Source organism: Neodiprion pinetum, chromosome 6 (assembly GCF_021155775.2).
Source record: "Neodiprion pinetum isolate iyNeoPine1 chromosome 6, iyNeoPine1.2, whole genome shotgun sequence".
NCBI classification, from domain to species: domain Eukaryota; kingdom Metazoa; phylum Arthropoda; class Insecta; order Hymenoptera; family Diprionidae; genus Neodiprion; species Neodiprion pinetum.
The window spans coordinates 4171275-4291306 of record NC_060237.1 but is presented as its reverse complement, the minus strand read 5'-3'; the positions used below and the strand labels follow the sequence as shown (position 1 = coordinate 4291306).

Sequence of the window (120032 nt, the reverse complement as noted above, 5' to 3'; positions counted from 1 at the left end):
AGATCCGAAATCTGTTCGCCAAACATCGCATTATACGCTGTTCGCTCTTAGTGATCCAACAAATTGTTATGTCTCCACTTCCGGCTCGACCTCGTACCAAGATATCGTTTCAGCGGAATTCTGTTCCACGACGATGTTCTTTCACTGACATGAACCTATCGTATGCAGATTGTGCACATCGTGCGCAGGTATCTGTTCACATATTAATTGTTAAGGATAAATTCGAAACAATTGCGCAGTCGTTCACACACGAACGGAGAAGTCCACGAAAATTCATTTATCATCTGAACACTTGTAAGAAGAAATTTTTTGGGATTTCGTTTTTGTTTTTTTTTTTAAGACGTTATGTTCTTAATCCCATGCCTATCTCTTCAGATCAATCCTTCACAGTGTTTCAAGTATTTTACTGTTTGCGGCATGAGAGCCCATTTCCTCAGGCGAATCTTGTAACACGCATTATATTCGGGAGGAAATGTGGGACAAAAAAGGGGTCTTCCAGGTTTCTTCGTAGGGCGAACACCGATTTGTTTATCGGGGCACAAAGTTAGGCCACATTCAGAATATCATGATTTTCCTTATAATTATCATTTCTTTAATAAAATTCTGATATTTCTTGTATTTTTATTCATTTATTCGTTAAGTCATTACACATTTGAGTACTTCTGGTAATTTCTGTTAGATTGTTGATAAATATTATGTTAAAAATTTTCCTACGCACATTTTAATAATACGAAACTCATTGAGTATGCTCGATGAATAACAAAAATAATCGACAAACCAAGTTGGAAAAGGGCAATTTCTTGTGATTCTCTTTATTGTTCGTAAACAACGATAGATGAGTAAAGAATAACGAAATTCGATTGAAATATTTTAACAGCAGCAAATATCTGAATAATATTCCATAGTAGTATAACAACGGTGGAAACTGAAGAATGTAGTATATCACTTGTCTTTTGTAGCCTCATTTGAAATCCTTGTCTTCTTGTCAAACCCTTCCGTTGGTATGGCTTGGTTTGATCCTAATACGCGATTGGTGAAAATATTTTCCAGCACCGCAGCTGGGGCTTCGAAACATAGGTATACGAAAAACCCCACCCCTATTGACATCACCATATTAGTTAAATAAGCTTCAATCTGCAACAAGTTCGGTTGTTATGTTTGGGTGCAAGTTGAATAAATGAATGAATAAATGGGTTTCTTTTCAACTCACGATTGTTGAGTTGGCAACAAAGTCAAGGGTTATTTCATGCGTCAGCCTCATCACTTGAATCCCAACGTGTATCAAATAAATTGAATATGAGATCCGACTTAGTGGCTGGAAAAATGGCGAAGACAAGAAACCGGTAACGGGTCCTGAAATTTCAGCAAATTTACGTGCTCGCTATTAGATTCCCATTCGCCTGCGTGATAAAGAAGCATTGTAAGGGATTCACGGTGTCATGCGATTTCCAATCAAGTAATTGAATCTACTTACCTCCGTAACCCTGAGTACACGCGTAAACGATCCAGGCAACGGCAATCGACCAGAACGGACGTGACGTAAGAGCATACACAGTTTCCAATGCAAGGTTGTACCCAATATCAGTGTTGTAGATATAGTGAGTAGACCCTACGCAAAGTAGCATAAGAACACAAGCTATGATCCAACTGATCGCTGCGTTCACCTGAAACGCAAACATTTTTAACGAGTAAGACTCGAACGCTAATCGAGTACGGATGTAATTGATAATCTCCAGAAAAATCATCTGAATAACCTTTGTCAGCTGCCTTTTTGTATTCGCGACGTCGTAACCCAAAAGGACTCCCAGAAAGTAAGGAAAACCTCTATTGTAAGTAGGCATGTAGAAGTCAAATAAATTTTCCGATATAATTTTCCTGTAATAGAAAATATTGACGATAACGATTTTGCTGTTTGTTCAACAAACTATTCTGATATTGTATATATTACAGTATTGACTGACCCTTGTTCAACGCGCAAAGCAGAAAGTCTATTAGAGTAGCTGCTGGTAGCTAAAACGACAGGTGGTATAGCAACAGAGATTACGAGGAAGCAGCCAAGTAGACGGAGTCCGTATTTTGGCCAGCGATGAAGCGAATACATGATAATCGAAGATATCCAAAACAGTTGCATTTCTGCAGCCAAGTACCAGCTATGTATGAGGCACTGAAATTTCACACAATTCCACGATCTTCAAAGGTTCAAATATATTCGAATACGTGAAAATGATACTGTCACTAACTAATGAAAATCAACTTTATTAAAAACAAAAAAAAAATGTAAAAATTTATGTTCAGGTCCATGTTAATACACAGGAAAAAACGCTTAGATAAAATCAGAAAATGAAAATATGTTTGTTACGGTACCTAAGGATAGAGATTTGAGTTAAATTATGTGGGAGGGGTGTAAGAGTAACGGACCCTGTGTTGTCAGACAAAAATTTCTTGAATTAGCCACTGGAATCGGGCGCCACAATCGGGCAGCAACGACGCGCGCTGGGTTTCAGATTTTTCAGTCGAGTTCTAGACACGGTGATGACCAGAAGTGAGTAGTTGAGTAGATTTCGGTATTCAAACAACAGCGATACGAGGGAAGAGTCCGTCAATTTGAAGAAAAATTAATTGACCGTGAAGAGAAAATCTTGCCGTGGCTGGAAATGTGTGTGAGAAAATCTGGCCACAGGGGAGCAAATTTCGGTATCGTTGTGAAAACAAACACTTTGCCGATGTGCGTGCGACTTTTCTCAGCCAGTGGTCGTTTCCGTTAATAAAAGAATCGTGACGGGTACATTCTTCGAAGGATCTTCTAGACGTTTGTTGGTCGCGTGTATTATTATGTGTCAAGTGAAAGCGATCAATTGTTACAAAATTGAAATGCAGTGAGTGTTTGATTCGGGGAACACGCAAATTTACTCACCATCCTCTCTTTATTCACAAAATTCTGAAGGTACAGCAAATTGACCCACCAATTTTCATGGCAATTCTCTACGCTTCTAGCCACAAACGAGCCCCCGATGATACCGTTTCCATTCCAACGTGCAAGAAACGAGGAAATCAACATGACGAAAGCCAAAGATGGGGTTAATCTGTAAGAGAAAATAAATCATATATACCGAATGAGCGATTTATGGAGGTTCATGGTCTGTACAGCCCAGCTAGATTCAAAGCGGTAGGCTGAATCGAGTTTGGATCGGGAATCTGATAAAGTGTTATGGAGTTTTGAAAACTGACCTGAGATAGCGATGAAGGTAAAACCTCCTCCAATTAATAGGTTTTCCCGATTTTCTTGCTAGGAAAAACGAGTAAGCCATCAAAAATCCGCTCAGTAGAAAGAAAGTGTCGACAGCGAATGGCGCCGCCTCGATGTAAAGAGATGTCCATGAATTGTACCACTGAAGATTATTATACATGATTAAGCTGTAAACGATTCGTTACCGATTGGTCTAACTACAAATTATTTACTCGACTGTCTCCATCCTACACGTCAGTGTTACCCGGTAAGTAAAGGGGTGAAGTTTGTCGGATATAACGTAGGCCGTAGACTTCTAAGAGTATTCTAAACTAAGATCGCATCATAATGCAGACAAGATATCATCCGGTTCTCACAATGAGATGAATTGTACAACTTACTTTATCCACGTCCGCCCGATTGACCGTCGGTATCAGAAGAAACATGAAGGACTGATGATGCACGACAATCCAGCACATGCTCAAAACTCTCATACCTTCGATCGCCGGTAGCTCTTTTGTGACGAACATTTCAAGTATATTTGTATAGAAGGAGAATTTCGAGAATTTAATCATCACAGAAGATGCTTCTGCTGGTCTACGTCTCCTCACGAAATCGCAGACAGTGCAGAATATCAAAAATACGCCAACTGCCACTACGAACATTCTGAAATTCATTTACTGGTTATTTTCTAGTGTACACGGGGTTACCTTGGAACCGTATTCGCCGTGTAAACTCACATCGTCGATAATGTTCCAACGGAGAAACCTTCGACTTCCTCTCGTGCGCACAATGCTTCGGTAGCGCTGAATCCAAGATCGCTTAGTACCGGTATGTTCCCGAGGGCGGCATTCATGATCTGCTCAACTTGCGTCTCATTGCAAGAGGATGGAAAACAAACTGATGAGAAAATGCGATCATTAACTCGACTGATTGCAGGTGTAAGTGTGCGAAAGATCGACATAAACGACACCATGCACAGCTTCCCTCGAATACTGACGTTGTCGGATTGTCCATTGACTTCGATGCATTCATCGTACGTTCCGAGATCCAGAATGTTACCTCTTACAAATCCTGACGAGGCATCTAGCACTGCAATCCGATCACAACATCCCAACAGAGTACGTAAATTTGCATTGATGAAATTAACAAGTTAACGTGTGTTTTTAAAATCCACGTCAGCGTCGAAAATTTGTCGAGACTATACATCAGTAATAATTAAAAAATAGCGCCGAACAGTAAATATTTGCGTATCATGCTAGTAAAATTACTGAAATACTGGAATATGTAGATAACATGTCAAAAAATGTTTCATTTCTGCTGGATTCAGCAATTCACGTTTGATCAATGTTCACTCGAAAGACGTCAAACGATATATCGATTCCTTCATTTGAAATTCATTTTTATGATTCTATGTCTTAACTTTTCTCCAATCATCTATTCGAATCCTACATAAGCTCATAGAAACTCTCTTGCAATGATAATTTAGTACACTCTTACTTTGCACGGCCCATGTCTGGCCGGATTCGACCGCCTGAATTACAGCAAGAATTTTCGCCGCGCAGGTAGATTCGGACGATTGTACAGCCAATTTGATCTCTTCTTTCCACCGCATTGGTAAATAAGGAACGATATTTGTAGACGATGTTCCGATTTTTATTGTATCATTTTTCAAAGACGCGAAAACCAAACTTTCCGTCAAAGCACAAATTAATACTGCTAAGTGTTCATTGCGAAAGAAGAACATTGTGCAATTGTGTAGTTGACTGGAGTCACTAAGACGGAATGACACTTCGCGAGTGAATGTTATAGTCCTGTTCGGATCCCCACGACTTGGTTATCGGAGAACATTCCCACCGAGAACATGCTTGGTGAGAAACAGCCAATGAAAGCTCTTCTGTTCAATTACCTTTTTTGTGACAACAAGAGGACCTAACAGTGTATACGAGCGAATATTTTTACTTCAATTAAGTAGTTATACAGATACCATGTAACGGCGATCGTTATACTTTACTATTTTTTTTTTCTTTTGTTAATACCTGATACAATACAGCTGAGAATAGATTTCATCTTGAATTTTGGACCTTAAACGATCTGCCCATTACATTAAAATTTACATAAATGCATACGCGTATAAACGCTTCTATAATTCAGAACAGTCCCCATGCCTTTCCAACGACACGATATCGGGAAAACGTGAAAAAATCAGTGCATGCTTAAGCGATAGCCACAGTCAGATTATATGATTATAATTATAGTACATAATATTTTGCACGCCGCTGGTATAAACGAGCTTCAGGTAATTGTAGATGATGATACATGCCTATTGTATCACATTCTCCAGTCACTGCTTCGTTACCCATACATGTTAGTCATAATATTCCCGAATCTTTATTCTGTAAATGTGCACGTTACGATACTAGTTTAATACGATGCTAAATCGACGTCGGATTGACACCAGTGACGTTAGATCATTCTGATTTCCTATATCGCTACTACTTCTACTTCCTACATCGCAATGCAAACAAACTATCCATTCATCGTTAAAATACCAGATTTTATCGTCATTACAACGTATGGTTCGAAAAAAATAACGTACGTTCCGTGTTACCTATCAGCGGGTTCATACTCTGCAACCTCGGACGTAGTTCACGACATGTGGTTATTTTCTTTATTTATAACTGTTAGCATACGACGGACATTCGATCCGTACGTGTAATAAAGTTTTAACAGATCACAAATAATTCTGGGCAAAGTGCGTCATATCACAACTATTAAACACTGACGATAATCCCGTGCCGGTATCTATTACTGCTGTTTATTCCACCCAGTGTGTAAGATCGTTAAAATATTCTTGTACTATTGTAATCTCTCTGCATTCTCACAGTGTATTAGCAATTAATGAAAAGTATTCTTTATGTGGTATACGAATATTGTGACTAACCGATTGTCGTGCACTTACAGATTAGTATGCGAATGTTAGGCGCCAATGACTTTCAACATCGAACACTGAAGAACAAAGCGGTCAAAAATTTTGACGCGGTCCGTAAAGGCTCACTATAACCATGATCGGCTCGATGCGTAAATTTCAAGTTAATGGATAATTCTTATTAGTACAAATAATCCCTACTCGCGTATTCATGTACAGATACAGATACTTATATGTCATAACATTTTTTGAACACGGAAAAATTGAAATTGGATAGAACTACAACTAGGGTGTGTAGAACTATTGTTTAATACTAACAATTGTCAAAATAATGTTTCCAAAAATATAACACTAGACAGACAACGGCACATCAGTCCTCCTTTGTCGATTCTTTTAGAATTCCTGCTTCGTTGACCTGCAGTTCCTTGTTCGTACCTTGTACCAGGGTAACTCGGTTAGACTCTGATTTGGTTTTAACGAACATTTTCTCCAGCACAACCATCGGAGATTCGAAGAATAAGGTGAAGATAAAACCCACGATGAGTGAAAGCGCCAAATCAGCAAAATAATCATAAAACTGCAAACAGATGGGTTGAATTACAAATGTCCAGATTGAAAAAACAGAAATTCAAAAGAAAAACTTACAATTAAAGAATTTGAAAACGCCACTGGAGTCCGTGCGACAGCATTCCTTCCAGATTGAATCAAAAAATGCAGCAAATATGTGGAATATGATAACCGACTAAGAGGCAAGAAGAGCGGCAAGGACAAAAATCTGTTTACGAAACCTGAAACATTGTCAACAAAGTCTTACGTCTGATCAATGAATTGTACTTCCTTAATAGAGTCAGACAAAGACTTTACGGTGTTCTGTACTTTAGCGCAGACATTTCGATCGAGCAATGAAATGGATGCTTGCCTCCATATCCGTGAGTACATGCATAAATGACCCAAGCCATGGCAATCGACCAGCATGGACGTAACGTCAGGGCGAATACAGCTTCCAATACGCGGTTATATGCGAAATTATCACTGTAGTTAAGATGAGTAGCGCACGCGCAAAATAGGAGAAGAACAAAGGTTATAAGCCAGTTGATCGATACGTTCACCTGAAAATCCGAAAATATTTCGACCGTAATCGATCGCTTGATCGTCAAAATATGATCAAAGTTTATCATCGTGTGAAAACTTTTTCTAAAATACCTTCGTTAACTGCCTCTTCTTATTCACTACGTCGTAACCCAAAAGCATTCCTACGAAGTAGGCGCCGGCTCGGTTGTAAGTCGGCATGTAGAACTTGTAAAAGTCATTCACGACCGCTTTTCTGATGTGCAAATAATTATGATGATCATCTGCTTTTCAGTGAACAACGTATTTCATTGGCATTCACTTACCCCAGATCCACGCGCATGGTGCATATTCTATTAGAGTAACCGTTGAGAGCTAGAACAACGGGTGGTGTGACAATCGAGGCAAGAAGGAAGAAACCAAGTATTCGGATTCCATATTTTGGCCAGCGATGAAGTGGATATACAATAATTGGAGATATCCAAAAGAGTTGCATGTCGGCAGCCAAATACCAGGTGTGCAGTAAACACTGTAATTTTTCATAACCCCATAGACACGAGGTAATCAGATTTATTACAATGGACCAGGACTACTTTTGCTTTGTACGCGATCAAAAGACACATTGACATTGATGAGTGACATCCACGCTTTTCACGGTGTCTCATATACGTTTTTGGATACGCGTGTTGAAAGGTTTATCAACACTTTCTCACTTCATAAGACCTCTCAACGCAACAAATCTAACAATATATTCGATTTAGTAAAAGCGGGGAGCTGTACTTACCGATCGTTCCACATTCACCAAGTTTTGAAGGTACAATAAATTGACCCACCAATTTTCTTGGCAAGTTTGTATGCCTGTATTAAGCAAAGTGTTCCATAGAGGGCCGTTGGCAACGCGATGTGCAAGTAACGAAACGAACAACATAACGACCGCTAAGGATGTCGTGAGTCTATGAAAAACATAAAAATTTCCCATCTATAGCTCCTGACTACATGCAATGTTGAACGTTACGCCTGAATGAATTGTGGAACAAAAGAGTACATTGCAATATATACGGTGTAAGCTGAACTCCATAATTTTAAATCAACGTTTTCAAAACTCACCTGATGTAACGACGAAGGTAGAGCATTGGCCAATTAATTCGCCTTCCCGATTTCATCGCTTTAAGTAGCAAGTAAGCTGTGAAAAATCCGCTCACTAGAAAGAAGGTGTCGACAGCAAATGGCGCCGCCTCAATGTACAAAGATGTCCATGAATTCAACCACTGCGGATCGATTGTGACAATATTATTGACTTGCTTGGACTGACGGTAGATGATTTGTATTCTTTGAGTAAACTTATTTACGCATTAATAATCATCTCTACTATAATGCAAATCGCACATTTTGAAGAGTATTCCACGTTGTGATCACTTCCGGACAGCGAACTCTATTGGGATGATAATGAAGGTACTTTTTTCGCATCACTTTGCCGACAAAGTAGCCTTCGATGATTAGAGCAATTGTGGTCACTATTACATTGAGTGTACAGTTCAACTTACTTCGTCGATTTCGAATACATTGACAACCAGCCTGATGAATAAAGTAAGGAATCCATGACCCAGTATAACCCAGCACATACTTAGAACTCTGAGACCTTGGACCGATCTCAGCGTATCAGGTTTAACTTTCGTGCTTAACACAGCGAGTGCATTGGTATAGAGGGAGAATTTCGCCAAAGAATCCAATGAACTAGATGCTTTTGTCGGCCTAAGTCTTCTCGCAATGTCACAGATGGTACAAGCAATCATGAACACGACAACAGCCGAGAAAAAAATTCTGAAACCAATGCACCGTTTTCTTTCATAGTCAAATCGGACTGGTTTCAAAAATCTATGTCAAAAGTCAACTCACATCGTGTAAATTTCTCCAGCATTCAAATCATCAGATCCCACTTGCGCACAGGACGCTTTACTAACTTCAAATTCTAGATCGCTGATAGCCGGTGTGTTCATGATGGTGGCATTAATTATTTGCTCAACATGAGTCTCATTGCACGCCGATGGAACACAAAGCGATGAGAAAATACGAAGATAATCCATACCATCAAGCGCAGGTGACGTGGGAGACATCGAACCGAGCGAAACCGTGCAGTGCTTACCCCGGATACTGAAGTTGTTGTATCGCTCATTGACTTCGACACACTCGTCGTACATTCCGACATCTCTGAAGTTTCCTCTCATAAGTCCCGACTGAAAACTCGACGAGGCATCCAGCACTATTATAGGGAACAGAATCACTATTAAATGCATAATTATACATAGGTGCATACATTTTTTATGAGGCGAACCTCAACTTGTAAAGAAACAAGATCGTTTGCTATTACGATAACGGAGCATTCTTCATACCTGACATTCACAATTGGTTTGTTTCTTACTTTGCAAAGCCCATTCTTGGCCGGATTCGATGGCTTTTATCAACACCGCGACTTCATCCGCACAGGAAGACTCAGAGGTTTGGACAACTGATTTGAAACCTTCTATCCATGGCCGTCGTGAAGAGGTAACAATCCTTTTAACCCATACCCTACTTTTGTCCGTACCATGATCCATAGATGCAAAGCTCGAACTTTGTATCGAAGTGACGAACAGCACCGCCAAGAGTAAGTTAAGATGAGAAAACATTTCACCTTCACAGTTAGTTGTTTTCAGGAAGACTGATCGGTACGTTCTGAGGAAGAGTTGATTCCAGACTACAGCAAATGGTAGTTAAAATTTGAAATTTGGTGGGATGACACAACTTTCGACACAGCTCCTTATAAATGTTGTGTACAACCGCAAGTTGTAGTGGAACTATAGTCAAAATACATAATTTCGTTAAAGTGTTTCCACAAGCATCATCAATACGCTAACAAACGTCATGTTTAGGTTAACCACTTAAGTGCCAAGGCGTCATAGCGGCGTCAAGCGCGACCGTGCCGCAATTACCAAAAATCCCGGAAAGCGTCATAAAGTAATTTAATATTTTTAGTGTCTCAGATGGATACTTACTTTTAAAAGCATGTGTTTTAGATATTCTTAAGGTTAAAGAATCCGATTACGACCGTAATAAGTTGTATTTTTCCGTGTATTCATTCATACAGTTTTGAGCCTCTGAAGTTGACGAATTTTTTTTATCATTTTCTCAAATCGCGTCATAGAACGAACTATCATCATCTTTCTTTGGGGTGAATTTTTCTTTTAAAAAACATTGAATAATAATATTTACACCGCTCTTCGTAATTCACACAACGTGATTCATCGATCCATTATAAAGCCTCAAGAGGGAGGTGATAATTCGTGAGTTTTTTCTGAAAAAATTTTCACTCCAACGTTCTTTGCACTGATTCTATTTCATCACGTACGCTTTTATATCACGAGTTTATGGGTTTATGGAATGTGGTTCATTCTTATGTTTTCTACAGTGATAATTACGAAAGCTGCCGGTCATATAATGTGTAACGTCATTTTTGAATAATGTTGACCCCTCCCCTTTCCAAAGATAACTTGATACTGGTTTAAAAACATAACATTATCTATGTTCTCTTCATCCTCAGCACAATTCGGGTAATTTTGAAATGAACGTTAGACTCAACTATTGATAAACGAATATGGCTATATACGAGCCGAGTATTGAATAAATTCAACTTTTATGAGAAAAGCCGAAAATGCAAGAAACGGCGTTATGTGATGAAGACCCGCTTTACTGAGACCCCTCGCTCCACCTTCTAAAATACGTCACGTAATTTAAGTGCAGCCCACGGCTAATTGATACCCACACATCGGGTTCAAAGTATGAAATTGACCGCGAAACAATGCAAACAAAAATACGTTCATTGAAAATAGATGGAAAATTACAAGTAATACGATAGTTCTAGACGCAACATGTCTTACGTATACATATAATATATGCATATTCAAAATTACAGTACTCGTCAAAAGATGGTACTATCGGTCCGCTGTCGTCAACTCATTTCGATTCCTTGCATTCCCAGCAATTCTGTAACTAGAAACGTTTCCTTTACCTTTGGTCGACGCAGATAACCTCGGGCTTATACCTATATGAACGCGCGTACGTGTTCGGCGGTATATGTATATGCAGATTTGGAATGAATTGTAACAATTGTTTCTGCCTATCAAATTACGATTGTTGATAAAAGCGTTGAAATATTCGACTTTCCACTTATTACCTAATAGAATTAAAAACTGTACGGTTATTAAAAACATTTTATTATTATTATCATTGTTCTTACATCAAGGTTTTTCCATTTCATCAACCATATAGCTGTGGAATTTTAACAGTCTACCTCTTCTTAAATCATCTCGGTCATGTAATTAAAACCGATAATGTCTGATGGTGGTTTTACTCACTACTGCGTCCTGTCCCTGAATTGGTTATTCATTTGTCGAATGACAATTAAACTTAAAAAATTTTGATAGCGAAACTGCAATGGACTATTCAATAATGCTATGAATACAACAAACGAAAATGAAGAGCGATTAGACATTTGAAAACCATGGATTGCTGGTAAATTTTCATTTATAAAAAATATTTTTCAGTACCCGTAAAGTAGCCGGAAAGCACCCAGGATGATCGATTAGAGAAAAATTTTATAATAAGGATTAGGCCGCCGTCATGTTTAGCATCGTATCCTCCTCCTTCGCTTTCCCATTATTATCAGACATTTGCGGGAGAGTGCTGGATTGTTCTGATTTCTGATTATTCTTCATGAGAATTTTTTCCAATACAATAACTGGAGATTCAATGAATACACTAAGGATGAAAGCAAATGCTATCGATACCACCATGTCACCGCAAAATTCGTTGAACTGTAAAGAAATCGGGTGATTGTCGTTGCACGGGAAAAAATCGAGTCTCCGCAACAGTTACGAAAAATATATAACAAGTAAATCTCACCACCCTTAAGTCTGAAAAGACACCAGGTACCCGTGTGGAAAAACTCTTCACCCACTGAATCAACATATGCACCAAGTAAATGTTATACGTTAACCGACCCAATGGCAGGAAAATCGGCAGTGATAAGAAACTGCTAAGAAAACCTGAAAAATATTCAATCATATCGATATGCCATTGAGTTACACCAGTTTAGGTGAGAATCCTTATACGTTAAACTTAAAAACAGAAAGAGAAAAAATTGAAAGATTTGTAGATACTCAGCTTAGTTTAAAAAAAGAATTTCGCGTGTATAACTTACCACCGTAGCCCTGTGTGCATGCATAAATTAACCAAGCTGTAGCAATCGACCAGAAAGGACGCATGAAAATAGCGAACACAACTTCCCGTGCTACACTGTACGGGTAATTGGAATTGTAGCTGACATGAGTAGCGCACCCGCAAAATAGTACAAAAATACAGCTGATGGCCCAGCAGATCGATACGTTAACCTGCAGAGAATTGGTAACTTTTCAGTTGCCGACAAATAACTTGACAAAACACAGTGAAGGAACTTTTTCAATCGTAGCTATGACGATACCACCTTAGTCAGCTTCCGCTTTTTAGTCACCATATCGTAGCCCAACATAATTCCTACGAAGTAGGCGAAGGCTCGATTATAAGTGAGTATGTAGTAGTTGTAGAAGTAGTCCATCGATATTACGCTGTGAAACAACATTATTACGTACCCGTTGACTAAGCCGGTTCACCAGAATATATCATTTGATTAGCTCGCCGTTTACCTTTCGGTGAACTCCAGAATTCCGTTGGAATAACGATTGACACCTAAAATCACAGCTGGCGTAACTATTGAGATGACGAGAAAGCTGCCCAGTATACCCAGTCCAACTTTCGGCCAGCGATACAATGGATACACAATAACTGGGGATATCCAAAAGAGTTGCATGTCAACCGCCAGGTACCAAGTGTGTAGCAAGCACTGCAATTTTGTACAATTTGATTCACATATACAAAATGTCATGCGGTAAAGGCTGTAGGCCATGCGGCAGTCGAATCATACGTTACTATCACTTCTTCCGTACAATAATAATTAATACTCGCATACGTGACTCGATGAGGTTACTCACGATATTTTCCTTGTCTACGAAGTTCTGGACGTAGAGTAAAGTAAGCCACCAATTCCGTTGGCAAGGCGTTATCACCAGGAAGTTCATCATGTTCCATATCGGACCGTTCGCAATACGATGTAGCAGAAATGCGCAAAACAATACGAGCACCATTACACTTGGCGTTAATCTGTCAAGTGAGAAACACAAAATTTCGAACAGATGAAGAATCTAGCAAGGGTCCGGGAATCCAGAAAATTAACGGGCGACGGGCTAAGATTTTTCTTCGTCGAGGTGTAATATATGCCATTCAAATTTTTTCTAGCTCACCTTACAAAACGGTGAAAATACATCATAGCCAGATTGAATTTCTTTCCCGATTTCATGGACTTCAAAAATGTGTAAGCCAACAAAAATCCGCTAATCACGAAGAATGTGTCGACGACAAAAACCGCAATTTGAACGTGCAGAGAGGACCACAAATCCATCCACTGTGAATAAGTTGTTAATGAATTTTCATGCCTCTATTTCTTGCTCGAAAACATAGCATTAAGCAGGTTTTACTATCGATACGGAATCGATGCGTTACTTACTACAAATATGTCCTTGATGTTTATTGTTGGATTGAGTAATGTACTAACGTAACGATGACCTAGGACGATCCAACACATGCCCAAAAATCGTATACCCGGGATGCTGGGCATCATCTGGGGCTTTACTTCGGTACTCAATAAAGCCCGCCCGTTGATGTACAGTGAGAATTTCGATAAGGTGTCGATCAGAGTAGACGAGCCTGCATACCCTCGTCGTTTCAAGAAATCACAGATAGTGCAGAAGATCATGAACTGGGCTATTGCAGTGAGCAAAATTCTGAAAAATAATTCATACCGTCTGTCGTGTGGAAGGTTCAAGACTCGTTTCAATAATTCTTAAACATGGTAGCTCACATCGTCAAAATCTCTCCGGTTGTGAAATCTGCGGATGTTGGTTGTACGCAATTGACCCCCTCAATTTCAATTCCGACGTAACTGTTTTCAGACGTGTTTCCGAGGAAGGACTTTACGAGCTCTTCAATTTGAAACTCACTGCATGAAGACGGGGCGCAAATTGATGAGATAATGCCCACATTTATGTCAGTTTTCGCCGCTCTAATTGCATTGGAACGTTGCCGAATTCTCACCGTGCAATACTTCCCACGAACACTGATATTATCGTAATGGCCGCTGGCTTGAAGGCACTCGTCGTACATCCCGAGATTCCTGATATTTCCCGTCATGATTCCTGACTGAATTTTCGACGAAGCATCCAATACTGTTGGGAAACAAATTTACTGGTGAGTTGCTTTTGCGATTTATGTGACACGAGTTTTAATCTGTAAAGAGTAGAAAGTGACGAGAGGGCGGATTCTCTCATCCCTGGAATCACCACTACTCTGATTTTTTCGTATTTAGAATCGTTGCCAAATGTAACTACAATCAGGAATCTATTGGCTTTCGATATATTACAGAACAGTTGAATATTTTCTTACTTTCGAACGCCCATTCCTCTGTGGATTGGAATGCCTGTATCAGTGCCGTGAACTCGTCCTTGCAAGAAGTATCAGACGAATTTACAATCGAAGGTATCATTGCCATCCACCGAGTTTTTAAGGGCGTGCCAAACTGTTCGATAAATTCCATAATATCCATAGTATTATTGCCATCGTCTTTCAATGACGCGGAAGCCAGGCTTTGCGTACAAGCGAACAGTAGAACTGCCGCACATCCGGCACGAAACGACAACATTTTGATACTGAATGGAATCCGTCCTAACAAGACTGAACAACGCGTCCGCAATGAGAACACCTCAAAATATGATTATCATTATCTGTAACACAAGTTTACCCCATGGACTTCCGGATACCGGAGTGATACAACAGTAAACGAAATTGTGTATACTGCCATGCTTGTTATTCTGCGCTTATCTTTAGCCACTCATGCACATAAATGCATTTTCACCAGGTCATTGGGTGGGGACCCTCCCGATGACCAGCCGTCTTAAGTAGACAATACTTTAGATAAACATTCAGTATGTTTAGAGCGACTATTCTGCCGAGTCACAACTCTTCGACCCTCTTGTATGGATCAATGACTGATCGAAGAGTAGGTCGTTACTTCGACCAGCGCTTAAATCTCGTAAAAAATCGTTGCAATTGTTTTTAGATTCAATCGTTCATTATTATATTCTCAACTCTCAAAGAGACTGCGAATTCCAAATTCAATTTAAGACACACAAATTTTATTCCCTAGATTATTTCAGCAACAATTTTTCATCCAGATCCCAAAATGTATCGACGCCTGCTACCCTCACGGAAAAAACCCTTCAACTTGGGTGTAAATTCGCACCCCAAACTCATAGATCACGCTAAATTCCCATGAGAAAAAAGTTGAGGGTGCAAATTTACACCCAAGTTGAAGGGTTTTTTCCGTGAGGAATATATACCTACCAGTAGGATTCCTTGAAGATTAACGCTGCGAACGACACTTACCGGAAAATAGGCAAACATAATGACATCTTTTAGGCAATAAGCACGCCAAATGTCACATCAATTGCCTATCTGCCGGCGAATGTCGTTCGCAACATTAACCTTCTATAGAAACCCTACTGGCATAATTCTGTAGAATCGAAAGTTAAAAATTGATTCACCAACAACTTACAGTGTAGGTAAAATTTGGGGATAAACTGAAAAATTGACTGTAACAGCAGGTGTCATCTGGTAGTTGTAACTACCAATCGCCCTCCCGAAACAGGAAGCAAAAAAATTTGGAATCAAATTGAGGCTAATCGTTTACTTGAGCAGTAAAAATACTTGTTCCAAAAACGATATTCGACAACTTCCTGCCTTGATTTTCAAAACGCTGCTCGATGCAGCTACTAGTGTGTTATCATACCAGATAAAAATAGACGAACGAGAGTAGCTGTCTGTCGGAAAGTGATAGGTGTCGTTCCATTATGTTCAAGTCATATTTCCAAGAAAATTACGATTCTTCATGCAGTCGAAACTTTCGGTGATCAACACCAACAAAATTAGTGTATTGAAGATAAATATTACTGTCACGGTTTTCGTAATTCTGTGGCAACTGATTGTCAAACTGTTTGTGAAACCTGAGTGATGTCCCATTAAAAGATAGACAGTTGACTCAAAGGTCGGGTCCAAACGGATCACGGGATAATTCTACGGCGTTTATCGACTCCCGTCGTAATTTAATGGTTACTGTAATAATCTGAGATACCAATAGTTCTCTGAATCGTAACGATACAAGAAATTCAGGCATATTAAAGAGAAAAGGTAATAAAATATACGGCAAATGAGCTCTGCGACTGACAACTTATCGGCTGGATAAGATAAACAGAAAACAATGCAATATGAATGCATCGGTAATTTCGAAAAGCTGAAAACTGAGGTCCGGTACGTAGTAAAAAATTTTGAAGACAGAATGATTGTGGAAAAAATGTTAATATCGGATTAATAGACCTCTACAAATAACATAAAAAGTAGAGCAAAAGAAAAACTCATTGTGGCGTTGAAGGAAAATATTTAAAAGCATGACCTAATTGTGTACTCTGTAAACACAATAATTGGAAAATTTGTATTCTGAAATTTCAGCGTTGTTGTATCAATATATACTTCGGTCGACATGATAACGTAAATAACTCTCTCGAATCAATAGAATCAACATTATTAAAAATAACCGCTCGGTTCCTTCGACAAACTGTGACACCGATCAACACGAATTGTGAGTCTGGTTTCTCAATGACAAATTCTTATTTCTTTCACGTAATTTATAGAAGAAAAAATAGTTTGATTCAGTACGCGACCTCCACGTGAGCAGAACTCTACCCGACAATGATCCAGGAAAACAGAGACCCGGACGATCCATCTGGCTATACGTGAAATATACTGCCAATTAGAAGTGCCAAGTTACTTCATTTGCTTTCATTTGCATTCATTTGCTTTATTGATTACTCGGTTATTGGCTGATTATTCTATGTAATTAACATATATAATATACACTATTTCACGCTAGACGGAATTTGACGTGAATCCAACGTGACACTGCAGTACAGATGAAATAACTTTTATTTATTAAATTATAAATAAGATACAGGCAAGGTGAAAAAAGGGACGAAGACGTAAGGATGTGAGTTAAGCATTATAAACTTTGAGATCAGCATTCATCCATCCCATCGTTACGAATCCCAGTCTTCTTTTCGTTGTCAGTTTTCAACTTTCCCAGAGGTTCTGGTTTCCCACCACGACTTGTGAGAATTTTCTCTAATGCTATAACTGGAGATTCGATAAATAAACTGAAGACAAATGCTATCGGGATGGCCAGCAGCAGATCACTTATGTACTCGTTAAACTGCAAGGAAATTGAATATCATCGGTAAAAGAAGGACCGATCCATAAGAAAAGATCAACAAACTTACCAAGTCAAAATTTGAAAATAAGGTAGGAACTTGCGAAGCTGAATTTTTCGCCAATTGAATCACAAAATGCACCAGATATATGCAATATGACAATCGACTCAGAGGCAGGAAGAATGGTAGCGATAAAAAGCGAGTGATGGGACCTGAAATATTTTTAATCAAATTCGGTAAATAATTTCTAATTAAAAACCGATATATTGGCATAATAATAAGGTTGAAAATTCTGATGGATACTCACCTCCGTAGCCGTGAGTACACGCGTAAATCATCCAAGCTATGGCGATGGACCAGCATGGACGCAATATTAAGGCGTAAAAAATTTCCACCGCCAGATTATACGCATAATTACTGTTGTAGGAATGATGAGTAGCACCGGCGCAAAATATCAGAAGCACAGCGGCGACAGCCCAGGCGATTGATGCGCTTACCTGAAAGTAAGTAAGACACAAATCAATCACAAATGAATTGAGTCGAGAAAACGTACCTCAAGAATTCAGTGATTTGTCTAATTTTATATGACTTTCAGTTACCGGAGTGAACAGCCTTTTCCGATTTATCGTGGAGTAACCCAATATGATTCCGACGAAGTAGGCACAAGCTCGATTGTAAGTGGGTATGTAAAACTTGTAGAAGGCGTCCAGCGATCCTAGTCTGCGAGATAAACGATTGTCAACAACCGACACAAACTACTCAACGACATGATCCACCAGCCGCACTCGCTTACCCCAGGTCGAAATTGATGAGTGCGTTGGAGTAGCCGTTTACACCAAGAACGACACCTGGCGTAACCACAGAGGCCACAAGAAAGCTTCCGAGAATACCAAGTCCAATTTTTGGCCAGCGTTGCAAAGGATAGAAGATTAGTGGAGTTATCCAGAAGAGTTGCATGTCAACAGCCAAGTACCAGGTGTGAGGCAAGCACTGGAATTTTGCACGATTTCGTTTAAATGATATCAAAAGATGCCGTCGCCATTGGTTCCTAAGCCTCGTGGCAGTGGTGAACTAACTATGTATGGCTTGATGCAAGGCGAAAATTTACTCACCATTTCTTCCTTGCGTACGAAGTTCTGTACGTACAATAAATTGACCCACCAATTGTCACGACAAGGTTGTACGATGAAGGTCATCGTGTTCCATACGGGACCGTTTGCAGTCCGATGGAGCAGAACAGCAGTGAATAACACGATCGCGGCGACGCATGGCGTTAATCTGCAAAGTCGAGAAGATTTTGTCAGTCAGACTCTGTACATCGGGGCAGACTAACTAGGAACATTAGTTTGGTATCCCCCTGCGATTTCATTGCAGCTCATGTATGTTGTAGAAATGTTGAACATTGAAGACTAAAAGTTAATCATATTTTTAAGTGGCGGGCAAACGGTTTAAAGGGATGAAAACTACTCCCAAAGGTAGGCATTCGATGGGGTGGTTTCTCAGTTTCGGATACAAGCACTAGATTTATTTGAATGAATTATTCATCAATAAAAACATTTCAGCGATGGTTTCATTCAAATACATCGAGTGCATCAAGAAAACACCATCTTTGCGTCTTTAAATTTTCAGTGTTCTACAAAATAAGTAAGTGACACCATGTTTTGAGGTGAAATTTCTGGCCTACCTAAGGTGACGGTGAAGGTACATCATCGGCAAATTGATATTCTTTCCAGCTTGTATCGCCTTGAAGTGCAGATGACTCATTAAAAATCCACTGACCACGAAGAAAGTGTCGACGGCAAACGGTCCCAATAAGATGTAAAGAGAAGTCCACGAATTCAACCACTGTAAGTGAGTATTGAATCTCTTATGTCGCTATTTGTCACTCGAAAGTAAAAAAGAGGTAGCCTTACACAATTCCGTTATGTATGGGAGAGGAATTTTTAATCAGTCGCGGAGGCTGCTTAATTAACTGTTACCCTTACTCCTCGTTTCTCTGAAAATTACCACTTACTTCCGGAATATCCAAGAGGTTAACCATCGGCCTCAACAATGACGTGACGTAACGATGACCGAACACGACCCAACATGTGCTCAAGAATCGAATGCCATGTATAGCTGGCAGAGTTTGAGGAGTGACTTTCATTTTAAAAATATTGAGCGCGTTGGTGTACAGAGAAAATTTCGCCAGAGTGTTCATTAAAGTAGACTCTTCAGCATATTCGCATCTTCGCACGAAATCGCAAATGGTGCACCCCACGACGAACGCTCCAATCGTCGAAAAGAATGTTCTGAAAAGGATTTGCCATTTATCGAATGAAGCATTCTGTGATTCTATTATCGTGAAATTTTCGGCGCTGTATCTTACATTGTCAAAATTTCTTCGACGGTGAAATCTCCATATTCTAAGGGCGTACAGCTCGCTGTATTGACTGTAAGTCCTAAGTCGCTGATGATCGTGGTGTTATTAAGAACGCTATTTATAAGCTCCACAACATCGGTCTCATTGCAAGACGATGGCACGCAAATTGACGAAGTCGTGATCCCCGTGGACGTATCGCTGGTGTCGCTGGTATCGCTGGATGTATTGGACACCAAACCAAGTGCAATCATGCAATGCTTTCCCTGAACAGTGACGTTATTGTACTGACCATTGGCCCCGATGCACTCGCCGTACATCCCGAGGTCACGTATGTTACCGTTCAGGATTCCCGACTGAATTTTCGAAGCCGCATCCAACACTGTTGGCCAAAAAACACAATCGTAAGCCGAAAATTTCTCAATTTTTTTATTATGCCGTTGTAAACCATCGACGAGAATTTATCCATACTCACTTTGCAGCGCCCACAGCTGACCGGATTGAATTGCCTGATTCCATGCTGCGAGCTCCTCCTCGCAAGTAGAATCGGACGATCTTACTGCAGAAATGATTTCATCCCTCAACGGAGATCGCAAGTCGTCGAAGGCCTGTTGGAGCACTGCTTTAGTGTTCTCCGCATCATTCACCGATACCGCGGAAGCTAAACTTTGCAACAAAGCGAACAGTAAAACTGTCGCATGCCCGCAATGGATTAAAAACATTTTGCTACTGAGATTGAATTGGTCTGATTCGAGTGAACAATACGTCCAGAATGCACACAGCGATAACAGAGCAAATATATTAAATACCGAACAGCGACTATTATCTATCACATTCGAATGTGATTTCATTCAACGGATTCCCGCAATATATTGTATTCGAGTAGTCGTGGTTAATCTTGCAAACACCATCACACCTGCACGATCGTTCATTCTGCTGGCCAATGGATGACAACGTGACCGCATATCAAAACGATGTACAGTAGAACCTCGATCACTTACGCAAACTGGATGGGACTCAAGGGGGAACATTTTGTAATGCGTAATAGATTATCCCAATAAGCTTTCGTTACAATTTTCTTGCAATTTTACTGTGCCAGGATGTACAATAGAAACCTATCTACACATCAACACCTATCTACCAATCGATGGATGTATTCTCGATCTTTCCTTGTAGAGAAAAATATCTTATCGAGTCTTGTTTATGCAACGCTGGTATTTCTTCGGAGTTGATCAGATGATGTCGTTTACTTCGCTCTTTTTATACAATATCGATGACCAGCACCGATCATCTACTGTCCCATTAACCGATGCCTAGATGATCGAGATTCTACTATACATGGATCCCTTCTTAATCGAAGGTGTAAATAACTTATTTTTATCAACGCGTGAACAATAATATGTCTCTGGCCAACTCATCGCACTTCCTCTTATCGATAAAAGCGTTTCGTCTGTGAATGCGTCTGGCGAGTATTGAAATTCATTATTCGGAATTAGTAACGATACTTGACTTGTCGACCTTTGATGCATTAGTCAAGTCCAAAGTGTATTATTTTAATCGCAGATTACTCAAGCCTCCTCAGATTTTATCATGAATCTGAAAAAATTTCGGGCTTTCGCATCACGGGAATACAACCCCGTCGTTTATTTTCTGGCATAGATGAATCTCCAAATCAAATTACAGAGTAATCCAATGCTCGACAATATTTCATCTTAAATTAATCAACTTGGGACAATTTTTAACATTTACTACAAAATACGGGATTCCAACACGTTAATTTTGTAGAATGTATGTCACCGCGCAATAAATCCATGAGATACTTTATATGACAAAAATGCTACGTAAAAACCAAAGGATACTATCACGTGTCGACTGGATAAGATTACAGCAGGCCCGACGGATTAAAGCCTTTATCGTGATCAAGATCGATGTAAAACGTGTCAAGAAATTCCCGTAACTGATTCAGCCTTTCGCCAGCGAAATTCCACCTGGCACGTGGAACTTAATGAGTACACGGCCATGCCGAAAAAATGAACTTTGATGCACAGGATATTGCATCGGAAAGATGATTATCGGCTACAAATTTTTGGAAATGATGATCGACGGTCAATGTTAGTGACTTTGTAGAGTCCTCGGACACTGTGCCGTGTATCGGTGCGCTGACAAATGAAAGAAAAAGACGACGCACATTAGTCTGAAAGTGAAAGAGGCTGGCCAAAAATAGTTAAAATCTTTTCATTTAGGTGAAATTTTAAAAACTACAGACATTACATTAATGTGTAAAGTACACAAATGGAAGTTATCTCGTCTACCAACTGAGTTAAAAAATAATACGAAAATTTTGAAAGTCGAGACAGCCATTCCAAAATTATGGATCGAAGTGTCAAAATCATATTTCATTTTCACGAAAAAATGGTAAAATGCTGAATTCAAAAATAATGTTGGAAATTGACTTTTTTGATAAATTTATTTAAAGGTGCGAGTACGGAAATTTTTCACGTTGCTGAATCCATGGCATAAATGGGATCAAATGAGAACTATCGAACTATTTCATAATGAATACTTTGTATTCAAACATTTTATACCATATCCATACATCCTAACGCATAACGTAGATTAAAGAATTGCGGAGCAGAGTGACTCGTCGCTCCTTGTAACGATTGTATTTAAAACGAACTAGCGGTCAAAAGAAATTGACCATTAGAGTCCACTTTAGGAACGATCATCGTGCTAAGCTTGTTCACTCATCGGAGACAAATTACTGAACAGATAAGCCAGAGCCTGAGCAACTTTGAGGAAGAGCGACTCACAGTGGCAACGAACCCGACTAATGATTTACTGAGAAAAATGACTGCAGACGATAAAGTAACCTTCATTTATCTTCACTATCAGCTGTGGCTTCGAATTGACTTACCTCCTATTGATGATCCAGAGGCCAGCCTTAGCGGCTGACTGTGCAAACTGCACAATCTTCGTTGTGCTTTAATTAAAATCAGTAACAAGTTGCAGAAAATTAAGTAGTTGGAAGATCAAATAATTGGTCAGCATCTTTGAGGAGATGTAAATTCGTGAACGTCGATTGATCTGCGTGGTTGAACACAGGGAATATAAATTTAGTTCAAAGTTTTCATTACGTTTATTTATTGTAAGCAAATCTTCATACAATGTCTGTATCAATTTTACTGAATTTCACACCGAAACGTTTGAGCGACTATGTATTTATTTGTAAACAATTGATAGGTACAGCAAAATGTCTTAAAATTGTTGACACGGTCCACTGACTAATCGTTCCGTTGAATTTGCAGCTGATGTCATCGGAACTTCTTATGATCGACCTGTTTGGTACAATGACTACGCACTGTCCGACAACTATATGAAGATAATGAAACGTTAGAAGTTAATAAATTTCATTCAAATTTCACAGATTTCCCTCTTGCATATGTCTTGCCAATCATTTTCACAAAGTTCAGCCGTGACGTGTCCCAACTCCAGTGAAAACCTTTGAAACTTTTTACGAGAACCATCACCGGGGCTTCAATGAAAATATTGAACAGAAAGGCCATTCCAATTGAGATCGCCAGATCACCCCAAAACAAATGAAACTGCAAAGCAATGTTCATTGTCAGTAGTTATACAAAAGCGTTGTGAACGCTACTTAATTCCAAAGGTGTACTCACGATTTGAAACTTCAAAAACACTACCGAAGTCCGGGTCACAGCTGCAGTCGAAACCTGTATCACAAGATGGACCAAATAAACGCAATACGAGAGTCGACTCAGAGGTAGAAAACCTGGCCATGAAAGCGTCTCCGCGATGGGACCTAAATCATTACCAAATAAAGTGAATCAGCCGACTTGATTGATCTCAAATTTTGCGTAAATGCTCACCCCCGTAGCCCTGAGTGCATGCGTAAATTATCCACGCCACTGCGATTGCCCATGCAGGTCGAGCAAAGGCTGCATACGCTGATTCGAAGACCACGTCGTAGACATAGGAATCGCTGTAAAGGTGCCAAGTGGCAATGGCACAGAGTGACATGAGAGAGCATGCCACGGTCCAGAGGATTGCTACCTGGAGCTAAAACACAAGGCGGAAAAACATCGTTGGTGGAAGACTCGTGGGAATGAAGCGCAAATACCGAGGGGCTGCTCACTCGCTTATTCCGTGGTTCATCGATTTCCGAAATGAATCGATTTCTTGTGATTTCGCGATTTTCGTAACGCCTGAATCAATGAGATTTCCAGCGATTCCCAGCGATTGCCTATCTGATTTTTTGTAAAATGGTTCAATGATTTCCAAAGTGAGCAGCCCCTCGGCAAATACTCGGTCGCATCACCTTGGATAGACGAAGCTTCGTCGTTGCAATTACGTATCCGAGAACAACGCCCACCAGATAAGCGGATGATCGATGAACGGTGGACATGTAAACGTTGACGAAGTTTTCCCGGAACTCCGGGACGCTAAAAATGCGGTGAACATTAATCGAGGATTAGTATCAGTAGTTTAATTTTTGATTCCGCTTGGGGTTCGGATACATGTTTGTAGCGACCATAAAAAAAACCACGTTACAATGTAGGTGCACATTATTGATTGCTGTCGATGACACTCACCTCGTGTTATTTCTGACTTTCAAGAATGCGCTTGTGTGACCGTTGATGGCAAAGAGAACCGGTGGCACAATTACCGATACAAAAAGAGAGAAGCTGAGAATTCTGCGGGTGTGTTTTGACCAGTAATACGAAGCGGTCAGGATGACTCGAGATATCCAAAATAGTTGCATGTCAGCGGCCAAATGCCAAGTGTGTGGTAAACACTGCAATTCAACATTTTTATTTTATTTTATTTTTTGAACTCTGTGAAGGTATAACCTTCTACAATTAATTGCTCACCATGTTCTGTGGATTTATAACATTCTGCAAGTAAAAAAGATTGGTCCACCAATTCTCTCGGCAACTGTCTACCATGATGCCAATCAAGTGTTTCCACACTGGGCCAGATCCGACGTGACGAAGACAGAATGCGGTTAACAGAATCAAAACCGCGATGCATGGTGTTAATCTGCAACGAATATCAGACGATTCGACGAAAGGCGTATGTGTGCGGAATATTGGCAAGATGTAAAAGCTTCTCAGCAATGATAATGAAAGACTTGGTGCAACAATGTAATGAATGTAATTTTTCTACACACCTAATGTATCGATGGAAACAGGTCTTGGGTAAGTTGAACTTCTTCCCTGATGAACCGTTGGATTTCAGAAGCTGGTGACTCGTCAGAAAGCCACTGACAACGAAAGAGACATCAACCGTAAAAGATATCATGAAAACGAACAATGCGTACCATCTACTCTGCCACTGGAAATAAGCATCTTCTTTCTGTTGTTCATATCAATTGAACAAGGCTTGTCAAAATTATGGAGAACTTCGCACGGTAAGTTTTTAAGCTAACCATGCAATACTCACTGCCAAGAAGTCAGCCAGGTTTGCAACAGGACTAATCGCAGTGGTAAAGCACCGGTGAACAAGGACAACCCAACACGTGCTTAATACTCGCAGTCCGTGAATAGCCGACATTGTGCCCGGTGTAGTTTTTGAATTCAACAAATCCAGCGTACTTTTTTGGAGCGAAAATTTTGACAGTATCTTTACCGCTTGAGACGAACCATGGTTCCCGATTCCCCCCAGATGATCGCAGATGGTGCAAAATATCAGGAAAATCACAAGCACGGTGACGAAGAATCTAGGAAATGAAAATACGGTGTCAAACGTAATACACTGACCTTTGTCCCAGCTGACCAGTATCCATTTTTAAACTCACATAGTCAGAATTTCCGGCAGAGTCAAGTCATTCTCGGCTGATCGCGAACATATTACCTTGGCAATCCTTGTTCCTGACCTTGAAAATTCTGGTGTTCGATCGCTGATTCGTCGGACGATCCTCAAGACATCTTCCTCGTCACAGGACGAAGGCAAACAAATAGACGAGCTCAAACTCACGGCATTTTCGGCACTCTGACCCAGTGGAGATAACCTTTCCATTAACAACATTACTGAAGGATCGCTAAAGAACTCGGGGGAGACCAACAACGAGATCATACAGTGTTGGCCTGTGATGTTCGAAGGATTGTACCGGACACCAACCTCCTCGCATTCGTCGTACATTCCCAAATCGTGGACATTTCCTTTCAGGATACCAGGTTGAATTTTGGACGATGCGTCCAGCACTGCATGATCGCAAGAAGTTAATTTTATACTTGCATCTAACAGCTCGCCACTTGAGGCCATCATTTCAATGATATGTTTTATTCATTTTATCACTACTCACTTTGCAGAGCCCATTTTTCTCCAGCGGCAAAACTTTCCCAAAGTAATTTGATGTCTCTCACGCAACGAGACGCATTTTCTGCTTTATCCGTACTTCCTACGACAATTTTTGCCGCTCTACGGACGCTCGCTAATGTCTTGCCAATATCCGAAAGCTCCGTCGTTGCCCCCGCACTGAGAAAGGAGAGAACGAAGTTCAGGATCACAGTTAATAGCAGAACTCTCGCGTGACTAAATTCCGGGATCTGCATTTTAACAATGACCGAGTTATGAGAATGCAGGAGCCGGTGCAACGATATCTCAGTCATATATTTGGAAAACAAAAGCCTGTTCCTTGAAATCTCGTTTCTAGAAAGACCGGTTTTTTGGCGCATGTATTTGCCACTACGCCTGGCTTGGCTGAAAATACATTTTGACCAAAGATCAGCGATATTAGGAAGCGGCCCTGTGCTTATGTCAGTGTTCTGAGCTATTGTTGATATAAATTAGGCAAGGAAAGAATGGGTTATACAAATAAAATACGGTTCAGATGTATTACAAAAAATATGACCGACTCGCCTTCGCTTTTCTTTATTTCAATTTTCATACCCGTACGGCTTACAATTAGCTAGAATTTCATGTTTGACACAAACAAGTCTCTGTGCTCGCTCAATAACACGGATACTACAGTATGTGTTGATCGGAAATATATGAAACAATTTTTCAATTTGATAAAACAATAATACTGGTAAAATAAAGTAATTACATCCAATTACTCGATTCGTTTACTATAAAGACCGTTACCTTGAAGAGTGAAGTAAATATGAAAGATGTACAGTAGAAAAAGTAAGTGAGAACCGAATAATTGTAAACACGAGACGATCTGCGAACTATCGATAAATATCGCGGTTGGTTAGCCAGAATATGAGCTGACAGTATCGAGCCAGTATTGCTCCGAACGTCGCGCTAGCAAGTTGTAAGAGCTATAGGATAACGATGTATCCATGTGTAAATACGCGTGTAATGTCGTATTGTGAGAGTGTGTGGCTACCAGTGTGTCGATTGAGATAGCCTGCACAATGAAATAAAGTGAGTGCTAGCTGTGCGGAATGCGGAATCCACGGGCTGGTCTCCTGGGGACCTGATGCGAGGTGTTACACCACGTTGGTGTGCGAAGTTGGTATCGAATTCTTAGTTTACTTCTTTTCATGTTATATCTCATCTATAGATATTTCAAATATTTGGACGCTTTTTCTGATATTTGGTCACGGGATTCTTCCACTTGGAGTTGCTGTGGTTAGTATTGTAAGGTTTTATGGATGTCTTACATTCATGCATATCCAGTTGCCAGTTCGGAAATGGCCAGGCGAAACAACTCAGAAGTTTGCGCAGTATTTTCGATGTTTTTCACTTGTAACTTTCTATTTTAAACTTATTTGGGGCGAACAATTTTTATACGCTGAGTAGCAAGATTTTTGAGATTCTTTCTAAATGAAAACAGTGATAGTGGCACTACGATAAAAATCTGCGACAACTCCGGGGGTGGACATTTTCCAAGATCAAAACATATTTCACGTCACGCGCATTGGTCTAAAGCAAATCAAATATGAATAACGAAGCCTCGCCACTTCCTACATCCAAGAACTAGTTGCTGAAACTATCGTCACTAGTGGCAGCGACTATATATAAGCGCTAGAGAACCACTGCGTGATGGATTGTTTTACTGCACAGCTCCTTGTGAGATATTCCAATGAATATTTATGTTAGAAGCATACATTATCAAGTATGAATTTATTAAAGAAGATAATTCTATCAAAAATCATCGAGTGCAACTTCTCTCTTTATCCGTTTACAGTTGAATGCAGTGGAAACTGATCCGCGTAATCTCTTCCGGTATGGTTCTAAGAGCCAGATAAACCGGTCGAGTAGGAAGTCGGGAGTTGCATAACGTCATTCACTCGCACTTCCTATTCTGTCTTCATTTTTATTTCCTACACCGTCGCAGCAGCGTGAAAACTTTCGCAACACCAGTTGAACTGCAAACTGCGACTTGAACGCAGTACTAATAATCTAATGCCCACAACTAATCCAAATTCGTGGCAGTGTTTCTCTTGGCACTATCAAGTCATGCTTTTTGTTACCACTGCGGTGTTTGTGGCTATCGCTTCGATCTACTGGTACCTCACGTGTAATTACAACTATTGGAAAGCACGCGGTATCCCCTTTCCAATACCGCGACTCATTTTTGGCAACACGAAAGAAATTACTCTGCTCAAAACTACGATCGGTGAGGGTTTGCAGAATATATATAAAAAATACGAGGGATGTTCGTTTGTGGGAATTTACGAACTCAGAACACCGGTACTCCTGTTACGGGATCCAAAACTCATCAAACTAGTTCTGATCAAGGATTTCACCCACTTTCAAGGTACTTGCTCATAACCCCAGAGAGTCTATCACCCTTCAAAATAATTATCATTTCTCAAGGTCGAGGTATCGTGTCTAACGAAAGCGTTGACCCGCTGTCAGCCAACCTTATCAATCTTTGGGGACCCAGGTGGCGAGTACTGAGGACGAAACTGACTCCCGCTTTCACGGCGGCCAAGATTCGAAACATGTTTGACCTGATCGCCGAGTCCTCGAGGCAATACAAGGTCGGGGATCGAGGATCAAGATTATACTGGCGTCGGGATAACCGAAGCGAATAAAGAGATTAAAATTACTTCCAAACGTTTCAGGACTTTCTGAAGCAGTACGCTGATTCCGAGGAGGATCTGGAATTCAGAAATCTCGCTGCAAAATTTACAACCCAAGTTATCGGTACCTGCTGCTTCGGGCTTCAGACAAACGCCATCCAGAACGAGGACTCCGAGTTTCGAAAGATGTGCCGGAAGGTGCTTGATCCGTCGGCGATAATCGCGGTAAAACGAGTAATCCGCATGTACATGCCAGGAATGTTTCAGTGGTTAGAAATGGGCCTTAATCCTCCGGACGTCACGGCGTTCTTTTTGGACGCCGTGCGTGACCTCGTCGAGTATCGGGAAAAGTACGGAGTGATCAGGCCCGACTTTATGCACTTGCTAATGCAGATTAAGAACGAGGTGAAAGTAAACGGCGGCGGTGATTGCGACATAAATTGCCACGGGTCCAACTCCGGGAAGGTGGTCGATGCTACGAGAATTCTCAAGGATCCGGATATCGGTGAGAAAGAAGTCCTGGCACGCAAGTACAGTATTCCTTACCGTTTACCATAATAAATCTTACTTCAGTCATAGACGAAAAAGTGATGGCAGCACAGGCCTACATATTTTTCCTCGCCGGCTTCGAGACGTCCTCAACAACTATGAGCTTCGCTCTTCACGAGCTGGCGTCGAACCCGAAAATTCTAAACAAGCTCACCGCCGAGATTGATACAGCCCTGAACAAACATCGCGGCTTCTGCTACGAAGCAATTTCAGAAATGGACTACCTGGACCGAGTGATTCAAGGTAGATATACGCACGGCCACAGGTTACTTCGATTGGAATTTCTGTGCGAGCTGCTGGAGTGATCAATCATCACCGATCTCTTCACCATAGTCATACAAATTCAACTACGCGGCTTAATATATTAACCACACGGTGGTAACTGATTGCTATTCGATTGTATAGACGATTACCTCATTTTGATATTCTAAAATCTCTAAATATCTTTTTGCAGAAACCTTGCGAAAGCACCCACCGGTAGGAATGGTCCCCCGCCTCTGCAATAAGGCCTACAAAATTCCTGGGACAGAAGCGGTCATCGAGGAGGGTACCAAGGTTCTAATACCCATTCACGCGATCCACCGCGACCCTGCCTACTATCCCGACCCATCACTCTTTGATCCGGACCGTTTTCTAGACGAGAACAAAAAGTCCAGGGAGCATTGCACGTTTCTGCCCTTCGGAGAAGGGCCCAGAATATGCATCGGTGAGCAGGTAGTTTAGCAATCAGGCCCCAGCAACTGTAAGCAGGGTTTACCGCCCGCCGTCCGGCAAAATGTCGTCGTCACGCTCATTGCATACAATACGCTGACGCCTACCTGAGACATTACTACTTATGCCTTCAAGTTGAACTCCAGGTGCAAAGCCACGACCAGTTGCTCCAAGGACCAACCACCGTTACCCGAGGGTTTCTCTATCCGCATTCAACAAGACGCTTATTCCTTCTACGACATTACAAGGCCCAGAGACGAATAGCATTTCAATGATTTTTTAAACGATTATTACGGTGATTAGCGAATCTTGATAAAAATTGTTTATTCTTTGCTTCCAGGAACTCGCTTTGCGTACATGCAGACGAAGGCTGGCCTGGTGGCACTTCTCTCAGGATACGAAGTAAATCTCTGCTCAAAGTCAAGCATCCCGCTCGAGTACGACCCGACTGCCAACATTCTTACCAGCAAGTCCGGAATCTGGTTGAAAATTCGTCACCGTTGCAAACGAAATGCTCGATCCCAGTTTGCATCAGTTTTTTGACCGACTCGAAGTTGGATATAGAATTAATAACAGGTTTTCCGACGAGTTTCGGTGAAAAATAAACGCAAATCACGCAATAATCGTTCTAAGAAAGCGTTGAATTTATAACTGTGGGTGAATGAAATATCGCCAGGTCAATGCATGCGGTAACCATTTTTAAGTGATGAGTTGCGAAATTGCTGTTAATCGCCTCTCTTATTCAACAGCTTTATTTATCACTACCGCAAATTTGCAGTTATATACGAAATACGAATCGGATGTGGTGGTGAAAATGCATTTACGTAAATACGTACAAGAATACACAATTCACACCTAAGACTATAGAGTGCCACTGGCTCCAAAACGTTCGGAACTACCAACGTCTAACGTCATCACACCTGAATTCTCAAACAGAATAAAACACCTCCCACAAAGCTCCACATATTATACCCACAACTTATTCCAGTCGGAAAGTAGATGAGTTAAAAATTACTGCGTAGGAAGTGTGATGAGTGGATATAAATCAAACAAGACGCGTACTTAGTGAATGATTATCTCGATCGCGATAGTTATCGCAATGTCATTATCGTTAAAGTCACGCCAAATAATAATTGATATTACGATTGGATTCGTGTTACACGAAAGATTTAATCAAACAAAATACGAAATTAACTGCAAATAGCAAGGAATGCAACTCGTTTGTACCTGCGTAGATACCCAAGTGAAGTTTCATTAATCATATTCGAAATTGATCTGAATTAATTTTCCTTATGAAATTCAACAGCCTCGAATTTGTTGACCGGCACAGCATTACAGATATAAAAAGTGCTCGATTACTTTCGAAGTAACCACACTACTGTCAAGATGTCACAATTTTCCTCCACACACGTGGAATGAAAAACAGTTGTATTAATAACGGTGGGAAATAATTTGCACTTCCTTAATTGCGTTCGAGGAACGTTTGCTTCACAATAAGGAAAAAATGTATCATAAATTCAGTTTGATCTCTGATCTCGTTGTTCGGGCCAATCAAGGGGGAGTTTCCCGGCGGACGCGGGCGTTGGAATTTCGAAACATATACCCGCTATCCACGTGCTAGAAGAAACGAGTGGCCGAGAGGGGATAGATAAACACTAGAGGGAACGCTTCGAGATATGTGCGTTTCAACTGCGTGTTCAAACTACGAAGCCGCATGGGACTCAGTCGGCGGGAGGCGAGACTCGCTTCAAGACTTCGGCGCCAACGTCCGCGTGGCCCAGAAAATTTATCGCCTCCTTCGCCTTGCCTGTGCTTTGCCCACGCGTGGTGTCAAAACCGACTGAAAAAAGTGCAATAATCTATACCCTTTGGGGGCGTCAGGTGTCTTTATAGGCGAAAAAGTGTTCGAGGTTCCATTTCCGAATCGGGAACACAAGCGAAGCTTGTTCTTTCTTAAAAACACTCGAGCCTCGCGGACGACGTTGGAGAATCGCTGTGCAAAGCAGTCCGCATATAATATAATTATTTTTATTTGAATAATACTATAGCCCATTGTGATACGTTTTTACCGGATGCAAGTGTATACCCTACACGGTAGGATTATACGCGGTGGTTCTAAACACAACTAGTGCAGTATAACTGTCCGATGCGCAAACGAGTCACGTGACACTGGCTAACTAAGTTTGCGTCACTTTCATTAGCGTTTATTGATCCACGCGGCATGATTGAATCGTTGCCGTACCGTGCATACGGTATACCTGCAAACCGTTTTACATGTAAAGACTGGGAGAAAAACGCGCTGTTCCGTTTTGTATTTTGATATTATTACAGTTACGGTAAATTTAAGACTGATATTAGAGTCTCTGCCAGATAGGTGCTGCTTCTGTTCAGATTTAATAGGTTGAAACTGTTGTGAAGAAGTATCGAGTGAACGCGCGTCGAAATGATTGGCATACTGACAGAGCTTTTGGACCCGATCCTTCTGACTGGTCTCTTCATCGGCATAATTTACTTCTATTTTACGTCGACTTTCAATTATTGGGAATCGAAGGGAGTACCGTATAAAAAACCTACGATATTCCTTGGTAACTTTGGAGACCTTTTGCTGTTCAAAAAATCGCAATGCAAGGGAATTCAGGATATGTACAACTGGTTCAGGGGCGAACGATTCTTCGGCGTCTTTCGCGTCAGGACGCCGGCCATCTTCCTCAGGGACCCGGACCTGATCAAATGCGTATTCGTAAAGGACTTTGCGATATTTACGAACCGGGGTATCCCGGTGAACAATTCGCAGGATCCGCTCAACGGGCACCTCTTCAACCTCGAGGGCAAAAAATGGAAGAGTCTACGGTCGAAGCTGACGCCGACATTTTCCTCCGGTAAAATTAAGAGGATGTTTTACTTACTGGCCGAATGCTCGATGGAATTTGAAAGGCTGATCCGTCGCTCCGTCGACCGTAACAAGACTCTTGAAGTGCGTGCGTTGGCTGCCAAGTTTACCATTGACGTGATCGGGTCCTGCGCTTTTGGCATACAAATAAACGCCCTGGCGGACGAGAGCTCGCCGTTCAGAAGTATGGCCGAAAAGCTATCCAAGCCCAGCTACAAGACTGCGCTTTGGAGGATGCTTCGTACCTCGGTCCCCGGCTTGTTTAAAATTCTTCGGGTCCAGGTGATCGACCCCACAGTCACAAAATTCTTCAAGAATGTTGTATCCGACATGATCAAGGAGCGCGAGGCGCAGGGCATAAACAGGCACGACTTCATGGATCTGCTCGTCGAACTCAAGCACAAGGGGATCCTGGACGTTGAGCATTCGAACGGCAGGACGCAGCCTCTCACCGAGGAGGAAATTCAAGCTGCAAAGGAAATAGGTATACATGTAACTGGCTCTACGACGGCGGCTCATGATCCTTGACGAAATTTATACAGCAAGTGTCATGTAGGTATCATATCAGCGTTCGGAGAAAAGGCATCTGTCGAGGGCTCATCTTGTTCCTGAAATGTCAGAGATCCTCGTAATTCAAAACGTACCAATACGTGACTTGGAAACTCGTCGGAACAGCAGAGTTATTTTAATTAAAAATTACCTTAATTTTTTTCATTTTTATCATCAAAATCCAACGTCACAATATCTGGAATAAATCCCACTCATTTGTCAAATTTTAAATGATAAATGCATTACGCGTGACGTCGCAATCGCATTTATGATTAGGAATCGTAGGACGGACACGGTTGTCGTAACATTATTCTGCTCTTGGTTATGCCTGGAAAAATCGTCATTGCAATTTATTAGAGATAACGGAATGAAAACTCGATATGGGCCTTTAAAACTCCGTACGGTTGGTGAGCTTTTCCTGCATCAACGTCATAAACCGCTTCTTCAATTAATAAGAGAAATTGAAGCGTACTGAATTCACGGGATAAAAATCTGAGGCAGGTAACAATAAGTCAGACGAAAACTTTGACGCAACGCTTAGCAATTCACAATCTGAAGATGCATCGGCGATGTTGTTAATTAAATGGTAATACGGCAAGCATAAACTGGGATTAGGATAATATCACCTGTATCGATATGAAAATAATTTTATAATCCGTCAAACGATCGGTCTCTCGCCTGTGGTTAACTCTGAATAATAATAACTAATTAATCTGCGATAAATTGTTGCGAATTAATTTGCCAAGTCACGCCAATGCGGAATGTAATCGAGTCACTTTTAGGTGTGAAGTTGAAACTGATCGCGTGATAAGTAATCAAGAGTTCGTAACCGATTTCGACATAATGAATACGTACCGTGGAATACAATATATCATATTACAGACGTGTCAGTGTAATTAGCTATATTTCAATTCGAAATGTATGAATAATCTTTACATTTTGTACGTGACCACACGCTACATGCAGGGCTTAAGTGTTACAAGCTGGTGTAACTACGTGCATTATCGGCAACCGGCATCCAGTCTCGTAAAAAATGATTACCAAAATATCCTCAATCTTGACGTCGACTGGAGAGAAATCGATCTTCTGGATAACGCCACGGATGTTTCTTTTCCGATTACCGTCGTTGTTTTTTTTTTATTTCTTGACCCTGTTGGCCACGCTGAGAGTGTTATCGACATGCTGACGCAAGCATGCTTGCTGCCATGCAGTCAGTAGCTTAAATGGCCTAATTATATTTGTTTATATTTGTAGCACGTAGACGGAATCGTGAGTCGCCCAATAGACTGCGCTTATACAGTTGTGCCGTAAATGTTGGTTGAAAAATAAGATCCTCGTGAAAATTTCACGAGTTTGACAATGTCGTTGAATAAAAAAATTTTTTTAATTTTAGAACTGGACGAAAATGTTATCGCGGCCCAAGCCTTTGTCTTCTTTGCGGCAGGATACGAAACCGCTTCCGCGACGATATCCTTCTGCCTTCACGAGCTGGCGCTAAATCCTGATATTCAGTGGAAAACCAGGCAGGAGATAATAAATAGTCTCGAAGAATACGACGGGAATTTATCATTCGAGTGTGTTTCTAAAATGAAATATCTCGATAAAGTCGTACTCGGTAAGTTATCCTCGAGAATTTCCTGGAATAAAATACTCTACGAATATCGAGATGTATTATATGATCAACCCATCAACGTTACGCATATTTCGGCGAATCCCGACGACTATCTGCCTGTAAAAAATTCCGTATTACTTTAGAATGAAAAATCTTACGTGACACCATAATCTGTAGACATAAACGAAGTGAAAAAGTTTGGACAAAAAATTCTTCTCAATACACGGTTCGCTCAGAGTGATCAAAATCCACGATACCTCCAGGAATTATCGTTTAATAGCCAAAAAAAGTTGCGATAAACTATCGCGATAACGATTATTATACTAATTGTAAAATACAACCACACAATTATAACGGGTTCTCAGAAACTTTGAGGAAACATCCTCCCGCTCCGTTGTTGTCGCGGAGATGCGAAGGACCTTATCGAGTTCCAGGAACGGACGTCGTGCTTCCTAGTGGTACCCGGGTGATCATCCCTATCTACGCTCTCCACCATGACCCGGAACATTACCCAAACCCGGAAGAGTTCGACCCGGAACGTTTCTCCGACGAAACGAAGCAGAGCCGTCATCCCTACACGTTCCTGCCCTTCGGGGAAGGTCCTCGAAACTGCATAGGTACGTTGGGAGGATCAGATTTATAATCCGTATCGGCAAGTCGACTCTCGAGGAAGTAACTTTTCATTTTTATTCACCTTGGCACGCAGGCACGTACCTACGTGTTAAACACGTATACATCGCAATATGCTATGATTGTGTTTTTCAGGAATGCGGTTTGCGCTGCTTCAGACCAAAGTGGGGATAATTTCTTTGCTGAAGAGCCACTCGGTCAAGCTTTGCGAGAAATCCGCTGTCCCCATGACATATAGCCGGCGAAGCCTCGTCACAGCCAGTGAAAAAGGAATTTGGCTTGAGTTTGTTCCAGAGGAATCATCATCGAGTAACTTAGCTTGCTGATCCACCGCGAAGCCTGTCAAACAAGCTGACTAATTTACCTTCGCCTGCAACCTTCGCGAATTATGTTTACTTTCAACGTCTCGCTCGGACATATGCACGTACCGTGATATATGTATATGTATATTCGCGTATGTTGTGTGTCGGAAAATTTACACGCACGTAAAATTACAATACGAAACTTAAGTAACCATTAAATATCCTGCAGTTTTAGTGCAAACTGTAAAGGATACTAAGAAATTACATAATTTCGGTGAAAGATACTTAAGCGATACGTGTTACTTACGTGTCTTAACCGTGCATTCGTATTAATATTCATATTATACCGTTTTATGTATTTGTATAATTTATTCCCGAGGCGATGACTCAACTTCGTCTCCCTTTTTTATAAAAGTTCTTACAGATTTATAAATACTATGATATATATTTTTGCATAAAATTACGATTATTTTCTAAACACTGAATTTACGAATCGATGGAACTTTCAATGGCTGTATTTCGTGCATGTCATCAATTAATTTTATTCTGTTTACCTTCTTAATTGCGCGTAGTGTGTAAATAACTCTGTTACTATTTATCATTACTATTATACTGTAATCGAGTAATAAAGTTTCACTCGAATGAATTAGTACAAAACACCATAAATTTGTATAAAGTATAGTATTCGCTGTACTTAAATTAATTTAATGGCATTTCAATTTCGTAATCTCATAGCAGAGGATATTATGAAACACGGAAATGCATCAGCATTTGTAATCTACAGACACGCGAGTAAAACGCCCCTCACATGATTATAAAAAAAACCAGCAGCAACCGTCGCGATTATTATGTCTTCGGCTACTGCGAATTCAAACTTATAAACGTGTCTGAATTCATGGGTTTGGTATTCAACAATGGGCCATTGGCGTAGCGATAAATTTTCACATCCGCTCCTACGCAATACCCTAAATGGCACATTCCACCATAATAATCAGCAATGCCAAATAAATTTCCTCCATAAATTTCTGTCTGCAACAACTTCCGTCGTTGGTCAAGTCTTCTGCAGAATCAAAGGCGATACTGAAAAACGAACATATTTCGGTGGTAATACTGATGAAATGCCGGAATTATGGAGATCCCAGTCTCGAGTGAATACCTAGAAGGATGTCTTCACCCGCCATTTTTTGACAACTAAAAAATACCTCCATGTTCAAAACTTATCTTTACGCTTAAGAAATATCCTTGCGGCGTTATAGTCCTCAGAAAATGGCGCATAAGACATGCTTTATTGTTAGACGGCTATTTAACGACTGTAAATTTTTTGCTACCTGGGTAATAATCATTGCGATTTTAACGTATCGGCGCAAGGAGAATACAAAAAAAAACGTGCGATCGTAAATTTTTACGACATTATAAATAGGGTTTGAGAGGTGTCGTAAACTGGGATATTTCAAATTCAAATTTTCGATTACGATTGCAGTGCGATCGAGAGAGCGATAGGAAAAAGGAAAGAGCGAGCTACCGACGTGAAGTTGGCAAACAATCCGCAGCAGACTTCGTGGCTCTGAACGGCAGTAGTAGATTTATCGCGTACGGTAATAGAAGTTTGTACGTTGCTCCGCAGTTGGTTCGGCTCTGCTGAACTGTAAATTAGAAATGTCACGTCGTCTGTGAACTATAACGGTGCCGATAGCCGTAGCATCTTGATGAAACATTTGTCAATTATTTTATGAGTACCGCATAACTAGGACGCTTATTATAATGCCAGTGTGAGTTTAATCGTGACAGTACTATTCGGGTGACAACGCGTGTGCATGTCTGTGTGTGTTTTTTTTTCTAATTGTTATTCTCCTAATAACCAACTGACAGGACTTTTCAAACGGTTAACTTTCAACCCATCCGATCTCGCGATTCTTATCGCGGTTTCCGTGCACATTTTATACTCCTTATTCTTATTCTTGTTCTTTTCACGCTTCCGCACAGATCTCGTAGTAACAATATTTCACGCTACCTGTCAATTGCTGATGCATCACTGTCGTACCTTTTTTTTTTTATGATTTCGGCTTATAGGTTAGATTTAGACTTCATTTCTTTATGAACATTCTTCGCGTCTGTATCTGGTGACGTTCTATTTTTACATTATTGTGACATCACTTGTCAATTTTGTGTAAAGAAATTTTCGTCTTATTTTTTTGCGAAAGATACTCGAACATCTTTTACAAACGTGTTGCTATATTTTATCTGTGCATTTATTTTTCTCACCTAAGCCTTTCGATGATGAAAGTTTTTGATCGTACGAATTTAATCATAGAATAATTATCGTCTACTATGATTTAAAAAATTTATCATTCTTCAGATTCAACTAGTAATGAAAGAATTGATTCAGTTCAACATCGCACGCTTCGAAGTCAGGGTGACTTTGACACTGTATAATATTTACAGTTGTTTTCATTCATCCACCCAAGAACTTGTGACTAATTATCGGAACAACGTATGAATCCTAAAACTGACTCAAAATTCTCCCGACAATAGCAAACCGTATTAACATGACAAAGCCGAGTCAGTTTAATCGATATTGTCGAAGTAAAGTAACTGTAAACATTACGTATAATTTAAAACCATATTTTTTTTTCAAAACAAAAAAAGACAGATCCTGTTTTCTGAAAGTTTCTCTATTGTTGTTACGATGTGTGTTATACATATTATTAAGTCCGCTTGTTCAGCAAAGTGCAGATATTTGTCGAGTCTGAAGAAATTGAAAAATACATTTCCGGCAACATGCTAAGCAAAGCCAAGTGATACCACAACAAATGTATACTTTTAAATATCGGTTCTGTGCTCTTGAACTGACAATATTGTGTGTCAGTGAGCCTCATAGCACATTCAATTTGACAATAGTCATTGATGGATGTAACAATCGTAAACATAGTTTGAGATTACTTTGTATAGAAAAATACTAGAGGACCGATTATATTCGTTTCTTATAAGTAACTAATTGGCATTTCAAAGAATTCCTTGTATGGGTCAAAAAGAAATGTGAGAGCTATCTGTCTAACAGGAATTTTAAACAACTCGAAGCAATGATGAGTTGCCTATCAAATGTCAGTTATCAAAAATATCGTTATCTCTAGCGTGGTCCGTTAACTTAGCTGTGAATAGATGTATTTCCAAGCACGAAAAAAACTATAAGAAAAAAAGTTTTATTTAAACACGATCTTATTGATCCACAGATGTCGAACTACAGTGGGAACACGCATACTCGAAGGCAACCGGTGATAGACTATGATCAACAATTTCAAGAAGATCTTGAAAGGGCGCAAGCCCTAAGCCTGGAAAGTCTGGCCTTGGAAAAATTCAAACTACAAAAAGAACAGCTCGAGTATACTGGCCATGTTCGACGACCGTATACTTCGCCACACAGCAACGACAACAGTAGCAACGACGATAGCAACACAGTCGAGGTTGACGGAGCGCCGATCAGCGATCGGTAAACAATCCAAACATTTTCATACCTTGAGAGCGATGGAAACAAGTGCAGCTCCATATAGAAGCTTGAGAAATTATCTTTAGTCAAAAAGTTTATTTCCATATTTATCCACAGGCTTCATTTACGGAGTCGACCTAGACCAGGATCGTTCAATACTGGCCAACCAAGAACTACGGCGATAATCGCACCTCCACCCCCTGTTCCGTATAGAAGAAATTCATCAACACCGGGCACTTCAAATAGGGGAGCTGCTCCCGATTTGATTAATTTCACAAGCCCTGTTAAACAAGATGGCCTAACTTCGTATTGTACACCACCACCCCCGCCGCCGTAAGCTTTTCATCAATTATTTATACAGCATTGCAAAAAAACTTTCGACTATTAATCATCAGCTGTTTCGATACCCGGCATACCCCAGAATATGAATGACAAGCTCTACAGGCAATACAATAGATACTAATGTGATCCTGTGAATTACACTCTTATCTGCATTTCTCAATCTATTATTTAGAACTTCTCTGACCAAGGCGGCCATTTGTTTTACAGAAAAGCGCCTGTCGAGCCAAAATGGGAAAACCATCCCTCTTTATTGAGAAGAGCTCCAAAGGTCTCACGCAGCAGTAGCTCTGCGAGTACTTTTAATCCTAGGGATTTGAGATATCACTCACCGTCACCAGGACCAAGCACATCGACTGTTCCGTGCACACCTGGTACACCTAGCACTCCGGGCATCAGCCCTGTAATGTCCAGGGCAAGCAGTGTTAGTAGTAATACACATGATAGCATTCCACAGGTGAATAATGAAAATCGTTTTCATAACACTTTCCTTTGTAGCATACTTTCATACGCTCTGTCTTATTTTAATTACTGTCATTTGTAAAACATACGGCTAAACTTTTTCCTTGTCTACATTTATCCAGTGTTCTTTTTCAAAAGACACGGCATCAGTTTGACTTTATTGCTACTCTTGCTTTGCAATTTCAGTTGATGACAGTCGTGTTGACATTGCTTTTAAAAACATTGTAGATTCCACCTCTACCAGCAAACTATCGGACTTGCACAAGTCCGTCAGTGTTTGGAGTATCTTCTCCCAATTACAGTGTAGATAACAGGCAGCTAGATGTTCTGAAAGTAATAGAGAAAAAACTCAACAGTAATCTGATAGATCTGACCGTATTTGAACAAAACGAAGACAAAACTAATGTAAGAGTCAGCGTTCTTGAAGCATTTGACCCCTTGCTTATAAAGACTGAAGTGAACGATGAGGCCACATTGGCAGCTAGGGATGGTGAGTAAACCTTTCGTGAAAAGACACTTCTATACATGTTGCAATAAATAAATAATGCTTTTCTGTGATTTTCAAAACAGATACAGATTCGCAGCTCAGCGGATCTGTGTACGACCCATTTGACCCTTTTGACTATATGTACAGCACGAATGAAAGTGTTAATTCCGACCCAGTTTACGCTGCTGTTGAAAAATCGGCAAAGTCACCTGCCGTATCACCAGCAGCTCCTCCACCTCTGCCACCTAGAAATTCATCGGCTTGGAACACTATTGAAAGGAGACGAACGTCGCTGGATCGTCGTGTTCGTATATTTTAATAAACTATTCCTGTTGTTTCTAAAACGCATTTTTTCCAATTAGATGGATTGGAATTTCTATAATCTGCCTTCTCTTTCTCTTTGTTCACAGCAAAAAAGGAACACTCGTCTTTACGAGAATATTACCGTAGTTAAAGCAAGAGCATCCTTGCATGACTGTGACCTGAAAGCTTTTCACAAGATGATTAAATCTGTGAGAGGTAGGCCAAACTCGATAAGCATAAAACCGTTCATCCTGCCCAAATTTACATAAAAATTTTTGGATCGTTACTATCGATTGTATTCTTATTTTAGGCGAATTTCCGTTCAATAATCCAAGTACAAATGTTGGGCATGTAGTAAGTCCGATGATGGAGAACTTATATCCAGATGGAACAAGCATAAAAATAGTTGTATACCCACAACTCACTACTAGCACTGAAGATCCCGTTCAGCCTATCACTTTCACATGCGATGGTAAACTTTCAGAGGATTATACTTGTCTTTGTAGAACTTTTGTGGTAGATTTATATCATAGGAATAAGGTTTCATCTGAATTTTGTATTCTTTTCAGTCAATTGTTGTGTGGAACATGTCATACTCAATGTAGCATGCACGTTGGATGACGAAGATACAGTTAATGTAGATAAGTACTGTCTGAGAGTTCTTGGATTGGCTGAATATCTTGTTCCAAATACAACCTTAGCACAATATGAATATGTACATCAATGTATCAAATTGGAAAAAGATATTGAATTGGCGATCTTGACAAGAAAACAAATGAAACGATCACTTGCCAGAACAGTAAGTAAATATTATCATATTTCATTCGCTTCACAATGTCTTGACGTAACATTTTTCTTAAAGCTTCAAGACGATAACCGAGATCAGTGCTTGCGATTAGAGGAAATTTTACCCAATGAACCTGTGCAGACGATATGCTATGACACCTTAATTATATTGTTAGGTGAGTACAAAAATTTCGACACTTTCGAATGGACACGGCATCTGCTATCTCGTCCAATTTAGATACCTAATTTAGATCTGTGATAATAAAACGTGAAATAAATTGAAAAAATTTTTGTAACATGTCAACATAAATCATATATTTTTAAAACGTTACGCTGTAGAAACTGTTGAGAAAGAAATGGAGCGTGTGGAGACAACAGCATTGCAAATGGCAACAACAAATCATACTTCTAGTCTCTTTCCACAATTTAAACCACGCGGTGTTGTACAGGCCATAAAGGCAGTCTGTGCGCTAATGGGAAATGTCGAAACTGTTGAAATAACAGAAGCTGTCGACAATTTTGTGCATGCCTTCTGTCAGTTCTTGCCCTCAGCCCAAACGGCTAATAATGAGTGCAAAAAACCGGATGCATTGCACGAAGAAGGCGATTACTCTCCTGTAGCTATAAAAACAAAATTTCCAGAAGTGATAGCGACAAATTGTCATAAAATACGAGATGCTATCCAAGACCTAGTTGAAACTTATTGCCATGCATTCAGAGTTGATTTTCAATTGAATACTAGAGGAGAATATCCAACCAGTGAGTAGTATTTTTTCGTTTTCGCCATCAGGTATACTTGTCCTAACTGTAACAATCTTTAACGACATTTATTATTTCTTCAGATACTTTAGTTTCATCAGAAGTTATAGATACAGTTCTCGTCAGAGTAGGAGCTCTTCATAGATTACCAGCCACTTGGAAACACGACGACTACATCATAGCTGCCCAAATATTTCATGGGACTCGACCCGTAGGTCATCCAGTTGTTTCCGAACCCATGACACTCGGTTCAAGTTTTTATCAGCGAGTTTTATTCAATGCGTGGTAAAATATATTTCACATATCAAGTATAAGACTTATAAGAAGATTTTATCATACAATCCTAACGAATATTTTAGGCTGGAATTCCAAGGGATAAGCGTATGTCAAGTACCAAGAGAAGCTCGGCTGGTTCTCGTACTCTATGGTCGAACCATGCAGCCCACAGAGCACGAGTCTAATTCTTCAGCCGAAGGTTCGATGCACAAAGAAGAACTTGGGTGGGGTGCACTTCAGTTTTTTGATTACGATGGGTGAGCATTTTCATTGATCAATTCATAGCTTATATGATTTATGATATTCAAGAAAAAACATTTGAAAAACATTTGATGAATTGTTCTTTCTGGTTTGATCTGAATCAAGTGAAAATCCGTTCTTTAAAATTTCTATCCTGTATTTGTTTGTATTACGTGTACAGAGTCATGTCCCAAGGCAGTTATTTCCTTACGTTGTGGCCACCCAATGCGGATAAGAGATTAGGGCCGGCTCCTGCCCCTGGAATTCATCCGTATGGAAATGTGCAACCACTAATTGGATTGGAACTGCCCGATTATGGTGGAAGAGTCTTGTTCCCCACTGAACTTAGAGATTACGATATTAAATCTCTAGACTTCAACTCGTTAGATCACAACACGCAAGAAATTCTCGTAGACATAACTCAACAGGATACGTTTTTCAGGTATAGCTCATCTACTGCTTTATAAAACCCTTTACCACATACCATGCATCCGTTTCTATAAAAATAAACTTCATATCGCAGACCGCCTCTGGAAGAGAGAGAAATTTTATGGGAGAAGAGACATTATTTACATGACAGACCTGAAGCATTACCTAAAGTGTTGCTAGCAGCACACAGCTGGGATTGGGCTTGCCTGCCAGATTTACACGCATCGTTGCGTATCTGGAATCCACTGCCACCTGTGCAGGCATTACAGCTGCTCCTACCATGGTGCGTCATTTTAATTTGATCTCGCAATCTATGTTATACTTGAGTTGGTACCATCTAGCAACATATTTCTAGCTCATGTCTATCTATAATGGATGTTTGTCTTTCCAGTTTTCCTGACATGAAGGTTCGAGAAATGGCTGTAAGCTGGATCAGAGATCTTACTAGCGATGAGCTGATAGATTATTTACCTCAGTTATTACAAGCTCTGAAACACGAGACCTATGAAGCATCTCCTCTCGCTCGTTTTTTACTCGAGCGCTCGCTTCTATCTCCTAGAGTCGCACACCACATTTACTGGCTGTTGAATCAATCACTGCCGGGACAGAGTCCCCAGGTACAGGTTGGATCATCCTTTCATTAAAAAACCGAACAATGATGTAGTGCATGCTGACCTATTCTATCATTCACTTAGCCATTCATTTTGCAAACGCTATTTAAAATTTCTCCTGAATCATTCATTCAAGATTTTTCAATAATCGTACCCAAAATCCGCTATGCTTATCCGAGCTCATCCGTCTCCCACATCTGAAAAATGTGTGACGTGAAAATAACAATTTGTTTAAAAAAATTTTAGAATTCTTCTGATGCACAAACAGGAGATGACGGCAACAGTATCAGTGCCTCTAGGTACCATAGAAGACTGCAATTGATGCTGCGTGCCTTACTTGCCGTGGTTGGGGATGCATTAAGAAATAGTTTTCTTACACAACAGTGTCTAGTCAAGGTACGGTTCATCATGTTGATTACGTTACTTAAAATACTGTAATCGCTGATTGTTATGTTACAGAACCTTCACGAGGTAGCAGAAAATATAAAAACAACGAAAGATTCGTTGAGAATGGAAGCGCTTAAAAATGGTTTACAAAATATAAACAGTCAACTAATGGAAAATGATGGCACATGTCTACCTCTATCTCCAAGCAGAGAAGTATTCGGCATCAACGTCCAAACTTGTTCCTATTTCCCATCATTTACCTTGCCCCTTAAGATCAGCTTTATTAGTACAGATAACGCCATCATTCCTGCCATCTTCAAGGTATATTCATTTGGTGCATATTTTTAAACTGAAAACTGCTTTTAAAGAAACTTAATTTTTACATAGAAATCAGATTTCTCTCCAAAACTCTTATAGGCTATATGAAATAATGAAACGAATAATTTAGGTTGGCGATGATTTGCAACAAGATATGTTGACCCTTCAAATGGTTCGTATCATGGATAAACTTTGGCTGAAAGGAGGTCTTGACTTGAAAATGGTGACTTTCGCTTGCGTTCCTACTGGCTACAAGCGTGGCATGATTGAAATGGTTACTAACGCAGAAACTCTGCGAAAAATTCAAGTCGAGTTTGGTTTGACTGGCTCGTTTAAAGACCGACCTATTGCAGAATGGTTAGCGAAACACAACCCGTCTGAATTAGAATATGAAAGAGCAGTGACCAATTTCACTGCTTCTTGTGCTGGATATAGTGTAGCAACTTACATTCTCGGTATTTGTGATAGACACAACGATAATATAATGCTCAAGACATCGGGGCATCTTTTTCACATTGATTTCGGCAAGTTTTTGGGAGATGCCCAGATGTTTGGAAATTTTAAGAGGTACAAAATTCTGAGCCTACTTTTTGTAAATTGGGATATAAACTTGCTCCAATTTCTCACTGTACGTTCTATTTTTCAGAGATCGGACACCGTTTGTGTTAACATCTGACATGGCATACGTTATAAATGGTGGCGACAAACCTTCAGCGAAATTCCATCATTTCGTAGATTTATGTTGCCAGGCATTTAATATTGTACGAAAACATAGTAACTTGATTCTCCATCTATTCGGACTGGTATGTATCCCTTTTAACAATTTTGAAGCTAATCAACTTTCATCACAACAAAGAAAGAAGAACGATCTGAGAGAATTAATGTATCTGACAAACTTCTTTTTGCAATTAAGTTAGAGATCATAATAATTGTGGCAATTACGCATAATTGAATTACTATTGCATATTTTCAAATTTCGACCTTTTAATGATACCAGTTAACTGTTGCTGAAGTCGAACCTTAAGATAAGCTTATCTATTTTGCTCACAAAAACAGGATGTGTTATGATATAATTTATTCCTACTTTCAAGAGAGACAAAGAGAACAAAAATGTGACGCAAACATTTCAGTTTCTCTCAATTCTTCCATATGCTGCAGTCTATAATATTTAAAATCTCGTTAAAGCCATTGTTTTCAGGCGTATTTTCAGTCGCAAATTTAATGCGTATAATTTGTCGACATACGTGCTTCCTGATATAAATAAATACCACAACTCGCCACAGAGTTGATGTGTACATATAATGTGAAGTCTTATCCACTTTAGTGTTATCAAACTTCAAACCACAATCACGTACAACTTGCACGCTACAATACGACTTGGTGCTCGGAATATTTTACATTATTCTAAGAGAACCTTGGTGAAGCATGATGTGATGTGCAGTAATAAAATATCATTTGTGACAGGCGAATAACCATATTAACTACTGATGGATGTAAATCTTGCAATTAACAATCCAAGTCTACGAATCCTTGAATTCTATATCAATACGTATTTTGAATTTGAACGGAAATATGGATACATAAAAAGTGCTATGTTGAATGTTGAATGATTTTGTTTTGATAATTATGTGACTTGAAAACTAAATTCACAAACTTGACAACAATTGAACATAATTTATTGACAATATGAGTTTACTTATATAAATTAAGAGAATAGAAGTTCATCGAAGTGCAAAACATAGGAGTGATCCGAATGCTAAATTTCATGAGTGCAGGAGAGAATGAAAATAGAATAACCTTTGGGACACGCGATATAATACTTTGCTGTTTCGATATACTTTCATAAATTAATTACTCGACAAACCGTGCTTTTGTATCTAAATATAATTGAAATGGAGAACTTGACACATGAGAAACAATTGAGAACTGATTCCACCATGACAAAATTAATCCACGATAAGCTGAGAGAGATTGAAATAGAAGAGGATCTTGATAAGTCGAAAATGAATGTATACACTAATCCTCAGATGGCCTCTTCTGGAATTCCTGGGGTTACAATGGATGCTGTGAACTATGTCCAGAAAGCCTTACTCCCTGGTCAAACAAACCCAGAAGCTGCTGCAACTTTTGCTCGCATGATTGAAAGCTCGCTCAAAAATTGGTTTACGCAATTCAATTTTTTCCTTCATAATCTTGCACAGCTTAGATTTTCTGGAGAGCAAAACGATGGCGAGCTACTATCGTTTATTCCACGTACATATACGTAAGTATTCGATTATGTAATCGCAGTTTTGGTGCTTTATTCACATTGACTAAATTTTATGAAATTTTCCCATTTATAGCATGCAGCAAGAAGGCCAACTGACAAGCGTTCAAGTTTACGGATACCAAAAACGTTATGATCCAGAAAAGTACTATATGTATATATTAAGAATAGAAAGAAAAAATCACGCTGATCCTACATATCTGTTTCGATCTTACAAGGAGTTCTGTGAATTTTATCAGAAGCTGTGCATTCACTTCCCTCTTGCTAAAGTTGCCAGGTAAGACTGCAAATATTCACTTATTCGTTTATTCAACACATACTCTTTATTCATAAGGAATATATGTTAGCATCATTGAAGGAAAAAGATTTTTTCGTTAAGTCACCATGCCATTATTGACAACAATTACTATATAATATAGTAATCACTATTCTATAATACAAGGGTTTCAAAAGCTTCTGTGAGCATAATATAACGATAATTATTTAACTTGTGTCATACACTTATCACATTTCTAATAAAACATCATTAATTATAATTTTATCAAGTAAACAAAACCATCATATATAATTACACTCGAAATATTAGTAATATGCTATCCATGTATTCTCTCTTTCTTTGCAACTTACTTACCATGGAATAGAAACAACTTAATATTCTATGAAGTACATATATAGGTCATGTGTTGGTAAATCACCAATTCCTTCGTCGAGCAATAAAATCATCACCCGTCTTCATTCTGCACCCCGTATTTGAACTATGCAGAGTAAATCAGAAACTTTTATTAATTTTCTCTACAAGTGGTCTGTAGGTATCAACCGTGAAGAAAAAAATGTTTTTAATGAAATTTGTAACTATAGACTATATTACGTTGAAGATAGATTGTTTTATAAGTATATAAGTATAGCTAGACTAAACGTCGACATCACTGGTGTGCGATGATTTCTTTTCATTTGTAAATGTAACACCTTCTGAATTGCCACTCCTTAAAATATCACCACTGCTCTTACTCAATTTTCTTTTCGGGACTGGTGCTTTAACTTTTTTCCTTTTGTATTCAGCCTTGTGCATTTTTTGTGCAGGTCTAGGCGTAACGTTTCCGATATTCTGATTATAATCCTCTTCAAACGTCTCTTTTTTCAAGAGAGCGGTATTTCTTATTCCTAAACCGCTGTACATTTCTCGTCCCGACTGTGTTACGTCGGACGTTTTCTTTGAAGATTTACTTGAATTGTCACTGCTGTTCAGTTCGACTGCTTCTGAAATATTATCTGTGCCTGTTACTTCAGCCACTGGATTATTTAATTTTAATGCAGGCAAAGAAACTGGCCTAGTGATGGATGTTTTATCAATATTGGTTTGACCGTTAGTCGAAGTTGTGTAATTATTATTTGATTGAAAATCAGGCATGTCAAATGACGTTGTCCTGTAGGAACCCGCTGCCGCAGAAGAGTATTCAGGCATTCTACTTATCGTGATGCGAGCCTTGAACCATTTGAAGCCCATTTTGATCGAACCGCTGCAACACCTTCTTCAATGTTGAAACACTTCACTAGTTAAACTTCCTTCGATTTTACAACCACAAGCCGCTTGATTGCATGGGAATGCCTAGAACAAGTTTATAAATCAACTGTCGTTATCACTGTCATGCCACTTTAAGATTTATTGATTCTGAATCATTGTTAGTTTTTATTTAACAGTGGCATTCAATGCGATCGCCAAGAGAAATGAGATAATATAATGTTTAAAAATAGTTAGAATTGACCACAGAAACACTGTTGTATTGAGTAACTGTCGGTTCTAGAAATGTTGTGGTTTTTTAGCCAAACTAATTATAAGTCTAAATAACCAAAAGACAAATGAAAACAAAGAAATACAGAAAATATGAACATTTGAATATGAACATTTCAACACAAAGGAATGTTTTGAAACGAAATTTTATTAACTATTTCAATTTTTTATAGAAGTTAAAGCACTTGTATGTATAGGGAGTTTGGCAGTTAGGGCTTGTTCTACATTTCTAAATCAATCAATAACATGGCATTTGTATGAAGCAAATGATTCGTTTGATAACTAACAATTAATACAAGAACCGAAATATTTACTTTTTCAGAAACATTTAGAGTGCAGATTTAACTAACCAAATCAGTACATGATATTAATACGTTACCATTCGTTAAATGATACTATCAATACAACGTACTGCTATCTGCTCATTCTATCAGATAAAACAAATGGTGTTCTGTCATAGTTATCGCAAATGATATGACAGTCAATCACTGTGCATTATTTACTTTAAAATCCACGTACTACAATAAAATGATATTATTGTCTTTTATGAGCACAGTACGAGTTTTGCAGGAAAAACTTGTCCGAATCGCAAATAACTTGCAAATAATCTCGTTGGATTCTTACATATTATTAGAAAACGTGATTCACATTTTATCAACGAGCCATTGACATATTTATACCATTCGTCAGACTGTGTCAACTTCCACATACTTATTAGCATAGAACATGTTGAATAAATTCAATCCTATTTCAAAGAATTAACTGCACCTTTCTTGAAAACCACTCACTATATTAGGAAACAAAATTATTGTACCTGTTCAATACTTTATACCAACTCTATGGCAATTCGTTGAAAAAATGGATACTACTACACGTCACAAAGCATGCTATCATGAGTGTACTGCTAACACTTGTTAGATCGCTTGGGCTTATCTCGTGATTAATTACCAGAATGTTGACCATGCCATACGTAGACCTATCACCTTCCAACTCCCACCACTCAATTTTCCTTCTTTTTTTTTTCATCGCAAACACACTATCAGCATTCTCTTTGATTATTCACCATAAAAAACTAGTTTTACTATCGATGCCTATTAAAATAATTTTGTTTATATGATTAATATGACATATCGAATTTCGTACACTGTTAAAAATTGGCGGAGATTTACAAACATTTTACTAAAGACGAATATGATGTATTATTAATTCCTAGCTTATATGTAATGTCTTATCAACAAAATCTTACCTTATTCTTTAAAATGATACTGAACTTATTATAAACGATATATTATAAATCAAACTGGAATAATCTTAGCGAGATTTTCTATTTAGCCAACTGTAACTATAATCAGAAATAATTTGAATATCATGACATCATCTGATATCATAAAAATAATTCTTATTGTTTGTACAGCCTTCCAAATGGGATGAGCGTTGGCCGTTCGAATATCAAACAGGTGGCGGATAAGCGTCGAGCAGATATTGAGAAGTTTCTTCAGAGCTTGTTCAAAATGGCCCCTGAAATATCACAAAGTGATTTGGTCTACACATTTTTTCATCCACTTCTTCGAGATCAACAAAATGCTGATATCCATCTACGTAAAGTCAGAGGTACAAATTTCGCAGCTTTGGATCTGTGTTGGTACCGTTTAATAGATATGGCTAATTCAGTTAATAATTATTAATTTTTGATCGATCATATTGATCAAATTGGCACAAATCAGTACATGTCTTGTGTTGTGTCATCAGTTATATCTTGTGGCATAGGATATGACTAGTGCCCAGTATGTGTCATTAGTTCAATTTCATTTTACTGATTTTTTTCCGTCTGCTATAGTTGGAAACTGGTGGACAGAAAGAAGAATTCGCGAAAATGGCCAAATGGGTCAAATAAAATTATCTTTACACTATACCCGAGGTGCTCTATGCGTTATGGTTCATCATGCTCGTGGTCTACCTAAGGTAGCAAATGCTCAAGAGCCTAATACATACGTCAAGGTTTATCTCAAGCCAGACCCAACAAAAGCAACAAAACGTAAAACGAAGGTGGTAAAAAAAAATTGTCACCCATCTTTCATGGAAATGGTAACTCATACTAATTTTATACTGCTTATTACTTTTGTTAGTATTTTAATCTATCGTTATGAATATTCACTTAATATTTTGTTTCTCTTGATCTACAGTTAGAGTATCGAATGCCAATTGAAGTGATTAAAGATCGAACATTGGAGGCCACTATTTGGAATCACGATACCCTTCAAGAAAATGAATTCCTTGGTGGTATTCGCTTACCACTACAACGACTAAATCTTACTAACGAGACCATCGAATGGTTTTCATTAGGCAGTGTACGATAGTTATTTGCAGCGTAGAAACAACATGAACTTGATTAAGAAACAATATGAATTCATCGAAGTTTTCATAAAAATTGCAAGGTAAAACAATGGAAGAAAAATGATTGTCTACATAACATTGTAGCTGCCACAGTGAATAATTATTATCCTAAAAGATGGTAAATCGTAGCTTAATGATATCTACTATACATGTGAATTCGTTATACAAATCACAACTTTTAATCAAAACTATTGACCAATTTATTGTAGCTGCAGTATTAATACTGAGTTAAATCACGAGTATTGATGAATTCAATCGTATAATAAGTGTCAGTGAAAATAACAATTTTTCATGCTCGTCTCGTTATATTCGCATTTGATGCAATTTGGTGTATCTATTTACTATTAGTTTTCTTTATTTCCTTTCTAATTTTAATTATTCGCCAGAATCAAGTCAGAGATTGATACCCAAAAAAGCTAAGTAATTTGTGAATATAAGTATACTGCACAAATTAAAGAACTATTATAATATTTTCTACTGCAGGGAACTTATTTTACGACTTATTTATTTTCAATTTTTAAACAATACGAAAAATCATTATTGTTAATAATTGTACATAGAAAAATTTACCGCACACTGCCGATTCAAAATACATAAAGGAAATTTTTTTATCGATTATCCGTTTTATATGTAATCTTGAGCATGTATGCACACTGAAAGTAAAATTATTTTCGTTGGTATGAACAATTGTACTATAAATGTGTAACGTTAATTGATAGAAATATATACATAAAACACTCGAGGAAAAATAAGTTCAACTTTTGTACGGATTAGGAAAGTCGTGTGAATTTCTGAGAATTTCTAGTAGATACATCGGTTTCTTGGTGACATGCATAGGTGTATGCATTTACGTACACTGTAATCTTCATTTTTAGCAACGATCACCTGAAATTCTACTAATTTTGACTAGAAAAGCCAAATGATTGTGATGACATCGTGAAGAATGATAGATAGTAAATATATCTTTAAAAAAGAAAAAGAGATGCGTGAACGAGAATGATTACTATTTTATATAAATATTTTCGTGTGCATGTATACAATTTGGAGTATTCCAGTTCAGTACCTAACTAGGTAACTGTCATATTCGCAAAACGATTGTTTGTCTTAGATATGTAAGAATGTTATTTTGAATTGTTGTGCTTCTACACGTATCTCATTGTAAATTCTAAGTATAAGCGTGCTCATTAATATGTAACCGGTATTTTTACCGACCGCGTAAACGTTTATACAACCTAATCTAGTTTTAATTACTTTTTCATGAAATCTTGTCATTGTATGCTTGAATATAATGAACCTTAAGCTAATCGTAATCCGACAGAAGGGTGTCATATTTATAGCGATCTGATAATTCTTAGGTATTGTATGTGGCCTTCTGCAACAAATCATGCATAAACTAATATAATAATTAGGAATATAAATGAAATGAATCCCATGGTCAAACATACGTCAATTGAAAAAAACATGTTATTGGAATATATTATTTAATATCAAAAAATTATTTACCGTCACTTAGGCTATAGGTTACCAAAACTCTAAATTTGATAAAAATTTCCCGTATTAATTTGAAGAACATTTGTTTTGCAGTAGGTTATCATATTAGCACGAAAATTAACATAACACAGTCAATTGAAATATCTTTTTATACATAAAAGTTTTGAATATATTATAGGAAGAGGATACGTACAACAGGAAAAGAATTAAGCAAAACAAGTGGTCATTTTAATTATCCAAGAAGATTTATTACTGTAACAACCAGGTCAGGTTTTTTTTTTTTTTTATACAGTTTCAGTGGGACGCGGACCAGTGACTGGACGATGATTCTTGAACAAGTAATCTGCGTACTCTTGATACGGAGCCTTTGTGAGAACCATTTCCTTCCACAAATCAGGTGTCAAGTAAGCATACGTCTTAGCAATGGCTGCATAAGTAGCTTTAGCAAAGTTTCCAAGAGTTCCAGTCGATCCTCTGGCTGAGGTGTAGCAATCTTCGATACCAGCCATCTGCAAAAGCTTTTTGGGGACTGGAGCAGAAACTATACCAGTTCCTCTAGGTGCTGGGATTAGTCGCACCTGGACAGAGCCACACTTTCCAGTTACTTTACATGGCACGGTATGTGGCTTTCCGATCTTGTTTCCCCAGTAACCACGACGCACAGGAACAACAGACAACTTGGCCAAAATGATGGCTCCGCGAATTGCAGTAGCAACTTCCTTTGAGCACTTCACGCCAAGACCTATGTGACCATTACTATCTCCTATGGCGACGAATGCCTGTAAAACATTACTAAGTAAGAACTGTCATATGTACGATCAACTTTTTTCACTCTGGAGAAAGTGATCATAGCTTTTACTGCACTTTATATAATAAAATTGTACTACTGTACCGGGTAATCAACTATATACAGTTTATAGCACGTGCCAACTTGTTTAATCGTTACATTACTTATTAAAGATTGCTTTACCTTGAAACGAGTACGTTGACCAGCCCTAGTCTGTTTCTGTACAGGCATGATTTTCAAGACTTCATCTTTCAGAGACGGCCCAATGAAGAAATCGATGATTTCAAATTCTTTGATGGGTAGAGAAAAAAGGTAGATCTCTTCCAGAGTACGAATCTTCCCATCTCTTACTAATCGTCCCAATTTAGTAACTGGGATCCATTCCTTGGCATCTTCTTTACCACGGCCACGACCACGGCCTCTACCTCTACCACCACGGCCTCTTCCTCTTGGACCTCCTCGGTCACCCCCAGCTCCACGAGAGCCAAATCCCCCACGAAAACCACCACGTGCTGGTGCTGTGGCTGCGGCTGGAGCTGCGTCCGCCATACTGAAATAGAGTAATGTTGACTTTAGCTCACTAGATAGTGACAAATGTATTTCTGATTTCCTAAAAAATTATAGACATATTGATTTTCATGCTACACGGCAGTTCGAAAATGGTGTATACAAGTTAGTGAAGTGATTACGCCTCTCGCCTTTCAAAGAATTGGAAGTTGATCGTGAATTAAGAGAAACGAAATTTCGCAGACGTGATTCGTTTAAAACAGAATTCAAGTTGCTTTCAGTAAGAGGGAAGATTGGAACTCTTGACAACGAATCGGCTCCATTAGAACACGTGGCGTAAGTATGCGATTCTAAATTGAATGAAATATGAAAAACTTCAAAGCAAAACCAGTCAGGCTGATTATAATCGTAATAAGAAACATCAGTATATTCTTAATTTCACGATTCTCACAGTTTTTGGTACGTTATGACGCGTAAATTCAACAAATATCAGCAGCGTTACTTACTTTCGATTCCTTTGATAAACACGGTCACCAAAAGAAAGAACTTCCTGTGCCACCGGATCTACTGACGGCGCTAGAATCGTCCCAACGCTCCATAAGTCGTTGCCTTAGCCGGCGGTAGATGGAAACAATGCTGCCATAAGCTTTCGAGGCTCTCGGGTAACCTGTAAAACTTTTCTTTCGGAAGTACGCTGGAGCCCACGTGCTGTGTTCGGCATTTGATGTGCCATTTCGCAAGTGTTAAATTTAATTATTATAGATCGTTTGATATTGCAGTTCAGCTAAAATGCAACACGACGACGTGAGTAAAGATACACGGTTAAATCTGTCAGACGATGTTTCTCAAATGGAAACAAAACTAACCTAAAATATGTTTTAGGTTGTCTGGAGTATTATAAACAAATCGTTCTGTTCCTTCAAAGTCAAGTAAGTGGAATCAACGAATACCTAGTTGGAACGAATCAACATTTATCCTTAGTAATTGACGACATTGTTAATTTTCAGCACGAAAAGTCAGAGGTTTTGTAGAAATGAATACAACCTGACTGGGCTTTGTAGCCGTGCATCTTGCCCGCTTGCAAATAGCCAGTACGCGACTGTACGAGAAGAAAATGGGATAATTTATTTGTATATGAGAACAGCGGAGAGGTAAGCATAGTGTTTAAATTTTTCTTAGTAAATATTCTATCGCAATACTAATGGTTGTTTTTATTGCTTCTACAGGGTTGCATTTCCTACCAATATGTGGGAGAAAGTCAAATTGTCCAGAAACTTTGAAAAAGCAATATATCAGATCAACGAAAACCTAATCTATTGGCCTGGATTTATTAAGGCTAAATGTAAGCAGAGGTTTGTCAAAATCACTCAGTATCTTATTAGAATGAGAAAACTGAGGCTGAGGAGGCAAAAGAAGCTTGTACCCCTGCAAAGAAAAATAGAGAGAAGAGAAAGACGTAGAGAAGAAAAAGCTCTCATTGCAGCAAAGTTAGATACAGCAATTGAGAAACAGCTTATGGAGAGATTGAAACAAGGAATGGTAAATGAAATCTTCAAATTATGTGTTTTCTATATTATTTAACTCTGAAATTGTATTTTCAAATAATTATGGGGCCGTTGCTTTTACTGTTCTTGTCTTTCTAGTATAACGACATCTACAACTTTCCTCAAAAAGTTTTTGAGAAAGCTGTTGAAGAAGTTGAAGTTGAAGGAGAAAGCGAGGCCGAAAGTGAAGAAGAGGTCAGTGTGAACAAGTTGTCCAGTATTTCTCATATCGGGTCAAATGAAAACTTAAAATTCTCAGAAAGTGACATGTCATACTGCTTAGAGACTCACAAGACCTGTCACCACTTCATTTCTCATATAGACTTTAATTATTCTTATAATAATCTCATGAACAGGAAAAAGAAGAAGAAATTGAAAAGGAGGTTGAAATGGAATTGGAAGCTGAGGAAAATAATCAAGAATTCGTTGTCGCTGACAGTGATGACGACGATGACGACGATGATGATGACATTGATGTACACGAAGCTTCTCAGGTGAAAATCGATCATAAGTTTGAAAATTGAATTAAATAATAAATCATGTTTTTGATTTTACGTTCAAAACACAGTTGTTCAAGTAAGTCAATAAATTATATTCCAGAATGAAGATAGCGATTCTGGACGCAGAGAGGAGGTGCAACTTTCCGACAGTTTTGAATCAGATGCATCAGATATCGAGGTATACATGTTTTTATCTTTTTTCATCTTGGTAAACTAATTTTCGGATTGTCTGACCTACTTGAGTTCATAAAGTCAAAACTGGGTCAATTTGCTGATAGTTATATGATAATTATGCTTATTTTAGGATGGCGTACCTTCCACTAGTAAGAAATTCACCAAAAACACTAAACCATCGAAATCATCAAAACCTGGGAAAAAGAGCAAGAAAAGGCCGAGAGTGGAAATTGAATACGAAGTGGAAAATGAGCCACAACGAAGGGTGCGGGCTTAGGATATTAATTTATTATAATAATATCTTAAGAATCAAGTGAAATTAATTGAAACTACTGTATTTTTTAATAAATCTGTATCAGATCGGCATTTTCGTATTTCACGTGCCTAATATTTGAAAGAAAAATCCTGTTCATAAGACAAGGTGCTGTCGCATCCAAGAATTATTGTACAACAATATTGAATTGCGCTCTGTGAAAAGTGAGAACACCTGCTAAATACATACGATTCGTGATGCCGTGGATCATAAAAGTATTTTCTCGTACTACTATTAAAGATAATAGCAGTTTACTTGTAAAATTATGTCGAAAACAATACAAAATTTCTTTAATAAATTGCAAATATTGCAGCCGAATGAAGACACGGTATAAATTAATCGTTGGAAAATGTAGTACGTTGTTTGAAGAACATAAAGACATACTCCTGGGTAAATTTTTGTGACCAGTTTTTCGGCAGGCAAGTGGGCACAGGTGGGCCTGGGAGCGTAAGAGGGTTCTGCTCTATCGACTCTACCCAACGAGCTTGCACCGACATTCGTACCAGCCAAAGTAGTGTCGGTATGAAAGCTTGAGATTGAGTTGGTACAAAGTGAGTACGTAAAACTACTTGTCAACTGCAAGAAATGTCGATCAGCTCGATCACCCACGTGAGAAAAAGCGTGACCGCGTCCACCGCCAACTAGCCCCAACTACATCCGAGCATTACCAACCACCCCCAACTACCTCCGAGCATTACCAACCACCCCCAACTACCTCCGAGCATCACCAACCACCGTCAACCACCTCCGACCACCTCCAAACAGCACCTACCATCTCCTACCCCCTTCAAACACCTCGTACAATCTCCGTCCGACTCCTACCACCCCCCGCCACCACCTGCCAACGCCTACGGCCGCCAACCACCTCCTGCAACTTCCTACCAGCTCTGACCACCTCCTACCATTTCCGAACACCTACCTCTCCCTACCACCTCCGACCATCAGCGACCACCTTCTACCACCCCCTACCAGCGCCTACCACCTCCTACCATTTCCAACCACCACCAACCATCTTCGTCCTCCTTGTACACCCCCGTCGACCCCCCCCCCCCCCCCCCCCCCGTCGCCCGCGTCTTCCACGTTCTCCTCGACCTCCTCCTATCACCGCCAACCACCTCTAAACACCTTCTACGTTGACTACGGAATATAAAGACAGTTGCCTTAGTGGGCTTTAGTGTGACAACCGGAAATCGTCGTGCGCTTGCGCTCCCTGCGATTTTCCAATGGTAGAGTCACTGATCTCTATGATCTCTATGGTAGAGTTGAGAACTTATTGCAGAACATCAGAGAGTTACCGATTTCGACATGATGCTGGCTGCATTCACCTTCCGAGTAACACAGTCTTCGCAAAGGTAAGCCCAAGCCAGTACTTAGCCTGTGTGTGCTTCCCGACTTGTCGGCGATACAAGAAATTAATAATGAGAATAAATCTCTTCCAAAATTCGTAGCAAAACAGTAATTCAATTGAAATATAGGTGCCCGAGAGAAGAATGAATACATAGATCATAAATAATAATAGATCATATTTAATAATGATGCAGAGACCAAAAAGTATACGCGGTCCACATACGATATTACTATACCTATATGATCCATTTACCATTATTGCGTGATGCATACTACAAATTTCATAATTTTCCAGGAGACAAACTAGATTATCTACAATAATACGGCTATAATATGATACAAGAAGAATTATTCATTTTGAAATGGGATTCTATTCGACACGCGCTCGATGTATTCCATAACATTAATATTCATAATTATTCCGAAAACTTTTCATATGCTCTCTCGATCTTGAATTTTCGTAGGCATAGAATCGAAACGCTGTTTTAGCTAGTCGCAAGTGAAGTATCTACGTTGGGTAGAGAAGCAGAATTGTTGCTCGAAAATTGTTCGAACTGCAATACATAACGGATGCGCTAATTTTGATCGAGATAACATGGATGCTCCGTATATGAGAGAGTATTTAACGTAGTGTAGTGATTTAAAGACCTAATGAGGTGATAGGGAGAGCAGGAACGAAGTTTCTTAACACTTCAAGTGTATTTTAACACACATTTGTAAAGTACGAGCAAAATTTTTTATCATCCAACTGTCGCAGAACGGCAGCGTTATTACTTGACCCTTTAACTGAAGAATATATCTTTATTCAACGGCTGACTATCGAAGGGGCTAGCCGCTTGAGTCTGGAAAAGGCAGGAAGGATAAAGTGCGTATATCTTGTACGAAATGTGAAAAGTAAAATCATTACACATCATATCATATCATCAGACACCATACATCATACATCACATCATACATCATCATACATAGTATTAAAGTTCGAAACCAAAGTTTGGGTGTTCGGATGTTCAGAAAGTGACGTCACTAAAATTTTTTTTTCTCTTGACGTCATCAATCTATATAGACGAAAATCAGCTAGCCGAATTCCTCAGTCTGGAAACAACCGCGCAGTAGAGCGGACGGATGAGAATCGCGCTCCGTTAATTTCGAATAGCGGGTTCTCAACCTCTTGGAGCCTGCGCTCCGGGTCTGCTTCTTGGTGCAACTCGATTTCAGGGACAAGCGCTCCGTAGTTTCTGCGCTCCGGGTCCACTACCTGGTGAAACTTAAATTCCAGGACAAGCGCTTCGTGGTTCCTGCGCTCCAGGTCCGCTACCTGGTGAAACTAGACTTCCAGGACAAGTACTCCGTTGTTTCTGCACTCCAGGTCCACTACCAGCGGGAACTCGACTTTACGGACAAGCGCTTCACAGTATCTGCTCTCTAGATTCACTACCTGGTGAAGCTTAACTTCCAGGACAAGTGCTCCGTGGTTCCTGTTTCATGTTTACAGTTAATTATTTCAATTCATTTTTCGCGCAAGCACAAATTCAGTAACTATAAATGCGCTAATGAAATTTAGTATATTATCAATTAATTAATTAATCAATTATATTAATCCTCACATAATATTTTTGATGTGTTTTGATACTTAAAATATTTATTACTATTCCAGGAATGATCCGAGGTGGTTAGCGGTGGTTGTTGGAGGTAGTTGGCGGTGGTTGGAAGTGGTCGGAGGTGCACGAGGAGGAGGACGAGGAAGACGAGGAGAACACGGTGGACGCGAAGGACGAGGATTTGTGCTCGGTCAGTAAAACATTTTCATGATATTTGCTGGCAATTGTAATTATATTTCATCTGAAATATTACAAACTTGTCACGTTTACAATAAATTATTTCAATTCATTTTTCGCGCAAGCACATGTTCAGCAGCTTCAAATGCGCTAATAAAATTGATTATATTATTAATTGATTAATTATTTATATGAATCCTTACGTAATGTTTTTGATGTGTTCTTATACTGAAAATATTTATTGCTATTCCAGGTACAACCTGAGGTGGTTATCGGTGGTTGTTCGAGGTGGTTGGTGATTGTTGGAGGTGGTCGGAGGTGGACGAGGAGGAGGACGAACTGAACTGAGTCTCAAAGCCCTGTTGACACAAAAGCAGCTATTCGATAGAAATTATAGTTTATAGTTTACACAGCCCATTGCATGATATTTCATTATAAATACATATGTTTCAATGTATTTAGGAATAATTTATCAAATATACAGAGGTCATGTGCTAATAATAAATGAATTGATTCGACCGCAGTTTGATGTATTCATTAGAGCTTTAACAATAAATTTAAGCTTTGTTACTTCTTTTATTTTATTATGGATAATCAAAAACATTTCCGACTATTCGTGCTGTGGAAGCATGGGGATTAAGCCAAATGTAGCAAAAGATTAGAAACAGTGTATGTAGAGTACGGGTATTTTTCTAATAATGCAAATAGAATAGAATACCACGCCTTGCGAATCAGCTTTCCAGACAGGGATGAATGATGAATTTTAAGGACTGCATTATCGTTGTTGAATACTCTATGCCTCATGGGAAAAGAAAATCTGTAACGATAAAATTATGCACCGGATCATCGTCGACTTTAACTTTTGAAATGTCCTACCATTTTCGAACCCCTCCTACCTCCCCCAGCCACCTCCCGCCATCAATGGCCACTTTCGACCATCCCCTATCACCTTCTGCCAGCGCCGACCACCTCCTACCATTTCCGAACACCTCCAACCATCCTATTTACCTATATTACTAGATTAGCTATGATATGAAAAGAGAAGAATTATTCATTTCGAAATGGGATTCTATTCGACGCGCGCTCGATGTATTCCATAACATTAGTATTCATAATTATTCCAACAACTTTTCATTTGCTCTCTCGATCTTGAATTTTCATAGGCATAGAATCAAAACGTTGTTTTAGCTGGTCGCAAGTGAAGTATCTGCGTTGGGTGGAGGAGCAGAATTGTTTTTCGAAAAGCATTCGGATGGAAAAAAATTCAGAGTAACTGTAATACATCACGGATGCGCTAATTTTGAACGAGATGAAATGGATGCTTCGTATATGAGACGGTATTTAACGCTGCGTAGTGGTTTAAAGACCTAGAAAGGTGATAGGGAGAGAAAGAACGACGCTTCTTAACACTTCGAGTGTATTTTAACACACATTTGAAAGATACGAGCGAAATTTTTCATCATCCAACTGTCGCAGAACGGCAGCGTTATTAGCCGACCCGTATCTTCAGTCAACGGCTGACCATCGAAGGGCCTGGCCGGTTGAGTCTGGAATCGGCAGGAGAGATAAGGTGTGTATTTCTTGTATGAAATGTGAAAGCTAAAATCATTATACATCATATCATATCATCATACCTCATACATCATACATCATACATCATACATCATACATCGTACATCATACATCATCATACATAGTATCAAAGTTCGAAACCATAGTTTGGATGTCGGACGTTCAGAAAGTGACGTCACCAATTCAAAATCAGCTAGCCGAATTCCTCAGTCGGGAAACAACCGCGCAGTAGAGCGGACGCACGAGAGTCGCGCTCCGCAAATTTCGAGTACCGGGTTCTCAACCTCACGGATCCCGCGCTTCGGGTCCGCTACGTATTTCGAGTACCGGGTTCTCAACCTCCCGGATCCCGCGCTTCGGGTCCGCTACGCGGTGAAACTCGACTTCCAGGATAAGCGCTCCGTGGTTCCTGATTCACGTTTACAATAAATTATTTCAATTCGTTTTTCGCGCAAACCCAAATTCGGTAGCTGTCAGTCCGCTAATAAAATTTCTCGACTTCCAGGATAAGCGCTCCGTGGTTCCTGGTTCACGTTTACAATAAATTATTTCAATTCGTTTTTCGCGCAAACCCAAATTCGGTCGCTGTCAGTCCGCTAATAAAATTTCTCGACTTCCAGGATAAGCGCTCCGTGGTTCCTGGTTCATGTTTACAATGAATTATTTCAATTCATTTTTCGCGCAACCCCAAATTCGGTAGCTGTCAGTCCGCTAATAAAATTTCTCAACTTCCAGGATAAGCGCTCCGTGGTTCCTGGTTCACGTTTACAATAAATTATTTCAATTCGTTTTTCGCGCAACCCCAAATTCGGTAGCTGTCAGTCCGCTAATAAAATTTCTCGACTTCCAGGATAAGCGCTCCGTGGTTCCTGGTTCACGTTTACAATAAATTATTTCAATTCGTTTTTCGCGCAAGCCCAAATTCGGTAGCTGTCAGTCCGCTAATGAAATTTCTCGACTTCCAGGATAAGCGCTCCGTGGTTCCTGGTTCACGTTTACAATAAATTATTTCAATTCGTTTTTCGCGCAAGCCCAAATTCGGTAGCTGTCAGTCCGGTAATAAAATTTCTCGACTTCCAGGATAAGCGCTCCGTGGTTCCTGGTTCACGTTTACAATAAATTATTTCAATTCGTTTTTCGCGCAACCCCAAATTCGGTACCTGTCAGTCCGCTAATAAAGTTTCTCGACTTCCAGGATAAGCGCTCCGTGGTTCCTGGTTCATGTTTACAATAAATTATTTCAATTCGTTTTTCGCGCAAGCCCAAATTCGGTAGCTGTCAGTCCGCTAATAAAATTTCTCGAATTCCAGGATAAGCGCTCCGTGGTTCCTGGTTCACGTTTACAATAAATTATTTCAATTCGTTTTTCGCGCAACCCCAAATTCGGTAGCTGTCAGTCCGCTAATAAAATTTCTCGACTTCCAGGATAAGCGCTCCGTGGTTCCTGGTTCACGTTTACAATAAATTATTTCAATTCGTTTTTCGCGCAACCCCAAATTCGGTACCTGTCAGTCCGCTAATAAAATTTCTCGACTTCCAGGATAAGCGCTCCGTGGTTCCTGGTTCACGTTTACAATAAATTATTTCAATTCGTTTTTCGCACAAACCCAAATTCGGTAGCTGTCAGTCCGCTAATAAAATATCTCGACTTCCAGGATAAGCGCTCCGTGGTTCCTGGTTCACGTTTACAATAAATTATTTCAATTCGTTTTTCGCGCAAACCCAAATTCGGTAGCTGTCAGTCCGCTAATAAAATTTCTCGACTTCCAGAAAAAGCGCTCCGTGGTTCCTGGTTCACGTTTACAATAAATTATTTCAATTCGTTTTTCGCGCAACCCCAAATTCGGTAGCTGTCAGTCCGCTGATAAAATTTCTCGACTTCCAGGATAAGCGTTCCGTGGTTCCTGGTTCATGTTTACAATAAATTATTTCAATTCGTTTTTCGCGCAAGCCCAAATTCGGTAGCTGTCAGTCCGCTAATAAAATTTCTCGAATTCCAGGATAAGCGCTCCGTGGTTCCTGGTTCACGTTTACAATAAATTATTTCAATTCGATTTTCGCGCAACCCCAAATTCGGTAGCTGTCAGTCCGCTAATAAAATTTCTCGACTTCCAGGATAAGCGCTCCGTGGTTCCTGGTTCACGTTTACAATAAATTATTTCAATTCGTTTTTCGCGCAACCCCAAATTCGGTACCTGTCAGTCCGCTAATAAAATTTCTCGACTTCCAGGATAAGCGTTCCGTGGTTCCTGGTTCATGTTTAAAATGAATTATTTCAATTCGTTTTTCGCGCAACCCCAAATTCGGTAGCTGTCAGTCCGCTAATAAAATTTCTCGACTTCCAGAATAAGCGCTCCGTGGTTCCTGGTTCATGTTTACAATAAATTATTTCAATTCGTTTTTCGCGCAAGCCCAAATTCGGTAGCTGTCAGTCCGCTAATAAAATTTCTCGAATTCCAGGATAAGCGCTCCGTGGTTCCTGGTTCACGTTTACAATAAATTATTTCAATTCGTTTTTCGCGCAACCCCAAATTCGGTAGCTGTTAGTCCTATTCAAGGTATAACCTGAGGTGGTTATCGGTGGTTGTTCGAGGTGGTTGAAGGTGGTCGGAGGTGGACGAGGAAAAGGACGAGGAGGACGAGGATTTGTGCTGGGTGAGTAAAACACTTTTATAATATTTCATGGCAATTGTAATTATATTTCATCTGAAATATTACAAACTTGTCACATTTACAATAAATTATTTCAATTCATCTTTCGTGCAAGCACATATTCAGTAGCTATGAATAATCTTATACAATTTATTATATTATTAATTAAATAATTAATATTCCTATAATATTTAATGGCAATTGTAATTATATTTCATCTGAAATATTACAAACTTGTCACGTTTACAATAAATTACTTCAATTCATCTTTCGTGCAAGCACATATTCAGTAGCTATGAATAATCTTATACAATTTATTATATTATTAATTAATTAATTAATATTCCTATAATATTTAATGGCAATTGTAATTATATTTCATCTGAAATATTACAAACTTGTCACGTTTACAATAAATTATTTCAATTCATTTTTCGTGCAAGCACATATTCAGTGGCTATGAATAATCTTGTACAATTTATTATATTATTAATTAATTCATTAATTACATTAATCCTTACACAATATTTTTGATGTGTTTCTATACTAAAAATATTCATTACTATTCCAGGTATTACCCGAGGTGGTCGGAGGTGGACGAGGAGGAGGACGAGCTGGACGAGGAGGAGGACCAGGTGGACGAGGAGGAGGAGGACCAGGTGGTCGAGGAGGAGGCGGGGTGGGTCGTGGGAGAGGACCTCTCCTCTCCTAAGAGGAGGGGAGGGGGAGGGGCAGGGAAGGGGGAGAGGTGGGCGGGGAGGGGGAAGGGCAGGGAAGGGAAGGGAAGGGAAGGGAAGGGAAGGGAAGGGACGGGAAGGGGAGGGGCGGGGAGAGGGGAAGGGGGAGGGCGGGAGGGAGGGAGGGAGGGAGGGAGGGAGGGGGGGAGGGAGGGAGGGTGGGAGGGTGGGAGGGAGGGAGGGAGGGCGCGGGGGGGGGGGGGGGGTGGAGAGGAGGACGGATGTCGATGCGAGCCCGTTAGAGTTAATAGAGCAGTACACCCCCCCGCGCCCTCCCGCCCTCCCTCCCGCCCTCCCGCCCTCCCGCCCTCTCCCCTCCCACCCTCCCTCCCTCCCTCCTCCCCCCCCCTCCCCTCTCCCCGGCCCTCCCCTCCCCTTCCCGTCCCTTCCCTTCCCTTCCCTTCCCTTCCCCCTCCCCGCCCACCTCTCCCCCTTCCCTGCCCCTCCCCTTTCCCTCCTCTGAGGAGAGGAGAGGTCCTCTCCCACGACCCACCCCGCCTCCTCCTCGTCCACCTGGTCCTCCTCCTCCTCGTCCACCTGGTCCTCCTCCTCGTCCAGCTCGTCCTCCTCCTCGTCCACCTCCGACCACCTCGGGTAACACCTGGAATAGTAATAAATATTTTTAGTATAGGAACACATCAAAAATATTGTGTAAGGATTGATGTAATTAATGAATTAATTAATAATATAATAAATTGTACAAGATTATTTATAGCCACTGAATATGTGCTTGCACGAAAAATGAATTGAAATAATTTATTGTAAACGTGACAAGTTTGTAATATTTCAGATGAAATATAATTACAATTGCCATTAAATATTATAGAAATATTAATTAATTAATTGATAATTTAATAAATTGTATAAGATTATTCATAGCTACTGAATATGTGCTTGCACGAAAGATGAATTGAAATAATTTATTGTAAACGTGACAAGTTTGTAATATTTCAGATGAAATATAATTACAATTGCCATTAAATATTATGGGAATATTAATTAATTGATTAATAATATAATAAATTGTATAAGATTATTCATAGCTACTGAATATGTGCTTGCACGAAAGATGAATTGAAATAATTTATTGTAAATGTGACAAGTTTGTAATATTTTAGATGAAATATAATTACAATTGCCATAAAATATTATAAAAGTGTTTTACTCACCCAGCACAAATCCTCGTCCTCCTCGTCCTTTTCCTCGTCCACCTCCGACGACCTTCAACCACCTCGAACAACCACCGATAACCACCTCAGGTTATGCCTTGAATAGGACTGACAGCCACCGAATTTGGGGTTGCGCGAAAAACGAATTGAAATAATTTATTGTAAACGTGAACCAGGAACCACGGAGCGCTTATCCTTGAAGTCGAGAAATTTTATTAGCGGACCGGCAGCTACCGAATTTGGGCTTGCGCGAAAAACGAATTGAAATAATTTATTGTAAACGTGAACCAGGAACCACGGAGCGCTTATCCTGGAAGTCGAGAAATTTCATCAGCGGACTGACAGGTACCGAATTTGGGGTTGCGCGAAAAACGAATTGAAATAATTTATTGTAAACGTGAACCAGGAACCACGGAGCGCTTATCCTGGAAGTCGAGAAATTTCATTAGCGGACTGACAGGTACCGAATTTGGGGTCGCGCGAAAAACGAATTGAAATAATTTATTGTAAACGTGAACCAGGAACCACGGAGCGCTTATCCTGGAAGTCGAGAAATTTTATTAGCGGACTGACAGCTACCGAATTTGGGGTTGCGCGAAAAACGAATTGAAATAATTTATTGTAAACGTGAACCAGGAACCACGGAGCGCTTATCCTGGAATTCGAGAAATTTTATTAGCGGACTGACAGCTACCGAATTTGGGCTTGCGCGAAAAACGAATTGAAATAATTTATTGTAAACATGAACCAGGAACCACGGAGCGCTTATCCTGGAAGTCGAGAAACTTTATTAGCGGACTGACAGGTACCGAATTTGGGGTTGCGCGAAAAACGAATTGAAATAATTTATTGTAAACGTGAACCAGGAACCACGGAGCGCTTATCCTGGAAGTCGAGAAATTTTATTAGCGGACTGACAGCTACCGAATTTGGGGTTGCGCGAAAAACGAATTGAAATAATTTATTGTAAACGTGAACCAGGAACCACGGAGCGCTTATCCTGGAATTCGAGAAATTTTATTAGCGGACTGACAGCTACCGAATTTGGGGTTGCGCGAAAAACGAATTGAAATAATTTATTGTAAACATGAATCAGGAACCACGGAGCGCTTATCCTGGAAGTCGAGAAATTTTATTAGCGGACTGACAGCTACCGAATTCGGGGTTGCGCGAAAAACGAATTGAAATAATTCATTTTAAACATGAACCAGGAACCACGGAACGCTTATCCTGGAAGTCGAGAAATTTTATTAGCGGACTGACAGCTACCGAATTTGGGGTTGCGCGAAAAACGAATTGAAATAATTTATTGTAAACGTGAACCAGGAACCACGGAGCGCTTTTCCTGGAAGTCGAGAAATTTTATTAGCGGACTGACAGCTACCGAATTTGGGTTTGCGCGAAAAACGAATTGAAATAATTTATTGTAAACGTGAACCAGGAACCACGGAGCGCTTATCCTGGAAGTCGAGATATTTTATTAGCGGACTGACAGCTACCGAATTTGGGTTTGTGCGAAAAACGAATTGAAATAATTTATTGTAAACGTGAACCAGGAACCACGGAGCGCTTATCCTGGAAGTCGAGAAATTTTATTAGCGGACTGACAGGTACCGAATTTGGGGTTGCGCGAAAAACGAATTGAAATAATTTATTGTAAACGTGAACCAGGAACCACGGAGCGCTTATCCTGGAAGTCGAGAAATTTTATTAGCGGACTGACAGCTACCGAATTTGGGGTTGCGCGAAAAACGAATTGAAATAATTTATTGTAAACGTGAAACAGGAACCACGGAGCGCTTATCCTGGAAGTCGAGAAATTTTATTAGCGGACTGACAGCTACCGAATTTGGGGTTGCGCGAAAAACGAATTGAAATAATTTATTGTAAACGTGAATCAGGAACCACGGAGCGCTTATCCTGGAAGTCGAGTTTCACCGCGTAGCGGACCCGAAGCGCGGGATCCGGGAGGTTGAGAACCCGGTACTCGAAATACGTAGCGGACCCGAAGCGCGGGATCCGTGAGGTTGAGAACCCGGTACTCGAAATTTGCGGAGCGCGACTCTCATGCGTCCGCTCTACTACGCGGTTGTTTCCCGACTGAGGAATTCGGCTAGCTGATTTTGAATTGGTGACGTCACTTTCTGAACGTCCGACATCCAAACTATGGTTTCGAACTTTGATACTATGTATGATGATGTATGATGTACGATGTATGATGTATGATGTATGATGTATGATGATATGATATGATGTATAATGATTTTAGTTTTCACATTTCATACAAGAAATACACACTTTATCTCTCCTGCCGATTCCAGACTCAAGCGGCCAGGCCCTTCGATGGTCAGCCGTTGACTGAAGATATATCCTTCAGTTAACGGGTCGGCTGATAACGCTGCCGTTCTGCGACAGTTGGATGATGAACAAAGTAGTAATAACAGTTATTATAGGCAGGGTAAATGCATTGCATCACGAATACAGCCTTTTCATTACACATCATCAACGCCATCATTGTGTGGCATATTTGAATTACGCGCAGCTAGATATTATTCTACACGATCTAATGACGTTACTACGGCGAGCCAGTGGCGAACCCGCGGACCATGGAGACTAGACAGAGAGAAGGTTTCTCTTTGTACTAGAGCCGCGGACGTAACACTTTCGATATCACAGCGCTGCATGTGGCAGAAATCCGAACTCTCGATATAGCGAGCGATGATTCACGGTAAAGAACGCGCGAATGGTGGCCTTCTTTTTCCGGTGACAAGTCCGACACGAAGTACCGAAGTACGTCTGATTTTCTAACAAATCCACAGATATCTCGTGCATCCGCAATATTTAACGTGCAATCATAGTCTTAATATATTATTAGTTTACCCACGAGCCATAAAAACCTCGTAGTCGTAATTTCACGCAGTCAGATGCGATATAATTTACGTGAATCTAGTGTTGTGAGCTGTGTTGAAGAATGTCCATGTCGGATGTATCTTGTATTCGCCACGCAATTGTCGCGTGGATATTCAAATTAATTCGTCCAATTGAATCTCATATGGCTCGAGAAAAATGTGTTATCTTGTTATTTTGACAGGAAAAATTTCAAACTTTACGCATATAATCATCAAGCGAATTCTTGTTTTAAACCCAATTGATCGTGACATGTTGCAACTTGGCTTAACCTAACCCAATACAACCTAACCTAGAGCTGCAATAAATTATGATATTGAAATAAATACTCTTTTCGATGATTTACAGAATGTTGATGCCCAAGAAAAATCGTGTCGCCATTTACGAGTACCTCTTCAAGGAGGGAGTAATGGTGGCTAAAAAGGATTATCACGCACCCAAGCATCCCGAACTTGAGACCATACCCAATTTGCAGGTTATCAAAGCTATGCAGGTAATGGAAGTAAACGTCACGAAATTTTGCTGGCCCCTTGTCAATTATTCTGCTGGCGGACAGTGTTGATCCACACAACCAATTGGCAGATTCACTGTGTAGTGTGAATACAAACGTCAAGATGAAATAAGTTGACTATTTGACGACATGAGAAGTAGCGTGATTTATCAAAAATGTATTATCATTAAACGGTATATCAGTTGAGTCATAATTTTTGGTTGGAATACCTGTAAGAGTGAGAATTCCCGAAACCAGGTAGCATACGTACTCTTGGAGTGTACCTGCTCTGAAAAACAAAACATTTGATTTTGTTAGTTCCATTGTTTACAGAAATATCATTGTAAAGCTGTGCATCATTAACTTGCTCTATAACATACCACGTACACTGGCATGCATTTGTGTTTTCAAGTCTCTTGCTAATTTGCTGAAAATTACTCATATTTTTTTAACTATGGTAAAAAAAAATTAGGAAATTGCTACATTTAGCATATCTAAAGTGTGGCATGTAGCGACATGGGAAGACGCAGAGATGTGTGAAAAAATGCTCTTTATTATTATGACTTCATACAAAATAACTTTTTTAGAATACCAATGCTTATGTCATTATACCATTATGTATCGTATGATTATGATTTCAGTCCTTGAAGTCACGAGGTTTTGTCAACGAGCAGTTTGCTTGGAGACACTTCTACTGGTACCTGACGAACGAGGGCATCGAATACCTGCGAGCCTATCTCCATCTCCCTCCAGAAATTGTTCCTGCGACATTGAAGAGGCAAGTCAGACCTGAAACCGCGAGGCCTAGGCCCGCTGCTGGCCCTAGGAGCGAAGGTTCGCGTCCAGCCGAAGACCGTGCCGGTTATCGCCGAGGTCCTGGCGGACCGCCAGCACCTGGTGATAAAAAGGCTGATGTCGGCGCTGGCACTGGTGATCTCGAATTCCGGGGAGGATTTGGGCGCGGAAAAGCTCCACAATAAATAAGCTTCGTTTATTACATAAAATGCTACAAAATCTGTATAACCGTGAATAAAGTATTACTCGGTGCATACCCATTTCTTTAGTTTTCCCTGTGTTTATTCACAACAGTCGTACCAGTGGCTATTATTTTTTATCTTTTGACAGAATTTTTATAGTAGGAAGTAACTGTGATTAGTGCAGAGGTTTCATATTTTTCAAGAGAGTGAGTATATTTTGACTTGATGAAATCATGCATTATCATTTTACAATGAGTGACTTTTACACTGTTAATATATGACAAAAATCTAGTGTTTCAATTTCCTGATCTTGTTGCATTATTTGTCTACGAATTTTAAAAATAACAATTGCGCTCCGCCGATAATTTTTGATTAGTGTTCAAGTTACTACAGAAGTTTGCGCTGTTATAAACTGATTTTAGGTGACTATATATCAAATAAAACTGCTAAAAGAAATCTTTCAGAGGGTTCTATTATCACAATGCGTATAGATCAGTCTATGTGGGAAATCCCGATTTTCGTTTCTAGTGAAATCACAAACTTGCGTTACGGCAGGCTGAGACAGATGTACGGGGTACGTTATTTAAATAGCGCCGAATATTTTTAATTCTATTGTTTATTCAAAGATATAAAATACAAGATTCACGTTCTGTAGTTAATCTGAGTTTCTTTTCTGTTGTTGTGCCAATCTATTCTAAGTAAAGACACAAAATTGATTTGAAACTGACGACAAATCAGGTTCACTTCTCCAAGTCATAAGAGAGGATTCATAATACAAACATCCCTTGTATCTCACAATTGTCTCCAAACAAGTCACTCATGTGAATTTTAACGGGAGGCCTGCCATGCGGTTTCAAAAGCTTTGGCAGTATGTTCGCAGGCTTTCTCCAGATCTTCTAAACCCTTCCTCAATATATCAACGGCACGACCAGACTTTGCCTGTATCCTGAAGTGCATCTTAGTCTCCGCAGGATGGGGCACCGTATAACCACAGAATTGAACATCTGGACTACAAATGGATTAGAATACGTTGTAATTAAATCGTTTTGGACTCGATATTCATAATAAACATTCATGAATATAGAGATGTATAAAGGGTAAATTAGGACAAGAAATTGAAATAATATCAATACTGAAAAAAGTGAAACAAAGAATAAAACTAGCGACGGAAAAATTTTTACTATTGAGCAATAATTGATCGAAGAGCATTTCCCAAAGTATGACCCTCGTCCTGGAATACAAAAGTTCGTGATTTTTCTCCAGACTCCCCATCTCCGGCAAGCTGCAAGTAGAAAATATTAAACTATTAACGATATTGTTCCCCAACACAATGGTTATGGAAAATAACACTGGTTCTACTCGTATGTAAGAGTAACTACGAAAGAGTATCACTGTTCACACGAAATCTAACAATCTATGAACTGTCTACGCGGGCAGTCTTCTTTCTACCACATGTGTGTGTACTCACTTCTGGTAACTATCTGCTCGACAAGTGCAATACGAGTTTATTCCATGCAACGCTTTATCACATCGTACTCGAATTAATCGTGAATTTATTTTTATCGTGCCTATTCCCAGGGTACTGACTTGATTTGCATGCAATTCGTAAGATCGTAAGCGAATCACGCAGTTACGCGAGAAATGTTAGAACAAGTTCGCCCTGCATTCTAGCCTGCAGGTTTTATTAACTTTCGGAGAGAAAACTTCCACGAAAATCGACCAATTTAAATAAATGCTTACTGAACGCTTTTCATGCCCAGCAGCGCTAAGAAGCGTTATATACAGAAATATGTTCAAGGAATAGAATCACTTTACAGTTTCAGTGACGTTGAAGGTCGCTATGTAAATCCAGCAATCGGTAAACTGTTTTAGAAAATGCTATTCATATTACCTCTGCTAAACGTCCCATCTGAAAACAGATTACGAGGTTAATCTTTCAATGATTCTTGTGAGGAAATATGTCACTAATCTACCTTCATTCAATAGGAAATAAATGTAAACGCGATTATAAAAATTTTCTCTTTTGCATTTTATAGGTTACCAGCACCGTTGTCTTGCGCTTCTTATAGGTATACCCGTTGACAGTTGACGCGTGAACGTTGCTGCTGCTACATGATTGCGATGCTATGTTCAGGATAGTCACATTCAAATAATTCTGCCGGAACGTTCGAACGCGTTCGGCACATGCTTGCGTTTCGAAATTCGAAAAATACTGAACAAACAATCAATCCTTATTGCCAAATACGTAACTTTTTCAAAAAAAAATTTCACACGAAGAATAAAGAAGTAGGATGGAAATGAAAAATCATGTTTAAATAATTAATTACATGAAATGAAAAAACGTGTAAATTAAAGAGTTCGCTGTCCTCAGACATCTGACGAAATCTATTTGATCAGAGGATTTATATCTTGCAATACATTTGAAAATTTTTCGTCCACGGCGCAACGGATAATTTTTACCACCGAATGCCCTATTTAGACTATACGCTGTATATCTCGTCAGGTCTTTGTCCTTTGCAGTCTGATAATTGCTAGTTCGAAAGCCAGCTTTTAAGTTAGCGAGCAATCATCAAAATTGCAGGCAACTGTGATTCATCTTTGAAACTACTGAAATTTTACAATACGTTTAGGATAAGGATTTGTTCTACGCAGATTCAAATGCCCATGAAATATATATTATATTTATTTTACCAACATTATAGCATAAATGTATGTTCGACGAGATAGGCGTTAGTCAAAAGTACAGTACTCATCATTGAATACGGTGAGCATTGTTGTTTGGTGATATACAAGGACCAGCAATTCCCACGTTACGCAGTAGTTTCAGAATCGTTTGTTCGACATTGGCTGGTTATATAAATAAACCCATTTTTCGCTCGATGTCATATCTGCGCGATGAGCTTCATTCAATTTCTTGTGAAGTCTATACTTTTGAAAAACACTGACTGATCGGAATTGAAAGCACTCTGCACATTTCTACGCACTATCATAAAATATAGCACATTGTTATATTGCTTTTTCTGATGCTATTTTTTTTTTTTATCGAAATGCAGTATAAACTCCCCGCATTCGTAACTGACTCGCACCTATTTGCTCCTTTTCAATCCCCATATTTTCGGTCATCGATATCAATTAAAATTATTTCAAATGTTTGTACGATTATACTCGTTTCTCAGACATCAATAGATATCATATTTATGTGGTTCATGTAGAAGAAATCCACAAAATCTGTCCACAAAATTTAACTTTTTAGAGTTTAAAAGAAAACATTTCAAAATCATTTTTTCATCAAACGTAGGTTGTATAAACAACTTGAAAACATGTAATTAAATGACAAAATTTACCACATTGGACTGTTTTTAATATTTTCTTTCTGGACACAATTCGACTGACGACAAAACGAGTGGCTGTATGAATAATCTTGATCGTAATTCGTACTATTTTTACTCTGACCAATTATTGTTTTTTTGAAAGAGTCAATGGTATTTGCTTATGTTGATTGCCCAGGCAAAATAGTTCAATAGGCGTGAGTAAATTAATTGTCTTCGTTATTAAGGAAAAATGATTTTTCTCGGTATTAATTCAATGTTGAAAAATATTAAATGATCACAAACAGGAAATAACAGACTTGTATGTAGCCATAACTGTATTTATAGACTTGTACGCATTAACAAAGAATGACTGCATTTAAGTAGGAATTTATACTTTAAACAATCTGACATAAACTGAATGTAGATAACACTCTAAAGCATGTATTCAAAGTTGTTAACATGTATGTATAGAATATACATATAAATCACATCAGAATATTGATTACATATTTTTACAATTTCCCCAAAACATAGCTGAACGGGTGACGTAATCATGCGAGTGTTATTTATCTCATCAACAGACTGTTTAATTATTTCATCACTAATTCGCACAACAAAAAAAATCGATCAAAATATAAAACAATCATGCGCAATATTATAAAGTTCATCGATGAGATATTTGCAAAAAAGACAAATCGAATTTTCATGGTTAATCAAGTGTATCGTGTTTGTTGCAAGCAGCAACAAATATTGTCTGACGTGGCACTATAAGTGAATATCTTTGTATAGCACAGGTATACATAAAACTAATAATCGACGTGTGATATTCGTTTTTTTAGGATAATGCAATATTATATATATCTGGCAACAATAGTTATATTACATATTATGTTTGGTAAATAGTAAATTAACTCACCTAGATTCAAACTCGTAAAATATTGACCACAACTTTTACAAATCATATGGTAAAAATATAAATGTTGGTAAATATCTAAATTTCGTACAATATACATTTTCATGTTTCGCTTAACAAAGACTGTTATAACAAAGGAACAACTATATAATATCGTTTATCACTATTAAAAAAGTCCAGTAGTAAAATATACATCGTAATATTCATTGTAAATCATTACACTGCTCCCTCCCAAATTCTGTAAGTTGATTTCTATGACGTTCAATGTTTAATAAGTTTAGCACTACATTCCCAAATCAAGTTCATCACGAATCTAATGAAGCCCAGAAGCTTGCTTCACAAATTACTCGATACCTCCTACGTATAATTTGTTCGAATTGCATATCGTACATTATATTTATCTATACTCCATCTATTTTCTACTATTGAAAGGCATCCCAACAAATCGTAGCAAGTGTATTATGGCATTCACAGACTTTAATGGAATGACGGAAAAACATTAAGATAAAATTCTCAACATTCCTAAATAATTAATTCAAATACTAACCAAATTATGAACGTTATAAAAGTAATCACTTCGTAATGGGATGAGCTAAATCGCACTGCTGAACTGCCTCCTAATTATAATATTGAAATAGACTTGTGACTGAGTTATTCGTAATGATTCCAAGTATTGACTTTGCACTGTATGCAATTCAAAACAAAGTTCTCTCTTTTTTTTATTTCCTTTTTTTTTTTTTTATTTCTATTTGCGAATGAAAGAAGGACTAGATGATATTCTTGTACGAATTCTCCAAGGTATTTATAAAACGCGACGAATAACTTCCCTACTATACCCAAGGTAGGCAGGCGTAAGGGGCACAACTATCGTACTCATGCGTCAGTGGGAGAGAGTGTCTGCCTCTATGTCAGTGGTGACGTGGGGAACCCGCCTGCGATAATCCAGATCCATGCATCGCTTGCGCACCACTGCCTGTAGGCTGATGTAGATATTGCTGTTGTTGCTGCTGCTGTAACTGTTTACGATCTTCCATGCCAGCAGCAAGATACGAAAAGACACAGAGAACTGCATAGCAGATCTGATCTGCCTGAAAAGTAACGAACAATACATACTGCCGTTCGTCGATTAACAATTGCAAATTATTAAAGTGCAGTAGACAATGATACAACATATGAGTTAAAAATATGTGAGAAACTTAAGGAGGAGCATATTCTCGTTGGATAATAATCATAGTAGAGGATTAAAATAAAAAGAAACTTACACTTGGACTGATAAAATTAAACGTGTGTGTGAATTAAAGATTCATGCATTGATGTATCAGTTTTATCAAGAATCTGTGCCTCTGCAGATAGTTGAGCAGCGTGAGCAATCGAGAAGACTCTGTGTAAGCAGTGAGCTGTTTCGCCTGCCTGTATATGTGTAACAAAATTTTTTAATTACATTGAAAATAAATTCAAAATATATTATTTGTTCAAAAATAAGAAATAATATTTTTTAACCAAGATTTCAAATAATAGTCGGTTCGTTACATTACTACATGAGCTTTGAAAAATAGGTGATTCATGCATATGCGATCGTAATGCATATGGAGGAGTTTGATAATACTTACCAATTGTGACTTATATTTACGTTGAATTACTTGTCTAGTTTTAGGATCTGGAATAGAATAAAATATTCCGTTGCAATAATTATACACATACGCAGGTACGGATATTTTCATATCTCAATGGTGATTGAACCACTGACCGATGCCTCAAAGAAGGTGAAAGTAATTAAATGACGAAAATTGTGGCGTTATGAATAATATTTCATTATACGTATAAAAGACTTACTGAATTCTTCCAAAACGAAGATCCCACCCTTCTGTGTAAAGCACTTGCGGATATGATCGAGTCTTACAAAAAACTGCAATTAACACAATTTTTGTAAATTAGTGTCAAGTATAGTGCAATATTTCTAGTACTACCATGCAAATTCTAGGTACCACTCAACGGTGAGAAGTATATTGGATGAAATAAATTGCTGAGCAAATTATCTCTAATTTCTTATACTTGAATAGAATCATTGAAGTAATACGAGCATTCTTTCCATGATGAAATGTCTCAGTTTGATCAAAAAATAGAGCACAGACAAGTCCTAAACATTTTGCAATTACTAGACCATGTAACATTTATTAAATCCAATATGGTAGAAGCAGGATTGAAGAGTTAGCTGTGAATATTAAGGTTGATTTTAAATACATGCAAACATTTAAAGCGTGGCGAATGAGAGCAGTACAGAGCGATGCAATTAGTCAGCAGCGGTACGTAGCTTAACATGCATTATCCAAGCATCAACAGTAGCAATAGTATAGCAGCAACAGCAGGCAACTCTGGAGATGGCCTAAACTCATCTTACATTGTTGATTGCTTGGCATTGAGAGATTGCTAAATGTGCATTTATATCATCTAGTTTAGTGGTGGACAATGTCCCCGGTAACAATGCACAGTTACAGTTTAGTTGCAGTATAGTATTAAATGTATAGTATTTAATGTGTAGTTTGTATATATATATATACATATATATTTGTGTGGTAGTAACAATTGAAACTAGAAACATCATGTAGCAGTGCCATGCCATGAGTGTGAAATTGTAATGTATAGGTATAGTGTATGAGTGAAAGTCTGTTGGCTGGATAGTATATAAAAGTGATCGCTGAGTTAAGTTATAATATATATATATATATATATGTATATATATAAGGATGATAGCTCTAGGTAGCACCAATCCATTGCTCTACTAGGTGATGGGCGAAACGATGTGGTTATTGATATGGAGCAAGAAACGAGGATAGCGAGATGAATCTTAAGATTGGGTGACTGTAAGCACTCGGTGAAATTTTCATTTTTGCTGATATTTTTTCCCCATTACAAGTTGATTCTCAAGAGATTCGCATCTATAACATGTCAACACACTAAAGATTTATACGACACGAGGAGGAAATTTTTCACTCTTATTCGAATAATGCACATTTTGCAAAAATTGTAGGGCATACGAATGTATACACCATTTCATTCATTCTGCATATTTACATTTTTCCAAAACGTGTATATATTCGATAGATGTGTTCCGTGTTGAAAGTCGTGGATAAAAGATATAGTATACCGATGGCAATATTAAATAATCTACTCAAATGCATGTATTTACTTAATGCCAATACTATATTTGCTTTCAATTTATGTAGACGTGTGTTATTATTATTAATAATAATAATAATAATAATAATAATAATGATAATAATAATAATAATGAATACTTCTTCGTACAGTGTATACCACCAAGATATAGGTCCTTTATAATTGTCACGAAAGTGGGAAAAATTTTCATACTCATACAACTACGACATATAATGTTCCTAAGCCTTATTCGTTGTATAATATCAGCAGAAACATATGTTTCATCAATGTATGAGTAATGCAGTCCCCCAGTCTTAAGGGAATGAATTACGTCAAGTTCGGGATTAGTGAGGCACTACGGGTGTCACTACGTCTTGGTGCTATCGGGGCACACACTCTCTACGGCCGCACTCCGAAAGTCCAGTATTTATATTCATATTTTATAATAAGCTTTGACGGTAACATGTCTTTTTTTTTTATAATGAACAGCATCTCTAACACTCACTCTGCCTCTTCTAGTACCAGTATTGTGCACGGTTTCTGAGCTACATATAAATCTTACGCTACATAAGATATATGTACATATACACACATATATGTATATGTATACATACACAATGTATTTTATACGGATGTTTTGTAAAGACACTAAAAAAAGAAGAAAAAAAATATCCGCACGATAATGTTACTGGTACTAGGTGAGCTCTATGATATCGGACGGAACATATACCACAACTAACATCAATCGATCAATATGGTAGGAAAACAGTGAAGTAGACAGAGCAGATCAATTAGTTTAAATGCAATCTGAGAATAATATAACAGTGGAACACGACTAAAAGTAACGGTGAAATAAATAAGCATTTCCGGAACACGGCCAACATTGAATATATTAATCAATACTGAACTGGTAACAAACAATGAGTTTTTTGATAATACCTCGAAATCCTGTTTACCCAAGCCAGGGCAATGTCGACAGACAGGACAAGAACAGAAAACAGAAAACATAAAATTAAATTAAGTAATATGATATAATACAGTATACGCATTAGTATAACTTTTACTTTTTAACAGATCATTTGGTAAAATAATAGAATTGTGCGGTATATATTATATACAGCCGTTGCCTATTGTCATGGCCAATCTGTAATAGTGAGGTTTCATTGTTCAAGGACCATCTCAAAAGTTCCCTAAGCTGAGAAAAGTCTATCCTCTAGCGCCGTATGTGCGACGGGGCACCGAAGAGAACAGCCTAATAAGCCCTACCTACAACTATAATACCACCTATCTCGTAACATTCATCCCGTACATATTTATTCATGTCTGCGGGTTAAATATATATATATACATATATAAACACACATACATATGTGTGTGTGTGTGTGTGTATACATATATATGTATATTATGCATATACGTATATATAGACTTTTCTCGAACATGACCACGACAGAAAAAAGGTTGGTAGACTTATAGAAAGGTATAATATAGCATCCAACATTCAGTACAAATCATAATAGATGAGAATGTAGAGTATAATATGGACAAATGATATGTTGTCTTTTTTTTTCAAAATCCTTAATAATTATAATACAGATAAAAGAGACTGCAGCTGCACATCGAGCTCCATGCAAGAAAAACATTGAATAACGCTTAAACAAAACATATCCAACATAATACCAATAATAAATGAGAGCTGTAAATGTGACCTGGCAATAATATTTAGTAATTACCGTATCCTATATGCGTCATTGAATTTCTCATCAATCACTTTGTCAAGTGAAGGAAATCATATGTATAATATATGAACATAATTTTATATAATTGATAATAATGCAGATTGTGAGAGATTTGATTTAGTGCAAGTCATATCAAAATAATGTACTCTCCAATCTTAAAATACAATGCATATTTCTGCTCAGTATCCTGCTGTCTTTTATGCCCTCAAGACGATCGAACAATGAGCATGTAATATTCCACGGTATTGTATATCAAGGTTTTCAGATCCATAGGTAAGACTGAGAAGATACGTACAAATACAAATTAAGCAGATCGTGGTGGCTATAGCGATGGGAGATAATATTGAGTGGTCCTTGCATCAATGCAATCAACGAAAAACACAGAGAGAAAAGTCAATAATTAAAAGTATACAGACAGTAAAGAAGAGATAGGGCCACGACACGCTCCCTACTCTTCTGCCTCGGTCCAACAGTTATTCAATGTCAATCAGATAGAATTATCTCGAGCAATTCACTGTTTTTAAATATTGCATATGCGGGAAAAATTATTTAACGATGTACGTGTTACACTCGTACATAAATTAAAAACTGTTGCAAAGTAAACCACTTGATAATTTTACCTTATGCATTTTACAATTCCACAAATGCGTGAACATAGACCACGAAAAAGATGATGCAAGAGAGTCGTAAGAGTATTTTTGATCGACAGTGCGACGAGCTGGATGTTTTGACACAAATGTATGTCGTACAAATACTCAAGTATTAATATATACATATATAATTTTGTTTGATCTGTTTTCAATGATAAAAGGTCTAGTACTTGCGGTACGACCGTGTACAAATGTATACTGGAAAACTCATAGTTGATTTTATGTTCATCGCATCCATGTTATATATCAGTTTTGTTGAACCGAGGCAAGTTATACTGTCGAAACGTTGAAGTAGGCTTTCAATGTAATTGAGTTTGATTGTATGTATTGACTAGGTAAACTATGTTAACTGCTGAAATAAGTATTTTAATATTAGTTGGGGTAGAAAATCTGCTAAATAAACTGACGATATATACCTAAAGTGTAATTCAACGAATAGTAACTAGCTACAAGATTGAAATATTCAAAATCTTATTAAATATAATATTTTTGCATTACATGAATGGTTCAACAAAATGAAAATGATAAAAGGTACAAATTTGATGTATGTACGGAACTTGAATTTATCTCACACTGATACGTTAATTCAAGAGAAATAGATTGTACCTTGCTATTAGCGAAGAGTAGACCCACGCCCTCCATGCATACTTGGAGAAGGCCCCCCTCACCCGTGCGCATATCTTGCACTGGAAACTCACCACCTAATTCTACACCCGAACCAGCACCTCGACCTCGTTGTGCCGCTTTCTCCATTGCGTCTTTTATACAATAATATAGGTCTTTACACTGAAAAGAAAATAAAAATCATAACGTAAAGGTCATAGAGTATCAGTTAACGGTCGGTTTCCAAATAGGTATTTTTACCGCGATACCGTACGGTCTCCGAGTTTACCATAAATATCAGAGTAGATTCTTACCTTTTTAGTGTAATATTTATGCAGTTGAGTTTGCCCTCCATTTCGCCTCCAAAGACAGAGGACTTTATTCTTAGGACTATAAGTCATATTAACCAAGCGCTCGTACCACCAGCGCTCGACAATCACACCATTTACCGATCTGAGTACCAAACCATCGTGTCGTACTTCCAAAAAACGCAAATCACCTTCGGCATCGACACCAGCATGAACAGTAAATGATTGACGGTGCATTTGACGAGAAGTGAGAGGCTTTAGATCAATGTCATTGCCATGCTAAAAAATTACGACGAATTTGTGTAGTGGAGAATGTTATAACTGCGTATTGTAAACACATTTCAATAGCAAGAATATACTTATTGTAGTGAGTTTTCAAACGACGATTTAGGCATACTTACAAGATTGGTCATTTGATCCAATAGCTGATTAAGCTCTTGACTGTAAATGAGGCCGATGTGACTTTTTCCGAGCAATCTACGCACTTTACGCTTCAATTCTCCCTTATCAACATTGAGCATTACCAAAATAGCTGTCAGATTGTGAAGTAAAGTACATAATAATCTGTCCTCATCATGCTCCAGCCTCCTCCTCTCGCTTTCACTCAGACTCTTGTATCTACGAATACATAATGACTATGCAAATCTTTCTTACAATACTCTAGGCTCCGCGAATAGTTTGCATATGTTACTTAAATTAAAGATCGGTAAATGTATTCAAAAAGTATCATAACAATACGTGTAAACCGCAATTCGAAATACCTTTCCATCATTTCTCCTGGTCCCTGATCCATGCCCACCATATCACGCTCCTGAGAGACAGCATCAAGGAACGCATCCTCCCAAAACTGCATTTGATCCCAGAGAGAAGATCTTTCTTTGCCCAATAATCCTAAAAATGCAAAAATGCCGCACATAGTTTTTTTCAATTGCAAACTAGCTGATGAATAGAATTACCTTCGAAAAGATAAGTTCGAGCTGCTTCTGGACTCGGTGTTGTTACTGTCGGAACAAGACTTCCACCGTGATATCTAAATCCAGTGCTTAAAGACGACTTGCTGGACCAAACACTGGCAGTACGCTGTTTACCTTGGTGTGGAAACTGAAATACGAGCATTTATCAAGTTAATTTTACGGGATTTTGAATGTTAGATGCCAGGTATGCTGATTGAAGATTTTTTAGACATGATCATCTTTGAATTAAAATCGGTATGTGACACAATAAGAATTGAGCATTGTTCAGGAAAAGATGATGATACATTACATAGTAAAGAAGTACAAAATTTACCATATAATATATCGATGTGTAAAATAATGAAAACTATTCGTGAAGCGGTAGAATTTTCAAATATGTAAACATATTTTGTAATTTTCTACATGAATATGCATCATTAGAGTGGCTAAGCAAAGTGATCATGGTTCAAAGTCATCGTCAAGTTTGATATACCATGCTAAGCTCCATGCTATTTACGTTCAAGCATACATCAAGTCTGAAATGTACATGATATATTTGACTAAAAATGGATTATAATATACTGCACGACTCACATTGCCTTGCTCAACCTCACTATCAGAGACGGTACTGCGAAAAGAGGCCTGGTGTGCTTGCCGAAATGCTGGATTCGTGATAATGCTGCCTCCATCAGTCGAGAGGGCTTCGCTGCTTCCTGTACCGCCACCTGCACCACGCCCTCCCTACAAACACAGCGTGCACTGCCTGCAGTCCAGTTCATTCAAGACATTCGCAAGCTTTTTATAGTGCGACCAAGTAAGGATAAAATACTCATGGTAAAATGCTATAGAGAATATGTACACAAAAAGCTGAGCAGATACAAAAGTAAATTTCAAAAAAGATGGTGTGGTTTCTTTTTTCAAAAATCATCGAAACACACAAATATTGAAAGTTGTTAAACAGCGATGATATATCACAAATGACCAATCCGCTATGCATGACATTCGTTGACAGCAAAACTGTGTACTTGGTCACATTGAAGCTATGTTTAACATTCCATTACAGCAAACACTGTTTACTTGGTCACACTGTGGCTAACGTACAAGACTGACATCCATGATATATTGATTGTACGTGTCATGGCGTAGAATTAGATATTATAAATATATACATGTTTTCGATGTATTTTAGCTGTCCACATAGAAATTCAATTCGAATGCAATAACATATCTACATTATGAATATTCTCTCCTGAATTTATAATTTATCATCACAGGTCTGTTTCTAACAAAGGAGAAAAAAAAATTTGCCTGATCTGTAGAAAAATGCGAATTGAGTTACAGATGAGAAGTTTAGCTATCTCTGAAAGATAAAATTGAAACAGAAAAACACTATAAGGAAAGTGATTACGCGCATAGTGCACCATACGAGTCCAGCCAACACAGCATGCGTATACACATAAATATTATAAGTGGACTTTAGGACCAGTAAAAAAATTCAATCATGGAATACCTCTGAGTCAAATGACGTTAATCTGCTGAGTAATTTTCCTTTCTTCGAAAACATATCGAGAAACATTTCTGTGGTCGATTGATTTTCATCTCCACCTGCAGGTAATTGAGGATGTGACATTTCCAATCTGAGTTGTGGTAACTCTGAGACAAAAATTATACATTCAAGGTAATGTAAAGGGATCAATAAGATATGATCATCTAATCCCATCATACCTGAAGACTGTTGAAGGGATGATTTCCTAGATAAGTCTGACAAGTCAGGCTGCTTCGGTGATTGTGGGGACCTCAAATTTTCTTTACTACCAAACGGACTGGAAGTCTGTAGCAGCGTAGGTGAAAAAAAACGAACCACTTATTAGTGACTGTTACGTGCAAGGAATACGAGTGAAAAATTGGTCACAAATCATTTTCACTTGGATGCTTACCTGAGATATGAGAGAACTTTCAAATCCTCCCTCTGTTAGGTCTTTGCTCCAGTAGTGTGTATGTGCAATTTCCATCAGTTGGAATACAGATGCCATACCACCTGGTCCAAAATTGCTATAAGTATGTACCAGGCCGTGCACTACAGCTTGAAGGCACTTCAGCATCCCTTTATAAACTGGCCGTGAAACGCACTGCATAGAAAAATATGTGTTCCCTTATTTTGCTGGATACTGTACCATTGAAACTTTGAATTTACAAGAATATACATACAACGTCATCGATATGATCATCGGGACTTATTTTTCTCTCAAGACCCTTATTCAAATTAGTTACAACAAGATTGCGATAACTCTCATCTTCCATTAGTTTTTTCAACCTATTCAATTTGAGCCAGCCCACTCCTTCTCCAGCTAATGCCTGGTTTACAATCTGAAATATGCGTTATTTGTCTTTGAGTTACCAAAAACGAGACTATTTAGTAACATGGAGGAAGTTTTGCTAGTGTTGGTTATTCCTGCGCTTACAATTATTTTTATATTCATACAACTAATAATGCTCACATCTGTCAGGAATGCTTGATTATCGCTATTTGTACTCGATCGCTCTACATTTTGCATCCGTTGTAATTCCTCCTGACTGGGTTTGTTGGTTGAATGTTTTATCAACGACGATCTCTCGACCAGCCCTTTTCTACCTAAAAAATCCAATAGATTCCAATTGTATAACTTACTGTATTGTAAATACTTCAATTAAAAATATTCTCAGCATATTAGGCGTACCTTTAGGGAAGGGTCCAAATGTCTGAGATTTCTCTTTGGATTTTTGCGATTGAGGAAGAGGATTGGCGTTCCGATTAGAGTTATGCTTATTGCCTGCAGATAGTAGGAGTTTTTAAATAATTTACAATTCCCTATTGAATTTCTAACTGGATTCAGCATTTGCAAGTAGGACTCACCAAATAAATCACTAAACATACTGCTAGTTTGCGCAGCTATGCCATTCAGATCACTGCTTATATTGCTAAAAAAATCCCGGCCAATATCTCTTCTACCAGCACGAGAGTCAGACGCGACTAACTGGGTACTACTAGAGTCTCTTCGTTGAAGCGGACCAGGTGGTGGAGAAGTGTGCGGAGGTGATTGCTGGGAATCACTGAGTCCCTGGAAAATGTTGACAGACTTATGAAAATTAAAGATCACGGTGTAATTATTCTATGGACAACAAACACACTATTAGATATATAGCTTTACCTTGAGCAACCCTTTTTTGGTCGCAGCTTCTTTAGCACTTTTAGTTAAATCACCAAAAGTGCTCTTTCCCACATAGGTCAGATCATCAAAGGTATTTTTACTAACACCTGCAGCTGTTTTACTCGCTTCTAAGGCATTCTTTGATACTTCCTGAACTGACTTCGATGCTTCACCCATGGCTTTCTTCGTTTGCTGCGTAAGCTATGTTTGAAAATTATTATATCAATGCTTAAACTTTGATGATGGATCTTAATTTACTAAAAATTCTATCAAAAAATAGAGTTTACCTGTTCCAAAGGTGCAAATAAGCTTTCTTCGCCAGCTTCATTTATTTTTTCCCGCGCTTGATGCTTCAGCTAGTTCAAAAAAAATTATCGCTCTTATTACACAAATCTCGAATCAATTTGACAAAGAAAAACGATGTTTGACCGCTTAATACCTTGTCCATATGAGCGAGCAGTCCATCTTGACTACTCTGTCTTGTCGTCTCCCTAACTAAATCTTTAGCTTGTGAGGCAAATTGTTCAAATAACGACCCTTGCGACCCCTGTCTGATCACACCGGTTCCAGTACTATTTCCACTGTTTTGCCGAGGAACATTGCTGTTTCCACTATGATGACGCTGAACGCCATTACCAGTAGTCGCTTGACGAGGTAATGTAGGTGATCCATTGTTACTGCCACTACTTGGTTGTCTCGGAAGAAGAGGTCCAACCGCTGATCCAAAGCTCGATGTACGTGCCAGAACATTGCCTACACTTGGTTGGCGTTGCGGCCCTGGACTGAGTGGCGGAACCTTAAAGTGCAAAGAAAGTTTGTATTATCCACCGAAACGTGATGACTATTTACAGTGAACAGATTGTAAACTTTAATTCTAAACATTGGTAAATAGTACATTCAGATCTTGTACTGACAAAAAATTGACTGAAAACTTTAGTATGGTACCTTCGCCACTTAGGAATGTATAAATAATTGTATTGAGAACTGTTGTCCGATATGTAAGGACAATTGTTTATTTGTGTACATACATACACAGTGCGGATAGAACAACTAGAAATACGTCGACAAGAAAGAATATTTGCGTTCAAGTCAAGTTTTGGCAAATGGCATGAGATTGTGACGAGAAAACATCAAATCCATTAAGCAATGAGGAAAATATGATGTATTTGCATATCGAAGCTGTAATATTCAATAATTTTCAGCCCTGGTAAATCTTACAGTTTCAGTGACGAAAAAAAAAAAAACATTTTTTTTAAATCAGAGCACACGCATATAATTTAAACTTTAGATACGTTGTAGTAATTTCTTAATCACATATTGACACACATACCGATTTTACTCGAACGCGTTACTGTACTTAAAAGCTCATCGACGATATCGCTTATAATTTGAAGTATTTTAGTAGCATGGTTTAGTGCTGTGCGATGAATCGATTAATCGAAAAACTCAATCAATCAATTATTCTAATCATCGAAGCTACCGATTAATCGCCCAGCACCAGTATGCTTATCAAAGGTGTCATGCATCAGCTATATACACATATTTAGCATAGCAATAAGCAAATTTAAGCTTCAGCAAATGATTGTGTGGAGAAAAAGAATGAGGTGAGCATGAGAACTGACTCACTGGGGTGACAGATCTATTGAGGCGTGAGGTCCGGTGAGGAGTGGTAGGGCGCTCTGTATCACTGGGTGATGGGGTCACTAAAGACCCCGCACCACTTCCAAACTGGCCTACTGTACTTTGTGCACTCAGGATTGTGCGTGGCGTGGCTGTTGTCGATGCTGAGTCTGATTCAAAGCTACCTCCCTCCTCTTTATCCTATGATTTCATATTCAATTCCTCTATTAGCAACGATAATTATACTTGTAGAAGAGATTCTCAACTTCAGAGTGGTTTATGAATTTTTTGTTCTTTTTGGAGGTAGCGTTTATGTATATGTAATGGCGTTTTAATGAGGTGCATTGAGTGCTGATATCTATTAAGCCAACTAAAGGCACATTGCACCAATGTTTTTAAAGCTCAATTCTCATCTGGTTCTTGAAACTAGTCTACAATTTATCATTTTATCGGCAATTTGGAGAAGACGAAAAAAACGTGATACTTCAGAGTGGTTGGGTGCCAATTTCTGTTGTTGTACCTTTCTAAAACGTCCTATCCGTACAAACGATTGATCACTTATTGCGGGTACATTATTATGGAACATCAATGTAATTAGGTAGGCAACAGAAGTTGGCAAATACCCATTCAGTTCCATACCTGAATCAAGTTAAGCAAAAGCCATCTATAGCCTAAGAGATCACTTTTCATGTATATAGTAAGTACTCGATATTATGCATAATTCTTACATTATCACTTTTAGCTGCTTGCGAACCCTCTTGAATCCTTGGATTTAATTCAAGCTCGGAATCCCTGTTGAAACTGGGACTGCTTAGATCACTGTGACTGGATGACGTACTTAGTGGACTTCCAGGTCTGGTAGGGGGATCGTCGTCAGCGCCAGGATATTGTAAAGAACTAGGGGGATTGTAGACATTCTTTGGATCAACCGAAAGAGACATAGGTTGCGGCTGCGTTGCTTGAGGGCAATGGTAGCCTGAAATTTGGAAAAACGGTACGAGTACGGATGAATAAACGTCTTAAATTTCTCAGCCAAGCGAGAAATTTCGTGTACTGGGAAAAAGATTTCAACTCACTGGGTGAAAGATCGGAAGATACCATTTCCGATACAAAATCGCTAAGCGAAGAGTAAGACGAACTGGTACTATCAGCTCCCTCGGAGTCAGATCCACTTTCATCCGTTGGCTGATTTTCAAGTTGTTGTAAAGTTCTCATTGCTGCAGCCAGGGAACCGTTCGAATCCCAAACGGGAAAATATATTGGCTCTAAGCTGGGAGCGTACCAACGCGGTTTGTCGCCAATTTGAGTAGGGTCGAATACACCTGTGTGTACTCTCAGGAAAGCCACATTACTTGGAGTGAGCGACCACTCTGCTAAGAATTCGACTGCTTGCGTCCTTGCAAATTTATTCAAAAAACTGCTGGTTCTCGGTCTTGATCTCAGGAACGAATTGATTTGAAAGGCTACTACCGGCCTTGGATAGAGTCTCAATGTTCTCGTGTGTTCGCTGAAGTTTGCCAACAAGTTTTGAGAGTTGAAAAAGCGGACCATAGCAACACGAGTCGCCACATCAACGGAATCAACGTCGTTTCCGTAGATAAATGGATTAAAGCCAGGTGACGGTTGAGAGGTTTGTTTTTGGGTCGAAGTTGGACTCATTGAAGGTGTTAATGACGTGTGATGTGGACTGGACGTGGATGGCGTTCCAGGGGAATTTGCAGCACTATGTTGACTGTGCATACTGTAGTCCATGCTGGGACGGTGTCGAGCGGAAGAAACACTGCAACATTAAATAATTAATTAGCGATATCTGTTATTTGACTGCATTTCGGTATAAATCAACACACCTTAAAGTTGAGTGATGCGACGCGGAGCTTTCTCTTCTACTAGGCGACTGCATCAAAGGTTGTGGTGACGCATGCTGTGGGGAAGGCTGCTGTGGTTGCGGGGTTACCAAGCTACCCATTGCCTGAACAATAAATAGCATCTAAATCTTTTTCATAGATTCTAAATAAGAAATTGAGTTGGTAATTCACATTCAAAGAGTCGTGTTAGTTATTTGAATTCGATCAATTACATGCTTCATGCATAAAAAGACAGTATATAGAGAGTATTTACACCAGCTCCAACTTGGTCCATGAGTTGCATTGCCTTCAGAAACACACGGTGCAGCAGAAAAGTTGAAAAATTCATACAGAATTAGTGCCGCCAGATAGAAACAAAGATTTGATACACATTAAAGGCAGATAGTCGTGACGAAGAAATAAATTGCTTTTCATTTTGTCAACTTTGACGAAATCTTAACGTGTGCAGTTTAGTTGTTTCTGCTAACCTGTTTCAGATGATTCTTTAAAATAGTACCCTCCGGTTCAGGCAGCGGTGGTAATGTATCACCAAAGCCACTAGGTGGTGTAATTTTATTGCTGTCTAAATCGACGAGCCAAATATCATCGGGCATTCTGAAGTTCTTTTTATATAGTAAGAAAGTTGCTGGAATTCCAATAACAAATGGGGTGGGAGCCAGCAGCAGTTGCTCTGCACAGCTCATACATGTCGGAAGCAGTGGGATTGCAGGAAACATATATTCCAGTGGATAGATCATGGTAACAAATGCCATAACTGACATTGACAAGGCGTTATAATCTCGGGATTGCAGCACAAGCTGAAAAATAATGAATAATTGTCGCTCAATAATAGCAGCAGAAAATGGAATAAACGAAAATTATTAAGTACAAGACATTCATAATAGATCTGTTATAATCACCTTATGTTCAAGCAAAATGAGCGTCAGAACTTTCAAACATATGTCGACACCTAATAATTCCAAGGGAAGATGAAGCGGAAAGTCGACCAATGAAAATCTGGTGTGATCAGGTAGAGCAAAGCAGAGCGGCGGTTGTAACGACGGAGAGAGTATTTCAACTTCTACTCTAGTCTTTCCAGGAACGGGAACAGGGGCACTTAGTAGTCGCAGAATCCACGTTTCGATTTCTCTGACATCGTGAAGTACAATTGACGGAGTGCCGTCAAGAGCCTGACTTGTTAGCGCGCTCCATACCGTGTCTCTGCGGGTGATGTGAAATTTGCATGTTTCACATTGAATAAATAAAAAAAGTAAAATGCATTTTGCCCAATCATACCTGTTAACTTGTCTCGAGGCTCCCACCCTCCTCGGGGAAGAACTCTCGTTGCAGGCGTCGATGATTTTTTTCAGAACAAACAAGCATTCTCGAAATATTGAGAAAAATGGATGATGAGAGATTATGCAGAGCGATGTCAAAGAATGATTCCTCACACGCTGAAAGAAGATATAGAAAATGTCAACTCCCAACATTTGCTTGGGCACACTTCCACTCTGTCTTCCGATGTCGCAGACCCACCTGACGTTTTCGCGAAGCTCTTGGAGAAGGAGAATGACTACCTCCACTTTCGCTGTCTCCGCTCGGTGCTGTGACACCGAGTCTTGGGGCATGAGGTGCATGTGGTGTGTCCGAGTCTCTCCTGCTTGGACAGTCCCTTTCAGAGTCACTTGGTCCTACCGCACTGCTCCTATAGTCGCTATAAAGAACAGCTCTAGACATACAGTCGCATAGTCATCGAATAAAAAACATTATTTTACACCACGTATACATGCAATATACTTTGCGTGGTATTGTATAATAAATGAAATGCCACTGCACCTAGAAAATGCTGAGTCCGAACTTTTCTCCATGCTTTTTCTCCAGCTTTCACGACGAAAAGTTGTACTGTGCCTATCCCTCCTGCCTGTCACCCCTCCGCCCATACTTCCGCCGCGTTCTATGGGTCGGTAAAAATTCACACATATTCCGTAACGTGTTTTTCCTGTGGGAACACAATCATGGTCATTTATTCGTAACTTTTATAAATATTAAAATATATCACTATCTTTAATGTACGATCAATGCATTATAGATTGAATCAGTTACAGATGTTATGGAAATGGCAATAAGATTCGGAAAGAGCCTCCAAGCTAGATGGGTGGATGTGAGCACGCGTGTCGTCTTTTGGCGTCAATGCTCTCAGTAGTCGAAAAAAGATTGAAACATGTTTTAAACGGATTCATTACGACGATCTCCCTATTCGAATTTCACGAGAAAGCTGATTCAATGAACCGAAAATGAATTCGAATTAATTGTTTCATTGTTTTGAATGTAGAAAATAAGGTGAAATATACCAGATGAATTCAAATTTGTACACAATAATCGAACAACAATGAATATAGACAGAATCGTCTATTACAGATTGGATGAAATTGAAATTGCGGTAGAAGTCAAATGTAAAAAAATTCAAAGGAATCAAACAGCATACGCATGATTTGAAAACGATAAAACGATAAATTTGGATTGACTTGTGCATTATGCATTCTGTTTTCTTGTGAAATTCGGATTGGGCAAGCGCCAGATCAAATCTGTTTCAATGGTTTCTCGATTACTGATGTGAGTCATGCGTATGGGTTTTCATTTCATCTGAATGTAGCGAATACTGACCAGAATCCTTGTCAGTAAGTGTGAAGGTGAAGGAAGTAGCTTCTCGCAGGACTGTGCGTTTAGGTCCTACGCTACTACAGCCCTCGGGTTGGCAAAAGTAAACCATGTCAAGGGGTAGTGGAAAATCCTTGTGATCTTCCACAGGATATCTCCGTAGTAGCTCTGGTACCTGAAGTCGTAAATATCGATAGAATTGAGGGAGGACCGTGATAATTTCATTGCCAAATTGTCAAACTTCCTTATTAGAATCCATCTTAATTTCTCTATACAATTTCGTTGTACGAAAAAATTTATAAAATCCATGGGAACTCGGGTTAGATTTTTATGAAAGCATTTATAAGAAATTTTTAATACGTAAGATGTAATCCAAGCGATGGAGCAGAACTATTTATGTTACCTGAACGGGCTGTCGAGAAGCCGATGGAGGTCTTGCCCCCACAATGGCCAGGTAATCAACCAGGCGAGGGCACAGAAATTTCTTTTGTATATCCATTTCTGTGTATGTAGAAAGCGTTGTCACCGACGTATGAAAGTGGTGAACGTCATTCGAGCTTTGTGGTTTAAGTCAAGCTTGTCTCTTAATCGAACCCTCATTATGTCATTTTACCGTAAAAATCCCTGTAACGCCTGAAAAATATTCAATGTTTTATTGCACCAAACGTTTAATAAAAATGGCATTGTAATATAATTCTTATTCAAAAATGCAATCTCACAATTAGATATTATAATATATTTTCAAAACGCGCAATAGAAGTTGAATTTATCCCCATCGTCGCAATTTTCCGAATCCCTTTCGAGAATTACTTAATTCGTTAGTATTATTTGTGCATTTCACGCGATGACGAGACGTCGTTCAGCGAAAAAAAAACTCCTGTTAAGAGATTTCGTTCTATTCAACTCTACATCCAGTTTTATACGTGAGTTGGAGGCGCGGTTGAACAGTTCTACTCTTCATTGAACGCAAAATCGATGGAACGAACGTAATCCTCCACGAACCACCCCACCTACGTGGCCTCCGATATTCTGCGTCTGCGTCCACGGAATTCGCGACTAAAAAATATGTGCCTACCCTACGTTATGATTATTATATCTGCTTGAGTATAAAAAAAATTCGACTGTCTCTTAATTGTACATTTATAGATAAAACGATCGCATCATTTATATTTCGACACTTGCTTCTTCGTCGCGAGAGTATACGAATTAAGAAAATTGTCATTTTCATTTTCATTTCAAAAAATTATCCTATCTTTCCGTGTGCCAAAAATGAATTAAATCGAGAAATAAATATCATGGCTAGCATTCAAAGATTCCGATTGAGAGATTACGTATCCGCGTCCGGAGGTAATCGATTTGCAGGAGACAATCATACGATAATTAACAAAATAATAGGCTAGTTATTAATACGTATATGTAAAAGTTTCCCTACTGCAATATAGTCAGTGATCACGTAACGTGAATTGCGGGATGTTGATATTACGTATATGTGTAAACGAAATCGCGCTAATCTTGTTCACCCTTCGACATCTAAGAATAGTAATTACGATTTTCATTGCGTAGCAATGATTAGATAATTATACAATTATTTTTTTCCCTGAAGCAAAGCTCGCCGGTTCAATAAAATTCAATAAAATGACGTTTGTCAGCGGTGAGGAAATATAATTTTGAAACAAAGTATATGACCACCACTCTATCAATCGTCTAGTTAGTTTCTGTCGCTGCTAAAAGTGATAAGCTTATAACTTTACGAATGTATTAAAAAATTATATATTCGTACAATATTTTTTTTTATGCATGTTCTCGTAAGGAGTTGCAAGGTTTACAATTAAATACTCCGAAGTCAAATTTTTCCCATTTAGCAATGTATCAAAACGGGGGCAAGTTTCGTACCCTTTTCGGAATATCTCGTGGCGAAACGGGTCGGGGTTCTAAAAGGGCTGCAGGGGAGAGCGGAGAATGCGGAATAAATGGACGGGGAGGGGCGGAAGGGCCAAGGCCACGGTATCCAGCTAGCCGCCTGAAAATTCGGCTGAATCTCAGAGGGGTTGCTGCAAGTTACCGAATCCCGGGAATGGGTCTCGATTCCCCTTCTCCCGTTAACGATCCGAGGGCACTTAACAGGGTCAGACGGACTTCACCGCTGACGCGAAACTCTGACAATGAGTGCAAACTCGCGAGTTAGGAAAGCTGAACTGAACTGAATCAACTCGTTTTTAAATCCGTAATTTCAGTGAGCTTTGAATTTTGTTGCCGGTTCATTCCCGGCGATTCTGTGGCGCGAAAACGATCAGCGACTTCATATTTAAACATGGCTAATTTTCCCATTTATTAGATGCTTTCAACGCGAGTGGAAAAAGCTCAACCGCCATGTCTGGTCGGCCGCTAAAGCGGACCGTTCGATTCCTACACTATTTTACTACTTATTCCTAGCGCAGGCACTCAACGATCGGCGACGCCGCAAGAGGGTGATTTACTCGATGGAATATCCCATTATATTGCGGAAAACGAAAGATTAACGTTGCGAACTGTGATTAGTATTTTGACGAATTAATGAAAGTTAAGGCTGGATCCATACGACCAAAATGGTAATCAATATTCGCATGACAGATACGTCGTTAGTTTCGTGTAAAGATTGCTTTGGGTTGTCGATTTGTTTGCACGAATTGATCGAAACTCAACTGGCTTCAAACCTCATTGTACGAAGGATTCATTTGTATCTTCATTCAGTGGAAGTCTACAAAGTGTTTCCCCTTTTGTCACGTGGACGAGCAATTAGTTGGACGGAATATGAATCGTTCTGTTTTTGGTCGGTTTTCCCAACCCCCAGAGCCCCTTTTGACCTCTATTCTCCTCTAGCGCTGGGTATGATCTTGAGACATTAAAGGTGATCTTGACCTGAATTTATGATTCTATTAGCATCGCTCGGAGTGATATGCCGATGTGGGTCAATATCAGGCTTTCCATTAGCAACCCCTGTCAGGGGGTTGATGCAAGAGTTTTAAATAATATTCTCTATAAACTGCGCCAGAATTTCCTGTTTCTAAAATGCTCAACGTGATATCGATTCACAGCGCCAACATATCATTTATACAATCGTTTGGAAAACCTTGGATATTGTGAGTTGATGGGTAAAATAGTCATAGAAGAAAATCACATGTGTATCAATAACCGACGCGTAGCAAAAATCGTAAACCCCTTGATACATATGTTTTTTCACGAAGATCGATTACTCGCAACTACAAATGCATGGATAAAACAAATTGACCCAATTTAACGAAGGCTGGACGCCGCTGCTCATCTCGCGATGTTACGTATAACATATAATTGGCACCTGTGCATACCAAATGTATGTAAACACACGATACGGCGCTAATACATATACATATCCATACGACTGCACGCGTGTGGATGTGTTATACGTTATGGAAAGACGGATTATCGTTATCAGCGGGGATGCCGAACTATATAGCACAAAATGCACAATACGCAGGAGTGCATAAATTACAATAAGCTGTTGTTATAGAAATGGTAAGACTGTACGTAAATGTACGTAGGCGTATCAGGAGAAAATTATTTATACGTAACGGTAGAGATTACAGCTACATAAGTTTCAGGATCTTGACAAATGTCGGTTGATTACAACAACGTCACCGTCGACCACATTTGATAAGAAAACATCAAAGAAACCATACGCCGAGGGTATAAAATATTACGCGAAAAATTTTCAATACCGTTCCGTCCCTATCAGCGGCAGCTTCATCCCTCGAGGAAAGACCAATATCCGTAATTGTTCCTGCGGGAATTAAGTGGACAATTAATTGATCGATGCGAACTTACGACAAGTTTGCAGAAACGGTCGGGTATAACGAACATGGCGGGTCACTCTCTCGTCGTCCGCAGCTGCGTAGACGTGACCATGCCGCTCGGTGGCTCGGGCAATACTGAGCAACACTGAAACCGAACGAGCACCTACAGGCTACGACGGCGCGTGGAAAACGTTCGCTGTTTTCCTCCCGCTTAGGCAGCCGCGGTAACCGCTCCTCGGGCCGTCCTCCTCCTCCTTCTCGCGCCCCACGTTCGTCGCTCGAGAACCTGGCCGGATCAATACCTGGGCGAAAAGCAAAAATGAGAGCAAGAGGAATAGCCGGAGCAGCTTTCGGAGGAGTCGGAGGGAAGATAGAGGAGAGCGGATTGATATACCCCCGTAACTATAGCTATACAGCTCCGTACGGTACGAGATAATGCGCGGAGCTTTCGCGAGCAGAGCGAATCCCTCTCTGACATTGATACGCGTTTGTGCGTAAACACACCGTTACGTATGTACGTACGTGCATACACACGGAACAACTTGTACCAGACCCATTTACTCGTACACACACTTGCGCTGTTCGGTGTTCTTACGCACGTCATCGTCCGCTTACGTTCCATGCAAGTGCAGGGGTGATAGGTGTCGCTTTGCTTCGCCGCCTCCATGCCACCCCCAACCATCCCAAAACTTGTGTAATTTCATCCGACGCGTTCAAACAACTGTACGCACTGTTTATGGTATAATATAGGTATGAAGGGATTATTACGAGGCTGCAGACATCTCCGACAATATATAATTGACGTACGCGTAGAAAAAACTAATTGCAGACTTGGTGGGTCAAATCCTTTGCAAAGAAAAAGAAAATAATTCAATCTTACACCGGTTTAATTAACTATTATACGTATACACGGCTCGTGTAAAACTGTGTTATGCACTGCTGCGTAGTTGCATTAATGATGTAGTCTGGGTAAACAAATTTAGAGATCTCAATTTGGAATGGGGATTGTGGGTAAATTTTAGATTTTAATGCATGTATTCAATTGCTTTTTTTTTATCCAAAACCGCGTCTAGACTCCGCTCGCCGTCCGTTTAAATGCATACTTAATCGAGGTTTCGCTTGAAGAGAGCTAAAACTGATAGCGAGTGAAATTTTATGCTGGATAAAAAGCCGTCGTGTAAAAAATATGTCAATTGTGGAAGAATTTTTATTTCATTACATCATTTATTTCTAGTACATGTAGCTGTTTTTCTTCTGACAGGGTTCGTACGCACAGGGAAAACCTCGAAAACCGGGAAAACTCGGGGAATTTCTCACAGCAGTGTAAAGTCAGGGAATTTCGAAAATAACATTGGAATTTTGAGTCTGTCGAAGAAATAAACTCGTTTTTATGCAAAGTATTATCGAATTTAATCCTACAACTCGTGACTGGGGTCCGAACGTACCCCGCGCGAACTTTGGACTCTGCTCAGCGCCGCTATCGCTAATTTTCATTAACTAAATGTAAGTAAAATCAGATTTCTCGTACACCATTTTCTTTAATGTGAAAAAAAGAAGAAAACCATGTATGATAAAGTCTGTTTATCGGCATAGGACCGGTTTTATGATCAAGAATATGCTTGGGGTGCGTTAGGACCCCAATCATGCGTTTGCGGGTAGAAAAATAAGGTCATGAGTTGCAGGGTTGAAAAAAAAAAAAATAATTGCATTTAAAATTTTGTTTCGTCACACCACTCTATATATTTTATTTATATTACTTAATTAGCACCAAACCTGTATTCGTTTTTTTCTCGCGGAAAATCACAGGCTGTTATTTGTAAATTGATAGTCAGACAGTGAAATAACTACTGGGTAATATTGAAGGTATTAATATTAATATGTAAGAAAATTGTCATTAGTCAGCGACATATTTATTGAAAGTTTTTATTCAGGCTGTAATACCTGGAAAAGTCAGGGAATTTCATATTCCAAAATGCGTAGGAACCCTTGTTCATCATCCGTAACAAACCGTAAACAATAAGTGCGCAAGAAGCTTTTCTTAGATTTTGCGTACAATAGCGAATTCCGGCGTGGTACGTGAGAACGCTTCTTCACTTAATACCTTATCTGTACGTATCATAAGTAGCAAAAAGTATGAAGCTATTTACCTCCCAAGAAAAGAGACGTCTTTCTTAGAATTGCGATGATTCGTTAGTACGGGAGGGTTATAATTTTCCAACAAAAAAGAAATAAATAAATAATAGAGTCAGAAAATGTCTAGCAAATTCACGTTGCGAATTTGGCGAGTTTTACATATTGCAAATTATAACTGGGAAATTGAAAAATTTGATAGATGCCAAAAAATGTGCCTGAACCAATGACGTAAATTAGATTTAGGTCTAAGTGTGGGGTAAGAAAGTTAGTAGGGAACTCAGAAAATTTATGTGTCGGATAATAAACTTGAGACGCTAAAGGTATAGGTATGCTATTGCTTTCGAGAACAATAAATTCAACAGATACACAATGTTTTTTAAAAATAATTTACCGCAGGGATTATTAATGTCAATCAGAAATATACGGAGAAAAACACGAGTGCATAGTTGGTTAATATGAACAAAAATCATAATGTGTTTCCATATGGACCATATTTTTAAAAATGTGGTGTGGAATAGCTGAGATTGAATTATTCAACCATTAATAATCCCAATATAATACGGTACACCATTTTTCTCTATCATCCGATTTGTAGCAAAGACAGTTTTAGAATACTCTGGAAATAAAATTGTACTTGAAAATTCGCGGGGTTGATTGAAAATAATAACGGAGGTACAGAGCTGCAAAAGAAGCGGTTGTTAACTTTAATGTAGCATGCTTTTACAAACATATGTCGTTACGTCATGCGCAAGGTGTTAGATATTACCATGCATGTTAAAAAAAAATTCTTTCAAACGGACAAAATAAAAATAGTAAACGATAATTTTTATACACCGGTCACAACATTTATTTACCCCAATGGTATAGTTAACATTCATGCTTAAGTTCAGATAAAATGGGGCAAACTTGTAATAATTATATTTGAGTTAAATACATATTAACTTGAACGAGTCCTGACCTAGATCGTCTTTGAATCGACTCATTGGTTTTCATGTTTTCATTCATCTTGCGTAGTGAAGATTAAAAAAAACAAATTTTAGCCGAATCAGAGACGGCGATTCAGTCAGTCAGGAGGCATTTGAGTTTCGACAGATTACCCCATATGCATATCTACATTAGGATGATCCTTAACTTGCGTTTATAAAAAATTTTATCGCAACGTCCTTCGAATCCTTTTCAAATCGTTAAAAAATAATGGGTTCAAAATTGATTGAAAAAAACTAACAATTAGAATTCTCAAATGAAGACAATATTGTTTTTTACGTAAAATTTTCTTTTATTTATGAGAATCAATCCTGAATGGGGAAAATCCAAGCTTGGTGAAGGTGCATAGGTCAGATTTAGAAAGATGATTTTTGAACCATTTAGCACCGGTTTGATTCACGATAAAAATTATGCGAAACCTAAGTTAAAGACCATCATAAATATTATATATATTCAAAGTATAATCTTAAATACATACACACCAAAACTGGACCCCTGTGACAAATTTGTTACATGTTTTAAATATAAACTAAAAATATTAGGCCCTATACGAATATTTTATATTATGGTAGGTAGGTGTAACTGTATTTATAACATTTCATTCATTTCACCTGGTTTACTTAGATTGAACAATTTATAATTAATTTTTGGAGTATTTTGATCAACTGGGTAATCAAAATACTTCGAGTTAGGTACATAGAAGACTATCCGTACATTCTATCATCATGCTACGCGAAGAGAAAGAAAAGAACTATAACAAATGACACTGGAATACTGTAGTAATACTTGCGAAGACCAGCCGTACAACTTGGTAAATGCATTGTTATGCAAATTTCTTAGGTATTGAATTTCCAATTAATAATATAATTGAGGGGCTGGGGGGTACAAGCTGGATGACACAAGCACCTGATACTAAAATTTAATTACTACTGTATAAAACTGGACTTGCTATCGGATAATCCTTACGAAAGTAGTCTTAAGGCACACGATAAATACATGTAGGTATATGGAATTTTCAGCGATGTAACTCTCATTTACATCGGTATGTCTCTCACCTAGAGCCCGACTTGTTCTTACATCCTCTAGAAACGCTTTGTTAATATAACTTAAAAGTTAATGAAAAACAGTTGTTATTGCGACGATCCATCGCTTCGGCAACTTATTGTTATTACAAAATAATATAATTCCAGCTTTCCATAAATTGCTAATCGAATAGATTTCAAATTAATGAGTAACAATACTTGATATTCTTGTGAGACATTATTTCAATCTGTGAGCATTTGTTTATTCTACTAATTCGAAAGTATAAATGTATATAGATTAATTTTGCAGTAAGGAAACTACGGAATAACGATACATTAATTATACCGTACATACCAATGTTCGTGGTTCAAATATTAACGTTGATCTACATATTCTCAATAATTTTCAACTACAAGTTGATTAAAATTCGTCTCGAGTTCACACGATATCACATCTATAAACAGATCTATAAGTCCTTAGATTTCTTTTTTCTAAAATAAATTATTTCCATGCTCGTTTTACCGGAGTTTCTCAATTACTTTTTGAATGAAACATTTGTTTGAATAAAAATCTAACGCTCTGCCATATGAAACATATGTAGCAAAACACCAAAACTATTAAATTGCAGATCGATCATTGACAAGCGCAGCTGTAACTACGGCATTTCACAATTTGGCAACAAATTGTCCATCGCTATTGAAACATTACTGCTTCACATCGCATACAGAGATAAACTTTTTTTCAAACAAGATTCAACGTTCTTATGACAACTGCACCTTTCTCTAATTTACACTATTTGTCTTCGGATAGTCGGAATATCACATCTCAGCCTGAGATTGTTATTGTAGTACATCAATCACCTACTGTGATCGCAAAACTAGAATCTGAATATCAGAGGTTGAGGGAGGTCTCAGAGCCGTGGTGATACTCCTCGTCTAACAGGGGTTCTTGTTCCACCACCATGTGAACTGCGAACAAAACTCTTCATGCATACCAAACATATGTATGTATGTGTATATATGTATATATGTAGGCAGAGAGAAGGTGCAAAGTTATGGAAAGTAAAAAGCAGCCTAGTCCTGACCTAAAGAAAGTGTTAGTTTAAGAAAGATTTCGGTTATTTGCAGTAACTGTACAACCTTACTCTGTTTTCATTAAAACGAACACAGCCACACACCCTTACATGCAGGGCATAAAAATTTGTCATTCTAGGCCAATGAAAGTCATGCTAAAGAGTATATTAACGTACCTAGAAAATTCGTAGAAATGTAGAGCACAAATTGAGCAATACAGTATACATAGGCATGTTGTATTGGAAAGGTGTTCTGAATTATCAAATTCTATTAGAATTTTTCATAATATAACCTGCATTTATTTAATATACATTATCATCATTTCGTCACCCAATTTATATTATAGCAACTGCAATATTGTTGTGTACCTTAGAAAAGATTCAATTCTAACTGTAGTTTGGTTATAAAGAGTATAAATATTCCATCGGTGTACATCTACAAACACTAAATACATATCTCGCTCTGCGATTTATATACCAAAGGATGAAATCAGCTCGACTAACAACATTAAATACATACTTCAATACATGTTGTTTCGTTTGTAATTCACATGAATCCGATAAATATATTTATAACGATAAGAATGCCATTTTTATGTACAGGGTTACGTGTCACGCTTAATGTTATATACAAAAGCTTTTCATTAGGGGAATAGTGCTATCCTCAATCGGTTACTACTCAGGTGATCTGGGATGAAGAATGAAAATCAGTTCCATTTATTCACAGGACAGGTGGACTTGTCAAGCGGAATAAGAGGTAGATTGTATACCTATAAATCGTCGACAAAGAATTTTTTGTTCTATGCGGATTTGTTACAAATGGCGTTTGAACTTTTAGAATTATATAGTGTTAATTTTACAGTTAGTATGAAATCTGAAGAAGAGTACAGGATGTAAAACAATGGGCAGTGAATTATCAAATTCCCAATTCTATTTTTTATCCGTCCTTCTTTTTTAATCTCGCCATAAAAACTTTTCACAAAAATACACTTCTTTGCCACAATTAATTGTGTATATAACTAATTCACTGAGATTGTTGAGAGAGCTTATCATGGATAGAAATACTCTCAACCGCTAACTAGTTGTCAAACATATGTACGCTGACTAGAAGACTGTTGCTATACTGTTGTGTTAAGCTAAGGAAAGCAACAGAGGGTACAACGTTAAAACCGTACTGGACCTCGTTAAATCATGTTGCTTGTCATATTGCATTGATTGCGAAAGGGTGAAATAAGGAATAAATAGAGAGGAAAGAAAAGTATAGCTGTGCGTAGGAGTATTTGAGCGAATTAAAAATATTCATATTCAGTTTGCGTAAGATTTTAGGCAATTGAAAATGAAATTATTACGTGTTGTGTGTATAAAATTGTTGCAAAATTTTTTTGTAAGGCAGATAAGCTGACAAGCAATATCATCCAACTGTGTAAAATTATTTTTATTATTATCATTATTCTCATAATTATTATTATCATTGTTTTTTATTAATATTAGGTGTCTGTGAGAATTTGATTTTAAGTAGAAAACGTACAGGTAAATATTGTCGCGTCGGGCTAACTATGATTTTCACCGTCGATTGGTATTAAAAAAGTATTTAAATAAATAAGTTGGACATCTTGTGATCCAGGTCACCAATTTGCCTTGCTCACAGCCACCTGGGTGTTATGGAACTAGAAGCTACAGATTTTTCATAATCACCACTCTGTAAATAGGATAGAAGCGCAAACACTCACAGTTAAGGAAGATTATTGTAACGGAAAAAGTCAAACTAATTAAGGGAAGCATGCTAAATCAAATGTCCAAGCTTGCTTGCAGTCGTTCGATTATGTTTAAAAGAAAAGACCCATCACCAATTCCTTGTGATAAGCTCGTTTCTCCGCCCCAACTAACAGCTTATTATTAAAAACAGAAATCAGAAAAATGAGCATTTAATTCATTGTCCACTAATTATTAGTAAATGCTTACATGAAACATATTTTACTGTTAGATTGGAAGTCTTGAGGTGGCACAACTTCACACGTACAATCTCTTGAGAGATACAAATAAGATTTGTCAAAACTTGAAAGAATGTAGCTGACGACAAACCGAAGTGTACTTTGTAAACGAATTTCAACTCATTTTTCAATGATTGTTGGCTTGGAGTCGAACGAATCGTAACGTGATAATGAACGAACTGTGACTAACGACATTTTATATCTATTTACAACGATATCAAAACATTTAACAACAAACTGGGCTTCGTTCAACTTTTCTTGCGCATCATATGATACATTCATTATCACGATGTAAATTTAATGGTGTTTCTTTTGGAGTCTATTACGTTGAAGCCTGTTAGTACCGTTTTTCTCGGTGATGGTGGAAGTCTGTGAAGTTCCGATCCGGTGTCCACCTGTCGGTATCCTGAATAGCCTGATCTTTAAGTGATCGCAAATCTCCAGACAAACTTGTGAACAATATCGAAGCAAGTCCAAAGTTACCCAAATCTAGAATAATAAACGTCGGTTGCGGCTGTTGATCGACGAATGTAAAACATCGTGAAAGAAATAGAATGTGAAATTTGTCTATGAGTCAAACTCAGGGGATGAAATATTCTATGACACGAATGAAAGGTAACCAATTTCTGAACAATCGTAGTATCGTGCCATAAGTGTAATTGTACGGTATGGTATAACTCACTAAACAAAGCCAAAGAACGTAATATTCTTTGATGAAGAAGTTGAAGTATTGATTGAGAAAGAGCATTGCAGGTCCAATCAATGCGGTATCCAGATATTGCATTTCATTTTTTGTCATGTGCGCAACCTGGGAAGGAATAAAAGATATTCTGAATATTAACTCTTACGCGTGATCTTACAGCCGTCGCCGACTAATGATAAGATCAGCATGTTCATTATTAACTTACCACGAGTCTGTTGGTCACTTTCGCAGCAACCATGCCGAATGCAAGTATATACAATGCAGGGTGATTCTCATAGACGTTTTCGGCACTTTTTCTGTATATTATGAATGCTGGGACCACAACAAAACTGAATGGGATGATCGGAGATAATACCGAGGTTCCCTGAAAAAAAGATGCTCTACAGTATTCTGTAATATGCCGGATCCTTGCTTAAACATATCTATTAGCCAAGAAGCGATAACTAGTTAAAACTTGCCAACTACATTGCAAATTTAGATAACAAATCGTTATAACTTGTTTTTCTCCAAGTAACTAAACCATAATACGAATGCATGCATGTTATTTTAATCTACTTGTTAGTTGCGACAGCTTAGAGTGGAAAACTTAATAGATTCGATGCTATCCCTTTACCATTAGAAAACGATCATGTTTATTGAATTAATTCAATGGCACGAATCGAAATTTTACGCTAAGCGAAAACATTTATTTTACTAGTCAATAAAGTTAGTTACCAGATACATCGTTGCCCAAATTTGAACATGCCTTTAAATCAATTTCTATGTAGCGGTATAATTACATTATTAATGAAGCACACTTATTTGAAGTGATGACGTGATTATTTTTGGAAGGGGTTTTGAAGGTTCGATACTGGATATCAAAATACGATTGAAGATTTCGAAAAAAAAAAAAAAAAATATCATTTATGCGTATACAACATCTGGCAAAAAAGTAATGTTTTTACCTCTTCAAATTAATTTCAACAATAAAAACAACACTGTAATGCGATCAATTCAAAATACAGTGCAAGACCTAGGCCCAATAGTAAATATCGACGAATGATTATAACTAATCCACCTAATTGGATGGCTCAAGAAAAATGACAAACTCACAGTTGTTGGAAGACCTATTGCCGATAGCACTGCTTTCATTATCAAGTAACGCGTACGCAGATGTAGGGAAAGGTTTCATTACTAATAGTCTGAAATCTTGTTTGTAAGAAATTTTGATTATTGCACTCTGAGCTGTATGTCAATATATCGAATATGACTATCATATCGCACATATTACATATTCATGTGATTAAGATTGACATATGGGCCTAAATCAAAGTAAACATACGAATTGTGCGCTACAAAGGGATTTTCAACTTTGCCTTGGTGAGCTGACTTACAGCAACGGTGGAGCCATTTTTTCCAACACCACCGACAAGAATGACGGACACGCTGCTCTGCGCTAGCAAAACAGCGATTCCGACTGCTGCCCAAAGAGGGAACACCTTCACCTCTGTATTAATGTATGGCAACTATACGTTTGGAATATACAACCGATGGTTAGTCGCAAAGAGATAATATACATACGTGCAATGAGTACAAAAGATCAGTTGCTTTTATGCTTCATTAAATGGCATTGGAATTAACAACCAGATTTTTATTTTAACAATGCATTCCAAGTAATTTCAGCGTTCCCCATGACACACCATATATTTATTAACAAAATACTATAATGAAAATAAAAGAACAGAACTATTGTTAATTTATTCAACATAAAAGTGATAATAATAGTAATAATAATAATAATAATAAACAAAAGAAACCGAAATGATTAAATTCACAAACATGTAGTCAAGTCAACATTGATTTTGACGATTCTGCAACATATGGATGAGTCGAAGGTTTGTTTCTTTTCCCCCTTACATGTAACTAATTATTGAGTCCAATTAGGAATACGTGACACAGTGGTACTACGTTAGTTGTGATTCCTCGGTTAAGTTAGAGATTTCCGATTTTTTTCGTTTACCTACTGTGAATCTGAAGTGGCATCTGTGGTTTGTATCGGTATTGCGTATTGAATATATACCGTAAATATGTACATCGGTACATGTATCGGTATATCGGGCAATGAAGAGATTTTTTGGTGTTGATTTGTTGATAAAACAGATCAGGATACATAGAATAATGAGAAAACGACAATGATGAGAAACTACTTCAAAACTGACTACATTACGTACACTTTACTTAGTCTCTTGCACTAAAGTATGTTGCTTCATCTAATCATAATTTTTGATTATTATCAATATAGATATTTGAAAAAGGAGTACAATATTTTTTTAAAAGAAATAGATGATCGCCAAACATGAAATCTTCAGAATTAATAGCCATAAGTCTGATATTATTTCAGCATTATCGAAAGCAGATAAACGTTAGCACCAAATAAGTTTTCGCAGCATAATACAAATTTTTTCATCTATGTGTTTTCAGATACATGTATGATCGTTTATATTACTTTTACATTCACTTATATCAACATTAAATAAACTGTTAAAATAGAGCGGAAGTAAAGACCTTTGCCAATTGCATAATAATTCAGCAGTTAATTGCATAACTTGTGATTTTCAGCTGTAGAGTAAGAAAAATAGTGGAACATTGCTAACTCTCAAGTTCCGTTACCAAGGAATACCCAGAGTAACGCCCAGGTAAAATATGGCTAGGTAAGCACAGGATAGTTCACAAAATTAAAAATCTATTATATTTTACAAGGAAAAACTTGAAAACAATTTTTTATATGCGATCAGCCAATTTTTATGACTTACTGCTATTGTGGAACCATTCTTTCCGACACCACCGGATTCAAAGACTCTACAGAATTCAACGAACACGTGAATGTAGCCTGCATAAAATATCACAGCTACGAAGTTAGAGACAGTGCCAACTCCAGGCACGGGAATCTAAACAAATTCACAAATTCTGCCAATTATAGTGATTTTATAACTACTCCATGAGAAAATTAGTATTCATTTCATACTGCGGATAAAAGAAGAATATCGTCTTCATGAGGGGCATTTAGTTTTGCTCGCACCTATGCTGAAATAATTCGAGAGAAAATGAAACACACAAGAGACTATTGGTAATGCAAAAAAAAAAAAAAAATTATAAACGACCTTTTCTGCGATCGTTACATTAACACGAGGAGTTTCGAGAGACGTGGGAACTGCCGACTGCAAAAGGCATCGCAAGATTTAGCAGTACAGTTTTGTTTATTTCCTCTTAAGTCCGTCAATCTGGTATAATTCATTTATAGAAAAAATATGATAATACCTATAAAATTTCTGTCACCACGGTTCTTAGCCACATTCTTTGTTTAAAATCATAATGATTTGAATTCTTTGACACTAGAAGTACTACATCAATCAAAATAACTGGTTTTTAAAAAATTATAATAGAAAATGTATATCAATATGACACAAAGATATGCAAGAATTAAATATTTTTTAATGACCAGTCATTTTCACTGGTTTTCGTAGAAATAGCTTGGTGTAAATTTCGGTAGTTTTATTAGTCGTTAATACATTACGCCTAATCAGTATATGACGTAATTAAAGAGCTCAATACATTATATGCTCGTTAAAAAATATTCGGCGACAAAATGACTGGACTCAAAAGGAAATGGCATTGATTAATTGAAATGAAATAGGAAAATAATAACTTCAGAGTGGCATTCATGAGATAGAGGTGTGGCGGGGATGATTTGAGACATTCAATGCAATAAAATATATGGTTTAGTTGTGTATTAGACAATTACTATTATTTTTTCATGGTTACATGAACATAGCATTAATAATTTAGAGCATTTTGGAATTGAGACAAATGTTTTTAACGAAGAAAACAACACAGTTTCTGGTTTCATACTTAATTTTTTTAGTTAGATCGAATGAGAAAAAAAAGCGGACAGAAAAAGTTCGAGGTCTCTACAGCTTTCGGCAGTATAATAGGTAAAAGCATTTGATATTAATAAGCTCAATGTTTAAATAAAAGCTGTAAAAATGTACACAAATCGAGGTAGATTCTGAGTAATTCAAGGCCACTCGTATCGTTTGCTATGCAGGTTGAATAGATAGTAGCGGACGATGTCGATAGACTTGAAACGGTCAGAACCCGTCTCGGTTTGTATACCTGGTACCTGTCTTTTGGACTCATGTGCATTACGTATTTGGTTGATTGCATACTATAGAAATATTTTTACAATAACGTATCAGAGTAATAAAATGTCAGAGATTTTGATTTAAAAAAACCTGTAACTGTGTGCTCGATGTACAAATGGAATTGTTGAAATCAGAAGGTAAAGGATTTTTTACAAAACTCTAGTACCTAGAATATAAACTTCGTACGAGTAGTGATGGCAAATGATGAAGGAAATGAAAGGAAAGGACAAAAAGAAGTGATATGATTCCAAAACCAACAAGTAAAATTGATGTTAGTGAAAAAAAAGAAAAACAAAGAACTATTGTGAGTCGATAAATTCAGCACCGCTCTCCTCATGCCATGCAGTTCCCTTTTGTTGCATCGCCAACTGAAAAGTCTAACTATCAAACTTACAGCCACGGTTGAACCATTCTTGCCCACTCCTCCGGTGAAAATCACCGAAAACATTGAATACAAGTTTGCCAATGTACACACCACTGTCATTACGCCTATCAAATATTTTAATTCAAAACCATCAATGTATGGTATCTGCAAGAAATATTATTGTTAGACTTTGCAGAGACAAGCATTCATCGAGACACGAGTTAAACTTCAAAGCGTAAAGAGGACTAAAATTTTTCAACAGGCCAAAGTTGCAATTTGCATAATATAAGGGGGAAAAAAAAAAAAAACAAAGGATGGCACATTAAAAACAAATGGAATCTGGTACAAACTGAGTACACGCAATGAGACTTTTGTCTCCTGAAACACAAGTGTGATGTATGAAAAATTAAATTAAAGCGCTAAAGGGACATTAAATTCTGAAAAGAAGTAATATCAGTTACATGCTATGTTTCGAGTTTAGATTTCATCAAGTTCAGAACAGAATCACGAGCTTCATGTCGACATAATAATTGTTCTGAACCAATCTATGCATATTCGAATTTGACACTGAATTACGTCTTGTTCCTGCCTGTACTGAGTAATGAATTAGCATAACGATTGAATATTAATAACTGCTGTGTTTAAACTTGAAAATCATTTGCCAAAATGTTCTAATAAGTTGGCAACACAGTTGTCAATTCACGTGCCAGCATCAACATTTTATGAAACTTGTATTGAAAACGAATAAATTTCAAGTTCCTGAAAGTTTGCAGTACTTGAAATCCTAGTCGTTGTCTATATACATATTTATGCGTTTCTGGCATGCCCTATAATTGACAGACATTTACCAGTGTAGAAACTGTGTAGTTTGGATAATTATTCAACCAAAAAGACAAATAATAGGATGAACATAAAAAACAATACAACTTTCAGAGTTAAAAATATTAACATATAACATAGTCATGGATGTGTGACATGGGCTGTAACGTATTTATATAATCAGATCTGCTATTTGTAGATTTAACTTTCTTGCAGAAAGAAATATTTATTGAACATTGATAAATGATTAAGAAACTCATCAAATGTGCAAGCATATTTTTGTGAATTAAATATGTACTGAAGGTATTGCAATTAAAAATGACCTTAAACTGTTTCGTAAATATCATTATTTGAAAAAGAATGAAAAAATTTAACACAAATAGACATTTAAGGGATACAACCTCTGTCATCCAAATGCTGGGCCCAAAGATTCCTGAAATAATATGGATTCCGATGATCGTGAACTGTGCCTCAGTGACATCCACTTTCCCAAACCTCAACGTACCTGTTTGCAAATACATCACGTCACATACAAACTGCGGCTAATACTGGTTTGAGTAAAAGTTACAGCTAGGTTTGATTTTAAGTACATCAATCTTTCAATGTACTTACAATTTCAAATTCTTACCTGAAACGTACGTTTGCCAGTGTGCACAATAGAACAGTGTTATAGCACAAAAGCATTGAAAAAACATCCATGTCGGATAATATCCTAACTGAACTGCTATGCACGCCGACAAGGCGACGAAAACTGTAGGAAGATAAGACCACATGGTTATTGTACAAGTAAAATAAAAACAACCAAAAAAAGGACATGCGACTAATCGATTTCAGTCCTTTTCTGATAATGAATGTGTAATATCCGACTCGTACCTGTTGAGATGGAGTCACAGCCGTGATCGAATAGCTCGCCCAGCGGGCTTTGCGTTCCAGTTCTCCTTGCTTGTTTACCATCGATCGCATCAAGGCTTTGGTAAACAAATAAGCCCAATGCACACAATAAGCATGCCCATCGCGGTGCCTAAAGACGAGGAAATAAGTAACGAATCATTGTTTAGAAAAAAAAAAAAAAAAAACTATTTCCAAGCGATTATAAAACCATGTAGACCCTGACATCGTAAATATAGAATGTATTATAATTTTAAGAAAACATAGTATACTGGGGTTTGAAAAAATCTTAATACAAGGAATCATATTACGTAGAATATTACTAAGTAACCGTAACTGTAGACCTGCATACATGTATAATAAGTGTGTGGGGATTTCAACGAGTTAAAGAGATAGGATCGCGGTTGAGTAAAGTAGTAAACAAGGAAATTCGACTATCGATAAACTTGAATGAGTCGTTGGTGTTTTTGCGACGTAACGGGAATGATAACTGGAAAGTTTGAGGTTATGGTTGTGTTATTGGTAAATAGGTACCTCGATTTTAGCGTCGGGACTGTACCAGACTAGGATCAGAGTCGTCAAGATGTTTACGGTGAGGCCAAGGACAGTTATCGCATTCGGGGCAAGCCAAAGTGGAACTTTGCTAACGAGCCAGTTCCACCACGGCTGAAGAAACGGGTCCATTAAGCTGACGCTGGTACAGCTGTACTTGTGCTCGTTTAGCCGTTTCAGCTGTCCAGGTGACAGCAATTTCTCCTTGTAAAACTGCATCCTGCGATTATCACTTTTACTTCTATCACATAAAAATCCACTCAACGAGCCGATCTGCACATTGATTATTCTTTAGCAGTTTCTTTTTTTCTATCAGGCGATCTAAATTTGACAGGCTACGCAGGCTACTCACAACGCACCGTGTTGCCACTTTCCCGGACACGTTATGTATACCTTGCCGTGGAGTATCCCAGAGTATCCGTCGGATTCGGATTCTCCGCGCCGAGCGCTGCGATCGTCGAAACTTCGACGTTGCGTAGTGTTCATATTATTCGATTCAATTCAATTCAATTCGGCAGCAGACAACAACTGAGGCTGCAACATGGCGGCGTTTGTCGGATTTTCGCGTGTGCTAGCTGGAGTCGCGAATAATTGTATGAAAAGGATTGGTCCACGGCTTTTGAATAACGTCAGCTCACCAGGTCACAAATTTCACTGTCTTTTATAATATTTTCAACAATTTGTTTTACATCTGTCATTGAAACTCGGGATTTTTATTACGCTCGCTTTCAGGTGTTAGGTTATGGCAAACTCCTGCGGCGGGATTACGTTCGCAAGCCTTGTACGATCCTAAAAGAGCCGTACCGTCGCATCAAGAAGAAGTAAAAGACACCACAGAAGAGGACGAAAAAATTACACACGGTAATAAACTGTCGTTCGTACAGTGACTAAGGTTGTAAGATACCGACACTTTGCAGTCGGTATAATTTATTATTATTTCGTTTCGAGACTAACAACTACTGTCTGTCTTTTTGACACAGATTTTCGTTAATCTGTACATTTTTTTTTTTTCACCAGATGTTATAGAAAAAGTCAACTCGATAATATCCACAGCGTCAGCAGGACGTCTGTTTGCCATAGTCCATATATGCGGCAAGCAGTTTAAGGTGACTGATAATGATGTCATTATCATACAGGGTCGCTGGCCTCCGAATGTCGGGGATAAGTTGACATTGGAAAAAGTCCTCCTGGTTGGTAGTTCGGATTTTACATTAATCGGAAGACCTCTTCTGAATAGGGAATGTGTGTCCGTTGATGCAACTGTTATTGAAAAGTCTCTTTCTCACACCAAAACTCACTTCAAGAAAAAGAGAAGGAAACAGTTCATGAGAATCAACTGTAAGCCTAAAGTCATTACTATCAATTTAACTACCGTATCTCTGATATCAATAATTGAAGATATTCTAACATTTTCTTGTCTGCAGTCGTCAGAACGGAGCACACAATGTTGAGGATAAATTCTATCAACATCAAAGGCAAGTTGAATGAGCGAAAAGAATTTGAAGGATTGGACAGAATATTCTAACTCCATATTGCATCAAACTCAAATGAAATTATTCAGCGTTTAACATTGCAAATGCATAAAGTTTTACATGTTTAGTTTCATTCAATAATAAAGTACACTGTGTCCAAGATAACAGATCACGAAATTTATTGTATTTAGATTATTTTTTCTTATAGTTAAATAAATCAGTTGTAATTATATATATTTTCTTCATTTGTAATGTTTACGAAACTTCACCTTATCACCTATCACTATTTATTAAAACAACAGTAACAATAATAATAGGAGTAGTAATACCGAACAAGAATAGTAATCATCAATTTCGAAAGTACTGCTTTGGGAGTTTTTTGGTAAAATTTTACAAATACAACCTCTTTATTGCAATTTTTCTGCATTTGAAACTTATTAGTTTTTACCGAAAATCTTAGTATAATCGTGATCGTAATTTTAATCTTAAGACGTAAATAAGTTTCATCCATTTTCTACTTTGGCCGTAATTTTATCGTTTTATATGATTGATATTGCACTTGAGCAGATTCCAGAGAAATTGATGTAACAGCATAACGTATTTTAAAAGTATTCGAATAAAGAATTTCTTGAAGGAAATTAGTATTAAATACCCAGAGTCGAAAGAATTGAAGTTTAAAAACAATAAGAGAATTATAAATCTTTTATTTTGGTAAGATAACTAGTATTAAGAAATGTTTTATACAGCATCAAAATATGATTAGTAACTTCTGATAACTCGCCTTAACGCTATCCCAACAATTGCCAAGTTTTATATATGCTGTAATAAATTATCTCAATATCGAACAATTCATTTCATAACTATAACGTTCTTTGTGCTGTTTAAGCAAATATTCTCTACTACAAGTTTGTAATTATTTTATAAAACACACCAGTCTGTTCGATGTTTAATGTATTTAAAATTATGATATTCGAACATCGACTGGAATGCACGAGTCGTGTGTAGTAAATTAATATGATTTGTCAATAGTAAATAATAATTACGAGAATATTTATTATATTCTCCCTATCTCACTAAATTTCATTTGGATGACTGATGATGTATATCTCGTCAGTGAGGAAAATGGTTTATGGCATGTAAAAAAACTGCCATCAATGTTAATAAATACCTATCTCTAATATAATGATTCAACTAATTCTCAGCGTCTAATGTAACAAATTGTAACGATATTTTCTATAATCACAAAAATTTATACATTAAATAAAATAAGCCTTCATTATTATTGCATTGCTATATAATATAATATTAATTATTATATAATAAATCGTATAAAATTTGAAAAATAATTGACCTTTTAGGTTCGGATTAGTTATGTTACCATAACTATAACTGAAATAAAATATAAAAGAATTATATTACGTTAGCTACGATTCGTACTAGTCTCACTGTTAATTTCATTAGTGAAATTAATTGTCGTCTGATTGCATAATGGAACCAGTTGCAAGGTGTTACCTACTTGCACTGCCTTAAGTATATCGCCCGGAGAGACGATGGGAGTTTGAACCTGAGTTAGTATAGCGTAGCTCGTGTTAGAAAGGCTCGGATTTTCTATTACAACGGAACGCAGCGAAGGTGAGGCAATGCTCAAGTCACTTGGTTTAATAGGAATTAATTTTTTTGGGCCGATCCTTGCGAGATTGACGAATTTCGGACCACAAGTTTTCGGTTGAATTTTATACGGTGTGAGTCTTACCGTTCTCGTATTGTCCGATGAAAGATTTTTGACAGTAAAATTATTTGAAGATACGTTTTTTACCGTTATAATATTAGGGTTTCTTACCTTCAATTTCAGTGGCTTTGTATTCACATTATTTATTTTTGCCTGTAAATTCGTGTCTGTGAATGATAAATGTACAGTAGGTATCTGATTTTTTGAGCTAGGATGGTTAACGTGTGAAGATGAATTGAAACTTGGTACTTCAATACTACTAGATGCATTAAATGCAGCTATGTCGACTAGATTTACATTACTGGCAGTCATCAATGTCTTATGACCAGTTGCACCATTGATTAGAGTGTCAATGGCATTCGAGCTAGACACGTCAGACGCTTCATTAATTGGCTTGGAATCTAAACTTTTAACCAAACCACTTTCGAGTGAACGCAGACCTTCAAAAATATTGTTTAATTCTCCAGATACTTGTGTAGCCGTTACACAAGATTCAGAATTATGCCTAGGAAACAATTTAACACAAACTTTAGATTTTGCAGGTTGCTCACTTGACTTCAACCTTTCAAGTTCCATCTCAGCAACTTGTAATATTGAGTCATCTAGGCGTTCCGAAGGGCGGTCGTTGTCCAGACAAGGAGAGCTCATAGTACGACCAAATTTCTCATCTTGAAAAAGAAAAATTTGCCGAATTTCAATAGCGTTCTCACATTCCATTATTTTCATAACCTTGGTTTAGTCTTTGAATAGTCTTTATACCTGTTCCGAAGAGTTTTCTTTTTCTAAGCTCTCTACGTTGGTTAACAGGAGTTGTTGAGCCAATCAGTAACCTGTTATGGCACGGAGATGGTTTTGTAGAAGATGATTGTAGAAAAACACTGGGTCCTAAACTTCTATTGGGTGTAGCCATTCCTATGAGTGAATGTCTAGTCCCTTCTCTAACAGGTGTTTCTAAAACAATATTGGCAGGGTTGTAGAAATCTGTTAGATTTCAAAGTATATGCATCTTTTTGAGTTCCTACGTGTCACGAGATGTATTTTAGAATAGTCGAAAGATTGTTCAATAATATGGGAACATGTGCATTTCAGATTTAAGTCCTTGAAGTTTAACCACTTTCATATAATTCGAATATTGAATTTATATTAAAATTATAATTTCGCTAACTTTAGTTACTGAATCCTTACCTTCATCAAAGTCTATGTAGTCTACATCTGGGCCTGTGTATTGAAAAACAGGTTTTCTTATAGAACTATCAGACATGCTGACTTTTCTTATTAATCCAATTGCCGACAAAACATTAGCAATATCATAGAGTCTTCTCACTTTTGTTTTAAAGCGAGATCTTACACTGGTATCAGTGGTTTCGATGGACTGTTCGGAGTCTGTTATAAGAACTTTTGCAGCCATATCTAAATTTATAATTCCATTCTGAAAGATAATTAATTATTAGGACTCTTACAGTTATTAATCAATCGATCCCAGTTGATATTTACTTTCAAAATCATTTGATTCTCACAACCACAGAGTGAAAGGAAAACTCATACCTTTAACGAAACCAGGAAGAGCATAATAAACTTTTGGCACATAACTCCAAGGCTCTTATCCTCTTTAGCGTTGGTTTCAATCAGACTATTATTGTCTGCGCTGGTTGGCTGTGAAACTACTGTGCTCAAAAAGGGTGATTCGTTGTTGAAATTAGCCGTGTATGCTCTATTAATTTTTTGTATGTCTTGAATTTGTTCCCTCAAGCCAAGTTTAACTGCCAGTGATTTAAGTTTAGCCAAAGTGCCAGGTAGGTAGTTGTGCCCGTGCCATAAGTAACGGTTTTTCCCCGCTTTAGAAGCCATCTCTAAGCTCTCCAGTACGTTTATTATGTCGTATATCCTTCGTTTTTCAGTACCCAGTGCTTTTGCCGTTGTATCCAGTGAAATTTCTTGCGGCATGCCACCAGCCGTTGTCAATGGATACAAGCTCAAGAATCTGTGGATAGATTGGTACAAAATAAAATTTCATTCAACTGACGTATGAAACAACAGTATCGACTCATTTATCCAGCATTTTTGAACTCACTTGTTACACAACAAGCCGAGGGACTTTTCTTTCCTCGGTAATAACTTGAGCGGATCCGTGTCCCCGTCTCTCGAGACTGTCCATGTTCTTCTTACAATTTTAGACTGATTGTGAGGAGCGCTTTTTAGACTCGAAGCTAGAGTTGTGAGCAGCCGCAGGTTGGCCGTGGGTGAGACCGGCTCCGACTTGACATTGCTCAACTCGCGGAGGACCCTCCGATCAGGAGATTCTTTGGTACTCGTGTCCATTGCTGAAAAGTGTAGTATAGCTTATGATTTAAAGCTGATTTATTGATTGATTAATAGAGTTACACAGGGCAGATTGGAGATAACCTTAAATCTGATTCCGGCGAGTTAAAGTTTTTTTTCGTTTACATGTTTTTTGTTTTTTTCGATATGATTTAATGCTGCTGATTTTTTTTACCGTGTAGCCAAAGGCATTATACAAAACAGCTCATTTTGAGCTGTGGGTAATATTACGACGAGGGATTACCTTGATTTTCCATAAAATATTAACGTGAAATAACCATGCCGTCGCCGTCACGCGTGTTAAACTCGTTTTACTCGTCGGCACGTATCGCTCTTGCTGCCTGCTGAGTGTAACCGATTTTTACCTCTCCGTCCGATTCCACGTTCCTCGTTTTTGGCGCGAGTCACCCGGCGCCCGACATTTCGCGCTATTTGAACGTCGATAGATCGGAATGCCTCGTAAAATCGATCCTCATTGTTATATAGTTGATTTCCAACTGATTTCTGGTCAATGTACTGCGATTACAATCTAATTAATTATCATTTGCCTCCCTAACCTCGTTTTCTTATCCGCCGTGTTTTTCATTAGGTAAGAGCCTGCCCGTGAGACGGGGTGTCTACCGTTAGGCGTTAAGTCGTCTAGCAATACTGACGTTGCCACAGAGAGCGTGTCTGGGTAGACTTACCTAGGAATCACTGTTACGAGTAATGCATAAGAGAAGAATCAAATTTATCAGTTTTGTCTATTTGAGAGCCGCTTCAACGACTTATATTGAAAGGGCTTCAGATTCAAACGACTCACGCCTGCAAATAGGTCATCAATAATAAAGATTCCATACGGCCAGGTGTAAGCAGCCATCGTTATTACAGACAAGTTACCTGCGATCAAGTATGAAGTACAGGAATTTATCTTACAGATTTCTAAATAAATAACGAGACTGACTCAGATTTAACATAGGGTGTTAAATAAAAAAAAATTCAATCCCATCCTAACCAATTTGCCAATTTATTGGTGGGATTGAGCAGTTTTTCAATGTTGCATTTTAACATTTCGAACATGATTTTATAATTTTTCATAAAGTTGACAATAACAGTTTATTAGATAGGTAACGTGTATTTGGAATACAAGATACAAGACAACTTCGGTATTTTGGAATGCAAAAATTCACACGTGGATCACTAACTACAAAAAAAAAAAAAAAAAAGAACCGAGTAATATTTTCATGTATGCAAAATCACACCCCGTGAAAATACGAACGTACATACACACAATACAAATACTAGTTTGGGTTTAGATTGCTTATTCTGCTTATTATTGCTTATTATGCTTGCCCATTCTACCAAAATTTTACACCATTATGTGCCCTGAATACGGGTTACGAATTCCTACGGTTAATACGTGCGCATTTTATATAGCTATACGTGGATATGCATTTTGTATTTGATTTTGCAGAATACGCAAAGATGCCGTTTGAAACACAAGAGACAAATCTGTAATACTGATATTGTTTTGTGTGCCGAGAGGTTCTCATGAAAGGACATAATTGTATCACGTTCGATTCGACTTGCGTAATTATCTTTGGCTGGCATAATTTTCATTCTCAAAGTTTGAATCAAACCTTCGCCTAAGTTCCCCAGAATCAACCGGTTGACAAATGACAGTCAACCTCGGGATCCCTTACACATCGGCAATTTGCCGGCCATGCTAGTTACATTTTTACAAAGTTGGCTACAACTGTTATTTTGTGAGTTGCAATTGTTTAGCGAGTCCTGCCGAGAGAACTTCTCGGTTTATTTGTTAGATCTGTAAAATTTATCCTGACTGACTCGAACGTCGAGTATGAAGCTACCCGAAAGGCAATCCCGTTAATCGTTTCCTGACGTCTAATCTCCAGAATCTGCATTTCTGATTGAATCAGCCCTAGACGTCTGCCGGAAAGTACACCGCTCGCTTGATACGGCTGCCGTGTCTGACGATGAATGGAGGATGGATCGGGATCGTTTTGGGTCACGTCCGAGTTTCCGAATGTCAGTGATTTTGCTTCATCGAGCGAAATCAGGTATACGCTCCAAAGGTACGTATCATTTTTATTCCTTCAGTTCTCGTTAACGAGACATTGATACATCGTTTCTCTTCGCCCGTTCGGCTCGAGTTGAAACTACCAACTTTTCCGCGAGCCGGTGTTCAACAGAGCGTATATATGCGGGGCTCGAATTTTCGTAATTTGACGTTAGTATGTGCGGACGGTCGCGTACGTGGGCGAGCGTCGCGACGCCCTTCGAGGCCGAAATGCCCTCTCGCTTGAAAAAATAAAACGAAAGATAGGGTGTCGAGAGCGTGAGAGAAAAAAATGAGCGTTCAGACGTAAAAAGTGAAAAATATAACAACTACAACACCAGTTTCAACATTTCTAGTATCTGGATTAAGGCTGGAGGTATAAATAACGTTCTCTTTTATCCGAAATTTAAATATTGTTTATAGTTGTTGGCGAACGGGAAACACGTCATCGTGTCCCTCTTCGCTGCCCTTCTTTTTTGTCTCTTCTTTTCACTTTTCTCAGACACTGTCAATCAGTCGGCATCGCGGACGTCTTCTCTTTAATATGATTTCCAAATAATCGTCGTTAATTTTTATAATTTCTCAATTTGATGTGGTAAGAAGAATAAGCAACCAAATATCGAGACGGCCGTATGAATTGGAATATAAAATGTCAATTAATATCGATTAATTTCCTCCCAGTTTGCCAAATGAGGTACTTCACCATTGTGTGACCTAAATACTCGTGTTTCTCTCGCAATTTGCGATTCACGATCCAGCCTTACGAGGCTCCGGTAATTACGTGCCTTCGCATCCTACTTACTTCCGAGCGAACGAGGCAGTATCTGCTTCGTCTGCAATTACTTAAACGTATTGGACGACCACCCTCCCAAGATATCCGTTTGGTAAACCCTGTCTCGAGTGGTATTAGAATCTCTCCGCTAATCTGGAAAACGTGAATAATTCCATGCGGACGATACTCGAATTTGTATTGTAACCGGTACTGAGGAAAGCTGATAAAAAGTCCAAAATCAAGTATGTACTTTGCTTTCCACTAAACATCGATCAAACACCTGAGAATATTTTCTACCTTAACTCGCTCAAGAATGAGGTACAAATTTTACTCGATACCGAAAGAATCCTACGAGCAAGGCTGCGTTAGAAGGATGCTCTCGACGATAACAGAGGTCGACTTCGCTTACCGTAAGCATAAAGTGTAGATGCCAGAGTGAACTAGATGCTTCACGAAGCGCACAGAAGTGAAAAGAGTACTTTAATAAGAGCACGCGAAGCCATCAGTCGCATCGAGTGAAATATCCCGGCGGAAAATTCATGGGGAATACGTCTACGACGCGGTGTGCTTTTCTTGGCGACGCGACGCGAGGCGTGCTTTCATAAGCTCGTGCCGTATCGGATCAGTTCTGGAATCCGGGGCTTTAATTAGCGCCGGTTTTTAATAAACTAAGATTTACGCTCGACCAGTCGTTGGCCGATGTTGCACGGAAAACAATTGTTGAACGTTGCAGACAGGACAGGATTGTTAAGGAGTTGGGATCGTGGAAAATGGATCAGGGCTCTGAAGTAGAATAGTGGAAACGGGGAGCACGTGCTCTGTGCGCGACGTAAATTCAGAGTTTGATTAAAAATTTGCACATGGTTTACATACGCGAGGAGCATTTGTCAGCGGAAGAAAACAACGTGATAAAAGCACAATCTGTCTCTGCTGCTGTTGCTGTTGCTGTTGCCGGGAGTCGTACAAATGTCCAGACTTTAATTTCCCCCCGTTTCTTACGGAGGGCTTAAACTACTCGTAGTCGCGATCTTTCAACGCGTCGGCAAGTCGATGAATCTAATCAGTTCGAGAGAAGATTGAATTTTATACACCATATTCGACAAAGCCTCGTTCGCGTTGAAACTAAATTTATTGAAAAAAAATTTTTTTTTTTTCAATACTTTAATACCGTTAATCAGTGATCCAAGGGTGTTCTTTTGAAATTTGGTTTGAATTTTTTGGAATTGTGATTTGAAGCAACCACGAATAACTGAAGGAAATTGCTATTCAATTTCCAAACCCTGAAGAGTTGAAAGAAATTGACAAGTAAACTATTTTGCGCTGTAAAATACTGAAAATTGGTCACAAAAAGTGAATATCATCAGGAACCGTTTTATTCAATATCTTATCTTAACATTAACAAATGAGTTTGATTTTGAGAGGTATTGGAAAACCTTATTAATTATTATTGTAATTTAGCGATCAATTCGTCTATGTTTTTGCGTTGTATGTACACGATTCTTCATTTCAACAACCTCCGCACTTGTTATATTGAATTTCTATTCGCAACCTCCAAATATTCGAAAATATTATAACACACTATTTGAATTACAAAAATAAATCTGTGTTGCAATTCAAATCATAGAGATTTGGAATATAATTGCAGACGTTTTTTCGGCCTGTACCGAGAGTGAGAAACAAAGTG

General features: G+C 38.4%; 14 protein-coding genes and 1 long non-coding RNA gene across 33 annotated transcripts; 6 read left to right on the top strand and 9 right to left on the bottom strand.

The window, feature by feature from the left end:
• Positions 1 to 796: 796 nt before the first annotated feature.
• Positions 797 to 5064, bottom strand: LOC124221343 (nose resistant to fluoxetine protein 6-like). Of its 3 annotated transcripts, XM_046631256.2 has the most exons (11): positions 4727 to 4867; positions 4227 to 4318; positions 3967 to 4126; positions 3628 to 3892; positions 3229 to 3389; positions 2915 to 3083; positions 1962 to 2164; positions 1755 to 1875; positions 1475 to 1664; positions 1211 to 1353; positions 797 to 1134 (listed from the first exon to the last, which is right to left on the bottom strand). In XM_046631256.2, the coding sequence occupies exons 2-11, from the start codon at positions 4255 to 4257 to the stop codon at positions 943 to 945; spliced, it is 1635 nt and encodes a 544-aa protein (XP_046487212.1). In that variant the 5' UTR covers positions 4258 to 4318; positions 4727 to 4867; the 3' UTR covers positions 797 to 942. The 3 variants fall into 3 exon arrangements, with proteins under 3 accessions (XP_046487212.1, XP_046487209.1, XP_046487211.1); XM_046631253.2 differs by having other exon boundaries at positions 3967 to 4318; positions 4727 to 5027; XM_046631255.2 differs by lacking the exons at positions 1755 to 1875; positions 1962 to 2164 and having other exon boundaries at positions 3967 to 4318; positions 4727 to 5064.
• Positions 5065 to 5167: 103 nt separating this feature from the next.
• On the bottom strand, positions 5168 to 9991 carry LOC124221342 (nose resistant to fluoxetine protein 6-like). Its single transcript, XM_046631252.2, has 10 exons — positions 9643 to 9991; positions 9120 to 9483; positions 8768 to 9044; positions 8331 to 8491; positions 8008 to 8176; positions 7550 to 7752; positions 7359 to 7479; positions 7075 to 7264; positions 6801 to 6943; positions 5168 to 6732 (listed from the first exon to the last, which is right to left on the bottom strand). Exons 1-10 carry the CDS (start codon positions 9887 to 9889, stop codon positions 6526 to 6528), a joined length of 2082 nt encoding a protein of 693 aa, XP_046487208.1. The 5' UTR covers positions 9890 to 9991; the 3' UTR covers positions 5168 to 6525.
• Positions 9992 to 11866: 1875 nt separating this feature from the next.
• On the bottom strand, positions 11867 to 15048 carry LOC124221600 (nose resistant to fluoxetine protein 6-like). The gene is made up of 8 exons (XM_046631782.1): positions 14793 to 15048; positions 14212 to 14575; positions 13858 to 14134; positions 13595 to 13755; positions 13286 to 13454; positions 12941 to 13137; positions 12739 to 12862; positions 11867 to 12073 (listed from the first exon to the last, which is right to left on the bottom strand). Exons 1-8 carry the CDS (start codon positions 15046 to 15048, stop codon positions 11867 to 11869), a joined length of 1755 nt encoding a protein of 584 aa, XP_046487738.1.
• A 2228-nt stretch (positions 15049 to 17276) lies between these two features.
• LOC124221599 (uncharacterized) lies at positions 17277 to 26681 on the bottom strand. The gene is made up of 21 exons (XM_046631781.2): positions 26347 to 26681; positions 25840 to 26245; positions 25485 to 25761; positions 25213 to 25397; positions 24914 to 25082; positions 24635 to 24837; positions 24361 to 24484; positions 23912 to 24101; positions 23702 to 23844; positions 23439 to 23626; positions 22939 to 23004; positions 20500 to 20858; positions 20034 to 20406; positions 19680 to 19956; positions 19350 to 19510; positions 18778 to 18943; positions 18459 to 18655; positions 18265 to 18385; positions 17973 to 18162; positions 17735 to 17877; positions 17277 to 17667 (listed from the first exon to the last, which is right to left on the bottom strand). Exons 1-21 carry the CDS (start codon positions 26651 to 26653, stop codon positions 17473 to 17475), a joined length of 4440 nt encoding a protein of 1479 aa, XP_046487737.1. The 5' UTR covers positions 26654 to 26681; the 3' UTR covers positions 17277 to 17472.
• A 487-nt stretch (positions 26682 to 27168) lies between these two features.
• Positions 27169 to 36909, top strand: LOC124221596 (uncharacterized). Its single transcript, XM_046631777.2, has 11 exons — positions 27169 to 27500; positions 28180 to 28752; positions 28812 to 28978; positions 29063 to 29525; positions 29594 to 29812; positions 30024 to 30275; positions 30621 to 30820; positions 32712 to 33654; positions 35113 to 35334; positions 35697 to 35948; positions 36097 to 36909. Exons 2-11 carry the CDS (start codon positions 28398 to 28400, stop codon positions 36285 to 36287), a joined length of 3264 nt encoding a protein of 1087 aa, XP_046487733.1. The 5' UTR covers positions 27169 to 27500; positions 28180 to 28397; the 3' UTR covers positions 36288 to 36909.
• A 949-nt stretch (positions 36910 to 37858) lies between these two features.
• On the top strand, positions 37859 to 53761 carry Pi3K68D (phosphatidylinositol-4-phosphate 3-kinase catalytic subunit Pi3K68D). 3 transcript variants are annotated; one of them, XM_069137276.1, is made up of 25 exons: positions 37859 to 38032; positions 39494 to 39750; positions 39865 to 40080; positions 40297 to 40510; positions 40777 to 41038; positions 41119 to 41339; positions 41446 to 41554; positions 41649 to 41810; positions 41908 to 42137; positions 42201 to 42300; positions 42464 to 42883; positions 42967 to 43168; positions 43243 to 43416; positions 43581 to 43841; positions 43923 to 44111; positions 44220 to 44451; positions 44686 to 44835; positions 44899 to 45147; positions 45275 to 45711; positions 45791 to 45947; positions 47172 to 47407; positions 47487 to 47687; positions 50614 to 50810; positions 51037 to 51284; positions 51383 to 53761. In XM_069137276.1, the coding sequence occupies exons 2-25, from the start codon at positions 39494 to 39496 to the stop codon at positions 51554 to 51556; spliced, it is 5298 nt and encodes a 1765-aa protein (XP_068993377.1). In that variant the 5' UTR covers positions 37859 to 38032; the 3' UTR covers positions 51557 to 53761. The 3 variants fall into 3 exon arrangements, with proteins under 3 accessions (XP_068993377.1, XP_046487205.1, XP_046487204.1); XM_046631249.2 differs by having other exon boundaries at positions 40297 to 40543; positions 44220 to 44445; XM_046631248.2 differs by having other exon boundaries at positions 40297 to 40543.
• RpS2 (ribosomal protein S2) lies at positions 53311 to 55027 on the bottom strand. The gene is made up of 3 exons (XM_046631258.2): positions 54885 to 55027; positions 54055 to 54421; positions 53311 to 53863 (listed from the first exon to the last, which is right to left on the bottom strand). The coding sequence occupies exons 2-3, from the start codon at positions 54418 to 54420 to the stop codon at positions 53369 to 53371; spliced, it is 861 nt and encodes a 286-aa protein (XP_046487214.1). The 5' UTR covers position 54421; positions 54885 to 55027; the 3' UTR covers positions 53311 to 53368.
• A 12-nt stretch (positions 55028 to 55039) lies between these two features.
• Rbm13 (RNA-binding motif protein 13) lies at positions 55040 to 56970 on the top strand. The gene is made up of 8 exons (XM_046631257.2): positions 55040 to 55182; positions 55261 to 55307; positions 55386 to 55529; positions 55605 to 55917; positions 56022 to 56117; positions 56279 to 56416; positions 56523 to 56600; positions 56727 to 56970. The coding sequence occupies exons 1-8, from the start codon at positions 55168 to 55170 to the stop codon at positions 56871 to 56873; spliced, it is 978 nt and encodes a 325-aa protein (XP_046487213.1). The 5' UTR covers positions 55040 to 55167; the 3' UTR covers positions 56874 to 56970.
• A 1060-nt stretch (positions 56971 to 58030) lies between these two features.
• Positions 58031 to 60531, top strand: LOC138191167 (uncharacterized). The gene is made up of 3 exons (XR_011177514.1): positions 58031 to 58261; positions 59911 to 60044; positions 60285 to 60531. It is a non-coding gene; the product is annotated as an uncharacterized lncRNA (long non-coding RNA).
• Positions 60532 to 68792: 8261 nt separating this feature from the next.
• Positions 68793 to 70609, top strand: LOC124221348 (Ribosomal protein S10b). The gene is made up of 3 exons (XM_046631269.2): positions 68793 to 68951; positions 69417 to 69561; positions 70200 to 70609. The coding sequence occupies exons 2-3, from the start codon at positions 69418 to 69420 to the stop codon at positions 70536 to 70538; spliced, it is 483 nt and encodes a 160-aa protein (XP_046487225.1). The 5' UTR covers positions 68793 to 68951; position 69417; the 3' UTR covers positions 70539 to 70609.
• Positions 70230 to 72701, bottom strand: l(2)37Cg (RNA polymerases I and III subunit AC2 l(2)37Cg). Of its 2 annotated transcripts, none has more exons than XM_046631271.2 (4): positions 72577 to 72701; positions 72427 to 72444; positions 71717 to 71817; positions 70230 to 71544 (listed from the first exon to the last, which is right to left on the bottom strand). In XM_046631271.2, the coding sequence occupies exons 2-4, from the start codon at positions 72442 to 72444 to the stop codon at positions 71364 to 71366; spliced, it is 300 nt and encodes a 99-aa protein (XP_046487227.1). In that variant the 5' UTR covers positions 72577 to 72701; the 3' UTR covers positions 70230 to 71363. The 2 variants fall into 2 exon arrangements, with proteins under 2 accessions (XP_046487227.1, XP_046487226.1); XM_046631270.2 differs by having other exon boundaries at positions 72509 to 72647.
• A 787-nt stretch (positions 72702 to 73488) lies between these two features.
• Rab3-GEF (Rab3 GDP-GTP exchange factor) lies at positions 73489 to 95467 on the bottom strand. Of its 9 annotated transcripts, XM_046631243.2 has the most exons (34): positions 95319 to 95467; positions 91882 to 92111; positions 91485 to 91653; positions 90657 to 90819; positions 90357 to 90549; positions 90117 to 90274; positions 89741 to 90041; positions 89309 to 89638; positions 89095 to 89127; positions 88824 to 88945; positions 88053 to 88756; positions 87705 to 87952; positions 86983 to 87177; positions 85796 to 86152; positions 85644 to 85712; positions 85357 to 85557; positions 85062 to 85266; positions 84886 to 84978; positions 84667 to 84800; positions 84377 to 84535; positions 84106 to 84297; positions 83894 to 83999; positions 83679 to 83821; positions 82763 to 82909; positions 82172 to 82316; positions 81977 to 82106; positions 81617 to 81833; positions 81222 to 81494; positions 80911 to 81090; positions 78855 to 78863; positions 76593 to 76665; positions 76370 to 76416; positions 76022 to 76169; positions 75706 to 75847 (listed from the first exon to the last, which is right to left on the bottom strand). In XM_046631243.2, the coding sequence occupies exons 2-33, from the start codon at positions 91975 to 91977 to the stop codon at positions 76038 to 76040; spliced, it is 5724 nt and encodes a 1907-aa protein (XP_046487199.1). In that variant the 5' UTR covers positions 91978 to 92111; positions 95319 to 95467; the 3' UTR covers positions 75706 to 75847; positions 76022 to 76037. The 9 variants fall into 9 exon arrangements, with proteins under 9 accessions (XP_046487192.1, XP_046487191.1, XP_046487197.1 ...); XM_046631236.2 differs by lacking the exon at positions 76022 to 76169 and having other exon boundaries at positions 73489 to 75847; positions 95213 to 95466; XM_046631235.2 differs by lacking the exon at positions 76022 to 76169 and having other exon boundaries at positions 73489 to 75847; positions 95319 to 95466.
• A 1009-nt stretch (positions 95468 to 96476) lies between these two features.
• On the bottom strand, positions 96477 to 110408 carry bbc (choline/ethanolaminephosphotransferase 1 bbc). 6 transcript variants are annotated; one of them, XM_046630225.2, is made up of 11 exons: positions 109980 to 110408; positions 109431 to 109578; positions 109186 to 109308; positions 108959 to 109062; positions 107769 to 107903; positions 105986 to 106120; positions 104567 to 104698; positions 103399 to 103557; positions 103173 to 103298; positions 102835 to 102979; positions 96477 to 100395 (listed from the first exon to the last, which is right to left on the bottom strand). In XM_046630225.2, the coding sequence occupies exons 1-11, from the start codon at positions 110214 to 110216 to the stop codon at positions 100319 to 100321; spliced, it is 1521 nt and encodes a 506-aa protein (XP_046486181.1). In that variant the 5' UTR covers positions 110217 to 110408; the 3' UTR covers positions 96477 to 100318. The 6 variants fall into 6 exon arrangements, with proteins under 6 accessions (XP_046486181.1, XP_046486176.1, XP_046486177.1 ...); XM_046630220.2 differs by lacking the exons at positions 104567 to 104698; positions 107769 to 107903 and having other exon boundaries at positions 109980 to 110407; XM_046630221.2 differs by lacking the exons at positions 105986 to 106120; positions 107769 to 107903 and having other exon boundaries at positions 109980 to 110407.
• An 83-nt stretch (positions 110409 to 110491) lies between these two features.
• On the top strand, positions 110492 to 111638 carry mRpL21 (mitochondrial ribosomal protein L21). Its single transcript, XM_046630226.2, has 4 exons — positions 110492 to 110638; positions 110730 to 110858; positions 111015 to 111335; positions 111422 to 111638. The coding sequence occupies exons 1-4, from the start codon at positions 110539 to 110541 to the stop codon at positions 111520 to 111522; spliced, it is 651 nt and encodes a 216-aa protein (XP_046486182.1). The 5' UTR covers positions 110492 to 110538; the 3' UTR covers positions 111523 to 111638.
• A 219-nt stretch (positions 111639 to 111857) lies between these two features.
• LOC124220861 (transcription factor E2F8-like) lies at positions 111858 to 115960 on the bottom strand. The gene is made up of 6 exons (XM_046630217.2): positions 115762 to 115960; positions 115270 to 115519; positions 114744 to 115179; positions 114384 to 114627; positions 113958 to 114149; positions 111858 to 113866 (listed from the first exon to the last, which is right to left on the bottom strand). Exons 1-6 carry the CDS (start codon positions 115772 to 115774, stop codon positions 112890 to 112892), a joined length of 2112 nt encoding a protein of 703 aa, XP_046486173.1. The 5' UTR covers positions 115775 to 115960; the 3' UTR covers positions 111858 to 112889.
• Between the last annotated feature and the right edge of the window lie 4072 nt (positions 115961 to 120032).

Excerpts from the sequence above, each read along its gene's own strand:
- RpS2 (XM_046631258.2), bottom strand. The coding sequence starts at position 54,420 with ATGGCGGACGCAGCTCCAGCCGCAGCCACAGCACCAGCACGTGGTGGT. Across the intron at positions 53,864-54,054 it reads GTCAACGTACTCGTTTCAAG|GCATTCGTCGCCATAGGAGA; the intron begins GTAAAGCAATCT and ends AATGTTTTACAG.
- LOC124221343 (XM_046631253.2), bottom strand. The coding sequence starts at position 4,973 with ATGTTCTTCTTTCGCAATGAACACTTAGCAGTATTAATTTGTGCTTTG. Across the intron at positions 3,893-3,966 it reads GTTGGAACATTATCGACGAT|AATGTTCGTAGTGGCAGTTG; the intron begins GTGAGTTTACAC and ends AATGAATTTCAG. Across the intron at positions 1,876-1,961 it reads GCTTTGCGCGTTGAACAAGG|GAAAATTATATCGGAAAATT; the intron begins GTCAGTCAATAC and ends TTTCTATTACAG.
- mRpL21 (XM_046630226.2), top strand. The coding sequence starts at position 110,539 with ATGGCGGCGTTTGTCGGATTTTCGCGTGTGCTAGCTGGAGTCGCGAAT. Across the intron at positions 110,859-111,014 it reads GGACGAAAAAATTACACACG|ATGTTATAGAAAAAGTCAAC; the intron begins GTAATAAACTGT and ends TTTTTTCACCAG. Across the intron at positions 111,336-111,421 it reads ACAGTTCATGAGAATCAACT|TCGTCAGAACGGAGCACACA; the intron begins GTAAGCCTAAAG and ends TCTTGTCTGCAG.
- Rbm13 (XM_046631257.2), top strand. Across the intron at positions 55,308-55,385 it reads TTCTGTTCCTTCAAAGTCAA|CACGAAAAGTCAGAGGTTTT; the intron begins GTAAGTGGAATC and ends GTTAATTTTCAG. Across the intron at positions 55,918-56,021 it reads AGAGATTGAAACAAGGAATG|TATAACGACATCTACAACTT; the intron begins GTAAATGAAATC and ends TTGTCTTTCTAG.
- LOC124220861 (XM_046630217.2), bottom strand. Across the intron at positions 115,180-115,269 it reads CTCGGCTTGTTGTGTAACAA|ATTCTTGAGCTTGTATCCAT; the intron begins GTGAGTTCAAAA and ends ATCTATCCACAG. Across the intron at positions 114,150-114,383 it reads CTACATAGACTTTGATGAAG|AAACACCTGTTAGAGAAGGG; the intron begins GTAAGGATTCAG and ends ATATTGTTTTAG.
- LOC124221596 (XM_046631777.2), top strand. The coding sequence starts at position 28,398 with ATGCCCACAACTAATCCAAATTCGTGGCAGTGTTTCTCTTGGCACTAT. Across the intron at positions 28,753-28,811 it reads GGATTTCACCCACTTTCAAG|GTCGAGGTATCGTGTCTAAC; the intron begins GTACTTGCTCAT and ends TCATTTCTCAAG. Across the intron at positions 35,949-36,096 it reads AGGTCCTCGAAACTGCATAG|GAATGCGGTTTGCGCTGCTT; the intron begins GTACGTTGGGAG and ends TGTGTTTTTCAG.
- LOC124221348 (XM_046631269.2), top strand. The coding sequence starts at position 69,418 with ATGTTGATGCCCAAGAAAAATCGTGTCGCCATTTACGAGTACCTCTTC. Across the intron at positions 69,562-70,199 it reads AGGTTATCAAAGCTATGCAG|TCCTTGAAGTCACGAGGTTT; the intron begins GTAATGGAAGTA and ends TTATGATTTCAG.
- Pi3K68D (XM_046631248.2), top strand. The coding sequence starts at position 39,494 with ATGTCGAACTACAGTGGGAACACGCATACTCGAAGGCAACCGGTGATA. Across the intron at positions 42,301-42,463 it reads CACCTTAATTATATTGTTAG|AAACTGTTGAGAAAGAAATG; the intron begins GTGAGTACAAAA and ends GTTACGCTGTAG. Across the intron at positions 47,408-47,486 it reads TTTATTCCACGTACATATAC|CATGCAGCAAGAAGGCCAAC; the intron begins GTAAGTATTCGA and ends TCCCATTTATAG.
- Rab3-GEF (XM_046631236.2), bottom strand. The coding sequence starts at position 91,977 with ATGGATATACAAAAGAAATTTCTGTGCCCTCGCCTGGTTGATTACCTG. Across the intron at positions 90,550-90,656 it reads TCGGACTCAGCATTTTCTAG|AGCTGTTCTTTATAGCGACT; the intron begins GTGCAGTGGCAT and ends CTGTATGTCTAG. Across the intron at positions 76,417-76,592 it reads CTTCGTTTTGGAAGAATTCA|ATCCTAAAACTAGACAAGTA; the intron begins GTAAGTCTTTTA and ends ATTCTATTCCAG.
- LOC124221600 (XM_046631782.1), bottom strand. The coding sequence starts at position 15,048 with ATGTTGTCGTTTCGTGCCGGATGTGCGGCAGTTCTACTGTTCGCTTGT. Across the intron at positions 14,576-14,792 it reads AGAGGAATGGGCGTTCGAAA|TATTGGATGCTTCGTCGAAA; the intron begins GTAAGAAAATAT and ends GTTTCCCAACAG. Across the intron at positions 13,756-13,857 it reads ACATCAAGGACATATTTGTA|TGGATGGATTTGTGGTCCTC; the intron begins GTAAGTAACGCA and ends ACTTATTCACAG.
- bbc (XM_046630225.2), bottom strand. The coding sequence starts at position 110,216 with ATGCAGTTTTACAAGGAGAAATTGCTGTCACCTGGACAGCTGAAACGG. Across the intron at positions 109,579-109,979 it reads GTCCCGACGCTAAAATCGAG|GCACCGCGATGGGCATGCTT; the intron begins GTACCTATTTAC and ends CCTCGTCTTTAG. Across the intron at positions 104,699-105,985 it reads AGAATGGTTCCACAATAGCA|TTGCCATACATTAATACAGA; the intron begins GTAAGTCATAAA and ends CCAAACGTATAG.
- LOC124221599 (XM_046631781.2), bottom strand. The coding sequence starts at position 26,653 with ATGACTGAGATATCGTTGCACCGGCTCCTGCATTCTCATAACTCGGTC. Across the intron at positions 23,005-23,438 it reads AGAGGGAAATCTGTGAAATT|CACAACGAAGATTGTGCAGT; the intron begins TGAATGAAATTT and ends TTTTAATTAAAG. Across the intron at positions 20,407-20,499 it reads TCAGCTGTGGGCGCTGCAAA|TGTTGGATGCGGCTTCGAAA; the intron begins GTGAGTATGGAT and ends TTTGGCCAACAG.
- LOC124221342 (XM_046631252.2), bottom strand. The coding sequence starts at position 9,889 with ATGTTTTCTCATCTTAACTTACTCTTGGCGGTGCTGTTCGTCACTTCG. Across the intron at positions 7,480-7,549 it reads ACCATGCGCGTGGATCTGGG|AAAAGCGGTCGTGAATGACT; the intron begins GTAAGTGAATGC and ends TTTGCACATCAG. Across the intron at positions 6,733-6,800 it reads CGTTTTCAAATTCTTTAATT|TTTTATGATTATTTTGCTGA; the intron begins GTAAGTTTTTCT and ends ATCTGTTTGCAG.